Source organism: Boleophthalmus pectinirostris, unplaced genomic scaffold (assembly GCF_026225935.1).
Source record: "Boleophthalmus pectinirostris isolate CB_2022bp ecotype Guang Dong unplaced genomic scaffold, ASM2622593v1 HiC_scaffold_20, whole genome shotgun sequence".
NCBI lineage: Eukaryota > Metazoa > Chordata > Actinopteri > Gobiiformes > Gobiidae > Boleophthalmus > Boleophthalmus pectinirostris.
The window spans coordinates 25,482,643-25,617,892 of NW_026571153.1; the positions used below are offsets into that span (position 1 = coordinate 25,482,643).

Here is a 135,250-nt window from a genome sequence, read left to right on the forward strand (position 1 = left end):
CAGAGCTAAACCCAGACCGAACCAGGACTAAACCAGGACTGAACCAGGACCAAACCAGAGCTGAACCAGAGCTAAACCCAGACCGAACCAGGACTAAACCAGGACTGAACCAGGACTAAACCAGAACTAAACCAGGTATAAACCAGGACTGAACCGAGGACTAAACCAGGACTAAATTAGGTCTAAACCAAGTCTAAACCAGGACTAAACTAGGACTAAACCAGAGCTGAACCAGGACTGACCCAGGTCTAAACCAGGTCAAAACAAGGATTAAACCAGGTCTAAACCAAGACTAAACCAGGACTAATCTTGGACTAGAACTTGGAATCTAGGACCGCCCCTGAGAGAACCCCAAGCTCGTGGAGCAGGGTGTCTGCAAGGTGCGATCGGGCGTCAGTTGCGGTTAGCCCCGTGGAGCACGGAATTCTGCTCCAGTCCTTTCGCCTACAGTCACGGTTTACGCGGACGCGTCTCTGGTGTTTCACCGCTGCTGATATTGCGGTGAAAAACCCACCACTTCAATGCTTAAAAAAGCATTGTAACGTGCATTACTGACATTTGTACTGAGTAAAATATTACTATTTTTTTTCCCTGTAATGCCTTAGATTACTGCGTTACTGCAAAAAGCAATGCATTACAGTAATTCATTACTTTTATAACACGTTACTCCCAACACTGATTATAGCATTGTTCCTTCATTAAAAACGTGCCTGAGGTGGTTTTAGATATCATCCATGCATGTTTTAGTAATCTAGTGATCTCTCCTGAGCCCTATTCAAACCCTCTTTACGGTTAACTCTAAGATTCTGCACAATAATAATACAATAAAAGGTAACATGGTGCTCTATGTATGTTCTGTGTTAGTAATTCGTATCACATAGAAGTAAAATACCCCCTTTGGTTTAGTTCTATTTTAATTCAGGTCTAGTCCTGGTCTAGTCTGGTTTAGAACTGGTTTAGTCCTGCTTTAATTCTGGCCTAGTCCTGGTTTAGTCTTGTTTTAAATCTGGTTTGGTTCTGGTTTAATTCTGGTCTAGTCCTGGTTTAATTCAGGTCTACTCTTGGTCTAGTCCTGGTTTAATTTTGGTCTAGTCCTGGTTTAGTCCTAGTTTAATTCTGTTTTTGTCCTGTTTATACCTTCTTCAGCCCTGGTTTAGTCCTGGTTTAGTCCTAGTCTAATCCTGGTCTAGTCCTCCTGTTCTAGTCCTGATTTAGTTCCAGTTTAGTCCTGGTTAGTCCTGGTTTAATTCTGGCTTAATTCTAATTTTGACCTGTTTTATCCCATATTTAGTCCTGGTTTAATTCTGGTCTAGTCCTCCTGTTCTAGTCCGGGTTTAGTCCTGTGTTATCCCTTGTCCAGCCCTGGTCTAGTCCTGGTTTAGTCCTCGTCTAATCACGGTTTAGTCCAGACAACCAGCCAACTAACTTCCAAGCATTACTGGTACATTAACTATACTTGTAGAAGACACACACTGTTACAAAAAAGTACACAGTATTTTCAGTGATTACTAAATTTTTTTGACAAACTGATTCTGATTGGCAACCAACTCTTTCACCTTTAAAGGGGGCGTATTATGTAAAACCAACTAAGCCTTTAACCATGTTCTAAAAGTGCTCCGTCATCATTAGTTTCACACTTCGAAGGCTTTACGCACGTTTGACTAATCCAGTTTTTTCCTGTACTTGAAACTTGAATGCTCAGAAAATCCCTGTTTTCACCTGCCACCTATCCCCGCCCACATCTTCTCTTCTTAAAAATGTCACAGCCATTTTCAACTACAAAAACAAGTAACTAAAAATAAACAAACAAGCAAACTAAACAGCTGGTTGCTAGAGTGAAATGCCACTATGCAGAGGTGCAACTTCTGCAGTTTTGAACAGGAAATCAGTGGACCAGTTTCCATTGGCAATCAGCTATACATCAATATTGAGGTTTACAAAGCACAGAATATAAAATAATGTTCTACTTATTATAGTGCAATACAAAAGAACAGAAAAAAACATGTTCAGTCTTCTTCTTTAGGTCATATATTACACAAAACTGAGTTGTGCTTTAAGCTTAAGCCTTGTTATAATGCTGTTACCTCATCAAAAACAGACCTGGAGCTGTGTTTTGTTCCATTCACACATGTTTGCGTAACATTTTATTATTAATGTCAACATCTCCAAAGCTCAAAATGCTCTGTTCCACCTTGTGATGTCATGTATTCGTAATTTTTAAGCTTCAACAGCTGAATTTTACCTTTAGTTCAGTAGAGATTGACAAGCCCTGACTGAAATCTTCCAAATGATTCTAGTGAAGGTGTATGGAGTTTAAAAACACAGTGGAGCACGTCCTGAATTACCACATGACCAGGGCTGGGTATCATTAAGAAGTTGTTGATACGATACATATCTTGATACATAGGCCACGATACACTTTTCAAAACAGTGCACTTTTGATTCAGTACGAATCGATATGCTATATTTCAAATCTATTCGATACTAAATCATGGCTGTGACACTAAAAGTCTACTAAGTCCACTAAGTTTGTGCAAAGTTAATATGAAAAACTATCCAGGTTGGCGCCACCTTGTGCCTCTGCTCAATTTCATTTTTCTCCAGTGACTAGGTCAAGAATCAGAATAAACTAGACGGTTTGCAAGAACCCCGGAAGTTGTAGACCGCGCACCAGCCAATCAGCGAAGAGCTGTGAAGCCATGACGTCAAACTCAAGCGCCTGTCTGTGTCCCTTTTGTGATGCAGCACAACAGTAAACAAAGCGGTCGAGATGGATGTAGACAAAGACAGGCATTCTGTGTTGGCAACGATTCCCGAGATCGAGGATTTAAAGCCGGAACAAAGAGAATGTTTGGTGAATTTTATCAAGGGGAAAGACGTTATTGTCCTTCTTCCTACCGGATTTGGCGCATTACATACGTCACAACCAAATAGCAGTGACTGTTAAATAAAAAAGTACCCGCCTACCGTTGAGCGAACGAATCCTAATGCTGCGAGGTCAGATGGTTTCCACTAAGTGAAACCGACTGAAGAATCAGACTAATGAAAAACACCCATTTTACTCAAAACAGCAGAAATGTCAAAACAATTGTCGCTCTTACACAAAATCTATTTAGTAAATAAAATATACCTAAAAATACTCTCGGCGATATACTGATACAGCAGCCCATGATATCGATACTGTATCATCAATTTAAACAATACAATATATCGATATTTCAATATTTTTGCACATCCCTGCACATGACATCACAAGTATGCAGGGTTTATGTGTTAAACATGTGTGAATGAAACAAAACACAGCTTCATGTATGTTTTCCATAACATAGATCAGAAAATAGCGTAATATAGAGACATTTAAAGGCATTTTTCCAAACATAAATGAAACTGTCTACTCACAGTCGAGGTGTTTTTTCTTGGGCCCGCTGACTTCGTGTGTAGTCGCCTTGCACACCGCTTTGCCGATGGCGGAGCCGGTCATGCTATGCTGAGCCGCCGCTATACGGTCCGTGAGAGATTGGCCCGACATATTTCTCCTCTCTTTCCCTTTCTTTCGTTTTCGTTTGGCCTTTTCCAATCAGCTAAAACAGCACAATAATCCCACTGATCGATACTTTCACTCTTGTGCAAAGCGAGCGAAAATGGCACGGTAATTCTCCCAAAAAAATCTATGCAATTCTATGTAAAAATATGTGTAACAGATTTGCAGCTTGCCTGGTAAATATGCAGGAATCTAACTCGCAATCTAACTCGCAATCTAACTAAAGCCAGCTAGTTGGTGTTAGCTGCAAAAGCAAATGTTTTCTTTGCACAAATAGTAAAGAGTCTCCCAGTAAATCTTATAAATACTGAAATTGACTTTTTGGCCACAATTTATCATAGCTATTTGGCTGGTTTGTAACTTTTAAAGCGTCACGACAAAGAAAATATGTCAAAATACTGAAGTTAGTCCCAAAAATTGAGTTGCAAAACAGTTCCTCCTCCTTCTTGAAGTTATAAGATGCGAGATTTCACAAGTAACGAGATAAAAACGAGCAAAAGTCTTGTAAAAAGTAGTTAAAAATTGAGCAGCGCATTGTCTGAAAAGTTTAAAAGCGTTTTAAGGTGTTGACAGCCGGGACAGGTGTCTTTTTTCCCCGCAAAAGGAGACGCAAAGACGGGGTGGGTGCTCGTTAGCAGCGCGGCTAGCAGCTCCAGCCTCCAGACAGACAGCGGGAGAACGTCAAGGCTGTGACCGAGCAGCGAAGCCGGCAGACGGGGCAAGTTCAGCCAGACAGTCCCCCCCTTTCCGTCCTTCCCCTGGGTGTTGCGGTTGGAGGTGCTGGCCGGGGGTAGGCAGGGCACAGTCTTCCCGGGACGGAGGTGTGGTTGGGCGGCTGTCAGAAGGGGCTCCGCGCTCCGGTGCAGTGACGGTGTGTGGGTGAAGTGTAGCCCGTGTGGGAGCTCCGTGTGTCGGACTGTGGCTGGTGCCTGGTGCCTCTGCCGGAGCCGGACAAAATGGCAGCGTGAAAAATCAGCTGATCTCACAACTGTGCGCCTTCACCGACTCTGCTGCGGTCGGAAATTACAATTATCTGTAATAACAGTGTAATTCTACTTTCATGCAGGTATTCATCCATGTTTCAGCTATTATTTAATAAAAGCGCATATATTACACTATTTTCTGATCCATGAGTTGTGTTTTGTTTCAGTTACACATGTTTAACACACAAACCCCCTTTTTTAGGTTTAGTTCTTCTCTCAAACTGAAAACTCTTGCACTTTGTGATGTCTTGTGGTAATATAAGAAGTGTTCCACTGTGTTTTTAGATTAGATTAGATTTAAATTTATTGTCCTTACACATGTATAAATACAAGGTAACGAAATGTGGTTTAGCATCTAATCAGAAGTGCAAGGAGCAGTAAGTGCGATACAGTATCCACAATATAGACAATATACAGTATATTACAGTGTAGATTGTAATGAATATATATAAATAAATATGGCAGTATGAACAGGAGGGAATGGGGTATAATATACATGGGGGGTATATAAGCAGATGTATTGTAAACAATATATACTATGAACAAATATACAGGGTGTGCTAAACTTTAAACTTTAAACTCCATTTTGATTATTTTCAGCCCTGGAATTGCCTCTCTCTATTGAACTAAAGGTAAAAACTAGCTGATAACTTTCAAACTACTGCTTAGACTTAGACTTAGATGAACTGTATTGATCCACAAGGAAAATTATTTGGACACTATAGCTCACACATCACAATATAATATAATAACAAAGAGTAAAAAATATCAATAGAAATAATAAATTCTAAATAAGTAGCAAAAAGATAGCAAGAAACTTGTGTCAAATAAGGCATAATTATATAAATGTATATGTACAAGTCAAAATAAAATATAAAAATATGTAATAAAATATACAAAAGGTCATAGGAAGAATACTGCTTCATGACATCACAAGGTGGAAGACAGCATTTTGAGTTTTGGAGATGTAGTATAGTAGATTATTTTACATAGGCATGATGTAAGCAACAAGATTTTAACTTTATAACCCTCTATAACCAATAGGATATATAAAGTTGAATTAGTTAACATGGATTTTACTACATGTAGCAGATATTTGAGTTTGAAATAACAAATAATGCAAAGATCACATATTTTTATAGTGTATAGGTGTGTTACATCACCCATAGTGTCAAATGAAGCTCACAATGCTAGAGAATTTGAAGCCAGTGTATGGCAAAAATGTCAAAATGAAAAACACCAGGGTCATGTAGAGCGGGTTAATATGAACATTTTAAGACCAAAATGACGAGGCTCACAGCAGCAGTTACAGAGAGAGGGGTGACAATTTCTCAATGTAAATTGAATTGGACCCAGAGTCTGTGGAGCTGGAAGTGTCCCCATACTCACTTCCTATTTGTAACGTGGTGGCTAGCAGGTTAGTTATATCCGTTTATACATTCAGTCTATGGTCTAAATGTGCAGGGTTTGTGTGTTAAACATGTCTAAATGAATCAAAACACTACTGCAGGTCTGTTTGTGATGAGTAAACAACATTATAACATACTGTAGATCAGAAAATAATGTAACATGCCCTTTAATCTTGCAGTGTGGTATTTTCTTGCCTGACAACTAAAGCAATTTGTGCTGAAAATAAGCACAGTGAATACAGGTGATCAAGGAGCCATCCATCAGTTCCAGCGTGTGTGGTTGTCTCTCTCTGTGTGTGTGTGTGTTATAATGTAAAGTAAAGTCAGTCATAAATCACAGGTGTTTGTCCTTCAGGAAGAGGGCATGTGCTGACAGCTCATCTAATATACTATAATGAAAATTGCACTTGTTTTATGTCCATACCTGTCTATAGATTTACACATTTATGGCATGTAACAGTGTTTTATGGGTTAACCAATATATAAAGTAAAATTCATTACACTAGCAGAAATTATAATTTGCATTTTAAACGTGTTTTGACCTAGCCAGACTGGCGCCACCTAGTGCCTCCGCTCAATTTAATTTCTCTCCAGTGACTAGGTCAGGAATCAGAATACACTAGACGGTTCGCAAAAACCCTGGTAGTGCGAGTTCGGGCACCAGCCAATCAGCGAAGAACCATATATTCTGTGTTGACAATGATTCCCGAGATCAAGGATTTAAAGCTGGAACAAAGAGAATGTTTGGTGAATTTCATCAAGTTTCGACCTGCTTCATGGTTAATATCTGAGGGACTGTTTGCATGAAAGAAAATCTGTCAAGTTCAATGTTTTTTTTTTTAAAGGGCTTATATTTTGCTATTTTCTGATCTATGTTATAATGTTGTTTGCCTTGTTAGAAACAAATCTGGAGTTGTGTTTTGTTTCATTCACACATGTAAATAAAGCCTGCACATTTAGGCTGAGTTTTTCTCCCAAATGTAAAACACTCTGGTCCACCTTGTGCTCCACTGTGTTTTTAAACTCCATACACCTTCATTAGAATCATTTGAATCATTTCAGCCCTGGAATTGCCAATCTCTATTGAACAACAGATAAAATGTAGCTGTTAACTTGAAAACTAGCGCTTCATGACATCACAAAGTGGAACAGAGCATTTTGAGCTTTGGAGATGTAGACAATTCAGGATTACTCAAACATGTGTGAATGAAACAAAACACAACTCCAGGTATGTTTTCGATGAGATAACAACATTATAACATGGCTTAAAGCTCACAAGAGTCAATTTTACTTAATATAGAATCTTTAAACATAAGTTATACATCAGATCTGTGGAGAGGCAAGTAAGAATACATGTTTTTTAAGGTATTTTTAACCAATAAAATCACCTATAATCACCAAAAACATCTCCGCGGAGACAAGCAGGTAGCAGACCTTCTATCAGAAAAGTTACGCAGTGCAGCTTTTAAAACACGCTTATTTCAGCAGCTTCCCACACCTTTTTCCCCATAATTTTACTTTGTCCCGCGGTCCTTGAACACAACCCGGAGCTATTGGACGCGACAGACATTTGGAACGTCTTTAAGGTGTCGCGGATTTCATTGAAGCGGTATTTTTAAGTATGAATTTAAATCTATTTTTATCAAAGCGCAGATAACGTAAACCTTTCCGCTCATTTTCATTCAGATGCGTTATTTTGCTTGGTGAATACGTGAAAATGGTGGCGGTATTTTTTCGCATATCTCGCCTCCTCGTTTTAAGGTCGTACCCGGAGAGTCCTCAGACGCCGTGTCCTCGTTTGACTCGAGCGCGTGGGGAGAACACGGTGTGCAGATGTGGGAAAGACGCGCGCTCCCGAGGCTACACGTGCACGCCCACGGCAGACAGGAATCATCGTTAAGACACAAGGATGCCCTGCCAGACTGTAGCGAGGAGGATTTCAGACAAAAGGTTAAAGCAGTGGTCACCTTATTTGCCTCAGACTATTATCTACTATTATTGTCTACTAGTTTGATTTATTGTAAGTTAGTATCGTCATATTTTTCAAAATGTGTGTCTTTGTGTGTCTCAATTTAAGCTGTAATTTAAAGATGCACTATGTAACTTTTTGGTTTGGGGATTCGTCACCTGCTTGTTTCTATGGAATTTCTCCGGAATGTTACACGGTATGACATTAAACAGCTCTACTTTACATTTATTCAATTTCAGGTGATTTTATAGCTCAAAAATACCTAGAAAAAAGACATTCTGAGTGTGAGCGGGGTCGCCGCTCCACAGATCTGACCTGTAACTTGGTCTGGTTTCGTCTGCATGAAGATAGAAAGGTTTAATGCCATACTGTGCAACATTCCAGACGAGGCAATATGCAACCTCCATGGAGAAAAGCATTCGACGGATCCTCCACCAGAAAAGTTACACAATGCACCTTTACCAATGTGTGTTTTCTATTTAAATACTCACTACTTTTAGGTAATTCTCTTGTAATTATCTATATTTTACATGATTTCCTATCGATCATGTGTCCATAATTGAGTCTTAATGAATAAATGAATGCCGTCTGGGGCTTTATTCTGACCTTAATGGTAAATAGTTTAACATAGCCTGCAGCATGTTTTTAATGGGCAGTTTTAGTGTCTGTGGAGGGACAGAGGCAGAGCCAGACCGAGCGTGGTGGTGCATGATGGGAGAGTGTGGTGCATGATGCGAGAGTGAGGAGGAGAGAGAGGGTCACGCGAGGACACGAGGAAGAGGAGAGTGACGAAGAGGAGACTGTACGACATGTGCCCAATGTCAGCGCGGATTTAATAAGGAGAATATGAGACCATTCACAAAGATATACTCACTATCTGGGCCACTATGGGGTTACATGAATTTCAGACATCATGGTTATTTTTCTTAATAATTCCAGTGGAAAGACAAAATGACAAAGAACAGTGTCTTGTATTGAAATATTGATTGTATTGTACTAATTGGTGGTGGTGGGAGGGACCAGTGGCACAGATTGGCAGCCTCGCTTTTGTCAGTCTGTCCTAGGGCTAGAATAATTTAAGATTATTTATGTAATGCAGGGGTCTCCAACCTGTAGCTCGGGAGCCACCAGCAGCTCTCCACCCCCTTCCAAGTAGCTCGCCAAAGGATTTCTGAATTATATGTACTTTGCTTATAACTACAGTTTGATTAATTAAATTCCTATTGCCATTGGAAATGTATAATTTTCAATTTTGTGCACTTATAATTCTATTTTATTTTGACTTGTGCATATAGTTATGTCTTGTGTCTCTTACTATCTTTTTTGCTACTTATTTAGAATTTATTACCATTTATAGTTTTTACTCTTTGTTATTATATTATATTGTGATGTGTGAGCTACTGTGTCCACATAATTTCCCTTGTGCATCAATAAAATTCATCTAAGTCTAATAAATAGAGAATGGTTTATGTTTTACAGGCATCTAACTGTGCCCAATTTAAGACTTACTCTCTTTTTTTTTTTTTTTGCATTGATTACATTTCTTGCAACTACTAAAACTAGTAGCTCTCTGGCATTTTTGTTTTATAAAAGTAGCTCACCGGAGGAAAAAGGTTGGAGATCTCTGATATAATGAATGCCATTATTGTGTTCATATTTACACTGGGGTCATTTATGGGGTATTGCACTTTACAGCAAAACTATACTGCGTTTGATGCTCTAGACTCGAGGTAATTTCTTTTTCTTTATCTATGACAATAAAATCTTGATTCTTATCACCATTGAGCGTGGAGTAAATGAATAATGCATAATGATTGAAGTAATATAATAGTAGTAGTAGTAGTAACAATGATAGGGGAAGTAGTATCAGTTTAATGATAATGGATCAGTTTCAATCAAGGCTCTTAGAGCACTTTACACCACTCACCCATGCACACACATTCATACACCAGTGTGCACATACTCTGGGGATTAGGGGGTTAAATGTCTTGCCCAAGGACACAATGACAGCATTTGTGGGAGCTGGAATCGCAGAGCCAACCTGTGGGTCAGTGGACAAAACGATCAACCAGCTGAGCTACTGTCATCCAAAGTAAACATGTACGGACATTTTGACCAACCCTAAAAAAAACAAATCCTCAGCACAGTACAAATGCTTCTTCAATCAGAGCTACAAAACATTCTTCAAATATACTGAATGTCTCTACGTAAAATAACAACATGCCACTGAAAACCTTCTCTACATTGAATAGTGGCCAGATTCAGGTATTTTCAAAGAATAGACATCAGCCATTTGAAAAACTAAAGGAATGGTGCAAAAACCCCACAAATGTTCAAATCATTCAGTATTGTCTAAAGCTTTTGTCACTTCACTGAAATAAATGTAATTGTATGCAGCCATCTGGTGTTGAACAAGTGTTACTTCCACATTTGCAGATCCACAGCTCAAAATACAGTGTAAGGAGGCCCTCTGGTGGTCAAACAGGGAAACGCAAGCACTGCATAATTCAAGACATAGAGTTATAAAAACACATGGGTTATCTCAGTATTTCCTTTTTTTTTTTTTTTTTTTTACATATTTAAATAATAATAATAATTAAAAAAAAAAAAAAAAAAGAAAAAAACATGAGCCAAAACTTCCTCAAGCACGGGCGAATGTTGTTTTAGAATTGTTTTGTGTAATCTCATAGAGCAGGTTACTTTGCAAAGAGTTGATGAAATAAAACAAAATCAATAGTTCAAAGTAGGCATTTGAATTAGGGTTGTAAAAAAGTATTGAAAATCAGATGCTAATCAATAGATGCATCACGAATTTCGGACTTCCGGTCATTGCGCAATACATACTGGGAAGGATTTTCCGAAAAAGTGAGCATCAAACCACCATGTTTGTTTTCCCAGAGGGATGCGTCTATTGACAAAGCCAGTCTTTTCTAGTCTTTTGAACCATATCGCTTTTGTTTCTGGTTCTGATATTGTCATATTTTAGTTTTGGGATTTGGACATTTGATTCTCACTTTTTTGGAAAATCCTCCCCAGTATGAATTGTGCAATGACCGGAAATCCGAAATTCTTGATGCGCCGATACAAAAACTAGTATCGAAAATAGATATGTATTTTTCGCAGGTATCCATACTAAAAAAGTCCCATTGACAGGACAGAAATTAACCTTTCCTGAATGTCTTTAGAATGATCTTGAGCTGTATCAGAACAAGTATAAGAGCACATAGACTATAGTACACACCCATGCACCACTATGGAATATAAGTATAATATAATATAATATGTAGTATAAGACCACATGGGAATAGAAAAAAAAGTACTACGATTTAATGTTGAAAATCACATTCTATTGTCTAAATAAAGTGTTTTTTTTTTTAGTATCATTGTGGTATCAGAATCAGTGCTGAGTATTGAGTCTATTTAGTATTAAAATTGAGTTTGAAATTTTAGTACCATGACAACACTAGTTTGAATTGACAGCAGTTGATTTATTTTAAATAATAAAAACAACTATACATTTCAAATACAAGTTATGTGTTAAAAATGTCCATATTTCTATAACTATCACATATTTGTTAACATGTGACTTTAATTGGGTTATGTATAAAAAAAATCTTTGTTATATTAATGTTTTTTGTTTTGTTTTTTCTAACAGCATCCATAGGGAATAAATACATGTGATAAATACACTGAAAGAGAACAGTAGGAGCCAAAGAAACAGTGTCAAGTTCCTGAATGTAGCTTTAATCGTCTGAGTCGGTGGCTTTGAGGGAAGGGCAACCGGTGCAGCTGCTGTGCCTCTTCTCTCGGAGGTGGTAGTCGAACTGTGGCAGCACCAGCACAGCGCCCTCTGGTGATGGGTCCGAGGTAAGGCCGTCCTCCTGCAGTGACATGATGTGCTTCACCAAACAAGTCATGGCGCTGTCAATGTTTGTGTTGTCCTGGAACAAAGAAGAGACAATTAAAGGGTCAAAACAAAGCAAAAGGATGAATGGTGAACTTAAAGAGCCTATTTTACTATGTTATAATGTTGTTTCCTCATCATAAACAGACCTGTAGTTGTGTTTTGTTTCATTCACACATGTTTAAAGCACAAACCCTGCATATTTACACTGAGTTTTTCTCTCAAACGAAAAACACTCTGCCCCACCTTGTGATGTCATGTGGTAATACAAGAAGTGCTCCACTATGTTTTTAAACTCCATGCACATTCACTAGACTCATTTGGATAATTTCAGCCCTGAAATTTCCAATCTCCACTGAACAAAACGTAAAAGGTAACTGTTAAAACAACCACTACATGACATCACAAGGTGTAACAGAGCATTTTGAGCTTTGGAGATGTAAACAGACAAATAATAAAGGGTTACTCAAACATGTGTGATAACAATATTATAACATGGAACTAAGTAGGTACAGTGCAGTGGGTGTTTATCAGTAGCAGTAAAAATGGGAGCTGATCAAGATTAAAGATGCACAAATCACTCCAAGTACAACTTAGAGTGAGTAAAAGGTGAGGGGAGACCTGGTTAAAAGCTCTGTAAAGTCAATTTTTCATAATAGGACTGCTTTAATTAGATCTAGCTTACTCAGATACTAAAAAAAGACATTCTAAAACCTTAAAAGTTTTATCTCTAATGGCAACTGGAAGAGCTTTTTATAAATCAGTGCTGCCATTTAGCGCTGAACAAGTGAATGCATGTGTATGTAAATGTATATCCAGTATCTCCTTCTTCCAAACACAGAGAGACTAGTGTTGAAAACAATGGACAAAGGAACAATAGTGACGACTGCTCCCAAGTTTACAACAGACAAATGTACATGTATAGTGTGATCCATTCCAGTCTAGTCCAGTCTGATCACAATCTAGTTTAGTTTAGTTATGCTTCTGTTGTAGGGAGCATTATACCTCTGATGACATCGATAACAAAGACTGAGCTAGCAGTGAGAGCCCTCAGTACAGCACAAAAATGTAATTACTGTATTTTTCATGGTTTGGGAGGTCCAGCGACTTATACTCCAGTGCGATTTATACATTAAAATGTTCACACTGACAGCCACGAGAGGGCGCTCTAGGCTTATGTGCCAGTATCTGCTACTCCTCTTACTACTGTACCACCATGTACCACTGTCACTTTGCACCCTACTGTGCATGTCTCCTGCAGAAAGAGCTGCTGTCCTGCTGCAAGTAGTGAAATATGCATCCAAAAACAGTAATCGAGCAGCAGAAAGAAAGTTTGGAGTGAGCAAGAAACTTGTGACAATGGGGAGGGTGCACCATGCAACTTTCCTGGAAGTCATCGGACTTCAATGGCACAACCATCCTGTCGGGATTCAGAAAGGCCAGAATAATTCTAACTGGAACTGATGCTGAGTCTGACGACAGCTACACAGAAGAGGAAGCAGTGCTCCATTTACGTCCAGAGGTCGTGGAGTTGCTCAGAAGTGACATCAAGGATGAAGAATTCAATGGATTTAGTGATTTGGAGTGAGATGGAGAGTTTGGTAAACTTGTTCTGTTCTGTTGTTTATGTTATATTTATCTGAAGAACTGTTCATATGTGACGTTAACAGTCTGTTGTTCTCTGTTCTATTGTTTTTACTAGAACTTGACTTTCAAGATGAAATGTCGGTTCCTGGTCTCTGATTTTATAAAATAAATTTCCATTAAAAAGTGTAACTTATACTCTGGTGTGACTTACATATGTTTTTTTTTTCTTCATTACACATTTTTTGACTGGTGCGACTTGTACTCTAGAGCGACTTATAGTCCGAAAAATACAGTAATCTAACTTTGTCGTGTGCTGTCCTTTTATGGGGACAGTCTTTTATAAATGAGGCCCCTGATTGTCACTATGGAGATCGATAGTTTTAATCCATTTTGTGTCTTTTCTAAAGTTGTCAGACTATATTAAAACTTTTTTGGCTGTGTTTGCTAGTGTGTGTTTCAATGTTTTTCCGTGGCAACAGCTGAACATTCCACCACAGAGATACGCGTAAAACACTCCCAGCATGATGTCAGTGATATCACCGCAAAGTATCAAACTTGTGAAAGCTGTGAGTGAAGGTGATGTTAGCACAGACCTTAGCTGAAGTCTCAAACCAGCCCACGAAGCCGTACTGCTGTGAGAAGGACTCCAGTTTGGGCACTTTGGAGCAGAGGCCCAAGCGACGCTGGTCACTTTTATTGGCCAAAAGAACCGCAGGAACTGGCCGGCCGTTACTCAGCGCCACCTGTAGAACACACAAGGGAGAAATAAGCTTATAAACAACAAATAACCAAATTATATTGCATCTTTACATTTACATGACCATAAACCAAATATTAAAGGTCCTGGATAACACAAAATTGACTCTTTCAACTTTCATTCACACATGTTTCAGTAACTTTTTATTATTAGTCTGTCTACATCTCCAAAGCTGTAAATGCTCTGTTCCCCCTTGTGATGTCATGAAGTTTTGAAGTTAAAAGCTACATTTTACCTTTAGTTCAGCAGAGATTGTCAAGTCCAGCACTGAAATTCTCTTAATGATTCTAGTGAAAGTGTATGGAGTTTAAATGGAGCACTTCCTGTATTACCACATGACATCATGCAAAAAATATGCTCAACACTTCTGCAAAAGTGAATCAGCTGATATGACGTAAGAGTAACACGAGTTGTAATTAATGTGATGAAACCTATAGTGATTTTTTTTTTTTTGTGGTTTGTTTTAATTCATGACTACACTACAAGTTAAAGCAGAAAAGTTACATAGTTCACCTTTAATTAGACCTTCATGCATACAGATTATTATAAACTACTAGGATGACCAGATTTAATAACTGGGAAACTGGGACATCCCCGGTTTGTGGTGGTTGGTAATAATAAAATTGTGAAATGATCTAATGACTGACATGTGAGTCATTATAGTCACATTTTCTTTGTGTTTTGGTCATTTTTAAGCAGCTTTGTGTTTGAGCAATCCTTTATTATTTGTCTGTCTGCATCTCCAAAGCTATAAATGCTCTGTTCCACGTTGTGATGTCATGTAGTGGTAGTTTTAACAGATCCTTTTACCTTTAATTCAGTAGAAATTGGCAATTCCAGGGCTGAATTTATCCAAATGATTCTAGTGAAGGTGCATGAAGTTTAAAAACACAGTGGAGCACTAGGTGAAACAGAGTGATTTCTGTGAGAGAAGAACTAACGCCCAAATATTGAAAATCCGTGAAACAAAACAACTCCAGGTTTTTTGATGAGAAAAACATTATAACATAGATGAGAAAACAGCGTAATATGAGCCCTTTAAAAATACTTTTGTACCTTTGAGTCCAGATCTCCTTTCCATTTGAGGACGGCCTGAAACGTGGAGAGCCGAGTCATGTCAAAGACCACTAGCGCCCCCACTGCCTCGCGGTAGTACACGCGCGTCATGTGACCATAGCGCTCCTGACCTGTGCAGAGAAAACAAGAATTAGGTTAGAATTAGGTAGTTTTTTAACATAATTTTAAAGTTCAACCAGTTCAAGAGCAAGTACAAGGGAATATTGGAAGTGAATTGATAATTTACTCATTGCCTCAAGTCTTCTGTCAGTAACAAGCTGTAAAACTATGGCCTATAGTAAGAAAATGACCAAGAAGATAAAACAGAGATGCTAAAAAAGTAAAAGGACATAAATGTGCAGAGTAGTGCCCAAAAAGTGTAAAGGCCCAACATTACCGAAAACTGACTCTTGTGAGCTTTAAATCATGTTAGACCTGGAGTTGTGTTTTGTTTCATTCACACAAACCCTGCATATTTAGGCTGAGATCTTCTCTCAAACAGAAAACACTCCAACTTGTGATGTCATGTGTTAATACAGGAAGTGCTCCAGGGTCTTTTAAACTCCACACACCTTCATTAGAATCATTTAGATCATTTCAGGCCTGGAAATGCCAATCTCTACTGAACAAAAGGTAAAAGGAGCTGTTAACTTGAAAACTACCGCTTCGTGACATCACAAGGTGGAAGAGAGCATTTTAAGATCAAATATGTGTGAATGAAACAAAACACAACTCCAGGTCTGTTTTTGTGACCAGAATTTCAAAATAAAAAACTGGGACACCATCAGTTTGTGGAGGCTGGTAATAATAAAATTGTGCAACAAGTGCGTAATGAAGGAAAATTGTTCTGCACTCGATCCACTCATGACTAACATGTGAGTCAGTATAGTCACATTTTCTTTGTGTTTTGGTCATTTTTAAACAGCTTTTCTGTATTTTACTGAAACACATGATTAATTTATGCCTCTTTACTGCTGGCAGGGATCAAATTGGTCAGAAATAGGGACATTTCTTGTATAAAACTGGGACAACTCACTGGTTTTGTATAAATCTGCTGGGACAAGGGACACGGGGCTCAAAACTGGGACTGTCCCGGGTAAATAGGGACGTCTAATCACCCTAGTTTTTGATAACTTAAAGCTCACTGGAGTCAATTTTGCGTAATATAGAGCCTTTAATCCCATATTGTGGAATTTTTCAAGTAAAGCAATAACAGGCAGGTGACAGGCCATTCAGCAGGAAAGTTACACAGTGTATATTAATATTTTCACACACAGCAGGTTTGCGTCATGAGTGGTGACTGTATGAGATGAATTGGTTCTGTTCTTGTCTCCATATTGGGATCATGTGGAGGAAGTTACTGCACTGAGCTCCTTTGACTCACAACTAAACGGGCTAATGATAACAGGTTAACGGGCTAACGACATGAGAAAGGCTCCAGATCAGCCCAGTGTTCATGATTCAGCCAAAAATATGAGTTGTAGTTGATGTGAGAAAACCTAAATTCATAGGTACACTACATATTAAAGCAGAAAAGTAGTTACATACTTGAATTAGACCTTCATGCATACAGATTATTATAAACTAGGGTGACCAGATTTTCAAAATAAAAAACTGGGACAAGGTTTGTGGTGGTTGGTAATAATAAAATTGTGAAATGATTGCGTAATTAAGGAAAGAAATTCAGCATTTGACCCATTCATGACTAACATGTGAGTCAGTACAGTCACATTTTCTTTGTGGTTTTATCATTTTCAAGCAGCTTATCTGTATTTTACATAAATAAATGATAAGCCTCTCTTTACTGTTGGCAGGGGTCACATTGGTCAAAATTAGGGACACCTGGGACATTTCTTGCATAAAACTGGGACAAATCACTGGTTCTTGATAAACCTGGACACAGGGCTCCAAACTGGGACTGTCCCTGGTAAATACTGTAGAGACGTCTGGTCACCACATTACAACTATATTGTCTTTATAATTTTAAAAGTCCTATTTTACACAAAACTGACTCTTGTGAGCTTTAAGTCATGTTCTAATGTTGTTTCCTCCTCAAAAACAGACCTGGAGTTGTGTTTTGTTTCATTCACACATGTTTGAGTAACTTTTTATTATTAGTCTGTCTACATGTCCAAAGCTCAAAATGTTCTGTTCCACCTTGTGATGTCATGAAGGGGTAGTTTTCAAGTTAACAGCTCCTTTTACCTTTTGTTCAGCAGAGATTAACAATTCCAGCACTGAAGTTATCCTATTATTCTAGTGAAGGAGAGTGGCGATTTTTGGGGGTGTCTAAAGTTTAAGTCAAGGCTCAAAAAATACTGATCTAATTTTAAGTGTTTAGGTGAACCAGACTCAGACTGTGGCTTCAAAGACGACAATTCAATTCTGACTTAAACTAATATTCCAGTTAAGCCCCTGCTTTGAAGTTTGACCTGGTTTAGTCCTGGTTTAGGCCTGTTTAAATCTTGATTCCTGGTTTAGTCTTGATTTAGATCTGGTTTAGGTTCCAAGTTCATTTCAAATTTAGTCCAAGTTTAGTTCTTGCAACTGGGGTGTTCCTAGTTTAGTCCTGGTTTGGTTCTGGCTTAGTCCTGGTTTAGTCCTGGTTTAACTTTAGTTTATGCTTGGTTTAGTTCAAGTTCAGTCCTGGATTACTCCTGGTTTATTTCTGGTTTAACTTTAGTTGATACTTAGTTTAGTTCAAGTTCAATTCTGTATTAGTCCTGGTTTAACATTAGTTTAGGTTTGGTTTAGTTCATGTTTAGCCCTGGGTTAGAACTGGTTTAGCCTTGGTTTAGTCCTGGTTTAGTCTGAGTTTAGATCAAATTCAGTCCTGGATTAGTCAAGGTTTTGTCCTGGTTTAGTTCAAGTTTAATCCTGATTTACTCCTGTTTTAACCTTAGTTTATGCTTGGTTTAGTTCAGGTTCAGTCCTGGTTTGGTCCTGGTTTAGTCCTGGTTTAACCATTGTTTATGCTTGGTTTAGTTCAGGTTCAGTCCTGGTTTGGTCCTGGTTTAGTCCTGGTTTAACCTTAGTTTATGCTTGGTTTAGTTCAGGTTCAGTTCTGGTTTGGTCCTGGTTTAGTCCTGGTTTAACCATTGTTTATGCTTGGCTTAGTTCAGGTTCAGTCCTGGTTTGGTCCTGGTTTAGTCCTGGTTTAACCTTAGTTTATGCTTGGTTTAGTTCAGGTTCAGTTCTGGTTTGGTCCTGGTTTAGTCCTGGTTTAACCTTAGTTTATGCTTGGCTTAGTTCAGGTTCAGTCCTGGTTTGGTCCTGGTTTAGTCCTGGTTTAACCTTAGTTTATGCTTGGCTTAGTTCAGGTTCAGTCCTGGTTTGGTCCTGGTTTAGTCCTGGTTTAACCTTAGTTTATGCTTGGTTTAGTTCAGGTTCAGTCCTGGTTTGGTCCTGGTTTAGTCCTGGTTTAACCTTAGTTTATGCTTGGTTTAGTTCAGGTTCAGTCCTGATTTGGTCCTGGTTTAGTCCTGGTTTAACCTTAGTTTATGCTTGGTTTAGTTCAGGTTCAGTTCTGGTTTGGTCCTGGTTTAGTCCTGGTTTAACCTTAGTTTATGCTTGGCTTAGTTCAGGTTCAGTCCTGGTTTGGTCCTGGTTTAGTCCTGGTTTAACCATTGTTTATGCTTGGTTTAGTTCAGGTTCAGTCCTGGTTTGGTCCTGGTTTAGTCCTGGTTTAACCTTAGTTTATGCTTGGCTTAGTTCAGGTTCAGTTCTGGTTTGGTCCTGGTTTAGTCCTGGTTTAACCATTGTTTATGCTTGGCTTAGTTCAGGTTCAGTCCTGGTTTGGTCCTGGTTTAGTCCTGGTTTAACCATTGTTTATGCTTGGTTTAGTTCAGGTTCAGTTCTGGTTTGGTCCTGGTTTAGTCCTGGTTTAACCTTAGTTTATGCTTGGCTTAGTTCAGGTTCAGTCCTGGTTTGGTCCTGGTTTAGTCCTGGTTTAACCTTAGTTTATGCTTGGCTTAGTTCAGGTTCAGTCCTGGTTTGGTCCTGGTTTAGTCCTGGTTTAACCTTAGTTTATGCTTGGTTTAGTTCAGGTTCAGTCCTGGTTTGGTCCTGGTTTAGTCCTGGTTTAACCTTAGTTTATGCTTGGTTTAGTTCAGGTTCAGTCCTGGTTTGGTCCTGGTTTAGTCCTGGTTTAACCTTAGTTTATGCTTGGTTTAGTTCAGGTTCAGTTCTGGTTTGGTCCTGGTTTAGTCCTGGTTCAACCTTAGTTTATGCTTGGTTTAGTTCAGGTTCAGTCCTGGTTTGGTCCTGGTTTAGTCCTGGTTTAACCTTAGTTTATGCTTGGTTTAGTTCAGGTTCAGTTCTGGTTTGGTCCTGGATTAGTCCTGGTTTAACCTTAGTTTATGCTTGGTTTAGTTCAGGTTCAGTCCTGGTTTGGTCCTGGTTTAGTCCTGGTTTAACCATTGTTTATGCTTGGTTTAGTTCAGGTTCAGTCCTGGTTTGGTCCTGGTTTAGTCCTGGTTTAACCTTAGTTTATGCTTGGCTTAGTTCAGGTTCAGTCCTGGTTTGGTCCTGGTTTAGTCCTGGTTTAACCTTAGTTTATGCTTGGTTTAGTTCAGGTTCAGTTCTGGTTTGGTCCTGGTTTAGTCCTGGTTTAACCTTAGTTTATGCTTGGCTTAGTTCAGGTTCAGTTCTGGTTTGGTCCTGGTTTAGTCCTGGTTTAACCTTAGTTTATGCTTGATTTAGTTCAGGTTCAGTCCTGGTTTGGTCCTGGTTTAGTCCTGGTTTAACCATTGTTTATGCTTGGTTTAGTTCAGGTTCAGTCCTGGTTTGGTCCTGGTTTAGTCCTGGTTTAACCATTGTTTATGCTTGGCTTAGTTCAGGTTCAGTCCTGGTTTGGTCCTGGTTTAGTCCTGGTTTAACCTTAGTTTATGCTTGGTTTAGTTCAGGTTCAGTTCTGGTTTGGTCCTGGTTTAGTCCTGGTTTAACCATTGTTTATGCTTGATTTAGTTCAGGTTCAGTCCTGGTTTGGTCCTGGTTTAGTCCTGGTTTAACCATTGTTTATGCTTGGTTTAGTTCAGGTTCAGTTCTGGTTTGGTCCTGGTTTAGTCCTGGTTTAACCTTAGTTTATGCTTGGCTTAGTTCAGGTTCAGTCCTGGTTTGGTCCTGGTTTAGTCCTGGTTTAACCATTGTTTATGCTTGGTTTAGTTCAGGTTCAGTCCTGGTTTGGTCCTGGTTTAGTCCTGGTTCAACCTTAGTTTATGCTTGGTTTAGTTCAGGTTCAGTCCTGGTTTGGTCCTGGTTTAGTCCTGGTTTAACCATTGTTTATGCTTGGTTTAGTTCAGGTTCAGTTCTGGTTTGGTCCTGGTTTAGTCCTGGTTCAACCTTAGTTTATGCTTGGTTTAGTTCAGGTTCAGTCCTGGTTTGGTCCTGGTTTAGTCCTGGTTTAACCATTGTTTATGCTTGGCTTAGTTGAGGTTCAGTCCTGTTTGGTCCTGGTTTAGTCCTGGTTTAACCTGCTTGTTTATTCAGGTTCAGTCCTGGTTTGGTCCTGGTTTAGTCCTGGTTTAACCTTAGTTTATGCTTGGTTTAGTTCAGGTTCAGTTCTGGTTTGGTCCTGGTTTAGTCCTGGTTTAACCTTAGTTTATGCTTGGTTTAGTTCAGGTTCAGTCCTGGTTTGGTCCTGGTTTAGTCCTGGTTTAACCATTGTTTATGCTTGGTTTAGTTCAGGTTCAGTTCTGGTTTGGTCCTGGTTTAGTCCTGGTTCAACCTTAGTTTATGCTTGGTTTAGTTCAGGTTCAGTCCTTTTGGTTTTCCTGGTTTAGTCCTGGTTTAACCTTAGTTTATGCTTGGTTTAGTTCAGGTTCAGTTCTGGTTTGGTCCTGGTTTAGTCCTGGTTTAACCTTAGTTTATGCTTGGCTTAGTTCAGGTTCAGTTCTGGTTTGGTCCTGGTTTAGTCCTGGTTTAACGTTAGTTTATGCTTGGTTTAGTTCAGGTTCAGTCCTGGTTTGGTCCTGGTTTAGTCCTGGTTTAACCATTGTTTATGCTTGGTTTAGTTCAGGTTCAGTCCTGGTTTGGTCCTGGTTTAGTCCTGGTTTAACCATTGTTTATGCTTGGCTTAGTTCAGGTTCAGTCCTGGTTTGGTCCTGGTTTAGTCCTGGTTTAACCATTGTTTATGCTTGGTTTAGTTCAGGTTCAGTTCTGGTTTGGTCCTGGTTTAGTCCTGGTTTAACCTTAGTTTATGCTTGGTTTAGTTCAGGTTCAGTTCTGGTTTGGTCCTGGTTTAGTCCTGGTTCAACCTTAGTTTATGCTTGGTTTAGTTCAGGTTCAGTCCTGGTTTGGTCCTGGTTTAGTCCTGGTTTAACCTTAGTTTATGCTTGGTTTAGTTCAGGTTCAGTTCTGGTTTGGTCCTGGTTTAGTCCTGGTTTAACCTTAGTTTATGCTTGGTTTAGTTCAGGTTCAGTCCTGGTTTGGTCCTGGTTTAGTCCTGGTTTAACCATTGTTTATGCTTGGTTTAGTTCAGGTTCAGTCCTGGTTTGGTCCTGGTTTAGTCCTGGTTTAACCTTAGTTTATGCTTGGCTTAGTTCAGGTTCAGTCCTGGTTTGGTCCTGGTTTAGTCCTGGTTTAACCTTAGTTTATGCTTGGTTTAGTTCAGGTTCAGTTCTGGTTTGGTCCTGGTTTAGTCCTGGTTAACCTTAGTTTATGCTTGGTTTAGTTCAGGTTCAGTTCTGGTTTGGTCCTGGTTTAGTCCTGGTTTAACCTTAGTTTATGCTTGGCTTAGTTCAGGTTCAGTTCTGGTTTGGTCCTGGTTTAACCATTGTTTATGCTTGGTTTAGTTCAGGTTCAGTTCTGGTTTGGTCCTGGTTTAGTCCTGGTTTAACCTTAGTTTATGCTTGGTTTAGTTCAGGTTCAGTCCTGGTTTGGTCCTGGTTTAGTCCTGGTTTAACCATTGTTTATGCTTGGTTTAGTTCAGGTTCAGTTCTGGTTTGGTCCTGGTTTAGTCCTGGTTCAACCTTAGTTTATGCTTGGTTTAGTTCAGGTTCAGTCCTGGTTTGGTCCTGGTTTAGTCCTGGTTTAACCTTAGTTTATGCTTGGTTTAGTTCAGGTTCAGTTCTGGTTTGGTCCTGGTTTAGTCCTGGTTTAACCTTAGTTTATGCTTGGTTTAGTTCAGGTTCAGTTCTGGTTTAGTCCTGGTTTAGTCCTGGTTTAACCATTGTTTATGCTTGGTTTAGTTCAGGTTCAGTCCTGGTTTGGTCCTGGTTTAGTCCTGGTTTAACCATTGTTTATGCTTGGTTTAGTTCAGGTTCAGTCCTGGTTTGGTCCTGGTTTAGTCCTGGTTTAACCATTGTTTATGCTTGGCTTAGTTTCAGGTTCAGTCCTGGTTTGGTCCTGGTTTAGTCCTGGTTTAACCATTGTTTATGCTTGGTTTAGTTCAGGTTCAGTTCTGGTTTGGTCCTGGTTTAGTCCTGGTTTAACCTTAGTTTATGCTTGGTTTAGTTCAGGTTCAGTTCTGGTTTGGTCCTGGTTTAGTCCTGGTTTAACCTTAGTTTATGCTTGGTTTAGTTCAGGTTCAGTCCTGGTTTGGTCCTGGTTTAGTCCTGGTTTAACCTTAGTTTATGCTTGGTTTAGTTCAGGTTCAGTTCTGGTTTGGTCCTGGTTTAGTCCTGGTTTAACCTTAGTTTATGCTTGGTTTAGTTCAGGTTCAGTCCTGGTTTGGTCCTGGTTTAGTCCTGGTTTAACCATTGTTTATGCTTGGTTTAGTTCAGGTTCAGTCCTGGTTTGGTCCTGGTTTAGTCCTGGTTTAACCTTAGTTTATGCTTGGCTTAGTTCAGGTTCAGTCCTGGTTTGGTCCTGGTTTAGTCCTGGTTTAACCTTAGTTTATGCTTGGCTTAGTTCAGGTTCAGTCCTGGTTTGGTCCTGGTTTAGTCCTAGTTTAACCATTGTTTATGCTTGGTTTAGTTCAGGTTCAGTCCTGGTTTGGTCCTGGTTTAGTCCTGGTTTAACCTTAGTTTATGCTTGGTTTAGTTCAGGTTCAGTTCTGGTTTGGTCCTGGTTTAGTCCTGGTTTAACCTTAGTTTATGCTTGGCTTAGTTCAGGTTCAGTTCTGGTTTGGTCCTGGTTTAACCATTGTTTATGCTTGGTTTAGTTCAGGTTCAGTTCTGGTTTGGTCCTGGTTTAGTCCTGGTTTAACCTTAGTTTATGCTTGGTTTAGTTCAGGTTCAGTCCTGGTTTGGTCCTGGTTTAGTTCTGTTGAATCTTGGTTTTGTTAACATAGTCTGGCTCGGTGTAGTTCTAGAGAGGAGTCCTTGTCTGCAGTAAATGAGCCAATACCAGAGCCATTACAGTACATTGTATAACTCTTGGCCTAACCACTTCCCCCTGACCTCCTGAGCTGCTGTGTCTCCATTTAAACACATAACTCACTCACTATCTCCGGAATTATCACGATTGGAGTTAATTACACCATCCTCTTTTCAGTGCGTGCATTGTGTACTCACTCCACTGAACACTGCACGGTCCCGTCCTTATGTAAATGCTGCTGTTATCAGGAGGAGGAGTTGCTTAAAGGCACACAGGCAAAGCACACACACACTACAGTTTGAAAAATGTAAACACGAGTCATGTTTGTTTAGCTGACTTTACAATGTTGACTTTTCATTAATGATGTGCACTATCTTGACTGGGTGGTTTTATGTTTCCACTTCTGTTGTATTTTACTTAAGCAGTGAAGTGACGTTTTTTTCTTAAAGGTGCACTGTGTAACTTTCTCGTGGAAGATCCGCCACTTGCTTGTCCTCATGGAAATGTTATTGCTTTGTCCACCGCTGGATTTGCCAACCTCTACTTAACAAAAGGTAACTTGTTAACTTGAAAACTACAGCTTCATGACATCACAAAGTGGAACAGAGCATTTTGAGCTTTGGAGATGTAGACAGACTAATAATAAAGGGTTACTCAAACATGTATGAATGAAACAAAACACTACTCCAGGTCTGTTTTTGAAAGGGTGACCAGCATTTCAACATAAAAACTAGGACACCCTCAGTTCGTGGTGGCTGGTAATAATAAAATTGTGTAAAAAAAAAAAAAGTGCATAATGAAGGAAAACAGTTCTGCACTAGGCCCATTCATAACTAACACGTGTCACTAAAGTCACATTTTCTTTGTGTTTTGATCATTTTTAATCAGGTTTTCTGTATTTTACTGAAACAATTTATAAAAACGTAAAACATAAAACGTGAAAAACATAAACCCGAGTCATGTTTGTTTAGCTGACTTCACAATGTTGACTTTTTGATAAAGATGTGCACTATCTCAACTAGGTGGTTTTATGTTTCCGCTTCTGTTGTGTTTTACTTTCGCAGTGAAGTCATGTTTTTTTCTTAAAAGTGCATTGCGTAACGTTCTAGTAGAGGGTCCACCACTTGCTTGTCCTCGTGGAAATGCTATTGCTTTGTCTAGAATGCCCCACAGTATGGAGTCAAACTTATGTATTTCCATGAAGACAAGCCCACAATGCTTCCAGGCCAGATCTGCGGAGAGACGAGCTCACCCACTGTAGGAATGCATATTTTTCGTAGTATGTTTGAGCAGTAAAACACCTGTAATTGAATAAATGCAACATAGATGAGTTTACTGCCATACGGTAAAACCTTTCAGACAAAGCAATAAAATCTCCATGGAAACAAGTTTGTGTCAGGCCCCCAACCAAAAAGTTACACAGTGCACCTTTAATACTCAAGACAAATGAAGATTAAAGAAGGAGGTATCACACTTCTATGGATTGGCAGCTCATATTATATTTAGGTCACCATTTTACCTTTTATAGTTTTGAAAATGCAGTATTTGCCAAAAATAACACATCTCAAAGTTTAGTACTGACACTACTGCACATCACATCAGGTTTGTGAAGTTGTAGTGTATTGTTTTGTATCATATGTCTATATTTATGGAAAATTTGGATGCATTATGACGTAAGCTTGTGGGCAAAGCTTTGTACAGGCTCATACGCTTAACCATAAGGGTTCAAATAGTGCCTGGGAGAGATCGCTAAATTATTCATACATGCACAGGTGATGACTAAAACATTTCTGAGCACATTTTTGACGAGGAAACATTATAACATGATAGAAATACCCCGAAAGTCGTATGAAACCGCTTCTGTATTCATTCACAACACTTCTGAAGCCACAGGACAGACTGATGGACACGTGGCTGCCAATGTGCACCATCTACCCCTTTGACTCCCATAACACACATTTAAAACAGCAGAAGTGCCTTGCTCAATGACAGAAAGAATATAATGTGTGCATACTCAGTTGGTCTCATTTAATTACTGCAAGAGACTAAAAAATGTGGGAAAGGCAAAGGATTATTTCTAAATGAAGAGGCATGACTGTAGTGCAAATTGCCTTTCAAAAGATTAAAGGTGCACTGCTGCTTTTTTTTTTTTTTTTTTTTTTTTTTTTTTGGTGGAGGGTGCACTACCAGCTTATCACAATGAAGATGTATATCCATGAGCTACAATGGCAAGTTTTACCCGAGTAAGATTACTGTTACCCCAGTAAAAGTATGCTGCTATAAAGTACAATTTCTTTAAGAGATTTCTCAAGTAGATGTAATACTACTCACCGATTATTACTGCATATGGATCTTGAATTATTGCAATAAATTATATAAGGTTTAACCCTAGGGTGACCAGATTTTCAATAAAAATTGGGACATTTCTGGTTTGTGGTGGTTTGTATTAATACAATTGAGAAACGAGTGCGTAATTAAGGAAAGATTTTATGCACTTGGCATTGATGTGAGTCAGTATAGTCATATTTTCTTTGTGTTTTCGTCATGTTTAAGCAGCTTTTCTGTATTTTACATTAAAAAAATGACAGTTTATGCCTCTCTTTACTGTTGGCACGGATCAAATTTGTCAAAAATAGGGACATACGCGGGGCATTTCATGTATAAAACTGACAAAACACTGGTTTTGGATAAATCTGCTGGGATAGAGGGGACACAGGGCTCAAAACTGAGACTGTCCCAGGTAAATAGGTACATCTGGTCACCCTATTTAACCTATTTTCGTTATTTTTTCCTAAACTCACCAGCAATGTCCCAGAGCTGGAGCCTAATCACGGTCTTATGATCCCAATTCAGCACTTTGAGAGCGAAGTCCACGCCGATGGTCGCGCGATAATGCTGCGAGAAAACCTGGTGCACGTAGCGCTTTATGATGGACGTCTTCCCCACTCCCAGATCCCCGATCACCAGCACTTTGAGAAGCCGCTCCTGCTGCATCTCCGCCCGGCTTCAGAGCTCCCGGACGCGCGGTGAGGTGATGCGAAACTGGAGCTGTGCCAAACGGTGCGCCTGCTACTACAAATAAAACTGTACGTGTGTTTTAATTACAAAACGATAATCCCATGCGTATTTTCAAAGATATTCCAAGTACGATAGGTTATGTGTTGTTATGGGGTCGTTGCATCATAGGAAGTTAAACAGTAGAAGAAAGGAGAACTCATCGTGTCAAATGCTGTCGTGGCAAAAGAAAAAAAAAAACACTTCTTAGCCTGTTATCTCGTCAGTTTGTGGTTTGGTTGCATCCTCTCTTCTGTGCACCCTGACACGGCACAAAACGCGATAAGTAGTTGAAGATGTCAGTGCGTAAAACTAAGTGCCAAACTTGGATGAAACTCCCGTCAGCGGTTTTGGACAATAAAGAACCACGCCCCCTTCAGGACAGGGCGGCTTCTGTGGGACTAAAATTAGACTGAAATTATAAATAAATAGGGGAAAAAAAAGATGTGTGGACATGGGTTTGTGGCATTTAATATTTAACTATAATTTGTAGGTTACCCAGAACACGGTAAGACTGTTTACATCATGGAGCTATGGACACAGAGGTGATTGGGCAAAACTAACGCTCCAATCTCATAACATTTAATAACAGTCCTTTCAAAGTAAATGATGTAAAAATGAATCATGCTGGAAATTAAAACACAATCAAATATAAAAGAAAAGCCATTTTGTGCTAGAGCTTTGTTTCATTCACACAAACCATGGATATTTAGGCTGAGTTCTTCTCTCAAACAGAAAACACTTTGTTCCGCTTTGTGATGCCATGTGGTGATACAGGAAGTGCTCCACTGTGTTTTTAAACTCTATACACCTTCACTAGAATTGTATGGATAACTTTGGCCCTGCAATTGCCCATTTTTACTGAGATAGATTAAAGATAAAAGGTAGCTGTCACTATCTATCGCTTCATGACATCACAAGGTGGAACAGATCAATTTGAGCTTTGGAGATGGAAACAGATTGATAATAAAGAGTTACTGAAACATGTGTGAATGAAACAAAAATAATTTCTTTACTAAAATCCACCCATGAGCAAATTGAGTGTCATAGCAGCTGCTTTTTTATAGTTTTGCCATGTGGGTGCATTGTTCAGTAAGATACAACATCAATTTTAGCCTTTGCAAAAAGAGTCTAAAACACTTTAAATCTATGTTACAGAAAAGTTATGTAGTGTCAACTATTAAAACCTAAAGTCCTATATTACACACAGCTTTTTAGTCATGTTATAATGTTGTTTCCTTCTCAAAAACAGACCTGGAGTTGTGTTTTGTTTCATTCACACATGTTTGAGTAACTCTTTATTATTAGTCTATTTACATCTCCAAAGCTCAAAATGTTTTGTTCCATTTTGTGATGTCATGAAGTGGTAATTTTCAAGTTAAGAGAAAAGAACTCAGCCTAAATATGCAGAGTTTGTGTGTTAAACATGTGTGAATGAACCAAATGCAACTCCAGGTCTGTTTGTGATGAGAAAACAACATTAAAACAGGTCGGAAAACAGTGTAAAATTTGTCCTTTAACAATAACGTAAAAATGTTCTCATTGATTAAAACTAGACCTGATTCTAAGGAGCAGCTGCTGTGGGGCAGATGGACTAATGATTTGAACAACCACTATTGATCCCTCTCCTTTAAAACAACCTGAGTTGGAGTTATATATTAAAATGTAGACTTGATGTTTTGCCTGTATTATGAGTTACACAGACTTGTCACTAAAGACCAGGTTTCCTTTTGCTGTTTCAGAAGCATCACAACATTCTATAGGCCAAGAATATTTAATACAGACGGGAGCAGCTAAAACAAATATTGTTAAAATGCAGATTTCTGTTGTAATACAGTGAGTTCTTGGGTCTAGTCACTGATAGAAATGATTAAGTTAAACATTTGTGCTTTTACCTTTTGGCTATTTCATATAAAAGTACAATGTTATCAATTACAAAAAAAACAAAAAAACTCTTTCCCCCATGTGGGAATATGACACCATCACACTGTAGAGCCTAGAATAGTTTATCTACGCAAAGCCATAACCAAATTAGATGTATAAATATACTCCGTGGAACAATAAAACGATAATAAAACCAAAATGAGTATGACTGCTAGTTTAAAATATTGAAAGGTGCAGTATGTAACTTTTCTGGTGATGGTGTGGGGTTCATCACCATGGAGATGTTAATGTTCCGTTCTACAGTGTCTCACATCTATTTAGTCCATTACTGGTGATTTTATTTTTACAGTTTTATTGTGAAAGGGGTCACCTCTCCGCAGATCTGATCTGTAACTTGGTGTGGCGGCGTGTCCCTCTTGTCTCTTTGGAGATACAAGTGTAATGCTATACAGTGGAACATTTCGAGATGGCGAGCCCTTAACAAAAGCAGCACAGTGCACATTTAAGTGAGCTTAAACATAAAGAAAGTGCATTGGTCCATTAAACTTATAAATATAAATATAAATCTATGATTAAACCCCGGAATATATTAAAACTACAAATCCCATTTCCGTGTCCGAGCGTGCGCAGCGCAGTGGCCTCAGAACGACAAAAGCGCACGGTATATGCGCACCAACTTTTCATAAAATCCATTACAGATTTAAAAATTACTACGTTCACCTTTTATAAACGATCTGTGTTATAGTGTGATTTCCAAAGCAGTACAAAAATTTAAACAAACATTATAAAAGCAACGAGAAAAAAGGAAGCAAGTCTCAATGGCCTACTTTATTTAGGCTGCCACAAGCAACGAGCATTCAAAACATTATTAAAATTATTAGGCTATAGTTTGACTTCGGTATTACTGTGATTATTATACCTTGTTTTATGGCGACAAATATGAAATTCCTAGACAGATAAAACCGTCCTTTCCCCTCTGAGTGTGTGCGCCTCTTCACGGTGCGTTACGGTAGTGGTACTGATGTGGGATGAGTCAGGCTAATGATGCTCCCGCTGCCATTTCATCTGCAGCAGCCGAAGCCGCAAACAGTGCGCGATCTCCGGCATGACTTCACGGGATCCCCCCTTTACACCGACCAGCCCGTGTCCACAAGCACCGCGCACCGCTCCGTTTTCCGCGTAAAGACGTGTTTTGGCTCGTTTATTACGCTGTAGCGCCGCTTTGCTGTTTTGCACCTGCTTCGGACGACAGCGGTGACTGCCCGGGCCTAGCGCAGCCTGTTGTTTTCGCCCCTCGTCCACTCCCTCTTTCTCTTTTTCGGCTTTGTCACGGTTTGGGGGGGTCGGTTTGTGCAGCGGTTTACTGGAAAACTACGGTGCCATGACGGAGCCCGTGTCCACCGAGCGCTAACGAAGAGGACCACGGCGTAACCACGTAAGAGCTGTTCACATTTCGGACACAATAGCAGCGTTTACACTTTGGTAGCTGGGTTTTAGCATGCTCTGGTACGGAGGGGATTACAGGAAAACGCGTGGGCTTTGGACACGGAGGCTAATAATGAAGCTAAACATTACGAGACATTTTGTACTGTACATTGTCCAATCAAATAGCGTTTATAACATATAGGTCAAAGGGCTATTTTAACCACGTATCGTATGAAATATTGACTACAACCTGGCTGTATTACAAGTGGCATTCACACTGACGAATTAGCAATGGCTTATGTGTATCTTATGCATGAAAAATGTGATGAAATTCTGTGTATTTAATGTATTCATTCAAACGGTTCATATTACTATTTTGCTATTTTCTGATCTTGTTATAATTTTTTCCCCTCATCACAAACATATCTGGAGTTGTGTTTTGTTTCATTCACACATGTTAACCCTGCATATTAAGGCTGAGTTCTCTCAAACAGAAAAAAAAACTCTGTCCCACCTTGTGATGTCATAATACAAGAGGTGCTTCGCTGTGTTTTTAAAATTAATACACCTTTACTAGAATCATTTGGAAGTTTTCAGCTCCGGAATTGCCAGTCTCTACTGAACTAAAGGTAAAAAGTAGTTAACTTGAAAACTATCGTTTCATGACATCACAAGGTGGAACAGAGCATTTTGAGGTTTGGAGTTGTAGACAGACTAATAATAAAGAGTTACTCAAACATGTGTGAATGAAACAAAACACAACTCCAGGTCTGTTTTTGAGGAGGAAACAACATTATAACATGGGTTAAAGCTCACAAAAGTCCATTTTGCATAACAACATTTTTATTTAATCAATAAAAAGTTAGAAAATCAAACAGTAAACCAGTCGTTATAATAATAGACAGATTAGATGAAATGATCTAAAACAAGCAATCAAAGTTTATTTACATAGCACCTTCCAGTCCTCTGAAAGGTTCACAAGATGCTTAACAGAATACAAATAAAAATAGATAATCAATAAATCAATAAAGGTAGTAATTAGAAAACCAATAATGATAATTGAAACCAGGAGTCAAAAGGTAAGCCTGAATAAGATTTTACAGGCCCGTGCGGGGGGAAGTGTGTAATTTTGTGTGTAAAAATGGGAACTAATTACCATAGCAACCGCCATCATCAAACTGTATTGATTTTGTAGTAGCCAAGTATATGTCAAAGTATTTTATTTTAGATAGGCCTTTCAGATGCAGAATTAAAGTGTCAACATTACCCTATTTTCTGATCTATGCTATAATTTTGTTCCCTCTTCACAAACAGACCTGGAGTTGTGTTTTGTTTCACTCGATTCCACCTTGTGATGTCGTGGTAATACAGGAAGTGCTCCACTGTGTTTTTAAACTCCATACACCTTCACTAGGATCATTTGGAAGATTTGAACCTGTTAATTTGAATTGTTAATCTTTACTGAACTACTAAAAACTAAAAACACGTGTGAATGAAACAAAACACAAATCCAGGTCTGTTTTTGATGAGGCAACATTATAACACGGCTTAAGGCTCACGAGTCAGTTTTGCATAATATAGGACTTTAACCCCTGACACACATTTTACATTTGGAGTCATTCAAATATTTTTTATTGGCTTACTCTATTAAATTACAAGACAATATGTTAATAGGTTGAGTCATCAATAAAATTTTAATTACTTTAATACTTAAATTTGTCCCAAAGCAGACATATTTCCAACAAGTGATAGTAAAAGTGTGTCTAATATTTAAAGTTGCACTGCATAACATTTTGAGTGAAGGGCTCGCTACCTGCTTCTCTCCTTGGAAATGGTTTTGCTTTGTCTAGAATGTTCCACAGTATAGATTAAACCTGTCTATCACAAAGGGAGACACACAGTTCACAGCATTACACTACATTATAGTTCAGATCTGTGGAAGAGTCGCCCCTGTTCACAGAAGGAATTACTGTATTTTTGAGCAACAGAAACACCAGTAATGAATAAACGCGAGATGAAAATGTTTGAAGTCATACCATGGAACATTCCAGGCAAAGCAATAACATCAAGATTCCACGAAAATAAAAGGGACCTGTTATTTCTTAAAGTGGCCTAAATTTGGCGGAGCTGCTGGAGATATGATTCACATGGGATCGAACTAATGTTTGCACCGACCGACCACGCAATGCAACCTGACTCCACACGGACACATGGGGAGGGGGAGAAAGAGAGAGAGAGTGATGGAGAGATGAGAGTATAAGACAGAAGAGAGGAGACAAGGGGGAGGAGGGAGGAAAGAGGGGAGAGGTGAAGGAGATTGAGCGTAGAGATAGAGGAGAAATTGATTGGGAGGGATGAAAATGGAGAGAAAGGGAAAGAAAAACAGACAGGGAAGAATAGAGGAAAGAGGAGAGGAGATAGAGAAGAAGATAAACAAGAGGAGTGGAGAGAGGCCTGATGAGTAGGGGAATGGAGACAGTGTTGAAAGAGAGAGAACATTGTTTTTGCTGACTATAACATTTTCAAAACTAGAAAAGCACTCAGAGAGCGCAGACCTCCGCCAAGGACTACAGTCCCCCTCATATTAATTTAAAAATTAAAGTTTTCCATAAATATTTGTCTCGTATCTTTCAATTTGGAATATGAAAGAGGATCCCATTGTCCATCCCTGAGTCAAATTTCATGGGGTTTGGTCAATAATTAACCAAGATATTGAGAAACAAAATTTTTGGCCCCATTTACCACAATGTTAACTAAAATTTCAAAGTGATCCAGAATCCAGGATTTCTTCCGGATCACCCCCAAAATGAAATCAGTTCTTCCTTTTCACATTTCCAACAAATCCTGAAAATTTCATCAAAATCGGTCCATAACTTTTTGAGTTATGTTGCTAACAGACAGACAAACAAACAAACAAACAAACAAACAAACAGACAAATGCCGGCAAAAACATAACCTCCTTGGCGGAGGTAACAATAAAATGTAAAATGGTGATATAAATATGTAATGTGTTAGGAGTTAATACTCTATAGATGTGTAATAGTCCCTCTTTAAACCAGTAAATATTACAACTTTTACCTTTAAATGTGCTTGTTTTTTTTTCCAGACTCATTCACCATCTCACCTGGACTCACTTGAACTCACCTGGACCATAGTTGGACATCACCTGGACCCGTCACCCGGACATGGAGGCGATCTGGCTTTATCAGTTCCGGCTCATCGTGATCGGAGACTCGACGGTCGGGAAGTCTTGCCTGATTCGCCGGTTCACGGAGGGGAGATTCGCGCAGGTGTCCGACCCCACGGTGGGCGTCGACTTCTTCTCTCGTCTCGTGGAGATCGAACCTGGAAAAAGGATCAAGCTACAGATCTGGGACACGGCCGGACAGGAGCGCTTCAGGTCAGAGGGACTGCTTAAACGGCTCGCAAGATAGTTATGTTAAAGGTGCACTTTTGCGGTGGAGGGTGCGCCATCTGCTTGTCTCCATGGAGATTAGATGTAGGCTTAGGCAAACTTTATCGATCCACATTTGAAATTACTTGGACACAGTAGCTCAAATATCACATTATATTCAAATAACAAAGCGTAAAAACTGTAAAAATTGTTCTAATAACTTTAAACTAAATAGAAATAAAAACAGCAAGAGAGTGGTGTCAAAAAAAGAGAAATATAGTAAATATAATACAGTATATCACAATTATATACAAGAGATCACAATGATGTTCTGAGTCCGGAATGCATTGCCTTAAAGTATCCATCTTGAAATGACTCAATAACATGTTTTTTTAGTCTCCTCAACTTGTCCACAGCTGTGCCATGTCAGGGTCAAGAAATGTCAAGATTGCAAATGGTGGCTATTTTTAACACTCTGAAACCTGTAACAAGTTAATTTTTTATGTTTACTTCATACCTTGTGTGTCCATTCATAGTTCTGATACCTTCTGTGCGAATATACAATGTAAATAATCATGGAAAGAAGAAGTAGTGTTGGATCCCCCTGTAAACAGCTCAGTCTAAAAATGAAAGAAAATGACACTATAATTTGGTATTAATTTTCCAGACAGTTGTAACTCGTCAGCTTCATTGTCTGTGACTCCATTTGATTTTCTGTTTTGGCACCACAATGAGTCTCCATTATAATTCTGTCAATCTCTACCCCCCTTCGTCTCCCTTATGCGCCCCTCCTTTCTCTCTCCGATCCAGTGGCTCTATCTCTCCTCTCTCACTCCTCCCATCTCATTCTCTGTCTCTCTCTCTTTCTCGGATTGTGGGTATTTTGTGAGCATGTTGTGTCAGGCTTGTCAAATCCGCAGCAGTGTGATATCACCAAAATAGCAGATTGTCACAAGTCACAGTCATATCAAACTGTTGCATTATGATTACTGGAAACAAAAAGAAAGAAGAAATTGCAATTTTGATGATATACTGTGGAATATTCCAGACTAACATCACCACGGAGACTATCAGAAAAGTTACATAATGCCTTTATTTTTTGATACATACATATATTTGCGCTGTAGCCCTGAGTCTGACGCATAGACTGTATGAAGAAGTGGACTAAGTGAGAGAGACGTCACCCATAGCGTTCAGCTCCAGTCAAATGAAGCTCATTGAGGCTTGAAGTTACAGGGGCAAATATGGACTTCCATATTAGGATTAGGAATTTATTTACAGGCAAAATAGAAAAATAAAAACAGCAGGATCATGTAGAGTGAGTTAATATGAAAGGTTTAAGACCAAAATGACGAGATTCACAGCAGCAGTTACAGAGAGAAGGTGACAGCCTGGCATTTCTGTTTAAATCACAGCCCGTGGACCACATCCGGCCCGCCAAGCCATTTTATGTGTCCCACAAGGGGTTAAAAGGTATCATTTATTATTATGTTGTGACTCTGTGCCGCTACTACATCTCCCACAATGCACCGCAGTTGTTTCCCGTGAAGTGACTGCATCTCGTCACTAGAGAGGCCCAGAAAACTCATAAAATTTCCCCAAAAATGTTCAAGAAAAGAAAAATTGACGCAGAAGGACAGCTATTTCATGAATGTTACTGGAGGAGTAATGTGAATGTTTTAACTTAAACCTTTAAATCAAATCCAATTCACTTTATTTCTAGAGCACAGTTCATAAACAAAACAGTTTCTCAAGTGCTGCACAATACAGATAAAACATAAATATAAAGTAAAGCTCTACTTAACTCTACTAGTCCTCATTAAGACAATAAAACTAGTAAAATCAAATAAGAGCAAGAATACCAGTAAATAATAGAAAGGTAAAAAACATAAAAATAAACAAAATTAATAAATATGAAATGAAAAATGAAATACAGACTTTTAAAGTTTTGTAACGCACCAATATTACAGTTACAGTTGCAGTTTTAACATTACAACCGGCCCTTTGATGACAAACATGATCCAAATGTGGCCCTTGGTGAAAATGAATTTGACACCCCTGGTTTAAAATATCCTTTTTTATTGATCCTATGTAATGTTAAAATTTTCTGAGACACTGAATTTTGTTTTTTCATTATCTATAAACCATAATTTCAAGGAATAAAGACTTGAAAGCTTCTCTCTGTGTGTAATGAAGCTATGACTTTCAGACATGAGTGACAAAAAATATGTATATACAAAACTTTTTCATGATATTCTAGATTTTTTGAGATGTGCCCATACAGTCCATGGTCTGACCTCCCCTCTCTCTTGTGTCCTCGCAGATCCATCACTCGCGCCTATTACCGTAACTCCGTCGGTGGTCTCCTTCTCTTCGACATCACAAACCGCAGATCCTTCCAGAACGTTCACGACTGGTTAGAAGAAGCTCGGAGCCACGTGCAGCCTCACAGCATCGTCTTTCTGCTGGTGGGACACAAGTGTGACCTGGAGGCACAGAGACAGGTACGGTAAAGAGCCTGAGCTGATACTGTGCAGCTGACGTCATCAAGTTTCTCTGGAGGTGTGAAGCTAACTGAAAGCACTACTCTGTCTGAAGCTCTGTTACGCAAGTTAGACTTAATCTGAGTTTTATTTTAACACAATCTGACCAGAAAGAGCTGACTTAGTTGGAACTACAACAGATGAGGTGATTCGTGCTGTTAAACAAATCTCTCACACAAAAAATTACCGTCACAAGCTAGCTCGCATTATCCAGCATTTTTTCACATTTTTTAGTCACTCTCACCTTTTTGTTGAAAATCAAACTCCTAAACAGGACAATGAACACTCGTATAGATCACAGGCTCCTGAAAATGTACTGCTTAAAATAAATCCATTTTGTATTTTTTTTAAGCTTTCTACACATACATGTATAACACCCCCAACATTGGTTGTCATTGCAAATTATCTTCAGCCTCACAGCAAGAAGGTCCCAGGTTCAATTCCCACTCCCCTGTCTGCTCTAAGACTCAACCTTAACCTGCACAGTAGTCTAATCCTCCAGCTAAATTAGTCCTGACCAAAACAAGCTCAGACATGGAGTCAAAAGGATGGGTCAAATGCAGAGATCTTTATCTACTAATATATCTCAGTGTAATGTTAAAGTAATAAAGAATAAAGAAAATAAACTTACTGGTTGGATGCACAACAGTAAATGATGAGGTTCCACATATTGAGAGGTTTGTCTTGTTGAAAAGTGTTGTAAAATAAATGTTACGTCAGCACAGTTTCTGCCTCTGTCAAAGTCCCAGGAGACGAGAGGAGACAGCGAAAACAACATCACAGACACACCACCGTGACAAAGCAAAACCACTGCAGTTAGAATCACTTAGAAATGACAGAGAGGGTCAGATGCAGCATATTTAAGGCACTTGCTCATCTCCCCACAGATCTGACCTGTAATTTGGCTGCTTTTCTCCTTTAAATTAGGTCAGAGGAACTGTATACAAAGATTTCAGTTTCAAATTTTATAACTGTGTTCCCAGACTCAAGGTGACCATGTTCAAATCAAATATAGCTTTTATAGCTACTTTAATGCTAATTTAATTTTAATTACAAAAACACTGAACATGATGTCACATTTATTTATGTAATGATTTGGTGTTTTGTTTTAAGATGGTTTCCAGTCAGAAAGCAGAATGAGCCTCACATGACTCTCATTTGAGTTGCCAGTTTCAGTGGTGAAATCCAGTGTGTTTAAACCTAAAATGTCTCTCTCTGATCTGAATGGTCACTACCAAAACAGCCTCTTCAGCTCAGGGAGGAAATGTATTCATTTATTTATTCATTTATGTACATATACACTTTATATACACATGATAGTGCACCTTTGAACCCTACATAAACTGTAAAACTATAAAACCCTTCCCTCTTGTCCCTGTGCAGGTGAGTCGTCAGGAGGCGGAGAAGCTGGCCGGAGCGTACGGAATGCGCTACGTGGAAACCTCGGCCCGAGACGCCATAAACGTGGAGCACGCCTTCACTGAACTCACCCGCGAAATCTTTGCTTTGGTCCGATCCGGCGACATCACCATCCAGGAGGGGTGGGAGGGGGTGAAGAGCGGTTTTGTGCCCAACGTCGTCCACTCATCCGAGGAGGTGACCAAGAGTGACCGCCGTTGCCTCTGCTAAAACCGCCGCTACAAAAGTTTAAGATTCGGAAGGATGAGGCTGAAAGACTGTATACACCAGCCTGCATCTGGAACACTTTTCTAAGGGGTTTTTAATGGATTTGAAATAAAATGTCTTGGAAATCGTGCTCATCGTAATCATATATTGAATCAAAGGCGGCGAACATTTTGGGACATTTTAACCAGGCCCGTCGACTGAAATTTGAGGGCCCCGGGGCAAGAAGTCTCAAATGGGCCTCCCCTCTAATATAAATTAATAGGAAGAGGGTTCAATTCTGGGCCCCTAAGACCCTGGGGCCCAGGACAACAGATCCCCTGTCAAGTCCCCTTAAAGGTGCACTGTGTAACTTTTTGGTTGGGGGTCTTGTTTCTATGGATATGTCATTACTCTACCTGGAATATTCCACAGTATGACATTAAACAGATCTAGCTTACATTTATTCAATTACAGGTGGATTTATAACTTGAAAAAGAGACATTCTGACTGAGCAGAGTCCCCTCTCCACAGAGCTGACCTGTAACTTGGTCTAGTTTGTGTTAAGTTAAGTTTTAATGCGACACTGTGAAACATTCCAGACAAAGCAATAACATCTTCATAGCGAAAAGCATTTGATGGACCCTCCTTCTGAAAAGTTACACAATGCAACTTTAAATCGCCTGACTACATTTTTCCCCAAACTGAAGCTGTATCAGAATTCTTCGGCGCACAGAGAAATGACGGGGCTCTTCTCTGTTGTCTTTGCCTCTTTCTGATCTAATCTCATTACAAGTGGGAAAAAGCTGCACTGAGGAACATCACATTTCAAATTCATCTTAGATTATTTTGGTAAATATAAGGATAGAGAGTGCTGGTGTCTGTAGGGATGGTCCGTTAGACAGTAGACTGAGCGTTTCTTGGGTCTTGATAATTCCCATGTGAAAACTGAAGCAAATCTGAATAAAAATGATGTCGGGACTTGTAATTAGGTAAAAAATTCAGGTGAAATTCCTATAAAAGTCATATTAAAATGAGTTTTAGGGTTATTTTTTATTTGTGGATTTGGAGAAAATTCCTCCAGACTCTTCCTAGAACTATTTGGTTTAACTGAGAATAAGTGGGTTATAGCTTAAATAAAGGAATAAACAAAAAGTCAGAGAGCCCACGGGTTTTAAATTGTGATAAAATTATCACATTTTCTTATGATTCTGAGATTGGTACTATAAAGACCTCAAAGTTGTTGTCATCTTAATCAAATAAGGAATCGAAGCAAGAATTAACCGACCAAGAAGGTGGCCATTTTGGGATTCATTTTTAAATTCTGTCAAAATGTATAAAATTTTTTTCTTAGATTTAAGGATTTAGAATTTTTAATTGAAGCAAGAATCAGTGACAGAGAAGTTTTTTGTTTGTTTTTGTCATTAATTTCATTTGGATTTACTTAACCATTTTTTAAATAAATTTCAAGAATTTCACATTTGAGACTTTTTAGTTTAAAATTTGTTCCTCATAATTATAGATTTGAAGTTAGGATTATTGACAAAGAAGGCGGCCAGTTTGGAATATTTTTAATTCTCCCCAAATTGTACGGGACTAAAATGAAAATAACTTGGAAGTTTTGCTCATCAGTCATATATGAATCAAAGGAAGAATTGTTGACAAAGAAGGCGGACATTTTGGAATTTAAAATTTGCTTTCAAAAATTTGTTTAAACTTCGACTTTTTTTGATTCCAACGACACAATTCCCACTCCAGTAAACTGTCTACAATATGCAATTTCATAACACTATAGTTGTTTTTGCACATCTACAATTGAAGTTCCTAAAAGGGCAATTATTATTTCATTTTGTGCAGAATTCCACAAAAATTCAGAGCCGGAAAACTTTGAAAAAACTTGGAATTTCCCTCCAAAGAAAAAGACTTGTATCCAATGTTATCTCATCTATTCCACAATAAGCAGAACAAGTGTACAGCTAAAATGGCCAAGGATGGAGACTTGTTCAAGAATGGACCAAAAACTCACTGTCCACCTTCTATTATGAACTAAAATGGATTGTTAAGGTGGGTAAGTGAAAGGGTTGATGGTTCGAAGCCAGAAGCACCTTAGTTCGACCTCGGGATGACATAAGGGAACAAAGAGGGACTGCCCAAAACTACGTTACCCATAATGCACGGCGCTCAGAGGCTGGGCGGGACCACGCTGGAATTATGCAAGAAGAGATCACTCAATAATAAATACAGGGGGAACGCTACAAGTACTTTTTGTTGTATATTAAAGTGCTTATGACAGGTTAGACTACTCCCTTCAGTAAAACAGAGTTAACATCAATATATTTAAGAATTATTAAAGGGTCTATGTTACACCCTTTTCTGATCTAAGTTATAATGTAGTTTCCTCATCGCAAACATGGACCTGGAGTTGTGTTTTGTTTCATTCACATGTTTAACACACAAACCCTGGAACCCGGAATTGCCAATCTGTACCAAACAAAAGGTAAAAGGTAGCTGTTAAAGGTAGCTAAAATTACCACTACATGACATCACAAGGTGGACCTGAGCATTTTGAGCTTTGGAGATGTAGACAGACTAATAATAAAGGATTACTAAAACATGTGTGAATGAAACAAAATGCAACTCCAGATGTTTTTGATGAGGTAATAACGTTATAACATGACTTAAAGCTCTTGGTTTTTTTTTTGTCTTTTGGTGAAATTGATCATTTTAATTCCATAATGACTGTTACCTAGCAACCATAATGATAACCGGGGCCAGAACTTGCCTAAATTGCACAATAGTTATGTTTAAATAAAAAATAAAACTGTTAAATGGATATGGTGCGTAAATTGTCTCTGCAGTTTGGATGGAGTTTCGGTGTTGATAACATAGATAGAGGGAGTCTGTTTTAGAACTCTGCGCTACTTCCTGTATTTTTGTACTTCTCGTCTCAGCCTTTTTTCCACAAACTGCCACTTAACTGATGTAAAACTATGATAAATATTCACCACAGCTACTACTCACCAAACCAAATCAGGATTAGAAAACACAAAAACCTGTCATATGCACTTTAAATATGTCTTTAAGTTTTTGTCCACTAATACTGTGAGTATAATTTCAGTTAAAAGTGCACTATGTAGCTTTTCTGGAGGGTCCGTTATCCGCTTGTCTCCACGGAACTGTTGTCGTTGCATAGAATGCTCCACAGTATGGCATTAAATTGATCCATCTCAGATTTATTCAATTACATATCTTCGTATGACTTAAATTACCTTGATAAACATGTACTCTTACTGTGAGCAGGGCCACCTTTCCACAGATCTGACCTGTAACGTTTATTTAATGCCATACTGTGAAATATTTCAGGCAAAGCAATAACATCCCCATGGAAACAACACTCCATCAGAAAAGTTACATAGTGCACCTTTAAGCTCTAAAGTTCAATGCCACAATAGTAAAGACATTAAATAAATTCGAGATTAATTCCGTAAAGGGATGTCAAATGAATACAAAATGAAACGTAATTCAAACACGCAGAAGACCCAGTATTTTTGACAGTTCAAGTTATGATATATAGAATGTGAAGGACTAAAATCTACTAAATATATGTAAAACTATTCTGTATCTCTGTGTAGCTGACCCAAACTGTACTGACAAGACTACACCTGCAGGGGGAGCTCATGCAAAAAACTACTATTTATACAGAAAAAAGTACTAAGAAACATTGTATTTATAGAAAAACAGATTAAACGTGCGAATTAGGAGTTTAAGATGCATTTAAATACCAAAAATAAATACAAGAAATAAATACCAGAAATACCAAAATCTTCAGCTAATTTACTCACTTCTCTGCTATGCTGTTGTCCCATATAAATCCTTATAATCTAAATAAAACTATTCAACCAATACAAACCAGGATTAAACCAGGACTGAGCCAGGCCTGAACCAGGACTAAACCAGGATTAAACCAGGACTAAGCCAATACAAATTTTGATCAACTAAGACTCCAACCAATTAATCAACTAAAGGACTAAAGGACTACAACTATACAATCTTAACTTGGTCCTGCTCTAGTCCTGGTCTAGTCTAGTCCAGGTTTAGTTCCAGGTTTAGTCCGTAACCTTTACTATTGTGGCATTTCGCTGTGTCTGTGCCTTTTGATTCATTTGAACGTGTAATTGTACTTTGGTTTGAATATAAAGAAATATGTAAAATTGCAAGAGACCCAGCTGGTGTTTTTCAGTTGAAGTTATCATTAAATTAAACTTAAACATGATACCAGACAAAATCACTTTTTTTTTTTTTTTATTATATATGAATGCAAAAAGCTTAAAGTTAAAGGTACATTGTATATCTTTTCTGGTGCTACTACTTGTCTACTTGTCACCATGGAGATGTTATTGCTTTGTCTGAAATGTTTCACAGTATGGTATTAAACTTCTCTATCTTCATGGAGACCAAACCAGTCACAGGTCAGATCTGCGGAGAGGCAGCCCTGCTCACAGTCAGAATGCCTGTTTTTCTAGCTATTTTTGAGCTATAAACCACCTGTAATTGAATAAATGTAAGGTAGAGCTGTTTAATGTCATACTGTGGAACATTCCAGGCAGAGCAATGACATATCCATAGAAACAAGCAGGTGACAGGCCCAAACCAAAAAGTTACATAGTGCACCTAGTACATTTTTTTTTTTTTTAACTGATTTCAGATTTTTATTAGATTTTTGCCAGTGTTTAAGCATCACTGCAGTCATAACTAAAGTAGATATGTTATCAACGAATATATTCAATGATTTTATAGCAGTTATAGAATTTTTTATGGAAATTTTCAATTTTTTTCCATCTAAAATACAAGATCAGAAAACACAGCACAAGTTGGTTAGGCTTTTAAGCAAGATAAATTCGACTGGACAGTTCTGGGTCATCGTTCAGCTGAGTACACTATTTAGATACAAGAAAGAGCTGCACTAAACCAGGACTGAACCAAGACTTAACTGGGACTGAAACAGGACTAAACCAGGACTGAAATGGGGATAAATCAGGACTAGACCAGGACTAGACCAGGACTAGACCAGGATTGAACCAGGACTGAAATGGGGATCAACCAGGACTGAATCAGGACTAAACCAAGAATAAAATCAGACTAAACAAGAACTGAACCAGGACTGCACTGTGACTGAACTGGGGCTAAACTGGGACTGAACCAGGACTAAACCAAGACTAAATCAGGCCTAAACCAGGTCTAAACCAGGACTAAACCAGGATTAAACTGAGGCTAAATCAAGACTAAACCATGTGTAAACAAGGACTAAACCAGAACTAACACAGATTTAAACCAAAGTCTAGTTTTCATTTGTTCGCTTGGTCGTGGGGGGGACCTAAAGAAGTCAGACAACAGATGGCGCTGTCGTCCATCACCAAAGACCATAGGCTGTATAATAATTAGCAGTCTATGGGGAAGAAGCAGATTTATTCTTAATCACAAAAACATTGGACATCATTTCTATTATAATTTTGCGTTTTGGTTGTCAAGATGCTAAAATCTAGTGTGCTGAAACCTAAAATATCTCTCTCTGATCTGAACAGTCACACCCTAAACCCCAGCACCTGCAGCCAACCATAACTCAGCCTCTGCAGATCAGAGAGGGAATTCTGGAGGTTCTGAGCTTTCACATGAAGTCTGGTCTGTTCATATACTGACAAGGAAACAAAACATAGATGTGTCCTCTATCTGCAGGTTAAGGCTCTGGCAACAGGGATTGTAAAACCTATATAAAACTAATAGTGCAGGATACACAAAGAACCTTTAAGATGGACCAAACCAGGACTAAACCAGGTCTAACTGAAGGACACAATGCAACAATGAATAAAACATGAGGAGGTTTTGATCGCTTTGCCCAAACGTTCTTTTACTTCATTCTTCATTTAATGAGACAAATAAATACAGTTTGAACAGCGGCGAAGAGAACAGACAGAAAGAGAAAGAGACTGAGAGGAGGGGCACAGGGATCCAAGATCGCCGACATGACAACAGAGAAACTGAGATTTCAAATATTATGAAGAAACTAAAACCAAACAAACTAGATTAATTTGATGTTAGTTTTTAACCAGATAGAAAGAAGAATGCTGAAAATATGCAGACAGAAGGAAAACTATTAATTATTGAAAGTATTAAAACGATACAAAAATCTTTTCGTAGCATTTTCTTTTACTTGAAAAAATATTTTAAAAAGTAAATAACAAAAACGATTGCAATGAGATTGTAGAGTTGAGCTAAAATTTTAAAGACAGTGAATTCTAATCTCAATCAGTAGCATTTAATTTGCTAAACCAGACAAACCAAACACACTATGTAACTTTTCTGATGCTGCTGGTTGCTAGGTTACTGCCTTGCCTAGAATGTTCCATAGTATGGCATTAAATTGATCAAAGTCCATGAAGGAGTGATGCCAAATGGTATTGCACGTTTTTGCAATGAAAGCACCTGTAATTGAATAAATGCAAGATAGAAAAGTCTAATGCCATTCTGTGGTGCATTCCAGGAAACAATAACATCTCCATGGAAACAAGCAACAGGCAATCCGTCCACCAGGAATGTTACATAGTGCAGTTTTAACTCTTTAGATGATGATTCACTGTCTGTGCATTAGCTCAGGACGTAACATGCGATTTGGGGCTGTTATGAAGACGGGATTTGACAGAAATCTTTTGTGTCATTGGAGTTTCTGGAGTTAAGACTTTTCCGCTGATTTCAGGAGGTTTTCTTTGCTTCGTCTCTTCACGTCCCAGTTGTAAACTCGTGCCATGTCTGAGGGGGCGGGGTCAAGGAAAAACACTGGATTTGGACTTTAAATGAGCAATTTACTGTTCAAAATAAAACACTACAAAAAGAGTTAAAGGTCCTGTATTACACAAAACTGACTCTTGTTTGTTGTGTTTTGACTGTCTACATCTCCAAAGCTCAAAATTCTCTTTTTCACCTTGTGATGCCATGTAGTGGTAGATTTCAACAGCAACCTTTTATCTTTTGTTCAGTAGAAATTGGTAATTCCAGGGCTCAAATTATCCAAATGATTCTACTGAAGGTGTATGCAGTTTAAAAACACAGTGGAGCACTTCCGTTATTACCACATGACATCACAAGGTGGAACAGAGAGTTTGAGAGAAGAACAGCCTAAATATTCAGGGCTTCTGAGTTAAACATGTGTGAATGAAACAAAACACAACTCCAGGTCTGTCTGTAATGAGAAAACATTTCTGTGAAAAGAACTTTCTGAATGAAGTTTCAATATCGTGCATCTAATGACCTGAATCCTTAAATCTGATCTATATTTTGATTCATTTCCCCCCCTTTATAATCAACACAGAATCACTGGTACCTGCTCAAGCTGAGAAAGGGTCTACTTTCTCTCTGAGCAGCGGTGGAAGGATACTGACTTCGGTGGTGGTGAACTGGTCGCGCAGGAAGTCCAGGTCCTCCTCCAGAGTTTCGAGGTTTCGGGAGGCGGTCGACAGATTTTTCTCGAGAAGAGCCTGAGCCTCATCTATGTCGTACTCCAGCATCACGTTCGCCTGGACAGGAAATGCATTTTTAATATGGCTAAAAAATTACAAAGTTTATAAATTTTTAAAATGACCTTTGACTTAATTTGGAGATTTTGAGATAGTTTAACACTGACCAACAAGCAATTTGCAAAGAAAAGCTAATAAAAAGCAAACAAAACAAACCAAACCCTTTCTCTGATACTTAACAAAACAAAATGTTCTTATAGTTTTATTTGTCAAATAGTAATTTCTGTGTACATTGGGGGAGTTGCACAATATGGTTGCTAGGTAACAGTTACAGAATTCCTTAGTGTTGTAATTGTAAACCAAAAAAAATTAATCAAAGTGGGGAAAAAAAATGGGTTTTAGTAAAATGAGAAATCTAATCTGTCATAGGCACTTTAAAGGTGCACTAATTTTCCTGGTGGAGAGTCTGCTTGTCTCCATGGAGATGTTATTGCTTTAACCAGAAAGTTGCACAGTATGGCATTAAACTTATTTTTCCCCATCAAGAAAAGTGACAACGTTAGGCCAAGTTACTGGTCTGGAGAGGCGAGCCCACTCACAGTAAGAATGCATGTTTGTCAGGGCTTTTTAATAATAAAACTACCTGACACTGAATGCATGCAAGATAGATCAGTTTAAAGCCATACTGTGGAGCATTCCAATGCAAAAATCTCACCAGATTTGTGGGTTTACCCATTTTAGAGGTCTTTTAACCCACTTTTTGTCCTCTTTTTGATAATTTCTTGTTTACTTCTACAGTGGAAATGATGTAGTCCACTTTTAAACCTGGTTTAGCACTAGAACAGACCAATCCAACCAATAGAACAATCCTGTTACAGACCTGGTTTAGATCTGGTGTGAGCCACAGTCAGGGTACACGATATAAAAATAAGAAACTTACTCCTAACCATAAGCAGACTTTATCAGTGGGAGGGACGGAGGCCTTGCAGTAAACATTATCAGCCAAAAGAAAGTGAGTTTCCATCAGGTCTGTGGTCTCCTGCACAACAAAGGATATTGCGGTAATTATACAAATCGACAAAAATAAACATATTCATTCATTTGTTAATTTGTTTTTAGCCTAACAATAATGCCTTTATTTTGCATTTATGATAGTAATAACAGCAAATTAGATTGGCAAGCTGACAAACTACAGTGGAGATTACGGTCAATTTTAAATCTTTACAAAAACATAACTGTAAAAATCTTGTTGCAAACCTTTTTCTTCTGCATGTGCCAGAGGATTTCTAGTGTCTGTGTGATTTGAGGAATTTGATTTTTCAACCTGCAAAAAAGAAAAGAGAAACAGGCATAGAAATGGCATTAGACATGACTAAAACCAAATTTCAGCTTTTTAACATGTTCTGAAATTGTGCAATAAAATGTAATAAAAAAGAAGATAAAAAAAGACAGAATTGTTCTACATAGTTAATGTTACATTTAAGAATTTACAAAAAATGTATTTCCAGAACTGTTACCTAGCAACAATACTATAAACAAAACCTGTCTAAATTACACCACAGTTATGATTAGACAAATTAAAATAAATGACACCTTTATTTTGTTAAATGAAGGGTTAAACTGTCAGAAACATGCCTTTCCTTGTATGTAAGAAGTCACCACTACTTCCTGTACTTTTGTACTCTCTTAACTGATGTAAAATGATGATAACTATTTACCACACGTGCTATCCCACCAATTCAAATAATAAAAAAATAAAACACAAAAAACTGCCATATGCACTTTAAACCCTCTGTGTGTCTGACCTGAGTTTCTTCTGGGACAGGTTGAGCTCCATATATTTGTATTTCTGGTACTGTTCGTCCAGTTTCCTCAGGGCGGAGTCGGCCGTCTCATTGCCCGGCTGCTTCATGTACGTGTCCACATCCTCCTAAAAACACACAGGGACAAACAGGAGTCAATACATGTGACAAAGTGTAATGTTTGTGTATGTGTACAATATTTGTGTATTACAGGCAAAACTAATATTTATATGGGGTGAAACAGGTTGGGATACTGCACTAGAAAAGTTACTTAGTGCACCTTTAACAGCTCTGTTGGAAAATGACTTGATAATACCTTAAAAGAAATGTTCTTCAATAATAGAATCTACTTACTAGCAAAGAAAAATATTTAAAACCCTCATGGTCTAATACTACTTGCATTTTATTCCAAAAACTGGCACCAGTTAGGGTTACAATGAAAATCAGATATTAAATCGACACTACAACTAGAATCGAAACTAGATACTCACTTGAGCAGATATCAATACCAAAAAGTTATTCACAGAACCATTCCTGAATGTCTTTACAATGATCTTGAGCTGTATCAGAACAAGTATAAGAGCACATAGACTAGTATACACCCATGGACCACTATGGAACCTACCTGGACCTCTGAGAGTTTACACAGATATAGACCACATGGGAATGTAATATAAATTACTGCGATTTAATGTTGAAAATCACATTCTGTTATTTAACTAAACTGTGTTTTTAAAATTATCACTGTGGTATCGGAATTGGTATTTGTAAGTCTTTGTTAAACCACTTTTTGTGCAAAATTAATATGAAACACATTATAATCATCAAAACAATGAACATGCCAAATGTGTTTCATAAATGAGTTTCCTTCCTCTAAACAAGCAATGAAACTGTAGCACTGTAACAAAATCATTTAGTAAAATATACCAAAAAATAATCTTGGTAATATATCGATACAGCAACCCACTATATCGATACTGTATCATCACATTAAATGATACAATATATCAATATTTTGATATTTTTGCACACCCCTACTCTACCCCCTACTACCCTACCCCTACTTTTTTTTTTTTTTTTTTTAATTATCATTGTGGTATCCAAATTGGTATTAAGTATTGGGTCTATTCCTTAGAATGGAAATCAAGTTTGACATTTTAGAATCGTGACAACACTTTTCCAAACATTACCAGCAATAAGACCATAATCACTGGCAATATTAGATTTTTTTTTTTTCAATCTAATCTAAAATCTGATAGTCACATTAACTTCTCCTCCATAAAATGTGATTTGATGAAGCCGTTCAAAGACAGGTTCATGTGAATCAAAGTGAATGTAGTTTGGTCTTGGACTCAATAATCATGAATAAACGTTAAATTAGGATGTTTGTTCATGCAGTAATGATCACATGAGATATCGTGACATCCCTTCGTAAGAGTAAATAACCCTCGTGTTTATCAGAGCGCGTTTCTTCCATACATGGACGTGAACGGGCGCAGCATTAAAACACTGTTAGCTTCGTTAGCTTCTCCGGGCTAACCACCGCCTTCCTGCAGAAAATATAGCACGGAGGAGGTCACCACAGTCCGGGTCCGCTGCGGGAGAGGAGCCGCTGTGGATGCCCGCCTTGTACCCACCACAAAGACGGCCTCCGGGATGCCCAGGTGCTTCTTCTTGGTGGCCTGAGCGGCATTGCTGTTGTCTATGGTCGTCGCCATCTTGGAGAGAGGCCGCGCCCTCCTTCTTTACGCACAAGTCTGTCTGTGCGTCAGTGCGTCACAAGGGCACGTCAAGCAGAAGTGAATTTCTCCCTTTCCCACCATCAATGAAGATGATGATTATTATTATTGTATAATATAATAAACCTGATGTCTCTGAATCATTGAATATATAAGTTGTTTATAGTGTGTAAATGTTGTGAGCATCGAGTGTAATGAAATGTAAAAAAACAAACAAACAAACAAACAATCAAACAACAACAACAACAACAACAACAACAACAGCAGCACAACAAATCTATGCTTACCATTGTTTTTACTTTTTATTAAACATGGGCTGGGACAGTAAAAACTTGCAAAACATTAACAACTACTACAGTATTTTGTTTTAATCGCTTAAATAAATAACTTTAATAACTAAATAAATGTAAACCTGTGACACACAAGCAGATTTGGATCTTAAATTCTGGATATTCTAATTTATGTTTTATTTACTGTAGCTATCTATTTTTCCTTCCTTCCTTCCTTCATTGCCCATTTAGATAAGAATCTGATAAAATAGTGAATTATTTGTTTGCCTGTGGCTCTCTGCTGCCCTCTAGGTCAGATTCGGAGTAGTGTCACACAGCGGCTTGTCTGGTTTCAGAGTGGAGACTTTTTGTGGACGTTTTTTCCATGTCATGCGTACATCTTTGGTCATGCCCAGGTCCTTCAATCTGTCCTGAACCTGCAACAAAACAAACAAAATAAAAACTAGAGGAGGAGGTAGTGTCATTCAGGAGTGGGGTCGGGGTCTATAGGTGATATTATGGGAAAGAAATCTTCAGAAGCATTTGGATGTTTTCTATATGATAAAAATCTCACCATTTTAGTCAAACAGGGCACAGCGCTCTGTGTAGCAGACATGGTGATCTTCACACTGTACTTCTTTAATGGAACTGAAGAAAGTAAAATTTGTTTAAAAAACTACATTATGTAATAAACAAAAGACAATGGTATTTTGTTTTGTCTTAAGCACATATGTTTAACACAAAGCCTGTATATTTAGGCAGTGGATTATTATAACATGACTTAAAGCTCACAAGAGTAAATTTTAAATAATATAGGACCTTTAAATAAATGTGTATATAATATGAAACATGCTCACAGGAGTAGCAAAAAAATGGCAGCTGATCACTGCAATCCCAGGGCACTATCCCCATTGGCTCCCCGCTGATGTTGAAGGCAGCGCAGGCTTCTTCTCCTCCAGCTTCAGGCTTCTGTGGGACCCACGGGACAAACCCTGTGTATGATCCATCAGACCAGGTCCAGATCTGTTTGGTCAGGCCAATCCAGGCACTGGTACCATTCCAGGTCCCATCCCAAGTCCCGTTTCTGGTCCCATCCCTGGTCCCATCCCAAGACCCATTCCAGGTCCCATCCCTGGTCCCGTCCCTGGTCCCATCCCAGGTCCCATTCCAGGTGCCATCCCTGGTCCAGTCCCTGGTCCCATCCCAGGTCCCATTCCAGGTGCCATCCCTGGTCCAGTCCCAGGTTCCATCTCTTGTCCTGTCCCAAGTGCCATCCCAAGTGTTGTCCCCGGTCCTATTCCAGGTCCTATTCCAGGTCCCGTTCCACGTCCCATTCCAGGTCCCATTCCAGGTACCATTCCAGGTCCCGTCTCTAGTCCCATTCCAGGTCTCATTCCTGGTTCCGTTCCAGGTCCCGTTCCAGGTCCCGTTCCAGGTCCCATTCCAAGTCCCGTCTCTAGTCCCATTCCAGGTCTCATTCCTGGTCCCGTTCCAGGTCCCGTTCCAGGTCCCGTTCCAGGTCTCAGTCCCGTTCCAGGTCCTGTTCCTGGTCCCTCTGAGGAGGTCCACAAGGAGGTGGTTCTCCTCCTGTTTCCAGATCCTGGCCAAGTCCGTGTGGTGGGTCCTGCAGTACTCTTTGGCCTCGCTCCAGGTTTTAGAGCCGTTTCCCTTCACGAATCTGTCAGGGGCGTTCACTGCACAAAGGACAAACACAAGAGACAAGAACTCAGTGAAGGATTCTGTTAGAACCATAGACTGTGAAAAGAAGTGGACTAAGTGAGTGTGACATCAACCATAGCGTTTGGCTCAAGTCAAATGAAGCTCATTGAGACTGCCAGTTATAAGGGCTAATCTGGAGTCAAATTCTGGAATCCTGACCACAAGTATCATAGCAATCAAAGAGCTAATCAAAGCAAAACTGTTAAAAGTAATGCAAGTAAACATTTTATGTTCTTTTATAATGGAACATAGTATCACCCATATTGACATTAGTTTAACTGTACCAACAGAAACAAAACAAAACAAAACAAAACAAAAAAACAACAACAAAAAATGTGCCCAAAAATGAGTGGGAGTAAAAAAAAAATTATTTAATCCCAACTCATTTTCTACTTTAACATAATGACCTTTCTTCAGACATTTTACATTAAGCCATAGGAACTATTTACATGTGAGGACAATGGGTAACTGTTATAGCTTGGTAAGTTCTAAACACCACAGCTGTGTCTCTCACCGTCGAGGCAGAAGAAGGGCCATGTGGTGCTGCAGTTTTCGGTTCTCCACTCTCCTGAAGCCTGGATCAGCCCACACTCATGCTCCTCTCTGGGTTCTCCAACTTCAAACGCCTCAAACCCCACCTGGATCTGTCTGCGGTCCTCTGAGTCCACAGCTGTCCACTGCCACTCTCTCTGAAAACACACATTGTTTTTATTTTATACCATGTTTCAGAGACAAGCAGATGGCAGAATTGACTTGGTTGGAATTATAACAGGTGAGATGATTTCTGCTGTTAAAGTCTCTCACACAAAAAATTTAATTCAGAATCTCACTAGTATTAGACAACAGTTTTTCAGTTAGTCATTCTCACATTTAGTTGAAAATCAAACTCCTAAAAGGACCATGAATGCTCGTTTTGATCATAGGCTTCGCAAAATGTGTAGTTTAAATCCATTTTGTACATTTTCAGACTGTCTTAAAACATTTTTGTCTGTGTTTGTGTCACGGTAACTGCATGGTAACTTCTAAACATTCTGCCAATAGAGATACATGCAAAACGCCCCCAGCATGATGCCACCACAGTGTATCAATAGGATGTAATGATATCATCGGAAACCCTGAAGTACACCATACCTTTAACCCCACAAAGAAGTATTGATCCGCAGTGTTGGCCAAACCACTCATCTCCTTCAGGTCCTTCACATCCGCGACAGAAGCTAGATCCACAAAGTGCTCTGAGCAGTGACTCCGAGCGCTGCGCCAGTCCAGTTTATGTGGGACAAAATGGAGCACCTTCTGAGGATAGGCCAAGACCAGGCTTAGGAAACCTGAATAAAGGGACAAAGGACATTTTAAACTGCCCATCATTTAAAGTGCGAAAATAAAAAATAAAAAATACAAAAAATTAATTTATTTTTCTAGTTTTGTAATTTTGATGAAGTTTATAGTTATACTTTTTGGGTGCAGTACAACAGCAGATGTGACATATGTAAAGGTAATCAGAAAAATATGTTTCTTGTGTAAATTGTGCCCGAACTTTTGGATAAAATTCTCCCAGTGTGATTTCCCCAATATGGAACTTTCTATAATAGAACTCTCTACTGCCTGTATTATATTTACAAAAAAAAAAAAAAAAGAAAAAAAAAGAGAGAGAATCATCAGAACATTATATACACTTTAAGGCTATAGTGTCAGAACTGAAACAGTGCACTGCTATAAAAGTATCCCACATCGTAGTCCTTTCTACATATAAATAATGATGTCCTGTAACTCACCTGGAAATAGCCAAACTCTCACTGCTGTCCACTTCATATCTGCGGAATAAATGCATGAATTATTTAGCAGGTTGAAATGAAGTATAAATTATTTAATTTAGATCAATGTACACTTAAACTCACCTGAACACAAACTCCACAGACCTTTTATGGTCTAGTCCTGCTCTGGTGTTTTTAAAGTTTGATGGAATCGCTCACACCCACATTCAAATTCTTTCCTTTCCTTTCTTGTATTTGAAACTCTTACTGTGAATTGATCAGATTACATAAACGAGTCTGGCATCTTAATATAAACAACATTATCTCAGTAAATTTGAGGTATCTGTACTTTACTTGAGTACAATGTAAAAGTGATTAATTTTACTTTTAGTTCGCTACATTACGTCTGTACTTTCTACTCCACTATATTTCTGATCTGAACTGAAAAGTAAAAGTGTTTTTCTTATTGTAACTACTGAAAAGTTATCTCTTATCAAGTTCATACTGTGAGCAAACAAAAATAAACAAAAACAGTTAATTCAGTTGTTTCTGTTGAACAAAATTCAGCACCAATCTGTATCAAAGTCACTACATTTGAAGCTTTATAAGATCTCAAAATCTATGTGAAGCACTTTTACTTTACTTTAAATACAATCTTGCAAGTTGTTTTTTTCTTTTTAATTAATCATTGCATTTATAGAGTGCCTTTCAAGATATCCAAAGCACTTTACAGTTTATTATTCATTCACTTCACAATTGATGGTGGTAAGCTACTATTGTAGCAACAGCTGCCCAGGGGCAGACTGACAGAAGCGAGGCTGCCAGTCGGCCTCTTTGACCACCACCAGCACTCATGCACACATCACTTCCATACTAGGCAATGTGGGTGCAGTGTCTTACTTTCACAGGTACTTTAATACTTTTATGGGTACTTTAATACTTTTACTGGTACTTTAATACTTTTGCTTAAGTTGATTTTGCATTGTGATACTTTTACTTGCGTATTTTTTGTTCTGGTATCTGTACTTTTACCTAAGTAACACCATTTAGTATAGTACTTCTTCCACCACTGATTATATCCACCTTTACTGTGAATAAACTTATAATCAGACGTGGGTAGTTGTCAGTTACGTTTACTTGATTAACTTTTTCAAGAAATTGTATTTTTAAGAGTATTATTCTAGCAGCATACTTTTACTCCTATTTGAGTAATTTTATTATTGAAATAACAGTACTCTTAATGAGTAAAAGTTGTGCTTCCCCTTCCCACTGTGAGTAAGTCTACAATTAACAAAAGCTTTATGTGACAATATGAAATGATTTGAGCATTTGTGTTTCTTGCACCACTCTTTCATGATTCATTTTGATTTTGTGCTTTATTTATTTTTGTTATGTCCTTTACATTACATTCACTTCAAATTATAAATTAGATGCTACCTTCTAACAGTTTGGCCTACTTTTCACATTACTCTTACCTCAGTAGTAGTCTTTTACTTTTTTTAGCCACTACTTTCGATGTAATATTATTTTGAAGTAATGTTACTGTGTTCAATTCACAGAAAATGTTTGAGAATTTTCCCAAGATAATTTGACATCACAAGGTGGAGCAGAGCATTTTGAGCTTTGAAGAAGTAGACAGACTAATAATAAAGAGTTACTCAAACATGTGTGAATGAAACAAAACACAACTCCTGGCATGTTTATGAGGAGATAACTACATTATTAAATCTCACAAGTGTCAATTTAGCATAATATAATACTTTTAATTAAAAAGAACAACAATATGCATTTTAAGATGTATAAACTGTCACTGTCATGGACTACAAGTGCTATCTTCTTAAATATCTATCACATGTCTCCTTTTCTTCAATATGGAAAGTTGATGTAAATATACTGTGCTCAGACTTATTCAAAAATCATGCAAAAGTCCAAAGGTTTGTCAGTGGAGGGTGTAATCGGCTTTAATTTAAAATCCCATTTAATCTGTACAAGGAAACAAGCACCAGTGATTTACAAAAACATGTGAAGTTTGTACAATACACCAAATATAAAACAACAAAATAATATATAAATTAAAAAAAAAAAAGATTCCTACAGATCATTTATTTATACTTTGCAGCTGATGTCATCAACATTCTCTGGGGCTGTGAAGCTAACTGAAGCACTGCTCTGTCTGAAGTTCTGTTACTCAAATTAGACTTAATCTGAGCTTTATTTTAACACAGTATGACCAAAAAGAGCTGACTTGGTTGGAACTAGAACAGGTAAGATGATTTGTGCGCTTAAACAAGTCCCTCTCACATAACATTTTAATTTTAAAGTTTTTCAGTTAGTCACGCTCATCTTTTTGTTGAAAATCAAACTCCTAAACAAGACCTTGAACTCTCCTATTGATCACAGGCTCCTGAAAATGTGCTGTTTAAACACATTCTATATTTAATTGTATTATTCAGATTATTTTTAAATCATTTTGACAATCTTTGATTATGTATGTATTGTGTCACCATGGAAACTGCTAAACATTCTGCTCAACTGAGGTGCAATAACACCCCCAGAGTGATGTCACTGCAAAGTATCAATAGAGAATGCATTATAAGATGAAGATATTGCAAAAAAAAAAAAAAAAAAAAAAGAAAGAAAGAAAAGAAAACCATTACCAAATCTTGTTAATAACAGTAATGTATTTTAAAGCTTCACTATGTAACTTTTCTGGTCTGGTCTGTCTGCCAACAGCTTGAGATGATATTGCTTTTCCTGTATGCTCCACAATTTCACACAATGACGGCACTAGGCCAAGTTACAGGTCACATCTGCGGAGAGGCGAGCCGGCTCACAGTAAGAATGCATGTTTAGTTATTTTCTTAGCACCAGTAATGGAATGTGAGATAGATACGTTTAATGCCATACTGTGGAACACTGGAACACAAGAGCAGGGTACCCTCACCGGAAAAGTTACATAGTGTGGCCTTAATGTGCATTTTAAGATACCCAAAGCATTTTACAGTGCATAGTTTGTTCCTAAAGCTGCCCTGCCCTCACACACTCACACACGCATTACATTCATACTAGGCAAGATGGGCGAAATATCTTGCCCAAGTGGAGCTGGATTCAAACCTCTATCCCTTCACTACCTGAGCCTAGAGTTGGGAGATTTATATAAAAAATGCATACATATTGCACTTGTTGTTTTGGAGATATGCAAAATTAGAATAATGTATATCGTCTATAATTAAAACTTTTAAAAATTACCTCAAAAATGGACAGAAGTCTAGTGTAATCTTCCAAACGAGGGAATAAAGTGATCCTTCCTTTTGTGTTTAATTATAGTCTGTTCACTTTCAACAGTGATCATCTAGGCACAGTTTTTGAGATGTTTTGTGTCACATCCAGAAGCCGTATATTTGATGATACTGGCTTGACACACTTGGAATTTAACCTACATTGAGTTACTAATTCCATGTCAAAGGGAGGAGTTGTAGAGTGAAACTGTCCTGCCCTTATTGCGTGCTGGTTGTCTCACCTTCATCTTCATTGTTAAGTAACTGATTAGCTTAAATACACTTGTTAAGGTCACATTTTTAAAAAAAATAGGCTTGTGAAGCAATTTACATCAAGGAACCACTTACGCATTCACACATACATTCACACACCAGTGTACGCACACACCTGGGGGCGAGGTGGGTTAAGTGTCTTGCCCAAGGACACAACAACAGCATTCATCTGTGGGAGCTGGAATCGCACCTCTCAATCAACAATGTTGATTTGAACCATCAACCTTCACATCAGAAGACAAAGACTCCACAAACTGAGCTACTGTTGCCATGTAAACAGCTGGTAGACGATATCGGAGTCCACTTCTGTTTCTCTTTCTTCACTCCCCTAGCAAACACATTTTTCTCTCTGCTGGACTTAACTCAAAGCAGGATAAAGTCCTCATTTTCAGGACAGTTCTATCAGTTGAAAATGACTTCTGGATGGAGCTGAAATGTCTTGATTGCAAAACAGTATCTAGATGACCACCATTATAACCTTTTCTGAACCAAGAAGTACAAGTCCAGTCCTCAGGTCTCTGCACTGACTTCCTGTGACTCAGAGAATAGACTTTAAAGCAGCTCTATTTGTGTAGTCTCTCTGAGGCCTAGTACTGAAGTATATCTCTGACATGTTGGAGCCATATAAACTATCTCTCACTCTGAGGACCTCAGGGACCGGCCTCCTGCTGGTGCCCAGAGTCACGACTAAACACGGGGAGTCAGCGTTTCAGATTCATGCATCTAAAAGCTGGAACATTCTTCCTGAACATGTGAGACAGACGCTACTTTGACTCCAGGCTCAAAACAGTTCTGTTTAGCTGCATATGACTGAAAGGTTTTCATTCAGCACTCTTCTCTTTCATTTAATGTCTCTTAATCCTTTTAAATTTTATGATGATTATTTATGTTCTGATTGGTTTGTATTGTGATTTTAATGTATTTGTTCTTCTGTAAAGCACTTTGAATTACTTGTGCTATACAAATAAACTTGCCTTGCTTTAAACCACTCCTGGACGATTGAGAGATTACACCATCTCATTCCTAAATAATGGTATATCCCTACCTTTTCTGTTTAATTATACAATCTATTCACTTTTTATCTGATACTTGAACGTCAACCAAGAAATTACAGGCACAATTAAGCACATTCCTGATGCATTGTTAAAAATTTCGTCTGAAAAGTGTTAGTAAAAGAAAGAGAGATTAGGGATGGGCGATACTGACAAACATGAATATCTAGACTGTTTTCATTACTTTATGGAGCTCCACAGTCCCGCCCACTTCGATATTCGCTCTGGTTTCCAGTGGTAAATTTCCCATTAATTTTCCCATTAATTTTCCCATTCACTTTTCAAAAAAAAAAAAAAAAAAAAAAGACGAATGGGCTAAGTGGCTACGCGCTAACTGGCTATGTGCTAACAAATATCCATAACGTTGGTTGTTTTAAGTCAGTTTTAAGTTGTTTTTTCTGAAAAGTCTATGGGGAAAAATGAATGCGAAATTTACTCAATAACAATATTCAGACGATAATTTGAAAATGCACCAGGAATGTGCTAAAATGTGCCTGTAAATGTCTCGGTTGAGGTTCAAGTAGTTCGCACAAAACGTGAACAAAGCCTAAAGGTCCTATATTACGCAAAATTTTACTTTTGTGAGCCATGTTATAATATTGTTACTTCCCCAGAAACATACTTGGAGTTGTGTTTTGTTTCATTCACACATGCTTGAGTAATCTTTTAGTATTTGTCTGTCTACATCTCCAAAGCTCAAAATGCTCTGTTCCACCTTGTGATGTCATGAAGCAGTAGTTTTCACGTTAACAGCTACTTCTACGTTTAGTTCAGAAGAGATTCCAGGGCTGAAATCATCAAAATGATTACAGTGAAGGTGTATGGAGTTTAAAAAAACAATGGAACACTTTCTCTATCACCACATGACATCACAAGGTGGAACAGAGAGTTTTTCGTTGGAGATACGAACTCAGGCTAAGGCTACGTCCACACGATAACGCTCCTGGATCTTTTATGGGCTGAAAAAAATTTGTGTTCACACACGTGTCGGATCAAGAAATATTCACGACCAGATGACAACAGAGCACTGAGTGAAAACGATGTAATACATATGACACATCTGTATGTGGCGCTGTGAACAATGATAATGATATTTAATAATTGCATATCTCATCACTGTTTTTTTTTTAACTTTAAGGTAATTTAGCCATATATATATATATATATATATATATATATATATATATATATATATATATATATATATATATATATATATATATATATATATATATATATATATATATATATATATATATATCCCAGAAATATAGTCGTTTTGTTTAGCAAAATTTAAACATACGTTTTCGTTATTAGCCATAACATTTGGATGAGAATTATTAGAATAATTTGGTCTCAAATCCAACGGTTTAATTACTCGTGCGTAATCTTTGTTATTGATCTGTGTGTGTGTATTCTGTTGTTAGCATTAGTGCTAACAGCGTGTCTCCTTCGGTGGGCGACAGGAGCGGCTCCGTAGGCTACACCTGTCCCATTTCGGCAAAGGTCTGTGGAGGCCAGTTCTAGTTCGGGCTGCATCGGAGGACTCTGGAGATGACAGGGTCGCGATGTCATCGTTTTCCAAAAGCTGCGGTTTGCTTGTCCACACGACAACACAACGCCGGCATTCTCAGATTTCTCCACTCTGAAACCCGTTCTCAAAACTCCATTTTCGCCCACCCAAAACATGGGGGACGACAGACCAAAACGAATACAAACTTCAAAGTTTTGACCAAAAAACCCTGTCGTGTGGACAGGCCCTAAATATGCAGGGTTTGTGTCTTAAATGTGTGAATGAAACAAAACACAACTCCAAATATATTTGTGATGAGGAAATGACCTTATAACATAGATCATAAAGTAGTGTAATATGGGACCTATAAAGCTAACCACAAAAGGTGCAGAATATCACTGTATACACTTGTTTGGGAGATTACACTAGGCATTTCTGTCTTAATTATAGACAATATACTTTTCTTATTCAAATTATGCATATCTCCAAAACAACAATTGTGATATTAGCCATTTTACAATAAAATCTCTCAGCTCTAAGGTTGGGTTCACTTGACATCACAACATTGTAGAGTTTATACTGAGCTGGAGGACAGGTGAGAATCTATGGTGGAATTTGCTGTTTAACTGTCAGATTGCAGATTTGTTGACCTGGATTATGGTTAATATCTCCTATCCATCATCTCTTGTCAGTGTAAATATAAATATATATATATTTCACAATAGCTTCAGATAGTGCCATTATTCAACCCCAAAGAGCTGATTATTGTCGGTTGAAAGGATTTAAGGATGTAAGATTAATATGACAGGTTTGTGGAGCCAATCCCACACAAATCATGAGAAGGTTCAACATTTGCGGATCATAAATTTGGAGATTTCTTAAAAATACTGAATCTCCCATAGCGCTATGCATGCCCTTTCCCACCATTTGAAATCTAAAAATGTGATAATGTCATACTCTCAGACAGATTTTCCCTATTGATTACATTGTACTTTATCATGAAATATCCAAAAAGTTAATTCACAAATGTTGAACCTGATCATTTCTATTAGTGACTAGACCCAAGAACAGGTGCACTATGTAACTTCTGAGGTTGAGGGGTTTGCTACTTCCCTGTCTCCATGGAGATGTTATTTCTTTGCCTGGAATGTTTCATAATAGGGCATTAAACATATTTCCCTTCCATTTGTTCAGTTACCCTAAAAAACATAAATTCTTCCCACGTGCAGGCTTACTTCTCCATAGATATGACCATTAACCTGTCTCTATTGCGAGCATTGAGTTTATTTCCATACTGCAGAATAATCAAGGCAAAACAGTAATATCTCCATGGACACAACCAGAAAAGTTACACAGTGCACCTTTGACAATATTATTTTTAGCTGCCTCCATCTATATTAAATATGATTGGCCTATGGAATGTTGTGATGTCATCTGAAACCAGCGATTGAGATTTCATTTTTTGTCACTATTCGCCCATCTCTACCTCTCTGGTTTGACAGGTACGACAATTAGAGGAGCTACGTTTTTTCCATCGTCACAAACTCCAGGACTGAAGAACGGAAAGACCCTCTCGGCGAAGGCACATCCGGTGAAGCAGTAGAGCAGCGTTCTGGAGCCAACGTCGTAGAAGGAGACGGTACCCTGGTCATAGTCCGTGAACACCCCGACAGTCTGAGGTCTGGTGTGGAGCTTCAGAAGGACCGAAGGGGAGTCCAGGGCACGGTATTCATCTCCTCCTCGCAAACGCACCGTCCAAAACCCATTCTCGGGCTTCGATGTGATCATGCCCTTACGGTTCACAGACTCCAGAACCACGCCCAGGTCCCAGTAAGTCTTTGAGCCCACCGAGACCTAAGGAGAGGGAAAACTGTTAGGCTAGATAATGGAGATCAACAATGACCTGCTCTGTTCTGGAAGTAAATTTTTATTAATTTTCTCTAGACTTCAAATATTATAGCTGACTTATTCTGCAAAAATGACTTTTCAGAGCTTTTAGCCATAGTTGCTTCCCTTCTCATTTACCCTCTTGAAGTTGTTTTTGGTGTGTTTTGTGCATATTTGAGCAGTCTTTAATTAATTTCACAGCCACTGCTCTCTACTTACTTTGATCTCCAATTTTATTGTCTTGGCAATACACGTAGGATTTGGCAGCATTTTGGTACAAATAAAAAAGAAAAAAATCTGCTGCTTGTGATCTACTATCCATTGGAGGCGCCGACAACTTCATGGTTCTTTGTTGTGATGATGTTTACTACAAGTCAGCGTGCTTGTTTCTTTTATTAAGTCTGAGCAAGCTTTCTAACTTAAAATTTTTCCAGAAAATTTATAGGAAAATTACAAATTTACTCAACCAGGGGATGGGTCATTGCTGAGCTCCATAAGTCAAGACAATAAAAAAGCGTCTACATTTTGAGTGAAATGTGCTAAGTATAACAAAAAATCGTATCTTATCATATTGCAAAAAACAATTCTGCCAACTCAATAATAATCAAACTTTGTAAAGATGGCTGCCATGCCATGACCTCTGACCTGGAAGTAGAAGCGCCCCGACACATAACCCTTCTTGGCGAGGACGCAGATGACTGGGTCAAACCTCTGGGGGTTGTCAGGGACGATGTGGAGTAGCTCTCCCCGCCCCGCCTGCTTCCCGTCTGGGGAGAGCACGATGTTTGGGTGAGCTGTGTGTGGATCAAGCTCCACATCCACTGGAGACACACAGAGAAGGAGAAGGTTAGGCCTATTCTGCAAATTCCACTTTTCAGAGCTTTATATATAGTTATTTCCCCTTCTCATTTACTCTTGTATGTGGAGTGATCTGTGCATGTTTGAGTAGTCTTTAATCGCTTATTTTCAAGATGCCATTTTGCCAATCAACTCTTGTTTTCACTGCCACCGGTGCACACCCACTGCTCTGTACTTATTTTGTTTTCAAGTTTTATTTTCTTAATTGGAGACATGCATAGGATTTGGCAGCATTGTGTAATTGTTTCGGTACAAAAAAAATTTAAATCGACTATCCATTAGAGGAGCCGGCTCTTTGTTGTGATGAGGTTTACGGGGGGGTTAGCTGCCATTGGCTACCACGGTTTTCTAACGCGGACATCAGTGGACTTGCCTGTCTCCATGGAAATGTTATTGCTTTTGTCTAGAATGTTCCACAGAATAGATTAAACCATCTATCATCTATCGTGATAGATGATAGATGGTATACACGCAGGTTATAACACTATGTTACATTACAGTTCAGATCTGTGGAGAGTCGCCCCTATTCACAGAAGAAATTTTTGAGCAATAGAAGCACCCAAAATGAATAAATGATAGATGTTTATGTTTAATGCCATACCATGGAACATTCCAAGCAAAGCAATAACATGTCCATGGAGACAAGCAGGTTGCACATCCTCAACCAGAAAAGTTTGGACTTTTAAGTTGCTTTTAAGACATATACAGAGATAATTACCTAGCAAAGTTAACTTGCGTCTGGCACTGCCACTTAAGTGATGTAAAAGTATGATTACTATGATGGTAATGATGAAGTATTTACCACAGGTACTATCCCATCAAACCAAGTTAGAATTAGAAAAACCTGTCATGTTTATTATGGGATAAACAGGCTACGTTTTTAGTTGTGGATGGACTTTTGAGCCTTACAAAAATGAATGTTTGTGCAAATTGGATGATAGAACACAGTATTTAGTCAACTATGTGTGTCGTTTTAAATAAGACTGAACTCCCTTATTGAAAATGTAATTGTCAAAGTACATACCTGCATATTTCTGCACCATCCTCAGTTCTGTTAGAAAAAAAGAATACATTATATATACATTATACATTATGAGATTTAAAACATCACATTGATTGAGTTCTTTAAAGGTGCACTATGTAACTTTCTGGTTGGGGTTCCGTCACGTTTCTACAGATATGTCATTGCTCTTCCTGGAATGTTGTATGACACTAAACAACTACCTTACATTTATTCAATTCCAGGTGGTTTATAGCTCAAGAACACAGAAAAAAACAGGCATTCTGACTGAGCCTCTACACAGATCTGACCTGTAACTTGGTCTGGTTTGGTCTCCATGAAGGTAGAAATGTTTAATGCCATACTTTGAAACATTCCAGATAAAGCAATAACATCTAGACAGAGAAAAGCAATTGACGGACCTTCCACCAGAAAAGTTACACAATGCACCTTTAAATATGTCTTTACGCAAATGTTTTAACCCAGATGCCCTCCCCCTTCCTGTGGTGTCTTACCTTGGTTCCTGAGCAGGTCCATTTGTTTGTCCACAGTCTCCTTTAGTTTAGACAGAGCGTCTCTCAGTGTCGCCGCGCTCTGCTCTGAGGGAAGCCGGACCTCAGACCAATCTGTCGAGACTGGAGGAACAGTAACCGACGGAAACCGCTGAGAAAAAAAGTTACAGCATGTTAGTTTATGTCAAGATGTTTGTTTGTTGCGATTTGAATATTTGCTGCAAACTTTTAAAACAACTTTGGGAGAGCAGCTAAGGCAAGGCAAGTTTATTTGTATAGCTCAGTTCCTACACAAAGTAAGTGCAATTCAAGTAATTCAAAGAAATACAAATATATATCTTCTCATTTTATTTTGTTGCCATTACAGATTTTCTCACGGCAGAACAGTGTAATAATTCTAGAAGTAACGCAGATGACTGAAAAACAAAATGAAAAACGACAATCGAAGCATTAAATGTCATATAAAAGAAGTTATTTATTTTGTTCTGAATTATATGAGAATTTTATACGAGATGTTTGGACGGAGATGTTTCACACTCTGTGGTCAGATTCCAGACTCTTCTAGATTCAAACGTAATGTAGAAAGAAACAGAAAGTTTCAGGCTGTTCGGGCAAGTCTGAGATAGTGTCATGGAGTTGTTTCCTTATAGTTCTTCAATCTCTGTCATTATTATCATGACGGGAGTAAATTAAGATCAGATAATTCATATTTTCCAGCAGCAGAGGGAGTCATGCATGTCCTTTGATGATGAAATGAAAGGGGAGTTTGAACTGCTCAGACTGGTTTAATTCTGTGTCAGTGATATATGTTTAATGAGGTAATATCCCCGGGCTGTATTATGTCATATTTTCTCAGAGCTGCACAAACACTGCACTCTGCTTTTTATTGGAGACGTGTCCAGACACCCCGATCCTTTGTGTAATGTTGATGTTATGCAAAAGTTTTGGAGTCAGAACAATCCCATAATCCCGCAGGTTTGTGGTTTGATCCCAGCTCCAACAGAGGCCTACTGTTGTGGTGTTCTTGAGCAATACACTTCTGAACCTTGTCTCTCCTGCCCCAGGGATTTAGTTTCCCAGCACCCACTGAAGCAATTTGAAAAGCTTGTAAACAGCAGTCTACTTAAATATATATTTTGAAATCGCTGAACAAATTGATACTTTGCAGCTCATGTCATCAACATTACGTGTGGGTGTGAAGCTAATTGCAAACACTGCACTGTCCGAAGCTCTGTTGCTCAAGGTAGACTTAAAGGTGCATTGTGCAACTTTTCTAGTCGAGGGTCTGTCAAGTGCTTTTCTCTGTGGAGATGTTATTTCTTTGTCTGGAAGGTTCCACAGTATGGTTTTAAACCTTTCTATCTTCCGCTAACAGTCAGGATGTCTGTTTTTCTGAGCATATAAAAAGACCTGTAATTGAATAAATGTTAAGAAGAGTTGTTTAATGTCATTAGTGGCGTAGTGGGGATTTTTTAAGTGTGGGTACGAGATTCGTAACGTCATCGATGTCATGAACACCCCCCCACTCTACCCCAGGGCTGAACCAGGAGGACTAAACCAGGACTGAACCAGGAATAAAACAGGACTAAACCAGAATTAAACCAGGTCTAAACCAGGACTAATCTTGGACTTCAGAGCGAGTTAGAGAACTCTGAGCCTGTGGAACCGTTGCGGTTGTGCTTAGCCTCATGGGCCAAGGAGCTCTACACCGCTACTTTCACCTGTGGTCACCCGACAGTCTACACGGGCGCACCTCCAGGCGCGTCCTGACACTCAGTCCTGGTTCAGTCCTGGTTCAGTCCTGGTTCAGCCCTGGTTCAGTCCCTGGTTCAGTCCTGGTTCAGTCCTGGTCCCCTCATGTCTCTGGTAACTCTAAGACATTACTGCAGATATCATGAGCCTATGCAGGTTGTTTTCACCATTGCCAGTAGCTCCGGTTTGACATTTAACTTGTAGCTATCTTATATTTGTTATTTTTTTATATCTCACGTCGGTAGAATTGGTGGAGGCCGAAACCCCATGTACCTCGCCCACTACACCCCTGGCCTGAATGTCATACTGTGGAGCATCTCTGGGGTCACTCTCACCTTTTTTGTTGAAAATCAAACACCTAAACAGGACCTCGTAATCACTGCGGTTTAAACACATTCTGTATTTTTTCTTTCTTCAAACATTCTTAAAAGTTTTTTGACTGTGTTTGCTAATGTTTGCATTGTGTCTCCATGGTATTGGCAGGTACTAACAGCTATAGTATAATATCTGTATCAGAACTGAAAAAGCAGGATCTTAATTTGTGCTCCTATTGATATTACCTCAGTTAACACTTGAGCAACATTTGCATAACAGATCAAAACAGCACACTCATAGCTGAAGAAGCTCAGTGTGCAGGAGGGAGCAACTAAAGGCAAAATAATACAAGTACGACCAGCATTTTAAAGGTGCATTGTGTCACTTTTTGGTTGGGCCATCACCTGCTTGTTTCTATGGATATGTCATTGCTCTGCTTAAAATGTTTCACAGTATGACATTGAACGCATCGTACATTTATTCAATTACAGGTGGTTTTATAGCTCAAAAATACCTAGAAAAACAGACATTCTGACTGTGAGCGGGGTCGCCTCTCCACAGATCTGACCTGTAACTCGGTCTGGTTTGGTCTCCATGGAGATCGAAATGTTTTAATGCCATACTGTGAAACATTCCTGACAAAGCAATAACATCTTCATGAAGAAAAGCATTTGACAAACCCTCCACCAGAAAAGTTACACAATGCACCTTTAATTGTTGGATATTCAAGTTTATCCATACACAGGGCGCAGCCATGTTGGCTTTCTAACTCTTAACCAGCTCACGGTTCTGAACTGTCACCCAAGGTTGAGAGGTATTCTGAAGTGGATGGGCGTTCCAGCGTAAATGTGCAAGTCAGAACTCGGAAAATCCAACAAGTGGAGCGCAGCATTAGCGTCACACTGCCAGGGAATGTTGATGACATCATCTCCAAATCAATAACTACGCTGCGAGGATCACCGTAGCAACAGGTAAATAAATGAACTACTGTTAGGAGGGGCTACCGTCAACTAAAATAGCAAATACTAACACTTTGGACATCCATGGAGAGTTAAAAGTTGTCACTGAATGATTTTCAGTTTGTGGGATCATGACACTGAGATTACAACCAAAATTTGTAATACAGTAATATTAATTTTAGTTGCCCCCATCTGTATTAAATATTATTGGCATATTGAAACTTTGCAGCTGATTGCATCAACATTCCCTGGGGGGTGATGCTATCTGTAGGCACTGGTTTGTCTGAAGCTCTGTTGGACTTTAATCTGAGCTTTATTTTACCACAATCTGACCAAAAAGAACCGATTCAGCAGGAGATTTTTACTGTTAAACAAGTGTCACTAACTAACTTTTTTTTTTAGTTAGTCACTCTCACCTTTTTTTGAAAATCAGTCTCCTTAACAGAACCATGAACGCTTGTATTGATCACAGGCTCCTGACAATTTGTTGCTTCAATCCATTTTGTATGTTTTTCTACTTTTCTTCTAATGTGTGCATTGTGTCACGATGGTAACTGATGAACTTTCCACCAGAGGCATACATAAAGAAAACCCCCAGCATGATGTCACTGCAAAGCATCAGTAGAAAGTTGTGCTGTTCAAACCTGTATGAGCTGCAGATGGTCGTCAGACTCCCGGAGCTCCTCCAGCTCCTGTCTCCTGGTCTCCAGCTCTTGGATCTCTCTATTCAGATCCTGGGTCAGCTGTTCTGCTCGAGTCTCTGCTGATCTCTGCTCTTTCAGAATCGCCTCCTTCACTTCAGTTTGTCTTTCTTTAATGGAGTTTATTAGAGACGTGAAGAGGGTGTCACTGTGTTCCAGCTCCTTATCTGCACTCTCCTTAAATGACATAAATCAGAAAATAGCGTAAAGAAACTAGCACCCAAACTGTGTCAAAACTGATAATCATTTAAAACATAACATGCAAAACAGGGTTGTCAAAAGTATCGAAAATGAGATACTAACTGATACTAAAACAACTATCAAGTGTCAATACTCAAATAAAATCACATAACTGGATAAAAATAAGTATATATAAATGGACATAGCTAACCCAACAAGTTCCAAATAGGAAGTGTGCATGGGTGCGCTTCTGGCTCCACTGACTCTGGCTCCAGTTGTCCTTACATTGAAAATTTGTCACCACTTCTCTCTGTAACTGCTGCTGTGAGCCTCGTCATTTTGGACCTGAAATGTTCGTATTAACCCGCTCTACGTGAATTTGGAACTCGGCTCCAAGTTCGCTCTTATAACTTCTAGTCTTTTTATCTTTATATGGACTATGGTAAGGCCACATGGTTTAATAAACGAATACTATTATGGTCTAGTTAAGAGCTATTGAATGTTCCACAGTATGACATCTACTACTGTCTGTGAATGCTCACAAAACACTGAAGTTAATAAATTGAAACCAGATACTTTAATGCCACAACTGTGAAACATTCTAGGTATAACAATGTCATCTCCATGGAGACAATAAGCAAAGATAGCAAATGTAGCAACGCCCCTACCAGAAAATTGCAGGTTTAAAGTTTACTAGTTAATATATAAACATGTTTTATGCACGTACCTTTCTTTGCTGAAGGCTGTTTGAAATCTCCTCCACTTTTTTAACGCGCTGCTCGATCATGTTTTTGAACTCAGCCTCAGTCTTCACCATTTGAGCCTAAAAGAAGAAAAAAAACAACAACTTTAAAACGTCTTAAACTGTTCAGAGTCCCAAAGCAGAGCAAGAAACAGCAAGAAAATGCAGAACTCTTATATTATTTAGGAGTGATTAGGGTTTATGAGAGATCTGGGTCCAGAAATGTGAGTTTAAAGCGTCAAAACAAATAGATATCCACATTATTGACGATATTATTATATATCTGACAGCTTAAAGATGCACTGCCTAACTTTTCTGGTGAAAGGTAAACCAACTGCTTGTCTCCATGGAGATGTTTTACCGCAAATGTTCCACAGTATGGGATTGCACTTATTTATCTCATTAAAGACAATAAAAAGGTAAAAGAATGTTAGATATGGAAAGCAATAACATTTCCATGGAGACAAATGTTACACAGTGCAACTTTTACTTGAGTAACTTGTTTTTTTGCACCACTCCTTCAGATATGATTTAACTTGTCTCATTTTGTGTGTCCTTTAAAAGATTTTGTGCATTAGTGAGCGTTTTGTCCTTCAGATTACGTTAACTTCATAAATCAGATGTTACGCCCAGACAGTAAGACTTAGTTGATTTGTAGTTTTGTGTAATTGTGTAACTTTTTCTGGTAATACTTTTCTTCATGGAGATGTTATTGCTTTGTCAGGAATGTTTCACAGTATGGTATTAAACCTTTTAATCTTCATGGAGACCAAACCAGACCAAGTTATAGGTCAGATCTGTGGAGAGGCGACCACGCCCACAGTCAGAATGTCTGTTTTGCTTGGTATTTTTGGGCTATAAAACCACTTGTAATTGAATAAATGTTAAGTAGAGCTGTTTAATGTCATACTGTGGAACATTCCAGGCAGAGCAATGACATCTCCATAGAAACCAACAGGTGATGAACCCCCAACCAAAAAGTCACACAGTGCACCTTTAATACAGTGTTATAATAGATGCATCATGAATGTCAGACTTCCGGTCATTGCGCAATGCATACTGGGAAGGATTTTCCAAAAAGTGAGCATCAAAGTGCCATGTTTGTTTTCCCAGTGGGATGCGTCTATTGACAAAGTCAGTCTTTTCTAGTCTTTTGAACCATATCACTTTTGTTTCTGCTTCTGATATCATCATATTTTAGTTTTGGGATTTGGATATCATAGTTGCGTGGTTGTTGGATGTCCTAACAGTGGAAAATGGCTTGAGAAATTTGTATGCGAACTTTGTAACTGCAAAAGGGAATCGGATGTGTGTGACTGCAAACAAACTGTTTCCCTTCCCAGCGGAATTGAGAAATAGTGAAAGGTGAAGGTGATGGGCAGTATTGATACACAGGAAGGATGAAAAAGGAAACCTTTGACTCCCTAAATCATACCAAGTTTGCAGCAAACATTTTGTATGTGGAGCACCAACAAAGCAAAACCCCGACTCCTCGCTCCACCTTGGTTACGAATTTAAAAAATCAACGCCAAAACAAAAGGCACCAACGTTTCGCCAAGAAACACCTTCCACTGCAAAGTGACCAAGACCTGATGTTGCTGTAAAACCACAAGAACAAGAAAGTCTGAGCTCAGTCTGTTTGTCTTCTGCACCTCTCACTTAACAAACGGGATCCCACTTTGTTGATACTCCACATACAAAATGTTTGCTGCAACTCGGGATGATTTAGGCAGTCAAAGGTTTCCTTTTTCATCCTTCCTGTGGATCAATACTGCCCATCACCTTCACCTTTCAATATTTTTCAATTCCATTGGGAAGGGAAACAGTTTGAACAGAGGTTTGCAGTCACACACATCTGATTCCCTTTTACATTTATGGAGTTCACAAACTTCCAAAGCCCATTCTCTCGAGCTGTTTTCCGCTGTTAGGACATCCAACAACCACACAATTAAGATGTCCGAATGCCAGAACTAAAATATGACGATATCAGAACCCGAAACAAAAGCGACATAGTGCAAAAGACTAGAAAAGACTGGCTTTGTCAATAGACGCATCCCACTGGGAAATCAAACATGGCGGTTTGATGCTCACTTTTTCGGAAAATCTTTCCCAGTATGTATTAAGTCAGAAATTCGGGATGCATCTATACACTTTGTCATCTTCTTTCCTCACCTTCCTCTCTGCGCTCTCATCTTCTAAACTCACGGCCTTGTGGTTCTTGTGCTCCGTCTCCACGCAGAATCGACACACGCATTTCTGCTCGTCTTTACAAAACATCTCCAGTAACCGATCATGCTTCTTACACAGCCTCTCCTGCAGATTCCCCACCGGCTCTATCAACTTATGCACCTGCAGAGCGCCCACTTTCTGATGCGGCTCCAAGTGAATAGAACAATACGAAGCCAGACAAACCAAACACGATTTTTTGGCTTTGACTTCGACTGATCCCGCTAAACAAACATCGCAAGTTATCTCTCCAGGCTGCACTGAATTAAGAAGCGTAACTTTCTGCGGAATGATCACGCTTTTGAACGTATCGGCGAGCTCTTTGAACGCGGTGTTGATGCTGATCTCCGGGCGCGGTGAGAAGGTCTTTTCGCAGGTGGGGCACTGGCACATGTTGTCGCATTTGGCCCAGGCGCTTTGGAGGCACGCGTGGCAGAAGTTGTGCCCGCACGGAGTGGTGACCGGGTCGGTGAAGATGAGCGAGCAGAGCGGGCACAGGAGCTGCTTCTCCGGGAGTGAAGAGGACATCATCTGCACAAGGAGAAGAAACAACAACATAAAGTGTGAAAATATGACATTAAAATATAACATAAGTAAGGGGGTATTATCATGGATTCATATCTTTAGCTTTTCATTTAAAGCTATTTTGCATTTGTTTAAAGGTCCTATATAATGCAAACTTGACTTAAGAGATTTAAAGCTGCATTGTGTAGGTTTTTGGTTGGGGGTCCAACACCTGCTTGTTTCTATGGAGATCGAATGTTCCACAGTATGACACTAAACAGCTCTACTTTACATTTATTCAATTACATGTAGTTTTATAGCTCAAAAATACCTACAAAAACCAGTCATTGTAACTGTGAGCGGAGTCGCCTCTCCACAGATCTACCCTGTAACTTGGTATGATTTGGTCTCCATTATGATAGATAGAAAGGTTTAATGCCACATTGGGAAACTTTCTGCACAAAGCAATAACATTTCCATGGAGAACAGAATTTGACAGACCCTCCACCAGAAAAGTTACACAATACACCTTTAAGTCATGTTATAATGGTGTTACCGCCTGAAAAACACACCTGGAGTTGTGTTTTGTTTCATTCTCACATGTTTGAGTAACTCTTTATTGTTAGTCTGTCTACATCTCCACAGGTCAACTTGCTCTGTTCCACCAAGTCATGCAGTGGTAGTTTTCAATTTAACAGCTCCTTTTTACCTTTAGTTCAGTAGAGATGGGCAATTCCAGGGCAGAAACCATCCAAATGATCCTAGTGAAGTTTAAAAACACAGTGAAGCACTTCTGTTTTACCACATGACATCACAAGGTGGAACAGAGTGTTTTCTATTTGAGAGAAGAACTCAGCCTAAATATGCAGTGCAATATGCAATTTGCAAAACACAACTCCAGGTATACTTGTGATGAGAATGTAGAGAGAATGTAAGACAATTTACGTAATTTATCCTCCATGAACATATTAGTTTAATATGACTCACAAAAGCTATATTTACACCATGTCCTTCCCTTGGCATACCACTGCCATACCACTATCTAAATTGTGGCATATTGCTGTCTAACCGGTGCTTACTGAGCTTCAAATTCTCACCACTTCTTTCTAAGCATAAGGGCTCAAAGATTATACTGTGTTCACTTTTGAAATCATACTATGTTGACTTTTTATTATTGATAGTAAATAAACTTCTCCTGCTTAATCCTCTCAGGCTCAACTTAAATTTTAGTAACAGGAAAAAATCTGGTATTTGGGGAAAATGATCACATGGGGTATTAATATACAATCCTGACTTTTTTTTTGAGAGAGACCTTCACATCCAATGCGTTCTGGGATGTTACAGATTTGCAGCATTGGTCCGATGTGGTAAATTAACACTGAAGACTGAAAATGATATGAACGCAAATTTTCATAACAATGAAAACATAAAGCACAGTGTAACAGAGCTTTACAGTGGCAGAACAACATCACTTTTTCGTGTGGTACTACAAGAAACAATTTTTATCCTTTGTAAACAACAAAAGTACTTTGCACTTCTGGCAGGTTGTTAGCGTGAAGCCATTCTTGCACAGTCTGCATTGTCCACGTTTATCAGCATGGATGGGAAAAAAGGCTCCTGAGTAAAAAAATCTCATAAAATATGGATTTGGAGTAAGTAGGTAATTGGCGTTTAGCTGTTGCAAATCTGCAACGCCTGCCTGGAGAGGGTTAAAACATCCAGTTCATCTTACTTCAACCTTTTCTTAGACAAGCTGAAATCTTCTAGCCTGATTCATCAGACGGTTTCACTTTGTGGAAACCATCTGACCTCGCAGTATTAGGATTCGTTCGCTGGATGGTAGATGAGTACTTTTTTAAATTTAACCAATCGCTGCTATTTGGTCGTGATGTATGTAATGCACCGCTAACAGGGCTAACTGGTATATTAAACTTTTCCCAAATCCCGTAGGAAGAAGGGCAATAATGCCTCTTGATAAAAATCACCAAACATTTTCTTTGTTCTGGCTTTAAATCTTCACTAATCATTGCCATCACAGAATGTATGGCTCTTCACTGATTGGTTGGTACCCAAACTTGCACGTCTGGGGTTCTTGCAAACCGTCAAGTGTGTTCTGATTCCTGACCTAGTCGCTGGAGAGAAATGAAATTGAGAGGAGGCATTAGGTGGCACCAGCCTGACTAGAAAACTTCTACAACGATGAGGAAACAACGTTATAACATCAATCAGAAAATAGCGTGATTTGGGCCTTTTAATACCGATGAACACCACAATCACACTCAAATGAAAAAGGGTCAAGTCAGAAGCAGTGGCTCTTGTGGAAGCTGTCCTTGGGCAAGACACTTGACTTCACATACACTGCCTAGTATGAATGTGGTGTGTGTGTGTTTGCATTTGCATGTGTGTTTACTTGTATAATAATTATGCAAAAATCGTGGTTACTTAAGAATGAAGTCTGTAATCAATCATAATTATATCATGTGATTTCTTGGGGTGCTTTTGTGCTGCCTGTGCATGTCTTAGTACAGTGTCATTATTGTCGACACATGCTGATGTTGTTGTATACTAGTATGTGTCTTGTGTTTTACAGACTGTTTCACACAGTAATCTGCTTTTATGTGGCTTCTTAACTTTTATATATTTATAGGATACGTTTTTATGGTGACGGTCTGAACAGAATACGTAAAAGTGGCGTCGCGTCTTCACTTTTTCTTCCATGTTTAGACGAGCTTTTTCGGAAGGAAATTTGCATGCATACTGTGACGCAAAAATGTGTGGAATTTGATTGGGTATGCATGCCAGGTTTCTGTATGTAGTGTAAACGCATACGCAACTTGAGCAGATCTGACCAGAATTTTGCGTCTTGGGCTGTGGAGACGGAAACGCTATGGTGGGGTGTATTCAACTTTTCCACTCTAGAGGATGATTTCAGATTTTTGTGTTTTTAAGGTCCAAAAACGCAGTCACCATCTAAACAAAAGGCACTTACCACAGAATATTTTGTCATTTTTACCCGCAAATGCTCTTGTGTAAACAGGCCCTTGCTGACCTTTTCTATATTAGGTGCAGGCTTTACTATATAAAAGTGGACGAACGAAGTGTGACGTCTCCCATAGCATTCGGCTCCAGTCAAACGAAGCTCATGAGGCTTGCAGTGAGTGAATTTGGAACCAGGTCCATATTAGGAATAGGAATTTATGTATTTATGGACAAAATAGCAAAATAAAAACACCAGGATCATGCAGTAATATGAACATTTTAAGACCAAACTGAGCCGCAGATGCAGAGAGAGGGGAGACAGTTTTCCAACGTATGTATCTGTCATGCATTTATTGAATTATTAGTGCTTAAAAAGAACTTTCTTACTGTGGACAGACTTTTCACAGATCTGACCTTTAACTTGAACTGGTGGCACGCAAATAGATAAGTTTAATACTATACTCTGGATCATTCTTGGAGCAAAACAATACTATCTTAATTCAGTTTAGTATCACATCGCACACCCGAAAACTTCCGTAGTGCACCGTTAATGCTTCTTAAATATAAAATCACAGACTTCCACCATTTGATTCCTGATCCTGATTTTCCAGCCCCATCCACCCCTCACTGTTCCAACATGAGTCACTCTACTTAAACAGACACACCCGAGCTCCACTGCACTATAAGAACTACATTATTAGGCAACTCTTCACTGCACTGGAAAAAGGAACTTATATTAATGAGAAGATATGTTATAATGTTGTGAAATCTCGTTATGAAGTTAGTTATTAGTTATTAGTTCATTAATTATTCATTACATTTTCTCCAGGTCAGAATTGGGACTAAACCAGAGCTAAACCAAAACTAAACCAGGACTAAACAAGGACTAGAACAGGATTAAACCAGAACTAAACCCAAAACTAAACCAGGGCCAAATCAAGTCTACGTTAGGCCTAAAATGAGTCCAATTTAAGACCAAAAAACTAAGAGAATATACCTACCTGTATTTCTACCTGTATTACCTGTATTTCTACCTAGTTTTCTTTTTTTTTTGCATTTGGTCACCTTTTTTTTTTTTTGTTAAATTTTCATCAATAAAAAAAAAAAAAAAGAATTGCTAAACAACATTTTCTTACTTCACTGACTTCAAATGTTAAAAAATAATATATTGAACCAAACTTTTATATAAACCAGTTGCAATTCCCTAGCTGTTTTGACCCATATTTGCATACTTATACTTTTACTGCATTGTATTTTCTCATTTTACGGGAGGTCATTTTGTTAGACCCACCTTTTAAGCATATGAGGAAGCTGTCAGAAATTCTCAGTGTTACACAAAGCACAAAAAACACCTGAAATTTGCAACCCTAAAACTTTTTTGCAAGGTGTAGCAAGGTTATTTTTTTAGTTTAATCAATTCTAAACAAGTGAGAAGATAAAAAAATGAAGCAAAATCAACCAGATTTGCTAAAAATGCATTTCAAATCACCAGGTGGACGTGAGAAAAGTTGGAATTAAAGATTAACTTAAAGAAAGACTTTGCCCTATAATTACATGATGTGATTTGATAAGGGCAGATGATAGTTCCAATCTAGTGCTAACATTCCAGTGAACAAGCCACAACACAGGCTAAACCTGAAATGAGAAATTGCTCTATAGTTGTCAATGAAAATCTTAACTAATGTGATCATGATGGTTAGTAAGTAGTAGTAGTAGTAGTAGTATTTTGTGTTTAAAATGCAGGTACTTACGGTATTGGAGTCTTGGTCACACGTTGAAACAGGTGACTCAGGTTTATGAATGAGGCCGAGCTATGCAACTGCAAAATGAAACGTCAACAGATATTCTTCAAACTGGGCCCTCCCACCTCGGCTGCACTCATAAATGCTCCTGTGTGTGTGTGTGTGTGTGTACAAGCTCAGAGGAAGTTAAAGCCGCTGTACCTGATTTTTACTGATTTAAAAACCTGAAAAACAGAACTAGTTCATTTTAAACAGTTCGCGGACAGATCCAAAGTTATTCCTCTTTTACCTCATGCATTTAGTGCGTCCTAATTATTCACCACAATGAGTTTATGAGCACTTTGTATCAAAATACCACAACTTCTGTCCTTCAACCACTCAACACAGTGTTATCTTGAACAGTCTGTGCAGATTCATTCTCCGCTGTCCCTTCAGAACTCACCACTGTGTCCTGCTCACTCTGTCCTCCCAACGTCAACTACACTGGTTATTATTGTTGCATTATTGTTGTATTATTATAAACATTATTCTCTTTTTGTGTTATCACCACATTCCCCACGGACACATTACACTTAATTCTCACAGGTGCAGACCATTCATTATTTTTCGCCTCACGTGATCAAAAATTCTCACATACTATTGGGTGTCAAGAATACAAAACATAAGACTCTGCAAATACAAATAATAACAAAATGAGAGCACAACACAACACGTCCACTTGCTCACACTTGAAAAAAATACATTTATATACCAACACAATCAGGCCCATAACATATTTTTATAATCCTCCAAACATAAACAAACATTTCAAAATCTAACAACTTAAGTTTGGTGGCTGGTTTTGTCATTACATCTGCAAACATCTCAATGGTGGGACAGTACTCCAGGTTGATCCTGCCATCATTTAACATGGACCTCACAAAATGGTATTTAATATCCACATGTTTGCAGCGTTGTCTATGTACAGGATTCTTTGCTAAAGCTATAGCTCCCTGGTTGTCCTCATAGATGTTACATGAATATTTGTGACCATCAAAACACTCCAGGAGCTGTTGTAAGTACATACACTCCTGTATGGTTGCAGCTAAAGCCATATACTCAGTCTTACAAGTGGCTAGAGCTACAGAAGGCTGTCTTTTAGTCTTCCATGAGACTACTGGTCCATCCTTGTTTAGACTGATACAATAACCTGTTATGCTTTCTCCATCACTTATTTTTAAATGCATTCATCATCAGTTATCCTGAAAATCTTAAACAGTATTGAATTCCATTCAGATCCTCTTACAGATTACGTCACACTGATCAGACATTTTTTGTTGTCCCAAGAGTCTAAAAACAAATAGGAAAACACTCATTTAAATATAAAGCTCCTTTTGATTGGAACAATCTTCCCTCATCGGTTCACGCTTTGACTTCTGTCCCTTCATTTAAAAATGCTCTGGTTCAATATTTGCATAACCTGTGTCATTGTTTTTGATCATTTTGTTGTAAATTTTGTTATGTTTTGTGACCATATTTGAACTCTGTCTTAGCTTTTGTTCAAATTTGATTTACTACGTGTCTAACAGTCAAGTGTGAGTGAGTGTGTGTAGTTGTGTTGATTTTGTTCTTTTGTTTTGTCTATGTTTATTTGAATTTATGTACCCTACTGTCAGTAGCTGCAGACAGTACACAGCAGACCTGTTTTGACCACCAGTGCTGCTTATGCCAGTGTATCTTTAAAAATATCAGTTCATATACTTCAGACAAACTAGAGAGGAAGACAGAGAGATTTTTCTGATCCTGGGGGAAAGTCAAGTTTTGCTGCAATCACATTTCCACTGTGCTTCTTGGTGTCCTTTGTGTCTCAGTCAAAGGTCTCAGTGCAGTTCAACAGGAGGACTGGTCAGGGAGGGTCAACAGATCTGTGTCCGGGCAGTTTGAGGAGAGGAAGAGCCAAAAGTGTCTCTCCTCTGTATCCTGCAGCTTCACAGCAGCCTCCATGGGGCACCAGGTGAACACAACAGGAAAGGCCTCGTTCCTATTCTGGTCATTCCTTCAAAGTACTTCCTCTGGAAGGTCAAAGTATTTCCTCTGGAAGATCCACCACATTTGCTGCCACATATGATGCAAAAAGCCTGTAGCATCTCCAATGACCACAGCAAGCCTCTTACACAATCTCCATGGATACGGGAGAAACAAATAATTTCACAAGTACAAATAGGCTACATTTAATTGTCTTAAACAGGGGTCACCAAACTTTTTTCTCTGAGGGCCACATTATTGCTTCTGAAATCTTGTGATGTGAAAAGAAAGTTTGACCAGAGTCAAGGTCATTGCCTTGTAAATCAACAGAATTGTGATGACAATCTTGTCTGAACTGACAGAGATTGGTGAGCACACCTTCAATGTGTCTCAGCGTCAAGTACAAAGAATAAGAAAAAGATCTGAAATGACTGGAGATGTTTTTGACAAGCCCAGGTCCGGCAGACCCCGCAAGACAACTGCTCGGGAGGACCGTTTTGTTGATTCGAAAATCCAAGGCCAGCCCCTTTTCCACTGCAGCAGACTCCACCAGGCCTGGTCACCTCAAGTCCCTGTGTCAACCACAACAGTTTGTAGAATTCTGTCTCGAAATGGCCTCCATGGTCGAATCAGTGCACAGAAACCAGCACTAAACAAAAGGCAATTAAAAAACTGTGTGGCATTTGCCAAGGCCCACAGCCTGCTAAAAGGATGGACACTGGAAAAGTGGCAGAAGGTGGATTTCTCAGATGAATCCTCGGTTGAATTACATCACAGCCACCGCAAATATTGCAGGAGACCTACTGGAGCCCGCATGGATCCAAGATTCACCCAGAAAACAGTTAAGTTTGGTGGCGGAAAAATCCTGGTCTGGGGTTCCATCCAGTATGGGGTGTGCGAGACATTTGCAGGGTGGAAGGCAAATATCAATAACCTAAAATATCAAGAAGTATTAGCTCCTCTTACATTCCCAACCATAAAAGGGGTCAAATTTTGCAGCAGGATGGTGCTCCATCACATACTTCTATCTCTACATCAAAGTTTCTCAAGGCGAAGAAGATCAAGGTGCTCCAGGACTGGCCAGCCCAGTCACCAGACATGAACATCATTGAGCATGTCTGGGGTAGAATGAAAGAGGAAGCATGGAAGGCAAAAACCAAAGAATCTTGATGAACTCTGGGAGGCATGTAAGACGCTTTCTTTGCTATTCCTGATGACTTCATCAACAAATTGTATGAATCATTGTGGAACCGCATGGATGTAGTCCTTTGAAGCTCATGGAAGTCATACAAGATATTAAATATGGATCTCACAGCACCACTACTTCATTCACTGACGTTATGCAACATATTTTTGTATTTGAAGTAAATTATTTGTTCAATTTTCTGTAGGCGACAAAACTTTTGTCTTGCCAAAATCTGACCTTTCTGTGTTCATTAAATGATCAATCTTTTTTCAGTGAAGCAAATTTATTTTAGTATATTGAGCATAATTTGGGAGGGTTTTAGCTTTCATATGAGACATTTCTAAAACCAATTGATTAATTTAAAGTCAAGTTATAAGCTTTTGTTTCTACAAAATGGATAAGCGACAAGACTTTTGTCAGGGACTGTAGTAGTGAATGCTTAATTAGCGTGCTGGATTACAGTTTCATGTCCAGTGTTTTGACAGAGTTGCTTTGTTAGTGGGTGTGTGCAGTGAGTCCAGTGGTGAAAATTTTCCATTGTTGTCACGGTTATGAGGGTTCAAACTCCAAACCGCTGCATAGGAATGCTGCTGCGCCGCATTACTCCAACCAAAGCACTGTCCTGTCAGGAGCAGGTGCACGTCAGGGATGAGGACGGAGAAGAAGAGAGAGAAGAGAAAGAGAGAGAAGAAGAGAGAGAAAAGAGGAGAGAGAGAAAGACAAAAGAGCAAGAGAAGAAGAGAGGGAGAACAGTGAGAAGGAAGAAAAGAGAGAGAGAAGAGAGAGAGAGAGAGAGAGAGAGAGAGAGAGAAGAAAGAGAAGAGAGAGAGAAGAGAGAGAGAGAGAGAGAGAGAGAGAGAGAGAGAGAGAGAGAGAGAGAGAGAGAAGAGAAGAGAGAGTGAGCAGAAGAGAGAGAAGAGAGACAGAGAAGAGAGAGACAGGGAAAAAGAGAGAGAAGAGAGAGAGAGAGAGAGAAAAAGGAAGAATAAGAGAGAGAGGAGAGAGAAGAATAAAGACAGAGAAGAGAGAAAGAGAGACAGAGAAGAAAAGAGAGACAGAGAAGAGAGAGAGCAGAGAGGGCAGAGTGCCATTGCTCAATTTTACACCCATGTCAATTTGGCACCTTTTTAATTTAACTTTTTTTTAACTCTTGCCAAGACTCCATCCCATAACCTCAGTGTAAACATGAACACAATAATGACGTTAAATGTGTTCATATCAACATTTGACAGTTTCTCATAGTTTATTCTTAGAAACAGAAACAAAAACAATCCTTTTTACTCATCTCTGCTCTTTTTTCTAACATTTATTAATACAGTTTAAATAATTCTCACAAACTTTAGAGAAGATTTTTTTTTATCAGTTAATTAAATAAATAATCAAGTTAATCAAACAAATTTCAAAAATAAGTTTTGTCCAAACTGCAGTTACACTTCAGCTCTTGCTCTGAAGTATCTGGGCATGCTCAGTTTGAAAAGTGTGACAATTCAGGAAAAGCAGAAATCAAACACTGACAGTGAGTGACTGAGGTGAAACACAGGACACAGAATGGGAGTGTGGAGTTATATAACTGTGAAGTGCATGTGACAGGTTAGACTGCTCTTCACATGACCAAAAACATAGTGAGAGAGAGAGAGAGAGAGAGCGCACTGTGCGTCTCAGTGTCCTCTGTGTCTCAGTCAAAGGTCTCAGTGCTGTTTAACAGGAGGACTGGTCAGAGAGGGTCAGCAGATCTGTGTCCGGGCAGTTTGAGGAGAGGAAGAGCCAAAAGTGTCTCTCCTCTGTGTCCTGCAGCATCACAGCAGCCTCCAGGGGGCGCCAGGTGAACACAACAAGAAAAGGCCTCGTTATAACTTTGCTCTTTTGTTTCATTTGGTGAGGAAATGGTTAAATCCCTAAAATAAAGTATTTCCTCTGGAAGGTCTTCTGCCACACATAGTGATACAGGAAAAACAAACACTTCATTTCACACCATCTAACAGTCCCTTACTTGTGTCCTTTGAATTGCACATGTTGCACTTCCATTGTTGGTTAAAATCCCAGCTAGCTGTCCTCCATGGGCCACAACTGGTTCCATGGTGGAGCAAAGCATTCATACAGAAACGTGGATCCGTTCTGGTTCATTATAAGCCTATTTTGTTCTGAGCGACATGTGCCCTGTGCACTTGTTTTTTTCCTGAGAGAAAACACTGAAACTCATCTGAGCCCGGCCTGAACCAGAGCTGCTCTCTGCTGGCTCAGGTGTCTGGGTTTGGATCTAGTCCGACTGTAGCATTTCTCATACTAGGGAGGGCATCTGACACACAGAGGAATTTCAGAACATGTTTATAGAGGTCTGACCTACAGGGTTTGCAGCTATTACACAGAATAAGACCCCAGGAACACACACTGTTAGCTCTTAATTTGTTTAATCTTATTAATTACTGGTTGATTCTTCTGGTAGATCAATTTTCTTCTGCTATGTTCCCAGTTGTTTGGACTTTAGATTAGTTTAGGCTTAATTTTTTCTCAGTTTAAATGATACTTGTTCACTACGGTATGCTAGATTAATTTAACAGAATGCAGTTCCTATGAGTATAAAATGGAAAAACTCCTTGTGGCTGATTTTGAAAAAAATACATTTGATTTATATTTCTGAGAAAAAAAAAAAGATTGATTTTAACTAGGGCTACATATGCTGTACAATGGTTTAATAAATTCAGAGTATAAAATGTACGTAAACATGTCTTATTTAGCCTAACTTTTTTTATTGTATTTGTGTCTGAAGACTTGAGGCCAATGACTTGGGACTTACTTGAGACTTGCTAAACAATGACCTGGTGACACCTCTGCAGTTTTCCTCTTTTCTCCTCAGAAACTGCTCTGACCTCTCGTTTGCATCTGGCTGGATCCTGTTTACATGTGATTTGAATGTCTGAAACAGAAAGAATATATTTTTCAAACCAACCATGACAGATGTACAGTTCAACCATGCAGCAGGAAATAGAGAACAAATATAGTTATACTAATAAAGTTACACTATACAACCATTTTTTTTATCTGAACATTTTTATAGTCAGGAAAAAGTGACTATTAAAGCGACCATCTTTCAGCCAATATAATTATGAATGGTAGCTTTCATTTCATGTATATTCTAATGTATGTGATTAAACATATAATTTTTTATTTTTTTTTTATCTTAGAACACAGAAGCAGTGTGTGTAGAGCCACTACTGCCCCCCTGTGGCATCTGATATTCCTGCAGTCTCCCATCCAGAGACTAACCAGACCTGGCCCTGCTTTTGAGATCAGATGAGATCAAACATTCAGAATCTTTTGTGGGTTTTAGGTATTGATATATTTGTGTACACTCAATTTGTACTTTTTTCTGATTAATTTGATATGTCTACTTTATACTTTACACTGTCATTTATTGCCATTTGTACAAGCAAGAAAGAAAGAAGGATACTATGTAATCATTTATGAATCTAAATAAAAATCCACTAGCATTTTGGCAAAACTTAAAACCAGACCATTCAACACTTTGCAATTTAAATAGTGTTTGATATTTGAACAATACTCTAAGTGTCCACTAGGGAGCAGCATTACACACACAAACAGCACTGACCCTGCCCTGACACTGGCCTATACTGTAGAACGATAACTTTAATAAATCCACAATCTAACATGTTGTTTTCAGATATTTATGCTAAACAAAATCAAGTACATTAGACGTCATTAGTATGGAAAGAAATCAGGTACATATAAAAGTTTTTAGCACTGGATAAAATAATATTGTTAACATCAACAAGGAGTTAAAAGTTATTTGCAAAAAAATAAAAAAATTAAAAGTCTTGATACGCAATTCTGATTCATTCCTGTATATCTGCGTAGTAGAGTTCACATTCATTTAAATCAATTACATTTAAATTTAAATTAAATAGGTCATGATGCCGAGTAATATTTGAATATTTGGGTCACCAGATGAGGATAAATAAATACTTTGTCAGTGTTTAATAAAATAAACAATCAAACAAACAAATACATGTGGATGTGTCATGTGTGCGTCACAACATGAAGATCAATAAATCAAAGTTTAATGGAGTCATTAATACTGGCAAGAATCATGAGATCGTTAACAAATTGATTTCACATCATTAATTAGTGGAGCTCTTGCAGTTGTCATCACACAATCCCACCATGCACCTGCAAACCCCACACTGCCCTGGAACTTTCCTGTAGAAATGAACAGTGTCGGCCGCAATGAGCAAACTTGATTAGAGTTTCAGAGATTGTGTGTTATTGTTGTGCACCAGCATGTCCACATTATCAGAAAGAGAAGTACATTTCTGCAGCTAAACAGGCTCTACATTAAAGGTGCACTGTGTAACTTTTCTGGTGTAACTTTTCTAAACGTATCCATTTTGCATCGGCTCAATAACATGGGATTTTATTGATCTGAAAACTTGCATTCTTAAGCTCGCCTCTCCACAGATCTGATATAGAACTTGGCCTTGTGGCGTCTCGTGCTGTCTCGGTAGAGTTAAATAAGAATAATAGGAAACTACACAACATTCCAAGCAACATTCCCATGGAGAGAAGCAGGTGACAGAGCCTCCACCAGAAATGTTACACAGTGCACCTTTAATTAATCCATATATGCATTTTTATATGGTTTAATTTTCATGATTAACCCATAGTCTCATAATGATGCATAATCTGTAAGTTTGTGTATGGTCCATTAACCTTTAATATTGTATTAATGAGGCAGAGAGAGAGAGGAGATTGAAGAGAAATGATCCCAAACGCTTTTTGTTTAAGCACATTGTATTTTTGTTATTTTATACATTTCACATCATTTAAACTGTCAGTATCAGTAAACTTTCTATGAACAGGGCTTTATAATGAAGACTTTATCACATAATAACGTATCGTGAGTGTACCACATGCATATATAAAATACTGAAATTATATATTTGTTTGACTATTACACACTGAGTTAATGCTTAACCACTGAAATCTTATATACTTTTAAAGGTCCCACTATGTGAAACATGTATGCTTTTAAAGTAATCCCTGTGCAGAGATATAGGTTGTGTCCTTTTAAGGAAATTCAATGGCAAGGCAGCAGCAGTGGAGATGGCTTGGCTGGGGTGAATCCAAACAAACTGTCATCCCCTCACCCTAAAGGAATGCAGAGGTACTCCAAGGAAGATCCAAGGCGTGCATCTGCTCCACGTATTATTTGCATATTCATACTGATGTTTTATATCTCTGGGTTAAGGGAAACACAGGTGTTAAGACCTGTGTAGCTGTAGGCCATCAAGGGTAGTGATCTGACCCAGAGCTCTGTATTAGAATTGTATTGAATAGGGAATACATTCTTTTTGCTTTTAATCGTTCGATTCCAGTTGACATTTTTATGAGCACGCCTAACAATAATAAAGTCTATTTTTCACAAACATCTTCAAGGACTTTTTTGGATGATGTAGAAGGTGAAAAGTAAACCAGATGTCCAGATACAGCAGAATTAAGGCAAATCTATATGATCTTTAAAATCTCTTTTCTCTTTAAAATCACACCCGTGCAGGTCACTAATGTTTAATCTAATTAGTTTGAAAATAAATTATTTTCTACAATTTCATTTAATGCCAAAAACTCCAAAAGTGATTCTGTGCCATTCATTACCCAAAATTCACCACTGCCAACAGATTTAGTCACATGGGTGCAGGAGCTCTACTAAGATCACAGACATGGGGAATAATGAGTCACGCTTAATGAACATTACAGTAAAGACATTACAGAGCAGACTGGCGGGTTTGGCTAATCACAGCTGTGAAGAGGCTCTTTGGGGAGAGTTTGGACCAAAGCTGGGTAAGTGACAATTCAATGACACTACATGCCTGTGTTCTGAGGCAAACCCTGTGGAAGAACCTGTTCAGTCAAAACAAGATTTTAGTATCAGGGAATTTTACTACACCAAATGTAATTACTGCTTATATAATAGTAATATAAGTCAATGGGAACCAGGGTCAGAAGGAGCTGGAAGTGCCGCATGCTCACTTCCTATTTGGAACGCAGCAACTTAGAGGAACTTTATTGATCCACAAGGGACACTTGGACACAATAGGTCACAGCATATTATATTACAATAACAAAGAGTAAAAAAATATGTAAATGGTAATAAACTTCTAAATATGTAGTATAGCAATAAAAAAAAGTTTTCAAATGGAAATCTATCCAGACTATGGAATGAACAGGGACTGTAGGATTGTGTGAAATGAACAGTTTGTTTATTCTCGTATCCAAAGGGAGTTTGGGTGCAGTGACAGTGGAAGGCAAAGCAAAAAAAAAAAGAAAAAAAAAAGTAATACAATTAAATAGATAAGTAGGTCATGATGATGAGTTATGTGTGCGTCACCACATGAGAATAAACAAATGATTTGCCAATGTTTAATGAAGGCTATCAGTAAATAATACTGTATTCATATCTATGGGTTGTAACTCATTGTTAGTATATTGAGGTCACAGAAACTACGAACAACATTAGGGCCTGACCGATTAGAATTTTTTTTGGCCGATATGACACCAATAAAATGGGAGTTGGAGGTGTCCATAGCCGATATAAAAGCTGATATATTTAGTGATGTAAAAATTCACTGTAAATCTACAGTTGATTATAAAATTTAAGTCTGGCTCTACTGGATTTTATATTCGGTTTGTTTAGTCTACATTTTTTGTTATTCTGCCTCTTTACAGTCATATGTAAAGACAGTAGGTTGGCCTAATGACATTTTTGCATCACATTCAATCCAGTAAAGAAAGTAAATAAACTATCACCATCAGTCTTTAGTGGTAAATGCTTGTGCACCGCAGTAATTAATTATATCCTTAAATGCCAATAATTCACACTATTCACAGCTCATTTACACATCAATGCAGGTCTATAACATGTACACAGCCACTATAGTCACTCAACACTAGGCCAATGTCAGAGAAAACAGGTTGTTTATGGTGGGAGCTACAGCAGCTAAACACTAACCAGTGAGAAAGAACAAAAAATAGCTTCAAAACCAACACATTTGCAACAATCACCACTCACACAAGCACCTCTCAGATCATCAGTCTTCACTATTGAGTGTCCTTTTAATCCTGACTCAAAACAATCGTCTGTAATAAAGTGGACTATCGGCCCATATCTGCAAGATTTAGGGTGATAGCTGATATGCCTCCCATATCGGCTGATAATATCGGCCAACCGATATATATTGGTCGGGCCCTAAATAACATTACTCATGTTTAATCAGCATAACAATAAAGTCATTGGTAGCTTTGACAATCACATTCCTGTAAAAAGGGTGGTGATTGGCTGTGGCTCTGGTGATAATTTGATTAAAGATGGGTCAGTGATGGCTCCAATTAAATGAGTAATATTCAAACACCAGTGAAAAAACCTGTTCAGTCAAAACAAGTTTTTAATATCAGGGAAATTTACTACACCACATTTAATTGCTTAATGACAGTGTTCCATTTGTTTATAGGGCTGCCCAAACTGCTTTCACTCTTGGCCACGTATGGAAACTCATATTTCTCACATTTAAGTGAATCATTAGGTTTGACTGAGCCACCACCCCTTCAGTTAGACCTGCAGCATCAATATTTGGTCAATATCACATATGAATGTTTTTGTTTTTAAAATTATATCAGATTTTTATTTTTAATTTGAAGTAAAAAGTACTTTTTGTCATTTGGGCCAATTCAGCAAAAACGCTATGGGCCACATTTGGCCCCCAGGCCATAGTTTGGACACCCCTGGTTTACTAGTTTCTACATACAGGGACTGGGGATTTTTGTCTTTCAGTGTAGTTTTACACCATTATTATGACATGTAAGTTGCAGATTGGCAAATATTTCAACTAAACTACTAAAGTGTTCAATTGTTTTCTAATATGGCTCACTTAGAAAATGGTTCACTGATATTCTGCTGCTTTAGGAGTATCTATGCTTATAAACTCATCAGAGTGAATAAGTAGAATGCTCTGAATGCGCAAGGTCAGTGAGAAATAAATTTGGACCACTGTAAACTGTTTCAAATGAGCTAGTTCTGTTTTTCATTTTATAGGACAATACAAATACTAGGGCTGGGCAAAAATAAAAAAATATGAATTGCATTAATAGCATGAGTTTGAGTGTGATGAATGGCATGTTATACGCAAAACCAATTAATAAATGAATTAATGAATTACAAAGTAACGTATAGTGCACTTTTATTGGAAATGTAAATGAAAGAGCCATACATTTGTTGTGCAAACAGCATTTCTTTCAGAGGGGAACCCTCAGAGCCTTCAAGGTATTCAGTGAAGGCTCAAGAAAAAATATCTGTACTACTAATACGTGGTCAGAAAAAAGTGTAAAGAAAAGACGTCAAACTTAAAGAAATGCTTGCTTTGGACTTTTTCTAAATAAAAGCCAAAGAGCAACAGATGTTTACAATAAAAAAAATTATAAATAATGAAAACAAAAACGTGTTAACGTGCCCCCCCAAAAAATACAAAAAAATCATAATCCATATCCTGTATAGTGAATGAAGAGGCGTGTCATGTGTCAGTCAACACCAAACATTGATTATGGCTGATTATCATCTTGCCTCACTGAGACTATGAGGTGTGTTACAAAACAAGGTAACGCCTGATTACATGATAAACCTTTAAAACTTCCCATAAAAAAGACAAAAAAAAATAAAAAATAAAAAATCAGGACTAAAGAAGGATTAGTAAATCAGATTAAAACAGGAGTAAGACAGGACTGAACCAGGACTACACCAGGACTAAACCAGGACTGAACCAAGATTAAACCAGGTATAAACCAGGATGAAACCAGGACTGAATCAGGACTGAATCAGAACTGAACTAGGACTAAACCAGGGCAAAATATTGCTAAACCACTGAACTGAACTAGGCCTACATAAGGACTAGACCAGTGCTAAACAAGGACTAAACCAGGACTGAACCAGTACTAAACTCAGACTAAACCTGTACTAAACTAGGACTAAACCGAGACTGAACCAGGACTGAAATTGGACTAAACCAGAACTAAACCAGGACTGAACCAGTATGACACCTGGAATTAACTGAACCAGGACTAAACCAGGACTGAACTAGGACTGAACCAGGACTAAACCAGGTTTGAACCAGGACTAAACCAGGATTTAACTGAACCAGGACTAAATCATGACTAAACCAAAACTAAAGCAAGACTGAAGCAGGACAGAACCAGTACTAAATGAGGACTAAACGAGGACTAAACCAGGACTAAATGAGGACTAAACCAGGACTAAACCAGGACTGAACCCGTATGAAACCTGGAATTAACTGAACCAGGACTAAACCAGGACTAAACTAGCAATGAACCAAGACCGGAATGCAGTCCAGTATTTATTATTTGATTTGATTGTATTTTTTGTCTGCAGATACATAACCTTCTGTCTTTGTTTAAAGTGTGACAGGTTGACGTCAGTTCACGGCGCTCTCTTTGTCAAACCTGATAATTAGCGGAGTTTTGTTGCTCATTAACAATGCAGTAAATATGAAGAATTTTGCATATAATAATTGATTTAATTGCTATGATTACGAGGATTAGAGGATTTGTCTGTGTTGTATATGCAAAATTTATCTTGTTATGTCAGAATCAGAATGCATATCGCTAATGTGAGTAAACAAAATACTTGGAGGACTTACCTCAGCAGAATTACGCAACAAGTAAGAAAACAAAATACAAATGAAATATAAATAGTAATAAAATAAAATAAAAGCATGCATCAAAACTGACTTTGAATGAATGTAGATATAAAACATACAGTATGGAGAGAATACGAGAGTGTCTGGGGTGAAGGAAGTCTGGGAGTCCCTGCTTAGGCTGCTGCCCCCGCGACCCGGCCCCGGATAAGCGGACGAAAATGGATGGATGGATATGGAGAGAATAACAGTGCGAAACTAGTAATGCAAACAATGTGTTTTGCAAAAAGAATACAAAAAAGAAAAAGAAAAGAAGAAAAAAAAAGAAAACAGAAGTACTTCATTTTAAACGGCATCAGGACTAATTATGACTAAATTAGGATGTGTAAACTTAGACTAAACCAGGACTGAAAAAGACTAAACCAGGACTAAACCAGGAATGAAAAAAAGAGTAAACCGGGAATTATTCAGAAATGAAAAAAGACTAATCCAGGACTAAACCAGGACTAAACCAGGAATGAAAAAAGACTAAACCAGGACTAAACCAGGACTAAACTAGGACTGAACAAGGAATGAAAAAAGACTAAACCAGGACTAAACCAAGACTAAACCAGGAATGAAAAAAGACTAAACCAGGACTAAACCAGGACTAAACTAGGACTGAACAAGGAATGAAAAAAAAACCAGGACTAAACCAGGACTAAACCAGGAATGAAAAAAGACTAAACCAGGACTGAACCAGGAATGAAAAAAAAGACTAAACCAGGAATGAAAAAAGACTAAACCAGGACTAAACCAGGACTGAACCAGGAAAGAAAAAAGACTAAACCAGGATAGAGCTCTTAATGGTCTTAGTCCTATTTATTTATCTGATCTGCTTTTATCATATGAGCCCTCTCGGACTCTCAGGTCCTCAGGTAGTCGTCTTTTAACTGTCCCAAGAGTCCAAACTAAAACTCACGGTGAGGCGTCATTCAGCTTTTATGGCCCCCGTTTGTGGAACAGTCTGCCTGAGGATCTGAGGTCCGCTGCGAGTGTTCATATTTTTAAAAGTAAACTCAAAACCTATCTTTTTAATTTAGCTTTTAATTGAAACTTTTATCTGTCTTAACTTATTATTATTATTATTATTATTATTATTATTATTATTATTATTATTATTATTATTATATTTATTTATTCTAAATTAAATTATCATTACTGTTTTACTTTGTCTCCATTTTGATTTTTATAATAACCTTTAGGAGTTTTATGTTTTTGTTTTTATGTTTATGTTTAAATGGTTGTATATATGGATGAAACAAAGGGATGGGGTGGGGGGTTGCTCTTGATTTTAATTATTGTATTGTAATTTTTTCTGTTGCATGTGAAGCACTTTGTGCTACATTTTAAATGTATGAAAAGTGCTATACAAATAAAGTTTGATTGATTGATTGATTGAACTGAACCAGGGCTAAAGAAAAATAAATAAATAAATAATCCCTCAGTCATCTTAGTTAAGTGTCCAACCACACACACTTTGACAAAACTTTACAAGACGAGTGAGTCTGAAGCATAAACTCTATATACAGAAATGGACAATGCCAGGGGGTAGCAACAAATTCTGGGCCCTGGGTACAAATCATCATGTAGGGCCCACACTGCACGTTGTCTAATGAAAAATGCATGCAAGACGACTTTATGATGAGAAAATGTCACCCCTCTCTCTGTTACTGCTGAAATAAGACTCACCTACTGCATTGCAGAGCTGTAAAAATCAGATAAATGTGACTTATGTTCACGTATGAAAGAAGCCTGGATGTTCATACTGGGTACTAGGTTTGTCAAAAGTATTGGGAATCAGATATTAATCGATACTAAGACTAATACTGAAACTAGATACTGATTTCAGCAGGTATCGATACTACAGAAAAACATTCAAGGTCTTATATTATGCGTCATTTACTCATGTGAGCGTTTAGTCAGGTTACGAAGTTGTTACCTCCTTAAAAACATGTCTGAAGTTGTGTTTTGTTTCATTCACATATTTGAGTAATCCTGCATTATTAGTCTGTCTCCAAGACTCAAAATGTTTTTTTCCACCTTGTGATGTCATGAAGTGGTAGTTTTCAAGTTAACAGCTACTTTTTGTTCAACAGAGTCTGGCAATTCCAAAAAAACACGTGGAGCACTTCCTGTATTACCACATGATATCACAAGGTGGAACTGAGTGTTTTCTTGAGGTGAAACCAGAGGTTGAGACTTGCAAGTCGTGACGTGGACTTGGGTCAGACTTGAATCACTATTTTTAGGACTTGAGACTTGACTTGATAAAATGAAAAAATGATAAAAGACTTGGGACTCAAGTTAGACTTGAAGGTCAGTGACTAGGGACTTGACTCAAACTTGAGCCCTGTGACTTGAAAAGACTTGAGATGCTTCTCCTGAAAAAAATATGTTTTTAGAAAATGCTTCTTTCTTTACAGTTGATAAATGCTGTGCTTAATTTTACAGGAACAAACTGGAACATGTCCGTCTCACTTCTCTATTTGTTAGTTTGGATGTAACTGAAGTACTGTGATATGGTATCCTCAAATGTACTACAGTAATATACAGTACAATACAGTAATATACAGTGCAGTACAATACAGTAATATACAGAACAATAAAGTACAATACAGTAATACACAGTGCAGTACAATACAGTAATATACAGTACAATAAAGTACAGCACAGTAATCTACAGTACAATACAGTAAAACAGAGGGAACTACATAGAACATGATCCTTCCATTTCAATGCAGACTACACAACAAAATAACAAAATAAATGTTATTAAGCACTTTCAGATCTTAATTCTTTCTGTTCTGACCATAATGACTCACACTAAGATCTTGTCAAGACATTTAAAAAGGAAAAAATTGCATTTCTACATCTCTTACATAAATACTCATATATAAATATACCATGAATTTTTAGTACAGTTTAGTTTAAAATGTATAGAAATTGCAAAAACCTAAGCTGTATTTGGTAGTTTTTTGGTTTAAAGACTTGAAATGACTTGACGCTCAAAGCAGATGACTTGGACCTGACTCGGACTTATGAGCCAGTGACTCGAGACTCGACTTGGATTTGCCTGTATTTGACTTGGGACTTGACTCGGACTTGAGGTCAAAGACTTGAGACTTACTTGGTCCCACCTCCGGTAAGCACAGCCTAAATGTGCAGGATATGTCTCTCAAATGTATGAATGAAACAAAACACTCCAGGAATGTTTTTGATGACGAAACAACATTATAGACTAGCATAAAACAGAAAGTTGCGTAATATTTGCCCTTTATATCTGAGAGACGGTGTATTGAACCCAACTTAATTCAGGTGTTGTTTTGGTGACGGTAACTACGCACATAAGATGAATACATACTATATAATTAATGTGCTTATCCGTCAGATGTAGGCTTATGTATTGTGTTAAATCTACAGATTAATCAGAGTTGTGTTTAGGCACAGACTTTTCATTCTGTCATCATATGTAGCAAAAGCTTTAGAACAAAGAATAGACTGAGGCACCCCACCCACAAACACAGAAGCTTAATTACTACCTTCACACGAATAAGACGTCATTCTACAATGTAACATGCAATCTAAAAATTTGAAAAGAAACAAATGCGACTGAACAATAGTAGTGCAAATAAAAGATAGTCTACTTACTTTTGTGATGTGAAAGAAAAGATACAAATCCTAAATTGTGATTTGGAAGAGAGATTGTAAAATCTTTTAAAATTTTTGCAGGAATATTTGAGAAAAGACTGAAATCTGGACTTTAAACTAATTCAAGAATCACATGTATTTCAGAACATGTTTGTAGAGGTCAGGGTTATAGCAGCTTTTACACAGAATAACAGCCCATGGAGACACAGGGAGGGCATCTGATTCACAGACAGGTTGTTTTCTGAGCAATAAACACCTGTTGATAAAGCCACATCTCTGCAGTGCATCTAAATTGGCTGTGGTTTTGATGATGACTTAATTGTGCAGTCGTTCTGAGGGCACTTAGGTTCTAAAATGTGATGATGTGAAACTCCCAGATGAAGAAAGAGTCAGATTTCCCGATCAATCAATCAATCAATATCACAAAACAGCAGCATACAAGCTCATTGTCTCCCAACGCTAACAGTCACTTTTATTTAGATCGTAAAATATAAAATAAACAACCTATTAAAATTCTAATTAATTAAAGTCAAGATTACGCAGTGTTATTAGCACATAGCATTGAGACACAGACATCTCTCTTTGTGTGTCCTCCGCTCAGGTATTCATTTTGTTTGTGTATTTTCAGCATGTAATCAGTGACATCTACCCACAGCTCCATGTGCACTGCCTTATCTTTAAATATTTAATCACTCAGCACAAAAACATATCATTATGCAATTGTCTCTGTACACAAAAGCAACCTCACTGTTAGCGCCAATACTTCCTGTCCAACTGTGTATCTATGGCGTTTTTGCTGCATTGTGCTAATCTGAATAAATATTTAAATATATAATAGCCAATTGGAAGTGATGACGGTAAAAGTGACCATACACAGAGACCATTTAAGCACACTGAGGACTAAAATGAATAGAAAATGAACAGAAAAATGTACAGAAAAGCTCAAACAAAAGTCTCAGTGCAGCTCAAAAGGTAAAGTCATCGGATCCAGACTCAGGGCAGTGTAAGGGGAGTAACCCTCAGAACAAAAGTGTCCCTCCTTTGTGTCCTCTGCTCCCTGCAGCATCACAGGTGAACTCAGGAGACACAACAGGAAAGCCTGAAGTGGGCTAAGGGAGTGTGATGTCACCGACATGGTTCGGATCTAGTAAAATGAAGCTCACCGATACTTGTGGTTACAGGGATGAATTTGGAGCCATTTCCATGTTAGGGATAAGAATACATTTACTGACCAAACAGAGAAATAAAAACACCAGGATCATGTAGAGCGGGTTAATACGAACATTCTGAGACTAAAATAACGAGGCTCACAGCAGCAGTTACACAGACAGGAACAACGTTTTTCAATGTAATGTGAACTGCAGCCAGAGTCAGTGGAGCCGGAAACGCCTCCATGTTCACTTCCTATTCGGAATGTCGTGGCTATGATGCTGAGAGATGCCATTCCTTCTGGAAGATCTGCCATATGTTGCTCTGTGGGACTCCCTAAATTATCGCAGCTTTGTCCGGAGGCGGGGCTTACTCCTCCTTGAGTCCTCTCCTCAATCCTCCATTTTTCAGTTATCAATCAAATGCGACATATTAAAAAAAATAAATAAAAAATGATAGAAGGAAGGAGTAAACCTGAGGGAGGCTTCAGGAGCAGACATCAAATAAAAAAACATCAAACTGTATTGGTCTCAGTGAGGAGTTTATATAAATGCTCTCTCCTCGCTTTGTCTCTTCTGTGGGTGGAACATCCTCACCCATTTCCCGCAAATGAAGAGGAATCAAGGAGAAGGAAGCGAGGAAAGAGAAATGAGATGAGGTCAGAGCATACTAATTGCTGCATGCTGAAGGAAGTTAATTTAATGTCTTAGCTGTGATTACAACAAATAATAAATAATCATTTCTGTGATCTGTTAAATGTTGTTATCTAATACTGTCTAATGATTTTTTTAAAATATAATTACAACTCAGTTTTGCCAAGTCATGTCAGCAGGCCTAATCAAAACACTAGACCTGTACTTAACCTTTCTCTGATCCTAAGCCAAACCTTAAAGTGCATATCACATGTTGGACTAAAAATTTTACTCAAGCACAGTTAAAGTAAATATACATAAAATTTTACAAAAGAAAAAAAAAATTAAATGAAAAGTTTTTTTTGTTCCAAATTTGGAAAAAAAAAAAAAAAATTAGGTTTAAATTTTACTTCCTGATTGTAAATGTCATCTTGCTGGGGAATTCCATAACTGTTACTTTGTACTTTGTACACTTTGTACTTTGTACTCTTGTACTCTGGGTCAAAACTCTTCTAAAATACACAGAAATTATGATTTAACAAATGAAAATGTAAGAAAACACCATAATTTGGTTGAAATTATGTTTAAAGTATCAGAAAAATTTGATTCTTGTGTGTGCATTATTAATTTACTTTTACAGCAGGTATTATTCCACCAAATAAGGTAAAAATTTAAGAATCATCAAAACTATATTACAATATACAAAATATATTGTATATTTTGAGTTTAACTACTAAAACAAAAGGAATGCGTTTGGCATAAGTTTGTTTGGAGGAAAATTCTGCCTCTGATACATCAACAGAAAGTAAAAGAAAAGCTGTTCAAGAAAATGTGAAGTTTGAACAGAATCCTAAATCAGAAATCTAATCACAATCACACAAAAATTATTCAGTCTGAATAAAAACATAAATACAATTTTTATATGTTTAAAGATGTTATATGTTATTGCTTTGTTGTTTCACAGTATGGTATTAAACCTTTCTGTCTGCATGGAGACCAAACCAGACCAAGTTACAGGTCAAATCTGTGGAGAGGCGACCCCACTCACAGTCAGAATGTTTGTTTTTCTAGGTATTTTTGAGCTATAAAACCATCTGAATAAATATAAGGTAGAGCTGTTTAATGTCATACTGTGGAACATTCCAGGCAAAGCAATGGCATATCCATAGAAACAAGCAGGTGACAGACCCCCAACCAAAAAGTTACATAATGCACATTTAAAGCCATACCGTGGAACATTCCAGGCAAAGCAGTATCATCGCTATCGACAGTTTCTATGTTGACTAATGCGTTTTCATGATTCACTAGAAAACTGATCCACCCTGGGTTTGGACCAGAGTAAAGTTTTGGTTGATTTAATGATTCATGGTGAAATTGTCTATCTCTGCCCATCACTACCACTCGATTACTTGGCTAACCGCTATTACCTGAAGTTACGTCAAATCCAGCACTCCCTTACATACTCACAGATGGTGAAGCCAAACCCAAAGTTAACTGTCCTATACGACGCAAAATCGACTTTTATGCCTTCTTATATAAACTTTTTGATGACACTGTTACGTCATCAAAAACATAATTTCATTTCATTCATACGTTTAAGGAATCCTTTATTTTTAGTCTGTCTACATCTCCAGAGCTCAAAGTGCTCTGTTTCACCTTATCAAGTCATGTAGTCGCAGTTTTTCAAGTTAACAGCTTTTACCTTTAGTTCAGTAGAGATTGGCAATTCCAGGGCTGAAAATGTCCAAATGATTCTAATGAAGGTGTATGGAATTTAAAAACACAAATTTTGCTGGATCTGAGTGTTAAACATGTGTGAATTTTTATAATTATTTTATTGACTAATCTGGTCCAATGTTGCTGGTTCATTTGAATGTTGAAAAGAAAAAGAAATGGGCTACATTTGATGTCCAAATAGGCGACTTATGGATCCTTTTATTGCTGGTTCAATTACTGTTTGTCTTTGTTTAAAAATTGAGTAATACTAATTGTTCAAAGAGACATGATCACTCAGTCAACAATACAATATCCTCATTAATGTTCAATAATGGTCAAATCCACCTTTATTTTGTGATTTACAAATTATGTCTGTTGACTTGGGTTGTGAAGGTTTGTGACTTTTAAAATATGGCTCCCCAGAAAAAAAGTTTGGGAAACACTGCTTTAAAGTATATAACATGTTTAATTTATGATATCTGGTCTCCTCACGGTCACATGTAAAAGAGGACGTTTAGTGGGCACTATGTTTACCAGAACTACATAAATTCAGAAATCTCATCTGACAGTTGTTTAGCTGTTATCTTAAATGTCACTTTTACAGGCTAGTTATTATCTAAAATAAAATGTTTACACCGGGGATACCCAAACGTATTTCACAGAGTTGTACAGTTGTAAGGAGTATTATCTGTTACATAAGGGTGAGTTGTTGTATAGTTGTAGGGATTATTATCTGTCACATTTGGGTGAGTTGTTAAAGGAGTATTATCTATGACATATGGGTAAGTTGTTGTGGCAAGGTAGCTGATCATGTGGTCTCTACCATGTGACACAGGTGTCATAGACAGAGACTATATGACTATAAAGGTCAGAGGGGAGCCAGGTGACTTGCTCTTCCTGAGCAGGCCTAACACAGGGTTATTTCTGGTGAGCCAAACAAATGTTTGTTTGTATATATTAATCTTGTTAAAAAAACATATTTGTAATTTTTGTAAATATAATTTTAAGGGTTTTAAAAGTCCAGATCAGAGGTATGCTTTTAACTTTTATCTTATTGTTTAATTTTAATTTATGTATTTTGTTAACTGCACTGTGTCCACAGGCTCAGTGCTGGTTGCCGTTTTTTGTTTTTTTTTGTTTTTTAAATATGTTAATTATTGTCAATTTATCATAGCTCTGCACTGGGTGTAGGCTGGAGCTAGCTGGGTGTGGAGGGGGCTCACTTTAGAGGGTGACCTTATTGATGGTGGGGGCACTTGTAATCGGGTGTTTTCAGTTGTGGTAACAGTTTTCTTTGCATTAATCTTGCTTGTTTTTCACTTATAGCATGTCTCCTTCACCCCAGCTTTAGGGTGGAGCCTCACTGCTGCAGTGGCAACCTCATCTGTTAAAAGCAACCTTAACGTATTGTTTTGTAAATAAAAGCTGCCGGATGGCTGTTAGACCCACACACTGACTGGCTTGCTTTGTTATTAAAGCTACCTGTGGATTCTCCAAATGTAACACTTTGAGGATCCACATGATAGCTGCCATATGGCACCTGTGTCACATGGCACAGACCACATGATCAGCTACTTTGCCACATTGTTATACAGTCATAGGGACTATTATCTGTCACATAAGGGTAAGTTGTACAGTTGTAGGGAGTATTAGCTGTCACATAACGGTGAGTTGTTGTACAGTTGTATGGAATATGGTTTGAATGTCGTCTGTATCTCTCATTGTTTGAGTGGAGCTGTAGGAGCCAGTTGTAGAATGAGTTCCTCTGTCCCTTTATAGTCTGGTGCAGTGGGTGAGATGTTGTACAGTTGTAGGGAGTATTATCTTTCCCATTATAGTCTGGTGCACTGGGTGAGATGTTGTACAGTTGTAGGGAGTATTATCTGTCCCTCTATAGTCTGGTGCAGTGAGTGAGTTGTTGCACAGTTGTAGGGAGTATTATCTGTCCCTCTATAGTCTGGTGCAGTGGGTGAGTTGTTGTACAGTTGTAGGGAGTATTATCTGTCCCTCTATAGTCTGGTGCAGTGGGTGAGTTGTTGTACAGTTGTAGGGAGTATTATCTGTCCCTCTATAGTCTGGTGCAGTGGGAGAGCAGGAGTGTCCATGATGGAGAACAGTTGTCCAGTGTCCTCCTGTCCCTCACTGTGACAAATGTCTCCAGCTGGAAACACAAATTTGAGGTCAGTATCACAATGCAGTAAATAGTATTATGTTGTAGAGGTATAACTACTTAAATTAGCTATAAAAGTACTGCATATCATCATTTTACCCAACATATTCATAACTTAACTATTCATAACTGCGAGCTAATGCTAATGGCTATAGGAAAACACACAGGGGACTTGCTCCAGTTAGCTGAGTTGCTAAATGGGTCATAGCATTAGCTACAAATTAATCTAGTAATTATATCAATAACATTTGCCTTCAAGTAACCTTCAAGTAATCAGTATAGTAAGTATAGAAACTAAACTAAACTATAAGGACTAAACCAGGACTAAACCAGGGCTAAAGCAGGACAAACCAGAATGAAATCAGGATTAAACCAGAACTAAACCTGGATTAAACCAGGATTAAATCAGGACTAAACCAGTCCTAAACCAGGATAAAACCAGGACAAAACCAGGACTAAACTAGGACAAAACCAGGATTAAAGCGTAGACTGTATAGAGAAGTGGAGTGGGAGTGTGGCGTCACCCAAAACGTTCAGATCCAGTCAAAATAAATCTTGCGATGCTAGCAGTTATAAGAGCGAATTTGGAGCCAAGTTCTATATTAAGTATGAGTATTTATTAATGGACCAAACAGTGAAACAAAACCCCCAGAATCATGTAGAGTGGGTTAATACGAACATTTTAAGACCAAAATGACAAGACTCACAGCAGCATTTACACAGAGAAGGGCCTCAATATTCCAATGTAAATCAATGGGAGCCAGGATCAGAAGGAGCCAGAAGCACACCATGCTCACTTAATATTTGGAACGGGGTGGTTTGTGGGTTACCTATGTCCATTTATATATACAGTGGATTAAACCAGGACTAAACCAGGACAAGTGTGAACTAGTATTGCCATTATATTGCCATTATACTATATACTTTCAAACTCGATTTATGCGACCGGGACAAGACCAGGACCAGACCAGGACCTGTTTTAGTCCTATTTTAGTCCTAGTTTAGTCCTGGTTCAGTCGTATGCGGTGCAGAAGTACGGCATCACAGTTTTGGGTGTTATTTGTTTTTTCATTTTGGCTTTGGATACAAATAATGCAGAAAAAAAAAAATATATATATATACACACACACACACACACACACACTATATATATATATATATATATATATATATATATATATATATATATATATATATTTTTTTTTTTTTGAAAAACGAATGATACACAGATTCTTCATCTTCCCGCTTTCTGACTGGTCAACCTCTCCTCCTTCCCCTCCCCTCTCCTCCTCCCCCAGCTCTCTACAAGTGCAAATCAGTTTTGCCACATGCACATCGCAAAATGTGTTGCAAAAGTCAAGGCGTGCAGATTTGAACCTGCTGGGACACATCTGAGAAGTTGCAGTCGCTGAATTGTGGTTGTATCTGTCATAATGGATGCAGATGTCCCTCTGTTCATGCAAATAGCAATCTACACATTCATTCATATTTTTCTCCCGTGTCTAAAAATATTTTCCACAAGTGAAAATTTCAGTCGGCAAGTGCACACATTTTTTTCAAGCACTCATGTGTGTTTTTTTTTCACCGTGACTGCAAATTCAACACACACGTATATGAAAATAGTTAATTACAAGTTCAAAGTTTTGTTCTACACATTCTCACATTATATTCTACAAGTTCTCAAATCAAGTTTACACGCTCTCTCATTTTGCAACATATTTACCTTCCTAGAATAGACTCAATGCTCAATACCGATTTTGATACCACTCTTTCTTTAGACAATAGAATGTGATTTTCAGCATTAAATCGCAGTATTTTCTTCTCTTTTCCCATGTGGTTTTATATCTGTGTAATCCCTCAGTGGTCCAGGTAGGTTCTATAATGGTCCATGGGTGTGTACTAGTTTATGTGCTCTTATACTTGTTCTGATACAGCTCAAGAGCATTCCAAAGCTTTTCAAGAAAGCTTCATTTCTGTCCTGTGAATACAACCCCTTTTTGACATGGTTTAATTACTGGTTTTAGCATCTATTATTATCTGATTTTCTTTTGACAACCCAAGTGTGAAGAGAGTGTCCCATCACTCACGTCACATTTTAGTGCTTCGTTAAGGTTTATTTTTCAAAATTCTACCATCCCTTTGTAACTTTGACAGGCTCCTTGTGAATTAATCTTCCTTTGTTGCAGAGGAAACCGGAATATCGGGTTCATTAGAGTGGGAGGAGTCTCGCTGTCATTTAAGATCAGGCCAAACACGCCACACTCACTTTGGCAAACGGAATATTTTCCAGACACAACTGAAATACGAGGAAAGCTATAAGGTAATTAATTTTATATTCTCAAAAATATGAATTATATAGTAATAAAAACTAAACTCTAGTCAAGTTAAAATGACTTGAATTAAGTTTTTTTAATTAAGTAAATTTCACTTGAAAAGTAAAATGATCTGCCAGTGGTGATCTGCTACGTATAACATAAGAAAAACAACAACTTTTGCATTTAAAATAAGAAACAAAAAAACCCACACATGTTCCACTGGTAGATAATTTGGCTTGTCAAGTTGAATCTACTCCAGTAAAGTAAAATGTTGTTAATTTAAGTCATTTGAACTTACCTAGACATTGCTTTGTGCAGAAGAAACTACTGTCTTTACTACTTTTTTAAACAATAATTAGTCTACAGGAAAGAATGCAAATTTAAATCTGTTACATAAAAAATACTCAATTATTTAGTACAAAACTGAAAACAAATGAATATATAAATAAATAAATAATTTAGAATAATTATTTTAATCTAGTGACTGAAAAAACATTTAGATGAAGAAAAGACATGTGGCCATATTCAATCATGTTTTTTTTCATTCATGTTTTAAAGCGACAGTGTGCAACTTTTCAGCCAAAAATAGACAACAAAAAAAATGGCAATGTACATTTACTGGGACTTGTATTTCAGTGATTTTTTTTTTCTTCTAAACTGGTGCTAACAAAATGAAATGACATGGGCGATAAAAATAAATACACAAATACCTGGTTTTGGTTGTGTCAGCACAGTATGATGCTGCAGTTATGTAGACAATATCCACTGGACTCCTCATTGTTTTGGTCTGTTTCCATGGTAATTAATTAATTTTGGAGGTGATAATTCAAATATTGTGATAGACAGAACTCTGGAGCATCTGCAGTGAATGCATTTGAATTGTTGTTAGACCAGTGTTTCTCAAACTGTGGTCTGCGAGCTCCTTCCTGTGTTACATAGACAGATCTTCAGTTTGTGGGCTTGCCTAATTTGGAGTTCTTTTTATCCGCTTTTTGCCCTAATTTAAATCATTTTTGTTTAGAACTACATTAGGAAGAATGCAATCCACTTTTAGACCTGGTTTAGTCTTAGATTAGACCTTGAATAGTCCTGAAATCTGGAGCTACACGGTGCTGCCTGCATTTTTAAAACAAGAAAACTGAATAAAAATGATCGACAATAAGCAGCTATAGTGGAGATTTTGCCTCCAATCCGATTGCGAGTGAGTAAATTTAAGTAGTTTTTTATATTTTTGCAAGACATCCTAAATTTCTGTTTCTGTTTTTAATAATGTAGAGTAAACAATGAACAATTTGAGGAATAAAACTACATTTAACCACATGAAGCCACTGTAAATTGCATTAACTTACCATTTGTATAGGGAAAACCTGAGAAAAGTTGTTAATTAATTTTAAGGTGTGTTTTGGGTAATATAATTTTTTTTGGATGACCTAATGACCAGTGCCAGTAATGTCCCCTGGAGCCTGATAGATACATATTTAGACTTGGTATTATAATAATAAGATTACATTTAGTTTCAAAAGGAGCATTGTACTGTTAGAAAATGACCAAAACTAATCAGATAACCTTGATACAAAACTATAAAAAAATACTTTCTTTATGAAGATCCAGATGAGAGGAACAGAGGAGAGAGTGTAGTTAGTTGAGCACACTTAATAGCTCAGTTAAATTGTATGTGCATACTTTGTTTACTGGCAGCCTATTTGGCTCAGTAAAGGCTCTGATTAACAAGTAGTGAGTGTTCCCAACTACACATTATCACAAACAAACGTGACCAAGGAGCAGAGGGGAGGGTCAGATGATGTAGAGGATACACATGAGAGGGTCAGGGGAGCGGCAGTACTTAATGCCTTAATCTAGAGCACACATAATTGCACGAGCTAAGTTATATAAGCACACTTGGTTTACTGGCAGTCTGTTTGGCTCAGTGAAGGCTTTAATTAGCGAATAATTGCTGACCGGCCCACACCTACACATTATCCCAAACAAATGTGACTGAGCTCTCACCTCTCCACCTCTCTGTGCTTGTACTGCATAAAAGAATCAATAATAGAGCAGTCAGTCGAGAGTCAAAAGTTCCATTACCTCACCTATTAACCCAATGGCCTGTTTAGCAAAGGAAATCAGAACAAATAAATGAATGTTTGAAGTCAATAAGAGAAGACTAAAATCTGAACTTTTAAGATCTTATTATGTTTTATGTAAAATTGACTCTTGTGAGCTTTTAGTCATGTTATAATGTTATTACCTCTTCAAAAACAGCCCTGGAGTTGTATTTTTTTTCAATCACATGTGACTGAGTAACCCTTTATTATTACTCTGTCTACACCTCGTAATCTCAAAATGCTCCGTTCCACCTTGTGATGTCATTGGGCGGTATAGTTTTCAGATACATGTAAGTTAAATTCAGTAGAGAAACACTAAACTGTTCATCTGAGATGTGAGAAATAGATGTTATTTATACGGTGGTGACCAATGAGCTCTTTTGTTTCAGACAGAGGACAGAGGAAGTGGGGACCAGAGTGATATCAATCTGAATAAAAATACAGAGAGAGTCACTCGGGATTTACCAGGCAAAATGCTGGATATAGTTGTAATCTAATCATTATTTGATGTGTTTTGTGTTGTGCTTTTCTCTGTTGCAGTTGTAAACATGTCAGGTGCATTTTTGGAAGACCAGTTTCGGTGCAGTATTTGCCTGGACATCTTTAAGAACCCAGTGTCCATCCCATGTGGACATAACTTCTGCCTGGGATGCGTCAGGCGCTTCTGGGACACGAGATCCAAAGCTGAGTGTCCACTGTGCAAAGAGACCTTCAAGAACCGTCCAGACCTGCGTGTCAACGTGGTGCTCAGAGACTGTGCGAATGAGTTCAGAAGGTCTCACCAACGTACACTTTAAATAATGTTTTAAAGGGTTTATATTACGCTATTTGATCCATGTTATAATGTTTCCTCATTACAAACAGACCTGGAGTTGTGTTTTGTTTCATTCAAGCATGTTTAACGCACAAATCCTTCATATCTAGGCCAAGTTTTTCTCTCAAACATAAATCTTCTACTCTGCCACATGTAAATACAGGAAGTGCTCCACTGTGTTTATAAAATCCATACACCTTGACTAAAATTATTTGGATGATGTCAGACTTGGAATGTCCAGATTGAACTAAACAACAGAACTAAAGAACAGAGCATTTTAAGCTTTGGAGATGTAAACAGACTAATTATAAAGGATTACTCAAACATGTGTGAATGAAACAAAACACAACAGTTATGCTTTTAATTGATTTGAACATCATTAACATAGATCAGAAAATAGAGTAATATGAGCCTTTTAATATAGAAAGTACTTGTGCCTCCATAGTATGAACAAAATCTAGGAAACTGCAAATTGGCAGAGAACTGACTGATATTTTCACACACAGGATATCTAAACCCAGGGTCAAACCCAACCCTACTCCCCCTCCACGTCGCCATGTCCCAAAGCAGATCTCCAAATCGGATGATGTTTTCTGTGATATGTGCGTGAAGGAGGGAGTGAGTGACCGGACACAGGCTCTGAAGTCCTGCTTGGTGTGCAGAGAATCGTACTGTGAGCTTCACCTGGGCCCTCACCTGAGAGACCCTGTCCTGACCCGCCACATGCTGACTGACCCGGGCACCTTCACCTCCAGCCACACCTGCCGCAAACACAATCACCTGCTCCACATGTTCTGCCAGAGGGAACATCTGCTCGTGTGCCCCAAGTGCACCAAGCACGATCACAAGTACCATGAGGTGGTGCCCATCGACGTGGAGAGCCGCCGTGTCAGGGTGAGCATTTAAACTCTAGAACTAAGGCCCATGTGCTGTTAGCATGCTTGTTGTTGTTGGGAGTCTCTGAATTCTCACCATTTCATCTGGGGGTGGGGCTGAAGGCCAATGCATATGGAGGCGCTTTGACATGTGGCAAAATTGCCGCCTCTGATGTCAGTCAAAGCTAACTAATTGGTGTGTGCTGTATGCAAGGAGTTCATTTCATAAGCAGCAGATGTAATTACAACAAATATTTAGGTTCAGTGACATTTTGTAATCTGTGATCTTTATTGATACTTTATTGATTTCCTTCTGGATCAATAATATCAGTGATATCAACAGTGTTTTGCATAACTTTGTTTGGGGGGAAATGGTGCCACTGATGTATAAACAGAAAGTAAAAGAAAAGCTAGATGTCTTTTTGTTATAATTAATTCCCATGGCAAAGGAGTGGTTCACTGCTGTTGAATACAGGAATTTTACATCATATGGTGCAGCAGAACTTCCAGAGAAAACTTTTCAAGATCTTCCAGAGGAAATACTTAGAGGGAATGAACCATTTCATCACAAATGGACTTTTCTACAAGGAGTATCTGTTAAAAAAAAAAGAATCATTCTGAACATTCCATGCCCATGCCAAACACATCACTGGAGTAGACTGTCTGACCAGTTAATTTTCATAGCAGTTCCAAAGCTGCTGCAGGACTCCCTAAAAACTCTGCATTATGAACAGGTACTTAATGTTCTATTGCAACCATGGCAACAACATGAGACAACCGGACAAGCAGAGAAGAGGATTGGTTCTTTGCAGAGGACGTTCTATCAACTATTGCAGTCTTTGTGATTTGATAACTGCATCAGCTGTTGCTGTTGATTTGTTTGAAACTTATTGTGTGGCCCTATCTTATGGACTAAAGTCATATTTAATATGACCTTTTTCAGAATGAAATGAAGAAAGCTGAGGCAGACTTTCATCACATGATCCAGGCTCGAACAAAGAAGATTCAGGAAATCAAGAACAGCTTGGACGTGAGCAGAGTGAGTAATGTTTAGAGATACTTAAAGGTGCACTGTGTGACTTTTTATTGGTTTTACCTGAAATATGCCATAAAGCTGATGTATTTTGCATCTGTTGAATTACAGGTGCATATACAAGTTGTTGTTTACTGTTTAATAATGTTAATTTTTCTTTGTGAATGATTTCCAGAAACAAAAAGAAGAGGAGTTGCAGAGGACTCTGCAGGTTTACTCCACAGTGAAATCGGCCATAGAGAGCCACCAGGGGGCGCTGATCATGGAGTGCGAGTCCAAACAGGAGGAGTTGGCAAGAAGGGCCCAGGATCTGCAGAAGGAACTGAACCAAGAAGTGAACGAGATCCAGAGACGACGCGGAGAAATGCACCAACTGGAGCTTGTCGATGACCCCCTACATCTTATTCAGGTATGGGTTAAGTCAGATGCCCTCCCTGTGTCTCCATGGGATCTTATAGTGTGAAAAAGCTACTAACCCTGTAGTTTAGACCTCTACAAACACATCCTGAAATGTCCCTGTGTTTGTTTGAGATCTGATCTTTCTGGTGTAGGGTGCACCACCTGCTTCTCTCCATGGAGATGTTATTGGTTTGACTGGAATGTTCCACAGTATCTTATTACTCTTACCGTGGATCTCCATGGAAATAAGCAGGCAGCACCATTAGGCCAGGTCAGATCTGTGGAGAGGCCAGGTCAGATCTGTGGAGAAGCGAACTCACTCACACTACCTATTTTAAAGAGTTTTTATTCTCCACGAACCAGGAAGAACAGCCGATGTACTGTTAACTAGAATGTGTTAAGTACAGGACTTTAAACCAGGAGCAACTTGACTAAAATTCCCATCTCACTTGTTCCAGAGTTTTCCGGCGCTCATGGTCCCCACTTTCACTAACGACTTGTCCCAAATGAAGCTTCAGCCGAGCTCCTCCATCAGTGCTGTGAGGAATGCCTTCTCCAAGATGGTGGACTTCTGCCTGGAGCTCCAGAAACAGCTGACTGCAGAGGGTAAGAGAACATGTCAATCAAACTATTAAATATATTACATAATAAAACAAGTCATTAACAGTTGGTCTTTTTCCATTGTAGAAGTCAGCATGATGACCCAGTATGCAGGTATGTCAGTCATATGATTATTATGTGTCATTTCTTGGAAAGAGACAGTTAAAGTGAGATACATGTACAATGCTCTCTGAAAATGAACTTATCTAAGTTTTGTAAAAGGAAACAAATATGTCTGAGCTTTTTTAGATACTTCTTTTCGGTGTGCACCTGCTGAGGTTTAGTGGGCAAAACTTAGTGCATAGGTGTATATCAGCTAAGGGACCAATAAGAATATAACAAAAATAAGGCAGACAGTAAATAAAAAACATGCTGTGGTGGTGAGGTCCTTCCCATGGATTTTTTGATAAAATAAATGTATTTTCTTGTAATCTAGGTAAATCAAATTTTTAACAATCTGATATAGAACTTATAGTTTCATATATTCAAGAATTGCAACCTTCATGATTTGATACTTCATGTTGTGATTAACCTTGTAGCTCTAATTCACACTATTTATTTTTAATTTTTAATTTCAAGATTAAAATTTTCCCTTTTTTTTCTTTAGTGGACGTGACCCTTGACCCTGTCACCGCAGCTGGGTGGCTCATCCTGTCTGCAGATGGAAAAAAGGTACACGCGACAGTAATATTTTTCTTATTATAACTTTTAATCACACTTTAATTACACCTTCCATTCTATGAACCAACACCTAGAAATGCAAGCCTCGCCTTCATCTTGACAAACTACTTAAATCATAATTGTTATAATGCTATGTTCTTAATATGATTCTAAAGTGTACAATCATAAACTATCCAACAAATCGTGTATCACAATCCTTGTGTGTCTGTTTAGACTTCTACAAACATGTTCTGAAATGAGTGGGATTCTTGGATTAGTCTAAAGTTCACATTTCAGTCTCTCTCAGATGTGACTGTTCCTGGACATGTCTATAACCATTGTCTGATAGTTCAATGCTTTAATTTTATTCATATTATTTCGTGGTTGATGTGTAGGTGAGCGTGAGCCTCCAGCAGAGACGCAGTTCTCTCTATGACGATCCAAAAAGGTTCGACTCCTGTGTCTCAGTCTTGGGCAAACAGAGCTTCACCACAGGGAGACACTACTGGGTGGTGCAGGTAAACAAAAGTGTTTTTATATAGTTCTTATTAAATCTTTCTAACTGATCAAAAATGGTTCAGTTGATTGTATGTGCTTGTGGTTACAGAAGCAAAGTTGTGAAGCTAGTTTTCGGACTTCTGTGAAAAAACAATTATCATTTTGAATTGAATTTCCAAAGCAGTTCCATTGTGATGCTCTGGGACTCCCTAAAAACTTGGTGCTTCGTCCCAGGGTGCAACCACGGCAACCCACTTTGAAACCATAGACTGTTTATCTAAATGGACTTTGCTAACCTGCTACCCACAGCGTTCCAAATAGGAAGTGGGCATGGGTTCTATCAACTCCAATTCACTTTGTATTGAAAAACTGTTGCCCGTTTCTCTGTAACTGCTTCACTGAGCCTTGTCATTTTGGTCTTAAAATGTTTGGGTTAACACACTCTATGTGATCCTGGTGTTTTTATTTTGCAACTTTAACTGTAAATTAAAATGTGAAGATTAATAGCAAACAAAAGAAGTGCCTTCTTTTGCCAAAGTCACTCCCGGTAGTGTTAACAACAGGTTTGATTGACAGTGTTAATAGATGAAGGGGTGTTACCTTCAACATCTTCGCTCCAGATTGGCTCTTTGGTTGCTATGATACTCGTGGTCGAAATTCTTATTTTCCCTAACACTTTTCCCTGTGTTCTGTTTCAGGTGGGCGAAAAAACCGACTGGGACCTGGGCATCGCTAAAGAGTCGATAAATCGTAAGGGAGCGATCACAGTGCGTCCTGACTGTGGTTTCTGGGCCATCTGTCGCCGTAAGGGCGGCTGTTTGAGCGCATGCACTAGCCCCTCTGTGCCCATCCCTCTCCTCGACACCCCCCAGAGCATCGCCATCTTCCTCGACTACGAACAAGACGAGGTCTCCTTCTATGACGCAGAGAACAAAGTGCACATCTACACCTTCAGCGAGTGTGGTTTCAACGAGCCGCTATATCCATACTTCAATCCCTGTCTCCTTGAAAACGGGAAGAATGCCGGGCCCCTGATCATTGTCCCCGTGGAGACAGTGATCACAGGTGGCAAGGTCATATTATGAAAAGTTGTGCCCTTTTAAAGAGGTCACCAGTAATGGGACGATGAATTGTATTCAATTCACAGAATACTCAACTGATACATTGCAATGACATCATGCTGGCGTTGTTCTACATGTATCTCTAATGGTGGAATGTTCAGCAGTTACCGTGGCTGTTGTAGTTTCAGTTATGTCAGTTCTATTAGGTCAGACTGCGTGAAAATGAAGCTCAGATTCAAGTCTCACTTGGAGTAATAGAGCTCCAGACAGAACAGAGCCTTAAGTTAGCATCACACCCCAAGGGAATGTTGATGACATGAGTAGCAGTAGTTTGAGGGCTTACCTGTGTAAAGTGTGTTTTGTAACATACACTAGCTGTTACATGGTCCAAGCAGAGTCATGTGTTCTGAATACTTTCACATTAAGTCATATTGTATTATAGTGTAAAAATATGCATTTATTTATCACTGATTATAGAAGGAAAAATGTACAAGTTGTTTTTATTTTAATTGTTTGTTATTCTTTTTTTTATTTTTTATTTTTATGAGGCATTGAAGGAGTGGACACACTTTACAAGGCCAATGTTATAACATGGCTAAGAGATCAGTACTCCATGAGCATCACCGTAGCAACGGGTAAACAAACAAACTACTGTTAGGAGGGACTAGCTTCAACTAAAACAGCAATAACTAACACTTTGAACATCCACAGACAATTAAAAAGTTTGTGAACTATTTTCATTTGGTGGGAAACTTTGATTTATTTTTAATTCCAAATGCACCCTTGTCTCTCGTATTGTCAATGAATCCTCAGAACAACAGAAGCTAGAGTCACTGCGGCTCCTGCAGGCTAAAAATATCTGTTATTATTGTGTAGTTTTGTAAATATGCATGTTTAGTTTCTTTATTTGGGTTATTGCATGTCTCTATGTACATATATTTCTACTGTTTTACTCATGATTGTGAAGGATACAAAGAATTTGCTGTGAAACATTAAGTGACTGTTACATGTTGGACACAGTCAAAATCATATATATATATATATATATATATATATATATATATATATATATATATATATATATATATATATATATATATATAGATATATAAGATTTGAGAAAACATTAAAAAGTAAAAAAATAAAAAAAAATTCTCTGTTTTGCCATTTTTTAGATTTCAAATTTTAGTTCCTGGAATTTATGACTTCCTGTTACTGGGCCAAAACGTCTGTAATGTACACAGAAATCCCCATTTAACAAATAAAATGGTAAGAAAACCCTTTTAGTTTTTGATATTATGTTTAAAGTAGAGCCCGACCGATATGGATTTTGCTGTGGCCGATATGAAACCGATATAATGGGAGTTGAACCAGGTCTAAACCAGGACTGAAAAAGGACTAAACCGGGACTTATTTATTTTATGCTAAACTACAGCCACATATGCTCGTTTTTTTTGTTTTTTTTTTATCCTACGTACACGCAAATTTCTCAAAGTTTCGTTTTCAGCCGCTGCCGCTGTCAAACCACGAATCTGCACGCGACATGAAGAGAAAAAAAGTGAGAGAAAGAGAAAACACGGCTCCCAGTAAGGATCAGGCTCCCGTCGTTCCCTTCAAAGAGCCGGATCTAAGAGTCATTTCGTTCGCGACGGACCCATAACTAGTAAAGAAAGTAGCGCTATTAGCCTTTAGCCGTAAATACGTGCGCGCCGCAGTAATTAATTATATGCGCAAATGTCATAATTCACACGTCTATTCACAGCTCATTTACATATCAGTGCAGGTCCAGTAGCAAATATACGGCCAATATAGTCACTTTAGAACAGACCAATAGAAAACAGTCTGTTTATGTGCTGGAGCTACAGCAGCTAACCCATAACAAATGACAAAAACTAGCTTCAAAGTCGACATATTTCCAACACTCACCGCTCATACAGGCTCCTCCTCACATCACAAGTCTGCACTAATAAATGTCCTTTTAATTCAGACTCAAACCGATTGTCCGTAAAAAGAATATAATCTCAGTGTTTGGATCTGTGCCTGCAGGTGTAAACAAACACAGGTGAGTGACTCGACTCTGTGGTGTGTTCAGGGACAGTACGGACACACACAGACAAATGACTCCGTAGATAAATACTGATGTGGAGCCACATATTAGGACAATTCTCTGTCTGTAAATTGGATTAAATGAACATAATGTAGAGAGTCTAAGCTTTATAACGAGGTATCAGCAAGCATATCGGCCAATAGCCGCTATGCCTCCAGTTGCCCCTATCGGCTGATAATATCGACCAACCGATATATCGGTGGGGCTCTAGTATCAGAAAAATCTGTTTCTTGTGTGTAAATTTTCCTGAAATTTTGGACAGAATTCTCCCAAACGTGAACTCCTGTCATTTTCAACATATTTTTAAACTTTTCTTCACAAACTGCTTTTTGATTTGTGTAAAACTATAATTTATATTCGCCGAATGTTATGTAAGTCAAAATTTGCATGATAAAAACTTGTCATACGCACTTGTCTAATCCTGACCTCAAAAATTCAAAATATTCAAAATAAACCACAAACACACATTTTTACATTTATTTTACATTCTCCACATTATCATCTATTTATATCAGTGTTTTAAATGTTTAAATAGTCAGCTGTTCATATTCAAAAACACATCTTTAATCCTAAATCAACAATATGGTGCAAAGTTTGTAAAGTTTGGATGGTCGTGCTTCATGACCGTGACCGAATGTAAAGAAAGAGACTGCTGCTGTTTCATAAGAAGGTATTTACGCTACAGTGCAGGTGCCATTCTGATAAAAACAAACATAAAATAAAATCAATGTTGGCGACGTGATGAGTGAAAAAGTTCTTGTCCTATTTCGGTGTGTTTGTCAGTCACCATTTCCAGAATAAAGTCTGTAAAAACTGAAATGCCTTATCCCGTGCAAATGTAAAAAACTCAGACGTCGTGGGGTTAATTTAAATTTTACAGACTTAAAACTAATCCCGTGGAATCCCGGGCTTTAGTCTCTGAATGCAAACGTCTGTTATTGTTCCATTATACAGTACCAGTCAAAAGTTTGGACTCACCCTCTCATTCAGTGTTTTTGTTTACTACTTTATACGTTTTATATGCATACAGAAGATATCAAATATGAAGTAAGATGTATGGAATTACATAGTAAAGAAAAGAAAGTTAAATTAAAAACAATATATATTTTAAAACCAAATCCTCAAATTACCCACCTTTTGCTTTGTCAAAAAACATTTACTAGAGTTTAATCCCATATATCTTGCTTCATATATTTCATGTCTTCTGTATAAATGTAGAAAGTAGAAAGAAAAAAGAAAATTTCACTGGTATTGTAGATTAAGGGTAAAAAACACACCAAGGAACTGTGAGAAATAAATTTTTGAAACATGATGACTCATTTACTCATTAAAAATTATTGTCAGGACTATAGACTCTAACACACAGACAGACTAAAATAGCTTGAGGAAAGGAAAATTGGAGTAAAATTTAGTTTCGAGTTAGCAAGTGTTTAGGTTAAAAGAACTAAATGTATCCTGCTCTTTTACAATTTTATTTAATCCAAGAGAACCACATCTGAACCTGTGTTGCCACTGGCAACACAGGTTCACATGTGGTAACAGGTTAACGTTCTGGCAACTTGCTAGAGCTTTAACCTGCAGGTAGAGAACACATCCTGATTTGTCTCATTCTCAGTACTGTATTTTCCAGACTATAAATCGGTCTGGAGTATAAGTCGCACCAGCCAGAAAATACGTAATGAAGAAGAAAACAAACATATATAAGTCGCACTGGACTATAAGTCACACTTTTTGGGAGAAATTTATTTTATAAAATCAGAGACCAGGAACCGACATTTCACTTTGAAATTCAAGTTCTAGTAATAACAACAGAGAACAACAGACTGTTAATGTCACATATGAACAGTTCTTCAGATAAATACAGCATAAACAACAGAACAGAACAAGTTTACCAAACTCTCCATCTCACTCCAAATCACTAAATCTATTGAATTCCTCATCCTCTGTGTCACTTCTGAGCAACTCCACGACCTTCGGAGGTAAATGAAGCGCCACTTCCTCTTCTGTGTAGCTGTCATCAGATTCAGCATCAGTTCCAGTTAGAATTATTCCGGCCTCTCTGAATCCTGATAGGATGGTGTTGATTGTCTTTAGGTTTGTTTAAATTTGAAACTGTCAGTGCTACAGAAGTAATGGTGAAATTGACTAACATGATACCAAACAGGACAGTGGCTCTCTCTTGCAAAGTGACAGTGGTACAGGAGTACACAAACCTAGAGCGCCCTCTCGTGGCTGTCAGTGTGAAAATTTTAACATACAAGTCACACCGGAGTGCTTATAGTTAGAAAAATATGGTATGTGGACAGACAAGGCATCATGTGAATGCACAGAACCTCCAAAATTCCCTCACTGATCCATGATTGGCTGTAGGAAAGGTGCTGGGTTTAGGTAATGACCATTCAGATCAGAGAGAAACATTTTAGTTTTAAACACATTGGATTTCACCACTGAAACAAATAAGAGACTCATGTGTGGCTCATTCTGCTTTCTGACTGAATAATCGTCTTGAACCAAAACATCATATTATGACATAAACAACTCAGCATCAGGTCCAATGTTTTTGTAATTCAGAATAAATAAGTATTACAGTAGTTATCAGTAAAAGCTGTATTTGATTTGAGCATGTTTATCTCGTGTTTGGAGCCCCCTAGTGGTAAAAAACAGGTTGAAACTTCATACATTTTTCAACAGTAATACAGTAACATAAATACTTTTAAAAAACTCTTTTAACACTTTAACAGCCTAGTTTGTTGGATTTATAGGTGCTGAAATGTACTTCTGAATTTGGGGGAATTGTGCATGTAGTTACATTTGTGTGTGCCAGACAGCAGAGGGAGCAATTGTATTGAAAGAAATAATAATAGATACCAGTCAGACACAGTCCTCCTTTTTTAAGTACAGGTTGCATTGTACCATCTTATAGTCTACTTATAATGTTATACTTACTATTTTTATTTTATTTAACCTTTACTTTACCAGGAAATATCCCATTAAAACACATAGTTATAACACACATACAAACAAGAATAAGATAACATGAGGACTACAGATTACTGAAGCAGTCTGAGAGGCTTTCTTCCTAAACTCCGGAGTACGAGTCACCATTTCTCTGTGTGAGTAAAGTGCAACTGTAGGGAGTCAGGAGTGTGAGCATAACCTTGTAAATAAAATAATGTGCCTCTGCCCTCTAGTGGATAGTGGAGGCTATTACACTCATAAGTACAGTCACAATCACGGCTCTGCGTTTTGTTACAAACCTCAATAAAACATGAGAAGCAAAACAGATAAAATAAATATTATTACGGAAGAAAAGAATATGTTTTAATTTCTTCACCAGAAACTACACTATGTGTGGTTTAAAGTGAACTGCTTTACTCTTCAATACTCTAGAATAACCTTAAGTTGTACCTTTTATTTTTAAATGTTTTTGTACAGTTGTGATTGTCAATAGAAAGCCTCTAATATCTGCTGGTGCACTGAGGAGTCAAGCAGTGTCAATGAGGCTAAAACAATAATTTCAAAGTCTGTCAATTCCAGTATTGAAATGATCCAAATGATTCTAGTGAAGGTGTATGGAGTTTAAAAACACAGTGGAGCACTTTCTATATTACCACATGACATCACAAGGTGGAACAGAGGGTTTTCTGTTTGAGAAAGAAACTCAGGCTAAATATGCAGTGTGTGTGTGTTAAACTTGTGGGAATGAAGCAAAACACAATTCCAGGTCTGTTTCTGATGAATTGACACTTTTTCTTAGTTTCTTCATCTAGCACAAGAATTTGAAGTCTTTTTGATCTACTAACTCTGCTGGCAGCAACATAGAATTGGCCATGGCTGAAGAAATCTCTCATGCAGAAAACTCCTATACGCTGTAAAGACTGACTTATTCACAGTCATAGGAAAGCATGGCCTCACTGAAAACTATTTATGGTGTAAGGTGAATGGAAAGATGTTGTCAGATGGAATGAGAGTGATACGTGGAGTCAGTAGACTGCACTGAGCATTCACACCTATTACAGATGTCGCAACAATAGATGAGGAAGTATCTTGAACCACTGCAATATCCATTTTGTTGGTCAAAGTCCTGAGTAGCATGATGACCTTTCCTAATTTCAAGGTGATACAATGTGGAGGCATTCGGGATGGAAAATAAGAAAATCAGTTGGGTACATACTGTGTGGCGGCCATCACCATATGTACAGATACATATGTGTAGCCCATCTATATAATATATTTTGATGACATGTTAAATTATGTAGTATTTATCAATTACAGTATATGCACTGTTAATTTATTAAATTTGAATGTAATTAATACACTGTAGCATCCAGAGCAGCCAGGAAATGGGTGGTGCCAATAGTTGGGGGTCCAGCTATAAAAGTAGGTCAGACACGCCCATCCAGGTGTTGTGAGTGTGGCCTGCGCTCAGGTGTTGTAGCCCTGCGTGCCTCGCATGTAATGAACCGCTTTGATAAAATAAACGTTGCAAAATGGAACTATTCGCCTGGATTATTTAAGAGTGCAACATATGTATATGAACAGACAAACAAACCAACAAACCAACAGGAGGAGACAGAGACAGCCATTCCTTGCATTAATAGATAGATAAAGGTTTCAACACAGAACTATACACAACCATACTGTGAACTAACGGACCGCATCAGACTCAAAGGGGATGACTTTAGTCTGAGTCTCAGTCACTTCAGGACAATTGAATATAAAACATGAACATGAGTCAACCAGAGACTTTTTAAAGGCAGGTTTTGGCACTAGTTCTAATTTCTGCCTGTAATCCCCAGGCAGGCTCATGTTATAGTTCATAAAATCAAACAAAGAAAATGTAATCACTGTTCACTTCATTCACTTCAGAAACATCACCTTCTCTCCAGACACACACCAGTCACATTATGGAAGCAGCTTTGGTTTGAGAGGAGCCATTGTTTCTCCAGGTGTGAGAATGTGCCATAGTTTGTACATGTGATGTGCAAACGGCATGTGAAACTTCAAATATTGTGTTTTACGAGAATCTGACAGTGGTGGAACTGCCGGCTAATGATTCTAGAGCAGACCTGGGCACTGTCCAGCTCCAGGGCCACATACGGCCCTTTGGTTGATTCTGACCAGCCTGTTTAAATTCATTTGGAATTACAAAATAAACATATTTTATAATTTTACCTCATGCGTGGACTAAAGCTACATTGCTTTTATTTATTTTTTGTTTGTTTGTTTGTTTGTTTTATGACATTTTTGTAATGCAACCTAACTTTCTCATTGCTTAATCATAACACAAACTCTTACCAGTTTTACCAGTTTGTCAAAACCATGCTGTTTACTGCTTTTTATAAAGTAATACTAATATTAAAATTCATATTATGCAGAATTGAGTTAAGCATTTTGGCCTGACCCTCCACAATATTTTCTGTTTCTCATGTGGCCCCATGGAAAAAATAATTGCCCACCCCTGGTCCAGAGGTCTCAGGGCTGATTTAAAGCCAGTGACCTTGTTATGCAGTAAAGAAAATGTGGAATTATCATTGCATTTAGGGGCTGAGGCTTTAAGCTCAGGAGTTTGATGTACACATTACATATAATTATGCCTTATTTGACACCAGACTCTTGTTATTTTTGCTACTTATTTAAAATTTTATGCAACTCAAATCTGTCTTGGTCCAGTCCTGGTTTAATTCCAGTTTAATCCTGGTTCCATCCTGGTTTAGCCCTGGTTTAGTCCTGGTTTAGTCCTGACTCAGACCTGGTTCAGTTCTGTTTAGTTGTGCATATGTCTCAAAGGGTTTATGTTTTGATTTTTTTGTATTTATATTACTATTAACTAGTTTTAGACAGACACAAACACAATATATTTTCTTTAATCTATCAGAGACTGTAACTAGCCGCCTGCTGTTGTGAACACAGCCTATGCAGAGTAATTTGACTGATGCATTTAAAAGAAATGCTGAAGCTTAAGTTTCCATTCTAGAGAAGTCCTATATGAAAGTTGGCTCTGATCCAGCAGTATGATAAACATTAAACATGTGTGGCATGACCGGCTTTGAGGGTCTAGGCTGCAGGTGCTCTTACCTGGCGTTCCGTGGCGCTGCGCTGGTGGGCTATTTAAGCGCTCCCTTCTCAGTCGTTCCCCCTTTTGGCTCACACGCTCTTCCGGGCCTCTCCTTGTGGCCGCTCTGTCCTCCCGCTCAGGTAACTTCACTGTGTAACTTCCATGGCCGTATATCCAAATTTCTATCCACGTCTCTTTTTAGTGCCGCTGCTTGGCCACTGCTTGGCCGGTGCTCTGCACCGCATCAGTCCCTCGCTCCTCCGAGTCGCGGAGCACCTAGGGCGCGCTTTCATCTCCTCTGACCAAGGTAATGCACGCCCGATACTCCTCCACTCATTCATCCCTGCCCATACTTTAACCGGTGTCTCTCGGTAGCTCCACGGGTAAGACGAGTGAATCCCTCCCCATTGCGCTTGGCTGTGCGCCGCCGTGTCCCGTAAACCGCGGCGGCAGGTAACCAAAACCGTATTCCCACGTGCTACCTGTGCCAAACAATTCCCAAAATTGTCTGTTCGTAGCGTGTGCCGGTCCACGTGTTTGGACCACGTCTGGACGGTGTTATTCTGTGTAGTCGCCTTCAGCCTGGGGATTACGCACTGTCACACTCAACCACGGTATGTTTGGCCCAGATCCTTACGCTGCAGGCTCTGAGTTTAATCCCAAAATTTAACTTTTCAGGTGTCGGCGGGGGCCTGCAGCGGCGTGAGGACACCACCTCTGCTGTTTTGCTTTTAGTTTATTTTTGTTTGCTTTTAGTTTTATTTTGTTTTGCTTTTAGTTTTATTTTGTTTCGCTTTTAGTTTTATTTTGTTTTGCTCTGTTTTGTTTGTTGGGTTCTGTTTGCTCTGTTTCAGTTTTGCTTTGGGTTTTTGGGGTTTTGTTTTGCACTTTCAGTATTGTGTACCTGTTCACCCACTGCAGTGTTTTACTGGTTGCCTATTTTTATGAATGTAGCTACTTTTAGCATTTAAATCTGTCTTTTAAAACGACAGAAAATCAATAAAGATTGTGTAATTGATGGAACCTGGCTCCCTCTCCCTCTATGATATACTTACCTGTGTGCCTTACATTTACTTAATTTCCCCAAACTAGATTTGGGGTGGCGTTGTTGCAGCAACATATTATCACACTTAAACAATTCCCGGAGCGTTAACCCCTCGGTTGCCACATACTTGGCGTCGTTGGCAGGATTTATCAAGGCAGAGGCCCAGGTTCCATTTAAATTGTGATTATGGTGGCTATGGAAGACCAGTAGTGCTATTAAAAAAAAAAAAAAAAAAAAAAAAAATTTTGCTACTTGCTATCAGTATTGGGTGTCATCCAGCTCCATGCTTATTGTCTTGCATGTTTATTTGTTCTTTTTGTTTGCATGATTTAGTTTGCTGTGATTTATCTTTATTTGCTGTGATTTATTTTGACTTGCTGTGTATATTCTTAATTATATTGGCAGTGAGGTGCTGGAGCAACTGGTTTGTCCATCCTTTATTGTGGTGGCAGTTCAAAACATTAACTTTATTAACTACTGCTTCAAGATAGCTGTGCTCGTGAATTGCACTGTTTTGTGAAATGTCAATTGTAACCCCTTTTTGATTAATATATTCCTTTTTTTTCAGAAGCAAAACAGCAGTGGGTGGTGTGTGGGACCTTCCTTTTTTTGTTAGATTTTGGCTACGCTTGCGTGTCCCAATGGAGGAAGAGCTAGCGAACCTCAGGAACCAAATGGCTCAGCTGACTGCGGATAATGACAGGTTGCGTTCAGCGCAGGCAACCTCCAGTTCTGGTGCAGGTCCTTCTACTGCACCCACAGCTCAACCTACTCCTCCGCCCGATAGGTTAGTATTTATACCTCGTGATAGGAGATGTCCGATGTTTAGGGGGCACACTGGCATCGGCTTGGGTGAATGGGTGGAGGAGGTTCGGGCTTGCATGAGGGCGCGACACCTGTCACGGGCAGATCAGGCGTTCTTTTTGTACGACCATCTGGAAGGTGAGGCCCGTAATGAGATCAAATTCCGCTCCGAGGAGGAACGAAGCGACCCAGATGAAATAATCTCTATCCTTCAGGAGTTGTATGGGTGCTCCGAATCATATGTGGCCTTGCAGGAACAATTCTTTTCTCGGAAGCAACAAGAAGGGGAGACATTACAGGAGTTCTCTCTTGCCCTGCTGAGCCTTATGGACAAAGTTAAAGCATGTGCTCCCGCGCCTTTGTCAAATGCAGAGTCCTTGTTGCGCGATCAGTTTATTGAACATGTACTGGATGGTTCATTGCGGCGCACTTTAAAACAATATGTACGCCAGGATCCCACCGCAACCTTGCTTGTGGTCAGGGGGGAGGCGATGAGATGGGAGCGCGAGGGTCTGCCAGCTGGCATGCGCGGGCGTAGTAATTCAGTGCCTGCAGCCTTTGGCCTTCAATACGCTGTGCATGGGGAACCATCACTGACCACTCGCCACGCCCCAACTGAGGTAAGTGAGGTGAAAGAGCTTCTGAAAAAGCAGCAGGAACAACTTGATCTGCTGACCAAGAGTGTCGCCCTGTTACAGGCTGCGCAGGCCGGTCCACAGCGTAGTCGTTCACCGCGTCAGGGCCCCATTGTGTGCAATCGTTGCCAGCAGCCTGGCCATATCGCCCGACATTGTGATGGGCTTCGTGTCCCTAGTCAATGGGAAAACCGACCCACACAGCGCCAGTTCGGTCCCCAGGCGGAAAACTAGCGCCCACCGTGCTGCAGAGCCAAAGCTCGGGTGGGGCATCCACAGGCTCAACTAGTGTGTTTAAGGGTTTGGCAGATGCACCCAAGTTGATTGCGTCCTGCCCACATATCGTTGTGAATATGGCTGGAACAACTGTGCCATGCCTAGTTGATACAGGATCAATGGTGTCTACTGTGACCGAAGGGTTCTTTCGGCAGTATTTTGAGCCTTGGGGGGGAGGAACGCTTAAAGGCTTGTCATTGGCTCCAGCTCAGAGCAGCCAATGGACTTGAAATCCCCTACATCGGCTATTTAGAGTTAACTGTTGAGCTCTGCGGTAAAGTGATGCCCCACTGTGGTGTTTTAATAGTTAGGGACCCCCCAGGGAATGTTTCCCCACCAATCCCTGGAGTGTTGGGAATGAACATTCTTAGGAAATGCTACCAGGAGTTATTTGGACAGTTTGGACCGTCTCTGTTCAACACCGATCCCGTGGTAGCATCCCCTGCTCAGTTGGTAGACGCCCTCCAAAAATGTCATGCTGCGGACCTGCAGCCTTCCCCAAAACAGCCAGGTAAGGTTAAGGTGCAGGGAAGGAGGGCCGTTCGAGTCCCAGGGGGTGCTATGAAGATCGTTGCTGCTACCTGTTCTGAGCGGTACTCCAGTACCACAGCATTGTTTGAACCCCTGGAGGCTGGTCTGCCAGCAGGTTTGTTGGCATCACCAGCCTTGGTTCAGGTGGTCAGGGGTACCGCTTATGTTCCAATTGTCAATGTTGGTGACAATGACGTGCTGCTTTATCCTCGTACCCTAGTAGGGACACTGGACAATGTCACAGTGGTGAGCCTTCCAGCAGGGGTGACAGAGGTTCCCCCAGTGGCTGCGAGTGTCTCCTCACAAACTGCTGCTGCTCCAGCTGCGGACCTGTTTGCAGAAATTGACCTGTCCTTCCTGTCCCCTGAAGAACAGGTGAAGGTGCGGTCACTGCTTAGAAAGTACACCTCTGTGTTTGCTGCAAATGATCAGGATTTGGGTTGTACCAACCTGATCACTCACGACATCCCCCTACTGGATGATGTCCCGGTCCGGCAGCGATACCGCCGCATTCCTCCATCGGAATATGAGTTGGTGAAAGAGCATATCAATCAGCTCTTGAAAGCACAAATTATTAGAGAGAGCTCCAGCCCATATGCTTCACCTATTGTCTTAGTCCGGAAAAAGGATGGCAGCATTCGTCTGTGCGTTGACTACCGTCAACTCAATCTGAAGACCCGAAAGGATGCTTTTTCCGCTACCACGAATCGAAGAGTCACTCGATGCTTTGACAGGGGCCCGCTGGTTTTCCACTATGGACCTGGCCAGCGGGTATAACCAAGTCCCTGTTGCAGAGAGTGACCGGCACAAAACAGCTTTCTGTACGCCCTTCGGTTTGTTTGAGTGGAATCGTATGCCTTTTGGGCTCTGCAACGCCCCCAGCACCTTCCAACGGTTGATGCAACGTGTCTTTGGGGACCAGCAATGCCAGTCGCTCCTTCTTTACCTGGATGATATTGTTATATTTTCGTCCACGGTACAGCAACATCTGGAGAGGCTGGGCGTGGTGCTGGGGAGGTTGCAGAAAGAAGGGCTCAAGGCTAAACTGAGCAAGTGCCGTTTCTTCCAGCGGGAGGTGCACTACCTGGGCCATGTGATCTCCGATCAGGGAGTTGCCACGGACCCCAGCAAAATTGAAGTAGTAGTTAACTGGCCTACACCATCCACGGCTACGGAACTCCATTCCTTCCTTGGATTCGCCAGCTACTACCGACGTTTTGTCGAGGGTTTCGCCAAACTGGCTGCTCCCCTACATCGCAGAGTTGCTGAACTGACTGGTAAGAAGTCCAGGAAAAGGCCCGTCCGGAGTGATGCTGGACCCTGGACCCCAGAATGTCAGCAGAGCTTTGAGGCTCTAAAAGCCAAGCTCACCATGGCTCCGGTACTTGCCTACGCTGACTTCTCCCTCCCATTCATTTTGGAGGTTGATGCAAGTCATGCTGGATTGGGGGCAGTGCTCTCCCAGGAGCAGGAAGGGAAGGTGCGGCCTATTGCCTACGCCAGTCGAGGGCTGAGTCCGACTGAGCGTAATATGTCCAACTACAGCTCTATGAAGCTTGAGTTGCTGGGCCTTAAGTGGGCTATGACTGAGAAGTTCAGGGAGTATCTCCTAGGCCATAGATGCATGGTCTATACTGACAACAACCCCCTGAGCCATCTTGCGTCTGCCAAACTGGGAGCTGTTGAGCAGCGTTGGGCCGCCCAGTTAGCTTCGTTTGATTTTGAGTTGAAGTACCGTTCAGGTAAGTGTAATAAAAACGCTGACGCTTTGTCTCGTCAGCCTGGCACCACTTCACAGGTATCGGCATCCAGGGCCTTGGGCACGTGCTTGCCTGAGCAGTTGCAGCAAGCTTTGCAAGGAGTAGCTACACGGGCAACACAGTCTGTGGTGACTGTCCTCCCTTATGTTGCCCCTGCTGACCTCCGGGAGCTTCAGCAGTCTGACCCCACCCTTCAGGAGATCCTGACCTTCTGGCAACAGAATCGACAGCCCACTCGTATAGAGCGACAAGCCCTTTCTTCCGCTGCCCTTTTAGTGCTGGCCCAGTGGGACCGCTTGGTTGAGTTAGAGGGGCTGCTGTATCGGCAGGTGTTTCGTCCTGATGGTGGTGGGGCTGTGTATCAACTTCTTCTGCCCAGAGCCCTTGTTCAGGATGCCCTCACCCAAGTCCATCAGGAGCATGGACACCAAGGTATAGAAAGGACTTTAGCCCTGTTGCGTTCCAGGTGCTATTGGCCTGGTATGTCCCGTGAGGTAGCCCAATGGTGCCAGGCTTGCGAGAGATGTCAGCATGCAAAGGACAATCAACCTGTTGCGCACGCGTTCATGAGCCACTTACTGGCTTCGCAGCCGAATGAGATTGTTGCAGTGGACTTTACACTACTGGAGCCAACTCCTGATGGTCTGGAGAATGTGCTGATAATGACCGATGTGTTTTTAGCAAATACACCTTGGCCGTCCCAACCCGCAACCAGCTCGCCTCTACAGTGGCGCAGGTCCTGGTTACGGAGTGGTTTGCAAAGTTTGGTGTGCCGGCTCGCATCCACTCCGACCAGGGCCGGAACTTTGAAAGTAAACTCATTCAGCAGTTGTGCAGCTTGTACGGGATCATCAAGTCTCGCACTACCCCATACCACCCAGCAGGTAATGGGCAGTGCGAACGCTTCAACCGCACGCTGCACAACATGTTGCGTGCGCTGCCTACATCCCGTAAGAGAGACTGGAGTTCTTGCCTGCCTCAGGTGTTGTACGCCTACAACACCACTCCACATCAGTCTACAGGCGAGTCGCCCTTCTTTTTGATGTTTGGGCAGGAGCCGCGACTGCCGATCGACTTCCTACTCAGTCGGGTGCCAGAACCTGTGGGGGGAACTGTGCACGAGTGGGTGCAGGAGCACCAGGCACGCCTTCAGGTGGCCTTTGATGGTGCCAGGGAGAGACTGCGCATAGCTGCTGCACGCAGAAAGGCAAATCATGACCAGAACGTAAGAGAGGTGGTACTTAAGGAAGGCCAACTGGTGCTACTTCGCGACCACGGTGCCAAGGGTCGTCGAAAGACCCAAGATCTGTGGGGCCCAGTCACCCATGTAGTGCTTCAAGCCCCAAGAGAAGGTGGTGTTGTATACACTGTGGCTCCAGTGGATCAGCAGACCAAAGTGAAAAGAATACACCGGTCCTTGCTGAAGCCCTTGCGTAATAGTGACTCTCCGGCTCCCCTACCGGTCGTGAGTCCTCCTGTTGCACCTTCAGCTCCAGTGCCGGACGACGAACTGTCCTTTGAGGATGACTTATTTGTGCAGGTGTCTGCCTCACCGCCAGCAGCCTTGCTCCCTGCAGTAGTGGTGCCGCCCCCACCCTCTCAGGCCTCTTTATCGCAAGTTTCTAGGGCTCCAGAACCATCAGCGGCTCTTCTTGCTCCTTTGGCTGGCCAGGCGCCGTCTGCACCTGAGCCAGCAACTCGTTATCCCGATCAGGTCACTGCGCGCAGATCTACTCGGTCAACAGCTGGCCAACACCAGAATCCCCATCATCTCCCAAGGTCCATAGCTGGACAGCCGTCTAGGGGAGTTGATGTGGCCGAATCGTCATCTAGGGCCACCTATGTAGTGTTTAGACCGTGGTGCTAAGATGCATCTCCATCGTCGGGTCGACGATGCAAACCGGGGGGGTAGAATGTGGCATGACCGGCTTTGAGGGTCTAGGCTGCAGGTGCTCTTACCTGGCGTTCCGTGGCGCTGCGCTGGTGGGCTATTTAAGCGCTCCCTTCTCAGTCGTTCCCCCTTTTGGCTCACACGCTCTTCCGGGCCTCTCCTTGTGGCCGCTCTGTCCTCCTCCCGCTCAGGTAACTTCACTGTGTAACTTCCATGGCCGTATATCCAAATTTCTATCCACGTCTCTTTTTAGTGCCGCTGCTTGGCCACTGCTTGGCCGGTGCTCTGCACCGCATCAGTCCCTCGCTCCTCCGAGTCGCGGAGCACCTAGGGCGCGCTTTCATCTCCTCTGACCAAGGTAATGCACGCCCGATACTCCTCCACTCATTCATCCCTGCCCATACTTTAACCGGTGTCTCTCGGTAGCTCCACGGGTAAGACGAGTGAATCCCTCCCCATTGCGCTTGGCTGTGCGCCGCCGTGTCCCGTAAACCGCGGCGGCAGGTAACCAAAACCGTATTCCCACGTGCTACCGTGCTACCTGTGCCAAACAATTCCCAAAATTGTCTGTTCGTAGCGTGTGCCGGTCCACGTGTTTGGACCACGTCTGGACGGTGTGTTATTCTGTGTAGTCGCCTTCAGCCTGGGGATTGCGCACTGTCACACTCAACCACGGTATGTTTGGCCCAGATCCTTACGCTGCAGGCTCTGAGTTTAATCCCAAAATTTAACTTTTCAGGTGTCGGCGGGGGCCTGCAGCGGCGTGAGGACACCACCTCTGCTGTTTTGCTTTTAGTTTTATTTTGTTTTGCTTTTAGTTTTATTTTGTTTTGCTTTTAGTTTTATTTTGTTTCGCTTTTAGTTTTATTTTGTTTTGCTCTGTTTTGTTTGTTGGGTTCTGTTTGCTTTGTTTCAGTTTTGCTTTGGGTTTTGGGGTTTTGTTTTGCACTTTCAGTATTGTGTACCTGTTCACCCACTGCAGTGTTTTACTGGTTGCCTATTTTTATGAATGTAGCTACTTTTAGCATTTAAATCTGTCTTTTAAAACAGAAAATCAATAAAGATTGTGTAATTGATGGAACCTGGCTCCCTCTCCCTCTATGATATACTTACCTGTGTGCCTTACATTTACTTAATTTCCCCAAACTAGATTTGGGGTGGCGTTGTTGCAGCAACATATTATCACACTTAAACAATTCCCGGAGCGTTAACCCCTCGGTTGCCACACATGTAAAACCTGTAGCGCTGCTCAGTCTCTCATTCTGAAACAGAAAGCACACAGAGCACTGGGGGCTCAGGTTTTTCCTGTTTTCAGTGAGTGTGACACATACCACTGTACATCACACTGGTCTGTACCTCAACCTGAGAACAGCAAGATTAAAGCTGCACAGTGTCACTTTTGTGGTTAAACAGACCCATTCAGAACACACAATGAATATCACCATAAAAGGCAAACGCATAGAGAAAGTTAAGCAAGAAAAATATTTAGGAATAACACTGGATTCTCGACTAAACTTTAACAGTCAATAACCTTGAATCAAAAATGAAGGGAAGCATTTACTGTTTCATTCAGAGATCTCGTGTCTTTTGAAAGTGCCTGTGTCTTTGTTAACACCATGATTCTGTCTCAGCTGTCACACTGCACCACATTTTATACTCAGATCAACCCAAACCACCTTCACATCTCTAGAAAGATTCTACAATCATACATTTTAAACCAGGGGCGTCAAAGTCATTTTGGTCCATGAGCCGTATCCAACCTACTTTGATTCCAAAGGAGCCGAAAAAAAAAAAAAAAAATGGCATATATACCCCAAAAATAGCAATAAGTTCAAATATTTGTGCAGAGAAACGCAAATCAGAAATCTACAGAAATCTTTTTTAATTGATGAACTATTTCTTTTACAAAATATTATAATATTATGAACAAGCTGAAACTTTAAGAAACAAACATTGTGTTGAAATTGCATTTAACATGAACTTGTATGCAAATAGGAATAAGTCAATTTTTCTTGGAAAATCCTGCACTCGGCGTCCACTTTTCTAATTTTTGACATTTTGCTGATGAGGGTCAAAACGATCGTCGTTTAAGAGCGTTTGGAAAGAGGCAAGTCTTCATTTGTGCTGCTCTGGTGGAAGGTGTCCACGTACAGATTTTAATAGAAAATATAATAAAATACTTTAGTAGAAAATCTGCCGAGGGCCAGATTAAAGGTCTTGGAGGGCTGGATCCGGTCCCCGGGCCATATGTTTGACACCCCTGGTTTAAACAAAACCACTGTAGTTGTTGTGTAGTTCCCACTGTTCTATGAAGCTGTAGTTTTTATATTAACACCTCCATTTACCTTTTGTTCAATAGAGATTGGCAGTTCTAGGGCTGAAATCATCCAAATGATTCTAGTGAAGGTGTCTGAAGTTTAAAAACACAGTGGAGCACTTCCTGTATATTACCACATGACATCACAAGGTGGTTTTGAGCTTTGCAGATGTAGACAGCCTAATAATAAAGAGTTACTCAAACACGTGTGCATGAAACAAAGCACAACTCCAGATATGTTTTTGAGGAGGTAACAGCATTATTAACATGTCTTAAAGCTCACAAGAGTCAATGTCATAATATAGGACTTTTAAAGATGAGTTTTACAAAGCTAAAATTACAGAAATTACCAAAATGTATATGCTTTGATAACTACAACTACAGTGGTTTTGTTTAAAATGTTGTAAGTATGATTGAAGAATCTTTCGAGAGGTTTGAAGGTGGTTTGGGTTCATCTGAGTATAGAATGTTGTGAAAAGTGCTTATAAACTCATCACGGTGAATAATTAGGATGCTCTGACTGCATAAGGTAAGTGAGAAATAACTTTGGACCACTGCAGATAGTTTAAGGTCATTTTCACTTCACATTTGGATTGTTTGTGTCCACATATACCGTGCATCATTCAGTCCAAACGGGCGCTGTGCTCTTTCACTTGAAACTAAATAGGCTACACCCTGAAGGCTGGTGACAGCAGAGAAAGAAAAAAGCATTTTGAGAGACACACAGAAAGACCCAGACTCACCTGCACAGGACTCGCCCGCAGACAGACCCGGATCTGAGTATAGAATGTGGTGCAGTGTGACAGCTGAGACAGAATCATGGTGTTAACAAAGACACAGGCACTTTCAAAAGACACGAGATCTCTGAATGAAACAGTAAATACTTCCGATTCAAGGTATTCAAGGTTATTAAAGTTTAGTTGAGAATCCAGTGTTATTCCTAAATATTTTTCTTGCTTAACTTTCTCTATGTGTTCTCCTTTTATGGTGGTGTTCATTGTGTGTTCTGAATGGGTCTGTTTAAGTAGAACAGTGACACTGTGCAGCTTTAAAGGGATAGTTCAGGTTTTTTGACATGAATCTGTATGGCATCCCCGTGAGCAGTGAAACGAATGGAGAGAAAATAGTGCCAAGAGATTATGAGGTCTGACTTTTTTGAGGATGATGGTTTTGAGATGCAAATGTATCACTCTTTTGAACACATATTGTTTTGAGAAGAAAAACGCTTTATTTTAATGTCCCCAGCGAACTTGCTGGACTACTTTTGTCAGCACCGAAAACGGCCAGTATCTCTTCTCACCGGACGCTTTCGGGGGTAAGTCAGTGTGGATGCACGACACTGCTCACGGGGATGACATACAGATTCATGTCAAAAAACCCAAACTATCCCTTTAATCTGTCTGTTCTCGAGTTGAGGTACAGACCAGTGGGATGTACAGTGGTATGTGTCACATCCACTGAAAACAGAGCAGAGTATGGATTGGAGCCAACTTTTACACGAGAGCCTGAGCAGTGCTACAGGTTTCATGTGGTATTTAATGTTAATCATTCCACTGGATCAGAGCCAACTTTTATATAAGACTTCTCTGGAATAGAAACTTACAACTCAGCGTTTCTTTCAAAGGCATCAGTGAAATTACTCTGCATAGGCTGTGTGCAGAACATCAGCCGCCTAGTTTGAGTCTCTGATAGATTAAAGAAAACATATTGTGCTTGAGTCTGCTATAACCTATGACATCCGTGGATCATTATATTATAATTTGCACATTATTACATAGATCAGAAATGAGCGTAATATGAACCCTTTAAATCTTTGAATAGACTGGCTCCAGAACAGCTCTGTAAATTCATAAAAAGACCACACAGAGTCCACACGAGTCGAAGGGGGACTTCAGAGTTCTTGCTGTAAGACTTTGCTCAGACTGTGAAGGGAGCAGAACTTTGGAACTCTTTACCTGCTCACAAAAAGACTGCACAGTTTACACCATGTATAAAAACCATGTGTAAACTGTGTGTGAAAGAGAGATAGCACACGGGAGAGCAGGGGGAGAGCTTTTTAGAGAAATCTGCACTGTTAAAACACCTTCTTGAGACTAGGGTTGAGAATTAGCCTCGACTATAAACACTGTGATACCTTAATCAGATTATTTCATTGTTAATTGTATCTGTCCCATATTCAAACATGCTTTGTGTGTGCAGTGCGCAATTCAGCAAGATTATGTTCCTTGATGCCCAGGACAGAGGAAGAAATCTGTTTTGAAGAGCACTGCTGTACCTGCACCCCAGGTAAGAATAAAGAGGTGCCGCTATGTTTACAAATGCTTAAATTTATTTACAAATTACAAATTTACAAACAAACTTTATAAGTCGACTGTTATTACTATTGTAAATATCGCTTACACTATTGGCAGCAGCCACGTGGACGTGTGGATGATTCCATGTTTCTATTAGTCGTCCATGCTTCAGTCACAGTGGAGGCTTTATGTTAGCTGGATACGAGTTTCTAAACGACGTGATGGTGATTGTTGCTCACGGGTCTCGCATGGCTCCATCTGTAACTTGTATCACTTCTCTGTCTCTCTTCTTTCTCTCTCTGCTCGTTCTAAATCCATCTGGTGAATTTCGACATCAGTATATTCGGGTTCACACAGATCTCCCTTTGGTTTTGTGGTAAAGGTAATGTCTTCATCATCGGTGTCCTAATCAGACATGTTGTCGCTAACATTCTGAGCAATAAACACAGTGAACCAGGCACGGCTGTCACCTGGTGGCAGTGAGCAGTGAAACGAACGGAGAGAAAACAGTGCCAAACAATTATGAGGTCTGACTTTTTTGAGGACGATGGTTTTGTGATGCAAATGTATCGCTCTTTTGAACAAATATTGTTTTGAGATGAAAAATGCTTTATTTTAATGTCCCCAGCGAACGTGCCGAACTACTTTCGTCAGCACCGAAAACGGCCAGTATCTCAGCTCACCGGACGCTTTCGGGGGTAAGTCAGTGTGGATGCATGACACTGCTCACGGGGATGACATACAGTTTCATGTCAAAAAACCCAAACTATCCCTTTAATCTGTCTGTTCTCGAGTTGAGCCAACTTTTACACAACGAGAGCCTGAGCAGTGCTACAGGTTTCATGTGGTATTTAATGTTTATCATTCCACTGGATCAGAGCCAACTTTTATATAAGACTTCTCTGGAATAGAAACTTACAACTCGTTTTTTTTCAACAATAAAATAACCTATGACACCCGTGGATCATTATATTATAATTTGCACATTATTACATAGATCAGAAATGAGCGTAATATGAACCCTTTAAATCTTTGAATAGACTGGCTCCGGAACAGCTCTGTAAATTCATAAAAAGACCACACAGAGTCCACACGAGTCGAAGGGGGACTTCAGAGTTCTTTCTGTAAGACTTTGCTCAGACTGTGAAGGGAGCAGAACTTTGGAACTCTTTACCTGCTCACAAAAAGACTGCACAGTTTACACCATGTATAAAAACCATGTGTAAACTGTGTGTGAAAGAGAGATAGCACACGGGAGAGCAGGGGGAGAGCTTTTTAGAGAAATCTGCACTGTTAAAACACCTTCTTGAGACTAGGGTTGAGAATTAGCCTCGACTATAAACACTGTGATACCTTAATCAGATTATTTCATTGTTAATCAGTGTTTGTTGTATCTGTCCCAAACAAAACAAAACACAACTCCAGGTATGTTTTTGAGGAGATAACAACTTTATAACAACATTAAAGCTCACACAAGTCCATTTTGCATAGTCTAGGATCATTAAATGCTCAAAACACCTTGGAAAACAGGCCCAGACCAGAACAAAATCAGGACCAGACTGACACAGAACACAAAGTAATCTACTAAAACAAAACTTCTATCTCAAAAGTTTATTTTCCCAAGTGGTTAAAGAGAATGAATGTACCTCCTGGATTTTGGTGCCAGTAGTGCTATAAGACTAATCCTGTGTGATTTTAAGTTAAACTACATCAAGTGGTATTTTTATGAGAACACTGCATTCTGATACTTGGTGAAATTTTGCAGTAGATTTGATCATATTAGTTTTTCTTAATTCTGGTAAATCCATTCAAACTGGAGAATCCTCTGTTACAGCTGCACCCTCCTGACACATAGTTTAACAGGGCTGTTGTCTTTAGAGAACAATGAGAGCGCTTATCTTAACCATGAAACAATAACTACAGCAACCACAAATATATACAAATGAAGTTGCTCCTTTTCTATGTAATTAACAAATATATGACTATGAACAAATTTCTCTTTTACTTTTGTTTTCTGAAGTAGTGACAAGGGCAGTCTTCTATCTTAAAATAAGATTTAGAAGAGTTTGAATTTTATTTTTTTTTTGTAAGATCTACTGAGCTTGTGTCTGCTATGTAGTTATAATACGCCACAGTAAAACTCCGCTCTAGTGTCTGAAAGTTGTGAAAACTATAATTAGGATGCTCTGACTGCATAAGGTAAGTGAGGAATAACTTTGGACCACTGCAAATAGTTTAAGGTCATTTTCACACTGTTTACTTCATTATTGGATTGGCTGTGTCCACATACACCGTGCATCATTCAATCCAAACTGGTGCTGTGCTCTTTCACTTGAGGCTAAATAGGCTACACCCTGAGGGCTGGTGACAGCAGAGAAAGAAAAAAGCCTTTTGGGGGGGACACAGACAGACCCAGACTCACCTGCGCAGACAGACCCAGACTCACCTGCACAGACAGACCCAGACTCACCTGTGTAGACAGACCCAGACTCCCCTGCGCAGACAGACCTGGACTCACCTGCAGGCAGACTCAAAGTCACCTGTGTAGACAGACCCAGACTCCCCTGCAGAAAGACCCAGACTCACCTGCAGAAAGACCCAGACTCGCCTGCGCAGACAGACCCAGACTCGCCTGCAGACAGACCCAGACTCGCCTGCAGACAGACCCAGACTCACCTGTGTAGACAGACCCGGACTCCCCTGCGCAGACAGACCTGGACTCACCTGCAGGCAGACTCAAAGTCACCTGCAGACAGACTCAGAATCACCTGTGTAGACAGACCCAGACTCACCTGCAGAAAGACCCGGACTCACCTGCGCAGACAGACCCAGACTCGCCTGCGCAGACAGACCCGGACTCACCTGCGCAGACAGACCCAGACTCGCCTGCGCAGACAGACCTGGACTCCCCTGTGCAGACAGACCCAGACTCGCCTGCGCAGACAGACCCGGACTCGCCTGCCCAGACAGACCCAGACTCACTTGCAGACAGAACCGGACTCACCTGCGTAAACTGACCTGGACTCATAGACAGACCTGCACTCACCTGCGCAGACACGCTTGGACTCACCTGCACAGACAGACCTGGACTCACCTGCACAGGCACACCCTTACTCACTTGACTCACCAGACAGAGGCAGGAGGATTCACACTGAAGTTGATCCAAATTTCCACACAAATGTATCAAACAGCAGCTGCCCAGTCATAGAAATAGATGTATGTGATCTGAGCACTTTTTAATTTATTTTATTCATTACATTTTTAAGACAGTAGACATTCAAAAGACTCTCTTTAGAATTATAAATTGCCATGGCTGCAGTGAAAGTGTAATAATTGTGATATAATAAATAATCCTCAGCTTTGTGTAATCATTAAATATCTCTTTGTGTGGTAAGTTAAAAGCTAGTAGTGTTTTTTTTTTCAGGTTGAGTAATGGAATGTGTATTCAGAGTGTTTTCTTTCTCGCAACAATGGGCCCATTCTGGCTTCAGGTCTCTATTGCGTCAATGTTCAAAGAAAAATATGTGCTTCTGTCATGCTTGCTTAAGTGTGTCCAGAACAGAATGCACCAGTGTCACACACGCAGATTTAAAGATATACTGAAATAAAGATTCCCATGTTTTCACAATTCATGTCTTATCAAATGTAATGTGATTATATATGATAAACATGAATACTGATCTCACGCAGTAAGTGCTCCACTGTGTTTTTAAACTCCACACACCTTCACTAGAATCACTTGGATGATTTCAGCGCTGGAGTTGCCAATCTTTACTCAACTAAAGGTAAAATGTAGCTGTTAACTTGAAAACAGCCACTATGTATCAGAGCATTTTGAGTTTTGGAGATACTAAAAGATTACTCAGACAAAACAAAACACAACTCCAGGTCTGTTTTTGAGGAGGTAGCAACATTCTAACATGGTTTAAAGCTCATTAGAGTCAATTTAGTGTAATATTGTACCTCTAATGGCAGCGCAATGTCCTTATCAACAGGGTTAGTGCTTATTATTAAGTGTTGGGAGTAACGCGTTATAAAAGTAACGAATTACAGTAATGCATGACTTTTTGCTGTAACGCAGTAATGTAAGGCGTTACAGGGGAAAAAATAGTAATATTTTACTCGGTACAAATGTGAGTAACGCGCGTCACAGTGTTTTTTTTAACCTGGATTGAAGTGGTGGGTTTTCTTCATACAAATTCGCTAAAATCACCTCGATATCAGCAGCGGTGAAACGCCGGACATGCGCCCTCATAGACCTTCAGGTAACCGCGGGCGAAAGGACCGACAAAGAACTCCACGCTGTTTAGACCTGGTTTAGACCTGGGTCAGTTCTGGTTTAGACCTGGTTTACACTCGTCCCTCCCTCTATCGCAGTTCACTTTTCGCTGTCTCGCAGAATTTTTATTTATTTATTTTTTTGTGGGCAATTTTGCATGCCCTGTTTTTTTTTTTTTTTACATTGTATGAATGCGTATTGCGTTCCTCCCGCTGCGTCCTGACTGGTCAAGGGACTCCTGTCTCCTGTACAGTACAGTACAGAATGTGTTCAGCTGCCAAATTTAAATACATGTTCAGTCTCTAGCAGTGTGATTCTGAAGTGCTGTACGGTTGCAAGTTTTTCTCCCGACGAAACCCACAACGTCGACGAAACGTTCTGCACCGACAAAGGCTCCTGCACTCGCACCCAAAAGGCAGAGGAAGATGCAAACCATCACACAAAAAGTTGGACTTCTGGACACGCTGAAGGAAGGTAGAAGTTACGCGCTGTAACAGATTCTTGCACCGGCTCGGGTACCTGCAAATAGTTGCTGAAATCAGGGCCGCGAGCCCGAGCAGCAGGGTCCATAAAGAGCGATCGGGCGACAGCCGCTCTTACCTCCGTGAGGTGCGGAGCAGAGCCGCTCCTTTCTCCTGTGGTCACCTTCGAGCCCGTCCCCACAGTGAGTCCTGTTTTAGTCCTAGTTCAGTTCTAGTTTAGTCCTAGTTCACTTCTGGTTTAGTCCTGGTTCAGCTCTGGTTTAGTCCTGGTTTAGACCTGGTTTAGTCCTGGTTTAGTCCTGGTTCAGTCCATATACAGCGCAAAAGTTATTTTGGTGAGAGTAACTTAAAGTAATGCAATAGTAATGTAATGCCTTACGTTTTAAATGCAGTAATATTGTAATGTAATGAATTACTTTGAAATGACAGTAATAGGTAATAAATAACGCATTACAGTTTCAAAGTAACTTGCCCAACAGTGATTATTAATAAGTGCTTTATTAAAGTAATACAATACAGTCATCCGGTACTGTTTGTGCAAAGAAGTCTATTCAGATGCTGTTGGAAGAGAGCCCAGGACTTTTTCTCTGAAACTAAGTCAAATGGAAACTTAAGAAATGTGAACAGTCCTGGGAAAGATTCACATGTGCAGTGTTTGAATTTGACTGTATTTGATGTGGGACAAGAAAATAATACAGGTTTTTATAAAGAAATATGCACAAATATTTTAAACCCACACTATGTAACTTTTTTGGCAAAATATAAGACTAAAATAAAATCATGTTTTCCACTGATGTGTCTATTGCATCAAAAAATATAGAGAAATATTCATTCATACTGAGTGGGATTGCATCTCCACAAACCTGTTATTCTTTTGACTCTAATCTTCTAATCTTCCATTTTAAGTTAATATTTTTTATGTACAGCTTATAAACACATGTTTTACTTAAAAAAGGAATTGATACTTTGCAGCTGATCCTTGGGGGAATGATGCTAACTGGAGGCACTGCTCTGTAACTCAAATTAGACTTTCATCTAAGCTTTGTTTTGAACTACAACGGGTTAACTGATTTGTGCTGTTAAACAAGTCTCTCACTCATAAAATTACAGTCACAAGCCAGCCCTGAACTAGCCTGTATTCTGATTCCTGACGTAGTTGCTGGAGAGAAATGAAATGGAGTGGAGGCACCAAGTGGCACCAGCCTGGCTAGTCCTGAACAACAAGGTTAGCACAAAACATGCCGCAAAAATTTTCCACTCAAAATTAAAGGTCCTGTATTGCACACAATGGACTCTTGTGAACTTTTAGCCATATCATAATGTTGTTTCCTCATCACAAACGCACAGGGAGTGGTTTTTTGTTTTGTTTTATGCATTAGCCAACAGTTTTTCAGAAAATGAAACTCCTACACAGGACCATGAACGCTCGTATTGATCACAGACTCCTGAAAATATGTTGTTCCTTCATGAGTTTGCATCCATTCTAAAGTAGCATTTGTGTACATTTTGTCACCATAGTAACTGCAGAACATTCCACCATAGAGATACATGTAGAAAGCCCCAGTATCAGTAGGCCTTAAACAGACTTAAAACACACTCTTGTACAGATACAGAGACCGCTTTGCCATTAAGAAGCAGCACAAATAGTTCACATAAGTACAGCTCTCCTTTTGACCTGCCATTTTTAGAACCAATGAGAATTTTATGTTCTATTTTAAGAGAGAAGTACATGACAGTTAAAAACATTTCCAGGAGCACTAAAGTCTGACGATGACATTTACCTGTCACTTGCTTGTTCTACATTAGGAACATACTTTGCAGCTTGGCTTGAAGTCTTTTCAACTGACAATCATAAATCACCCATGACAGAACATTAAATCCTCATTGTAAAGCTATTGTGATAAACTATTTCACCTTAGTTACTCTGTCAAACGCTTTTGTCCATGTAGATGTTATTGCTTTGTCTGGAATGTTTCCCAGTATGGCATTAAACCTTTCTATCGTCACGGAGACTAAACCAGACTCAAGTTACAGGTCAGACCTGCGGCGAGGCGACCCCGCTTACAGTCAGAATGTTTGTTTTTCTAGGGATTTTTGAGTTTTAAAACCACCTGTAATTGAATAAATGTAAGACAGAGATGTTTAATGTCATACTGTGGAACATTCCAGGCAGAGCAGTGACATATCCATAGAAACAAGACCCCCAACCAAGTTACATATGACATCACAAGGTGGAACAGAGTGTTTTCTGGTAGAGGGTCCACCTACATTTTTGTCTCCATGCCGATTTAATTGCTTTGCTGTAATGTTTCACAGTATTGTATTAAACCTTACCTATCTCCATGGAAACAAGCAGGAGACGCCAACAGACCAAGACAGAGGTCAGATCTGTGCAGAGGATGGATGCGTGTTTTTTGAGCAATACAAACACCTATAACTGAGTGAATGAAAGATGGATAATTTAATGCCATATTGTGAAACATTTCAGGCCAAGCAATATCCAAAGACAAGCAGGTTAGACAAAGTTACACAATGCACTTTTCACACAAAGCTGTTTGTTTAGGTTTGTTTCTATGGTCAGACTCCTCCCTGAGTAGAAATGCCTGACCTGCAGTTTACCTGTTGCATGCAGACCTCTTGAGTATGTGAGGTATTATATGAGTTCTCTCTCTGTGTTCTGTGTGTGCTGATGCTTTTACTGTACTTTAAACCCGTGTTCCTACATGTTTGCATCCAAACAGGAAGTTTGAGCTAGTTTTCTACTTTCACAACATCAGCTAACAGCTTCACTATCTGACAAGTAAGTTATGTAGCGTAATAAAACAATGAATTGTGTAGAATCTGCAACTGTGTCATTTACTAAAAAAAGATGAGTGAAGAGGACAATCCGCATATCAAAATAAACATAAAACAACATAAACATAAACCAAAAAAACTGATGACAATTTGTTGTTAAATGAATAATGGGAAAAAAGGATAATGGTCGTTTCCTTTTTCCGACACGTCTGGGTCAGTCCTGGTTTAGTCCTGGTTCAGTTCTGGTTTAGTCGTGGTTTAGTCCTGGTTTAGAACTGAGATCAGGACCAGACCAGGACCAGGACTGAGACTGGGACCAGCATCAGGACTGAGACCGGGACCAAGTGGGACTGAGATCAGGACTGAGACCGGGATCAGACCAGGACCAGACCAAGACTGAGACCGGGATTGCAACCGGTTTAGACCTGTTTTAGTCCTGGTTCAATCCGTATGCGGTGCAAAAATCCGGCATCGCAGTTTAAGTCACTGAAACGGGAAACGACCGTTATCTGTTATTTCCATTTATTCATTTAAACTCAAAAACTGAAAAAACTAATCGTTATCCGTTTTTTCAGTTTGGTTTTGGAGACAAATAATGAAGAAAATTGTTTTTTTTTAAATTATTATTATTTTTGGTTTTATTTTGAAAAACAAATGAACGAATGATACATGGACTGAGGAGCAAATCTTAGATGTAGAGATATCAAATTGAAACTTGACCTGCAGTCAT

At 39.2% G+C, this 135,250-nt stretch overlaps 6 protein-coding genes across 6 annotated transcripts in view; 2 read left to right on the top strand and 4 right to left on the bottom strand.

Moving 5' to 3' along the window:
• Positions 1–4,474, bottom strand: part of si:ch211-200p22.4 (phosphatidylinositol-binding clathrin assembly protein) — a 136,832-nt gene extending 132,358 nt beyond the window's left edge. Inside the window, exon 1 of the mRNA XM_020917738.2 lies at positions 3,400–4,474. Coding sequence (XP_020773397.2) covers positions 3,400–3,529 — 130 coding nt within the window. The 5' untranslated portion in view covers positions 3,530–4,474. The remainder of the gene's footprint in view (positions 1–3,399) is intronic.
• A 6,895-nt stretch (positions 4,475–11,369) lies between these two features.
• Positions 11,370–26,861, bottom strand: zgc:162171 (uncharacterized protein LOC565931 homolog). The gene is made up of 4 exons (XM_020917793.2): positions 26,264–26,861; positions 15,207–15,337; positions 13,987–14,136; positions 11,370–11,843 (listed from the first exon to the last, which is right to left on the bottom strand). Exons 1-4 carry the CDS (start codon positions 26,454–26,456, stop codon positions 11,646–11,648), a joined length of 672 nt encoding a protein of 223 aa, XP_020773452.1. The 5' UTR covers positions 26,457–26,861; the 3' UTR covers positions 11,370–11,645.
• Positions 26,862–29,479: 2,618 nt separating this feature from the next.
• On the top strand, positions 29,480–41,637 carry rab39bb (RAB39B, member RAS oncogene family b). Its single transcript, XM_055156281.1, has 4 exons — positions 29,480–29,835; positions 32,932–33,225; positions 35,543–35,723; positions 37,146–41,637. Exons 2-4 carry the CDS (start codon positions 33,011–33,013, stop codon positions 37,389–37,391), a joined length of 642 nt encoding a protein of 213 aa, XP_055012256.1. The 5' UTR covers positions 29,480–29,835; positions 32,932–33,010; the 3' UTR covers positions 37,392–41,637.
• A 1,605-nt stretch (positions 41,638–43,242) lies between these two features.
• Positions 43,243–48,434, bottom strand: vbp1 (von Hippel-Lindau binding protein 1). The gene is made up of 6 exons (XM_020917787.2): positions 48,312–48,434; positions 46,678–46,802; positions 46,130–46,196; positions 45,813–45,911; positions 44,794–44,932; positions 43,243–44,168 (listed from the first exon to the last, which is right to left on the bottom strand). The coding sequence occupies exons 1-6, from the start codon at positions 48,390–48,392 to the stop codon at positions 44,092–44,094; spliced, it is 588 nt and encodes a 195-aa protein (XP_020773446.1). The 5' UTR covers positions 48,393–48,434; the 3' UTR covers positions 43,243–44,091.
• Positions 48,435–59,348: 10,914 nt separating this feature from the next.
• Positions 59,349–74,711, bottom strand: LOC110153872 (E3 ubiquitin-protein ligase TRIM39-like). Its single transcript, XM_055156277.1, has 8 exons — positions 74,635–74,711; positions 69,347–69,931; positions 67,160–67,255; positions 66,196–66,429; positions 62,529–62,676; positions 62,038–62,064; positions 60,801–60,976; positions 59,349–60,122 (listed from the first exon to the last, which is right to left on the bottom strand). The coding sequence occupies exons 2-8, from the start codon at positions 69,929–69,931 to the stop codon at positions 59,751–59,753; spliced, it is 1,638 nt and encodes a 545-aa protein (XP_055012252.1). The 5' UTR covers positions 74,635–74,711; the 3' UTR covers positions 59,349–59,750.
• Positions 74,712–99,069: 24,358 nt separating this feature from the next.
• LOC110153876 (E3 ubiquitin-protein ligase TRIM39-like) lies at positions 99,070–108,213 on the top strand. Its single transcript, XM_020917804.2, has 10 exons — positions 99,070–99,205; positions 101,846–102,080; positions 102,626–103,013; positions 103,938–104,033; positions 104,203–104,436; positions 104,885–105,032; positions 105,114–105,140; positions 105,634–105,698; positions 106,082–106,204; positions 106,883–108,213. Exons 2-10 carry the CDS (start codon positions 101,854–101,856, stop codon positions 107,267–107,269), a joined length of 1,695 nt encoding a protein of 564 aa, XP_020773463.1. The 5' UTR covers positions 99,070–99,205; positions 101,846–101,853; the 3' UTR covers positions 107,270–108,213.
• Positions 108,214–135,250: the final 27,037 nt, after the last annotated feature.

Bases quoted from the DNA above. Each gene is read 5' to 3' on its own strand.
- rab39bb (XM_055156281.1), top strand. From the start codon at position 33,011: ATGGAGGCGATCTGGCTTTATCAGTTCCGGCTCATCGTGATCGGAGAC. The intron at 33,226-35,542 runs GTCAGAGGGACT...GTGTCCTCGCAG, and splicing joins GCCGGACAGGAGCGCTTCAG to ATCCATCACTCGCGCCTATT. The intron at 35,724-37,145 runs GTACGGTAAAGA...GTCCCTGTGCAG, and splicing joins ACCTGGAGGCACAGAGACAG to GTGAGTCGTCAGGAGGCGGA.
- LOC110153872 (XM_055156277.1), bottom strand. From the start codon at position 69,931: ATGATGTCCTCTTCACTCCCGGAGAAGCAGCTCCTGTGCCCGCTCTGC. The intron at 62,677-66,195 runs GTTTGAACAGCA...TTTTTTTCTCAG, and splicing joins ACCATCTGCAGCTCATACAG to CGGTTTCCGTCGGTTACTGT. The intron at 60,977-62,037 runs GTATGTACTTTG...GTGTGTCTCCAG, and splicing joins GATGGTGCAGAAATATGCAG to TGGATGTGGAGCTTGATCCA.
- LOC110153876 (XM_020917804.2), top strand. From the start codon at position 101,854: ATGTCAGGTGCATTTTTGGAAGACCAGTTTCGGTGCAGTATTTGCCTG. The intron at 104,437-104,884 runs GTATGGGTTAAG...CACTTGTTCCAG, and splicing joins ACCCCCTACATCTTATTCAG to AGTTTTCCGGCGCTCATGGT. The intron at 105,141-105,633 runs GTATGTCAGTCA...TTTTTTCTTTAG, and splicing joins CATGATGACCCAGTATGCAG to TGGACGTGACCCTTGACCCT.
- zgc:162171 (XM_020917793.2), bottom strand. From the start codon at position 26,456: ATGCAGCAGGAGCGGCTTCTCAAAGTGCTGGTGATCGGGGATCTGGGA. The intron at 15,338-26,263 runs GTGAGTTTAGGA...TTCTCTGCACAG, and splicing joins CCAGCTCTGGGACATTGCTG to GTCAGGAGCGCTATGGTCAC. The intron at 14,137-15,206 runs GTACAAAAGTAT...TGTGTTCTACAG, and splicing joins AAGGAGATCTGGACTCAAAG to GTGGCGCTGAGTAACGGCCG.
- vbp1 (XM_020917787.2), bottom strand. From the start codon at position 48,392: ATGGCGACGACCATAGACAACAGCAATGCCGCTCAGGCCACCAAGAAG. The intron at 46,803-48,311 runs GTGGGTACAAGG...GTGTGTTTTTAG, and splicing joins TCCCGGAGGCCGTCTTTGTG to GAGGATGTGGACACGTACAT. The intron at 44,933-45,812 runs GTAAGTTTCTTA...TTTCCTGTCCAG, and splicing joins AAGTCTGCTTATGGTTAGGA to GCGAACGTGATGCTGGAGTA.